The sequence below is a fragment of the Mesoplodon densirostris genome, chromosome 2 (genome assembly GCF_025265405.1).
Source record: "Mesoplodon densirostris isolate mMesDen1 chromosome 2, mMesDen1 primary haplotype, whole genome shotgun sequence".
NCBI classification, from domain to species: Eukaryota; Metazoa; Chordata; class Mammalia; order Artiodactyla; family Ziphiidae; genus Mesoplodon; species Mesoplodon densirostris.
The window spans coordinates 30,313,613-30,453,597 of record NC_082662.1 but is presented as its reverse complement, the minus strand read 5'-3'; the positions used below and the strand labels follow the sequence as shown (position 1 = coordinate 30,453,597).

Below are 139,985 nucleotides of genomic sequence, written 5' to 3'. Positions count from 1 at the left end.
GTTCGGGCTTCCCTGGTGGCGCAGTGGTTGAGAGTCCACTTGCCGATCCAGGGGACACGGGTTCGTGCCCCGGTCCGGGAAGATCCCACAAGCTGCAGAGCGGCTGTGCCTGTGAGCCATGGCCACTGAGCCGGCGCGTCCGGAGCCTGTGCTCCGCAACAGGAGAGGCCACAACAGTGAGAGGCCCGCGTACTGCAAAAAAAAAAAAAAAAAAAAAAAAAACTCCCAGTTCAAGTCAGTTCCAGCAGGGAACCCACATGCTGACGGATGCCTCGCTCACACCCCTGAGGCCACTGGGGTGCCTTCTGAACCCCACCCAGAAGGACAAGCCCAGGTGTTGTAGGAAACTGATCAATCCCAGCCGAGAGGTTTTAACTCTCACAGGCAAGAAATGTGAGTACATTAACTTCTGAGGTTCAGCTCCTGGAAGGATCTCTGGTGAGCTTCTCACGCAGGCTTCCTCCAGCAGAAGTCAGGTTTCCCGCTGGGCCTTGACATCCTCTGCCTTCTTGGACCAGAAAAACCAAGCCCTACTAACTAGAGTTCTGTCCCTCTTCAGGTGGTCAAAACGGTCCTGCAGGACTCAGAAGGGCAAACGGCAGTATTTGGAGGCAACCAGGTCTTTCTGATGGTTCCCACTGCCCTTGGCAGTTTCTCACTAGTGAGTCTGCCTACCCCAGTCCCCACTACAACACAGAGGAGCCTTGGGGAGGGTCCAGCTCCTTCCAGCCAGGCCCCCTGTTCTTCCCTTTGACCCCCACTGTCAGCCAGGGGCCTGATCAGCCCACTGCTCCTTCCTCCCCCTGGAAGGATGGTGCAGACAAGGGCCTGGGCACCACGTGGTGAAAAGCTGCTGTCCCTCACCACCTCTGAAACTCCCACTCTTTCAAGCGTCCCATTCACCCTGGGGCTCACTTCTGTGGCCTGTAAACAAGTCCCTCAGGACAAAGCATCCTCATTCCTGAACCTGCTTCCACATGTCTGAAAGCCCAGAACTTGCTGGACATAGAACTGACCTCGGTCTCAGGCTGCCCAGCACGTGAGTGGGCCCATCACCCTTCCATGTTTTGAGACCTCACCCACCCATCGTTCTAGACCTCACCTGAGTGGAAGCCACAGATGTCTCATCTCTGCTTCTTAAGCTCCTTGGTCTCCCTAGAGGACACCCTGTGGTACTCCTCGGGCGCTCATAACCCTAAGGGTATCAGCGGCCACTCGGCAGGATGGTTATGGGGGAGGTTCCCCTGGATCCATCACTGACCCCGGACTTCGGCTGTTAGTACACCTGAGCCAGGTGAGAGGCTAGATGCCTCTGGTACCTGGACCCATGCAAAGTACCATGAACATGAAGATCTTGCTGCAACCCCTTACCCTGCCCGTTGGCAGCCCCAGCAGAGACCCTGTCACAGCTCTCCCGTCCTCCTTGTCTCCTGCAAGCTAGGAGACAGGGGCAGGGAATGGGGGTGGCGCCATTCGTGCTCTGCCGGTGGTGGGGAACCAACGGGTTAGGATCAGGGCTGGGGGAGGAGACAGACAGCTCAAAACCTCAACTAGAGCTAAGGGGGAACTTGTGTGGTTCGTGGCATGGGGCCTCATGCGAGGTGTGTCAGGCTACCGGCCCACCCACGAATCTATTTAATGGGCCGTGAAAATGAACTACAAACTCTTCCCTTTTGATGCAGTCCTCTTAGAAAGGGTGATCTCATCTCTGGCTGATAAAATTTTGTCAGAGTCAAGCCCACTGGGGAGATGCCAGCACCAAGACCCGGCCTCAGAGAAATCATTCCTCCTGCCGTCCCTCCTGATACTGAGACGTTTGAAGGGAATGTTGAGACTATTTTCTTTTTCCCCTTCAACTCTCCATCTGTGACTATCTTTTAATTCTGTTGATGATGTCATTTGTTTTATAGGAGATTTTTACTTTTATGAGGTAAAAACCTCACGGTGTTTTCCTTTACAGCTTCTGAGCCGCGTGCCTTGTTTAGGAAGGCCTTCTCTGTGCCAAGGAGACACTTTTCAAGATCCAGGTCCAGAGGAAGGACTTGAACCCCATCTGGGGCAGACAGGCTACCAAGACACTACAGGGGAGCTGCCCCAGGACACTCTGGAGGCTGAGGGAAGGTCTCGGGGCCCAGCAATAACACCTTAGTGGTTGTAGCCAAACGACTGTGCACTTCTTCTTTCCAAAAAGCTTTATATTATGGAAAATTCCAACCAGAAGGGTAACAGCTCTCCTGGTATCCCTGCCCCCATATTTCTCCGGGCAAGTCCCAGGGCTGAAGTTCCCCTCTTGTTCTACCCCCTTTCCCAGATTCCATCTCATACCCTTTCTGCAGGGTAGTGGCTCACAGTGGCCTTCCTGCTCAGATCCACTCTGACACCAGCTAGTTTTCTTCTCCCCTTTTGGCCAGCCCTGGAGCACCCAGTCTCTGCCCCAGGCAATGACCTCTCTGATTGTTTCATTCCCCACGTCACCTGTTGGAAAAATTCTGCATCCTAAGTACCAGGGTTGGGCCCAAAGGGACTCCTGATCCTAAGCTGGATTTCTCAGTCCCCATGCTACCAATCACAGCAGTGGCTGGTGCTGGATTTCCTGGACCCCCTCCGGCCATCAGACCACAGGAGCCATTGGAAAGTTTGGGGCCTAGCAGTGAACACCTCTGGCCATCCCCATGCTGCAGGGACATCAGCAGGATGGTGGAGCTGGGGACTAATGAAGCACAAGCACAAAGACAGGGGTCCGACCCTCTCTATCAGCCTTCAGCTCCCCCTCCTCACTGCCAGCAATCCTTCTAATAAACCAGCTCCTGGGGGTCCCCATCCTCCATCTCAGCACTCAGCCAGGTTTGCCGGGGGCCTACTCTGGGCCACACACATGGCGGGGAGCGGGGAGCCCTGTACTGGGGCCACAAGCCAAACTGCCCTTGAAACAAGTCAGCTGTCCCCATCACCCACAGCTTTTCTGTCCCCTCTGAGCCTGGCATGGACCACTCGTCTTCATTCGACTCCCCCATGTCCTTTCCCACCTCCGAAATCACCTCCACTGGAAGACTTCCTGGAGAAAACCAGCTCTGCCCGGCGGCTTCCTCTCTGCCAAACCCCCTGGACACTTAGGGACTCAGCCTATGGCACCTGACGCGTGCTCCTCCTGTGACTGCGTGTCTGGCCCAGTAAGATCGCCCAGTAGTCGCCCTCAAAGGCAATGACTATCTTTCCACCTTTCTACATACCTGCTTTCCCAGATCCATCCCCTTCACCCTCACCTCCACATATCTCGGAAACACCGCTGAACAAGCTGTTGGTGCCGCCAAGCCACTGAAGACCAGACCCAGGACAAGACAAGGGGTGTGACTCTGGGTGGAGCCTCCATCAGTAGGACTCCCCCGCACAGAAAGAGAGAGAGAGAGAGACCCAGCCACAAAGTGCAGTTCATTCCCAGGGCCCACCCTCCCCTCTGCCCCACCCAGCAGGAGCTCTGGACTTTTCTCTTCCCCCTCCTCTCCCCTTCCTCCCCCACCCCAGAGGTCAGCCCCCTGACCTGGGATTCCTCTTCTCTTCCATGCCTGGAAACAGCCCTTGTCTTTATTCTCCTATGCTTGTCTTCAGAATTCTATGCACTTATTTTACAGATGTAATAGCTGAGGCCCAGAGAGAGCTACAACGAGTCATGGACCCCCTGGTTCATTAGCTAAAGTGCTGGGGCCCCCCGGACACTTGCACAGCCCCAAAGGCTTTATCCACCAGGTGAGACAACGTGACGGCCTCCTGTCCCTCCAAATTCCCTCCTCCCTTGCCCTCTGCCGGTCAGCGCTCCCTTGGTTTCCCCCACCTCCCCTGCTACTACTGCTCTGTCTGCTTCCCAGACTTTTCCTTGGGTCTTGCCCAGGGATCATGGATCCACACTCTGCTCCTCTCTCTCCCATTGATTCCATCCACTTCCTTCCCTTCAGCCCCTCCCTCTGGGCAAAGGGTCCCCAAAGCTCAACTCCAGTTCTTTACTGTCCCTGACTTTGGGTCGTTCCCGAAGTCACCTCTACCTGACCTTGGGGTTGTTAGTAGTAACCAACACTAGCTTATGTCTGAGCTCAGTCTTCCCCTGGGGCTCAGATGCATCTGAGGGTTCCCAAGGGGAGAGGGAGGGGGCAGCCGCCCTGAGACATGTACGTGGAGCAGAAGGAACCTGGGCTGCAGGAGAGAGGGACCTCGGGGGGGGTGTCATGCTGAGCCTGCAGTCCCCAGTTCTGTCCCAGGGACTCACATCAGAGCTGAGAGCGGCCGCAAGGGTTACTAACAGTGCAACTTTCTCCAGGATTTCTGTGATACGCGTGGACAGAAGCAGCCTGGCTTTAGCACCCATGCAACGAGGTGTGACCCAGACCCAGGGCGAGGGCCAGGCTCCTTACTTCTTCAAGGAGCTCAATATAACTTTGATGCCCTGAAGTCTGCAGGAATGTCGATGCCACTGTGGCTTTGGGGAGTGTCCAGGGGAAGCACCCATGGCATGGCTGGCATAGGTGCCCCTCAGAGGGCCCTGGCAGCTGTGAGTGATGAGGCAGTCTCAGGCCACCTCACAGATGGTGGACATCGCGGGGGTGGGGAGCAGAAGCAGGAACCGGAGGACACAGTGGAGGCCACAAGGTAACTCACGTTAGTTGGCTCTTTTATGAACACCAATGCAAACTCCCCTGGAGGCTTCCAGAAATAACTGGACAAGAACTGCAGGCTTCCAGAAATCCCGGTGAACAGATGGGAATAGAAGTCAGCCAAGGACAGGTCGTGTCTATTAAAGTGACTCCACTGATACCTTCCCAGGCTGGTGAGGCCTTGAAGGAGACTCTACACAAAGTTCCCCAGCCACCGCCAACATCATGAGTCCCTTAAAACCAAATCATTCTTTCAATGAGGCTCTTGTCTCTTTGTCCAGCCACCCAGGCTCAGTGCTATTTTCAAAAGAGCTCACATGTGGATGGACCTAGAAACTGTCATACAGAGCGAAGTAAGTCAGGAAGAGAAAAACAAATACCGTATATTAACGCATATATGTGGAATCTGAAAAAAAAAACTGGTATAGATGATCTTATTTACAAAGCAGAAATAGAGACAGATGTAGAAAACAAAAGTATGGATACCAAGGGGAAAGGGGGGTGGTGAACTGGGAGATTGGGATTGACATATATACACTATTGATACTATGTATGAAATAGATAAGTACAGAACCCGTGTGCTACAACTACTGAAGCCCGCGTGCCTAGAGCCCATGCTCTGTAACAAGAGAAGCCACTGCAATGAGAAGCCCGCGCACCGCAACGAAGAGTAGCCCCTGCTCACCACAACTAGAGAAAGCCCGTGCGCAGCAACGAAGACCCAATATAGCCAAAAATAAAAATGAATTAAATAAATAAATTTATTTTTTTTAAAAAATAGATAACTGATGAGAACCTACTGTACAGCACAGGGAACTCTACTCAATGCTCTGTGGTGACCTAAATGGGAAGGAAATCCAAAAAAGAGGGGATATATGTATGCATATAGCTGATTCAGTAGAAACTAACACAACATTGTAAAGCAACTATACTGCAATAAAAATTTTAAAAAAATACAGCTCACATGTATTGAACATTTACTCTGGGGCAGACCCCATGCTATGGAGTTTACAGGAATGGTGTTCATTAATCCTTATGGTGACCTTTTAAAGTAGGTACAATGAAGATCCTTATTCACAGCTGAGGAAATTCAGAAAAGTTACGTAATTTGTACCAGAGTCCTGAGCGAGTGATAAAGAGAGCTAAGGTTTGTACGGAGGCAGTCTGGCTCCAGAACCCCTACTCCTCACCAGCAACCTACACGGCTCCATTGATGGCCAATTCTTCCCCTGCCCCCCCACATCCTCTTGCTGTTGTTGCTACTGCTGCTGTCAAAGTTTTGAAACTAACGTGTGCCTCATCTTTTTCCCAAAAGGACATGAGATGGCTTTATAACAGGAAAGATTAATTCACTCAACAGATTCATATTCCTCAAGAAAGAAAAACAACACCACCACCGACCTTAAGGGTTGTCATAGGTGCTGTGATTGATCCTGAAATTTGGTTTTGAGCTTCCTGGCAGCCAGGGCAAAAAATGAAACACTGAGTTCCGACACTCTTATTATCGGAAAGGAGGAAGCAGATCAGTTCCTCCACAGGGACAGATATTTCCAGGAAGTAATTCTGAAAGAGGCTTCTCATATGGGGCCTCATGTCAGGGACATGGTGTGACATAATAAAAAAGCAACCTTCTAAACGATGCAAGAGCAGATGGAGGACTTTTAGTATGAAGAGAGAGGGCATCATGCAATCTTGGAAATGACAGACTTAGAGGCTCCAGCATGTGGATTGACTGTAGGCTAGAGCTCAGAAAAGCTAGAATTTCCCCCCACGTGTCTCAGCTATTGTTGGGTTTTGTCTTTTGAGAACTGAAAGCTGCATTTGATTTTCTGAAAGGTCCCAAAGTACTATGGGGTAGGGGTAGGGCAGAGCCACAGGCTATGGAAACCAGAGATGCCCAAGAAGGGTAGTTCTTCTCTGAAAGTTGAGGCTTCAGGCACATATTCATTTATCAGATACTTATTGTGTCCTTTTTGTGCCAGGTTTTGCTCTTGGTGGAGGGAGAACAAATGAAATAAATATGCAAGTTTTGTAACCTCAAGGAATTCAATCATTAATGGGAAAAAGAACATTTTCTTTTAATACCTACTATATGTCAAACCCTGAGATGGGTGCTTTGCATATAGCATCTCATTTAATATTTCTAACAAACCTATACAATAAGTATTATTATTGCCAAGCCCAAAGTACTGGACTCCACACAATGGCACGTGCCCAAACAAGGAGGCCAAAGACCCATCAGCCTCTACATGTCCAAAAGACCTCATCTGGTTGAAGGAACTTTCTTATTCCAAGCACTGATGGAGAGTGCCACATCAACAACATTAAATGATGTCTTCATATATAAAAATGCTCCAAATCAACAAGTAATTTCAGGCATGAGAAATTTCAGGATAGGAAAAAGGGCCTCTGTTCAATGAAACAAACATTTATGGACCAACTTCTCCAAGCCAGGACTTGTACCAAGCAGTGTGAATACCCAAACAGTGAGAAGCCATCCCTGACCTCCAGAAGCACCCACAGTCTAGTGGAGAAGGAGATATACAAACAGTAGCTTTCAACATGATTTGACGAATGCTAAGAGTGAGGTAAGCCCAGGAGTTTGGGGAAGACAGTGGAGTCTTCCCTGGAGGACAGAAGAGTCCTCCAACCTGGAAGAGGATCAGGGAAGGCTTCTGGAAGAAGGCAGCACATGTGATGAGTCTTATAGGATGAGTAAGGTGTATCCAGGTGGGAAAAAATCGTGGTGGGGAGAAAGGGAATTTCAGGCAGTAGAAAGAGCTTGGGCTAAGGCAAGGAAACAGGCAAATAACATGGAAAAGGACTCAGAGTAGAGGGTAGGAGCCACAGAGAAGTTAGGAGAGCATGCAGTTTGAGGCTAGAAGGCATGAAGATGAGATTGGAAAGACTTGAGGAGCTTGGTCTTTATCCTGAGGGCAGTGGGGATAGCTGGAAGGCTTTAACCAGGGAAGAGACTTGATCATATTTTTGCTCTGGGAACTACTCTCTAGCATCAATACAGAGGAAGGTTTAATAACCTGGAGACAGGAAGAACATGAAAGTCATAGAGAGAGAGCAGGGAGTTGCACGAAAAGGAGAAAACCTCTTCCAGCAACATTGTGGATATTGGGCCCTCGCACTACATATAACCAGCTCCTTGAAAGAAAGTGGCTTTGAAAGCATTGCTAGGCTGTTTAACTGAATCACTGTGCTGTACACCTAAAACTAACATGACATTATAAATCAACTATACTTCAATAAGATGAAAATAAAATTTTTAAGCATTGCTAGGCATGTGGGAACAAGGGACTGCTCTAAGCCCACCAACACCATCAGCAGAGAAATAGAAAAAAACTGAGTTTTTCCCATCTGAATGGGAAGGGAGCTGTAAGAAAACAAAGGAGTGAGAGCAAATTCTACGGTCAGGAGACCAAGCCTGGGATAGATTCAAAATGGGGGCCATTGCCTCAACATTAGCCCAGGACCTTCAACAGAGGCTATAGTGATCCCAGGTCAGTGGTGTCCCTTGACCCCAGACAAAAGCAAAAATCCTCTCTAGAGGACAGCATCCTCAACTTAGATACTCAGAATTCCCAAGGAATATACCTATAAACCCACAATTTTAAAAAAATCAAATATACAAGGTGAGAGTGAGCAGAAAAAGCAAACGATAGATTTGGATCCCTAAGGATGTCAGAAATTGTCATTGTTATAGTATATGAAATAAGGGATTAAAATTTTTAGAGAAATAAAGATGAAATTATAAGAGTAATTAAGAAGAGACAATTTTTAAAAATGACTAGTCAGATCTGGAAAAGAACAAAATGGAACTTTTAGAAATGTAAATGATAACTGTTGAAACAGAAAACTCAACAAATGAGTTCAACAGCATATTAGACACGACCAAAGAGACAAAGAGTGAGCTAGAAGGTAGATCTGAAGAAATTACACAGATTTCAGCACAAAGACATGCAAATGGAAAATCTAAAAGAGACTGAAAAGTTATGGTGGATTGAGTGAAAGTCTCAGAGAGAAAAGGGGAGGTGAGGCAATATTTGAAGAGACGATGGCTGAGAATTTTCCAGAACTGATGAAAGGCATGACTTCACAGAAATGGAGAGCATAACATATATCTAACAAGCTCAATAAAAAGAAATCCACATCTAGGCACAGTGTGTTGAAACTGCATAACGCCAAAGACAAAGATCTTAAAAGCAGCTATGTAGAAAAGACATACCACCTACAAAGGAAGAATAATTAGACAACACACCTCAACAGCAACCGTGAAAACCAGAAGACAGGGAATAGCTTCAAAGCATTGAGAGAAAATGACTGTCAACCTAGAATTGTGAACTTAGAAAAACTATCTTTCAAGGCTGAGGGTGAAGTGGAGATTTTTTTTACAGATAAGCACAAAGAGTTTGCCATCAACAAGTTTTTACTAAAGGAACCTCTGAAGGATGTGCTATAAGAAAAAGAGAGAGGGCTTCCCTGGTGGTGCAGTGGTTGAGAGTCCGCCTGCCGATGCAGGGGACACGGGTTTGTGCCCCGGTCCGGGAAGATCCCACATGCCGCAAAGCGGCTGGGCCCGTGAGCCATGGCCGCTGAGCCTGCGTGTCCAGAGCCTGTGCTCCGCAATGGGAGAGGCCACAACAGTGAGAGGCCCGCGTACCGCCAAAAAAAAAAAATAAGAGAAAAGAAAGAAAAAGAGAAATTATCCTAGAAGGAAGGTCTGTGTGGAAGAAAGAATGGTGGGTAAAGAAATTGATAAACATGTAGATAAGTCTACAGAAACATTGTATAAAATAATGACAACATAAGGGAAAGGAAAGGAAAGAACCAAAATACTGCACAGAAATAGTATGTAAACCCATCATAGGAGATCAAAGTTGAGGGTTCAAAGCTCTTTGTAAGGTTTGGAAAGAGGTTTAGAAATACTAATAATCTTAGACTTCATTAGGTATGTGGGATAGAATTTCAAAAGCAACCACTAGAAATATGGTAGGGTGTATAAATTCCAAATCAATAAAGGGCATAGAAAAGCATAGAATAAGACAATAAGCAAACTCAATCAATCCAAAGCAGGGAGAAGCAAGAAAGGAAGGGGAGAAAGCATAGGGGAAATAATAGGATACGTAAGAAAACAAAAGTAAGTCCAAGGATATCAATAATCACAATAAACTTTAAAGGATTAAATGTGCCATTTAAAAGACAAAGTGTTAGATTGGATTTTAATTCAGCTCTTTGCTGTTTACGGTGACACATCTAAAACATAAGGAGATGGGTTGAAAGACCATACAAACACTAATCAGAAGAAAGCTGGGATAGCTGCACTAAAATCAGAAGAAGGAAACAAACTTAAGGTGACAAACCTTATTAGGGATAGAAAAGGTCAGTACACAAAGAGTAAAAGTTCACTCTTCCTGGAAGACACAGCAATTCTAAATCTGCATGTACCTCATAAAATACCCTCAAAAAATAGAAAGCAAAATTGATGGAACTGCAGGGAAAAATAGAAAAACCCACTATCATGGGGGTAGATTTGAATACTCACCTCTCCATTATTGGTAGGTCAAGTACATATTACTGTTAAGTCAAAGAGGATTTGAGCAATATAACAAGTGGGGTTTAATGGAAGTTTACGGAACTCTGCATCCGACTACACTTCTCAAGCACAAATTTTTAAAAATTATTTTAATTGGCTATGTACTAGGTTATAAAGCAAGTCTCAATTCCAAACAATCAACATCACACAGGTCACGTTTTCTAAGTGCAAAGCTTTAAATTAGAATTCAATAACTACCTAATCTGTGGGTTCATTCTTTGGCACACTGTGAAAATACTGTTTCCAAACAAATTACTTAGTAATTGCAAAGGGGGGAATATATTTCAACATGGAGCAATCTGATCCTTGCTATTCTAACCAAGTGATCAAATTTGGCATCAGCAATGGTGAGACACTTGGACCTTTTATGACCTTTTATTGACCCTTTAAGCCTTGTGTTGTTATCCAATATAAGGTAGCAAACATCTCCTGTGACATGGTCTTGCTTCCAATGATTAACCCAAATTCAATCAGGCCTCTAGATCTAATGTTGGGTTTACGGAAAGACAATACTGTATGTAAACAAATTAAAAGCAATCAAGAAGAACAAGTCAGGGACTTCTCTGGTGGCACAGTGGATAAGACTCCGCGTTCCCAATGCAGTGGGCCCCGGTTTCGGTCCCTGCTCAGGGAACTAGATCCCACATGCCTGCAGCAACTAAGAGTTCGCGTGCCACAACTAAGGAGCCTGCAAGCCGCAACTAAGAGACCCAGCGCACCAAATAAATAAATAAATGAGAGACACCTAGTTCTCAAAAAAAAAGAACAAGTCAGACAAATCCCAAATGTGAGACACCTGTAACATACCTGGCCTGGATTCTTCAAAAAGGTCAGTGTTAAGGCTTCCCTGGTGGCGCAGTGGTTGAGAGTCCACCTGCTGATGCAGGGGACACGGGTTCGTGCCCCGGTCCGGGAGGAACCCACATACCGCAGAACAGCTCGGCCCGTGAGCCTGCGCGTCCGGAGGCCTGCATACCGCAAAAAAAAAAAAAAAAAAAAAAAAAAGTTCAGTGTTAGAATAACAAAAAGGTGGGAGGGGCTGTTGTTTAATCGGTTAAAAGTGATTAAACTCCATAAAAAACACGTGGAATTCACTATCCTTAATAGGATCTTGGATCAGTAACAGAGACAGGAAGAGAGGGGGTGGGGAGAGAAAGAGGGGAAGGAGGGGAAAATAGCCATAAAAGACATTCTTGGGACAATTTGGGGACTGAATATTAAATTATACATGCCTTAAAAAAATTATACATACCTAAATAAAAGAATTCAATAAGAAACAAAAATTTTAATCCCCGTACATTTGGAAATTTTAAAGTTTTCTTCTAAGTATAATAATTCATAAGTCAAAGAAGAAATCATAATGGAAATTTTAAAACACTTAGAAGGTTAGTGAAAACAGTGCCTATCAAAATTGTGGGACAGAGCCAAAGAAATATTTCTAGTAAAATGGAGATTCTTGAAAGTTTCTGTTGGAAAAGATGAAAAGACAAAAAATTAATGAACTAAACACCCAACTTAAGAAGTTATAAAAAGAATATAGAATAAACCCAAAGAAAACAAAACCCCCCAAAAAGTAATGATAAAGCTAAGAAGAGAAATTAATTAAATCAAAGTAAAGAAAATAGAATTAGTGCAAAGCAAAGCAAAAAAAATAATAAAAACTTGGTATCTTGAAAAGACTAATAAAGAGACAAATCTCGGGACTTCCCTGGTGGTGCAGTGGTTAAGAATCCGCCTGCTAATGCAGGGGATACGGGATCCATCCCTGGTCCGGGAAGATCCCACATGCCGTGGAACAACTAAGCTTGACAGCCACAACTACAGAGCCCGCATACCACAACTACTGAAGCCTGCGCCTAGAGCCCATGCCCTGGAACAGAGATGCCACTGCAATGAGAAGCCCGCGCACCACAACAAAGAGTAGCCTCTGCTCGCCAGAGCTAGAGAAAGCCCGCGTGCAGCAATGAAGATCCAGTGCAGCCAAAAAATATATAAAGAAAAAGAAATTTAAAAAGAAGAAGACAAATCTCTGGCAATATTGATCAATAATAAAAGACAGAGGTCACCAAAATTTTGTATTAAAAAAAATTTAAGGAATATATTACAAATCCAGAAGAGATTAGAAAGACAGAAAGTGAACATTATGAACAACTCTGTATCAGGAAACAGATCATTCCAACTTATACAAACTCTTACAGAGAACTGAAGAAGACAGAGCTCTTCCCAGCTCATTCTATGGGGACAGTAGAGCCTTGAGTCCAAAACCTAACAAGGAGGGTATGAGAAAGGAATTCACTCAAGAGCACAAATGCAAAAAAATCCTTAAAAAGGGTATACCAACCTAAATCTAGCAGTGCATAAAAATGATAATATATTATGGCCAATTTGAGTTTACCCTAGAATTGCAAATATATTTAATATTATAAATCTATAAATGTCATTCATCACATTAACAAATTAATCAAGAAAAACTACATTATCTTTTCAATAGATGCAGTAGGAAACATTGGATATGATAAGTTATTCATGATTTTTTAAAACTCTTAAACTAGGGCTATAAGGGAGACTTCTTTTTTTCCAGTTTTATTAAAAAATAATTGACATACATCACTGTATAAGTTTAAGGCATACAGCATGACAGTTTAATTTACATATACTGTGAAATAATTACCACAATAGGTTCAGATAATTTTATCTTCTCATATAAATCCAATAAAAAGAAAAGAAAGAGGGGCTTCCCTGGCGGCGCAGTGGTTGAGAGTCCGCCTGCCGATGCAGGGGACACGGGTTCGTGCCCCGGTCTGGGAAGATCCCACATGCCGCGGAGCGGCTGGGCCCGTGAGCCATGGCCGCGGAGCCTGCGCATCCGGAGCCTGCGCGTCCGGAGCCTGTGCTCCGCAACAGGAGAGGCCACAACAGTGAGAGGCCCACGTACCACAAAAAAAAAGAAAAGAAAATTTTTCTTCTTGTGATAAGAATTCTTAGCGTTTACTCTCAACAACTTTCCTATGTATTTCCTATATATATAGCTACAGTCATCATGTGTTGTACATTACACCCCTAGTACTTATTTATCTTATAACTGGAAGTTTGTACCTTTTGACCATCTTCCTCCATTTCCCCTGGAAATTTTTTAAATAATAAAGGTTATCTACCCAAAACCTTTAGAAAACTTTATTCCTAATGGGAAACATTACTATTTCCTTTAAAATAATAAATAAGACAAAGATGCTCACTATCACTGCTTCTCTTCAAAGCCAAACTGCTAGTCCTAGCCAGCGTAGTAAGACAAGAAAATGAAATAAAACACGTAAAGGTCAGAAAGAAAGAAATGTGTATCATGCACAGATTACACGTTTATTTACAAAGAAAACCCAAAAATCTACAAATGATGTGTTAGCAAAAGAGATTTAACACCGCTGCTAAATTTTTAAACAATGTATAACATTGTTTACTAAAGGCGGAATCTTTATGACCTCAGAACAAGACAGGCTTTCTTCAATAAGGTAAAAAGCAACAACCATAATAGAAAATATTCATAAATTCAATTACATTAAAATTAAGAAATTTCATCCATCAAGACATCACAAAGAAAATGAAAAGACAAGCCACCAACTGGGGGAAATTATTTGCAGCATACACAACTGACAACCCAGTTAAAAACACGAGCAAAAGACATGAACAGGCATTTCTCAGAAGTGTAACATGAAAGATTAATCAACGTATGAAAAGAAGATCAACCTTATTAATAATCAGTAAAATGCAAATTAAGACAACATGAACTACAATTTTACACCATGCTGGCAAAAATGAAGAAGTCTGACACCACCAAGGGCTGGTAAGGATCTGGATCAACAGGAACTTTTACACTCGGCTGGTGGGAATGTAACTTAGTACAAGAATGTTGGAAAACAAGATTGTGCCAATTGTAAGTTTGAACATTTATATATCCTACTTGCCCAGCAATTCTTCTAAAGAAACTCATGAACTTATGCCTCAAGAGAGATATATATAAGAATATCCCTAGTAGGAAAAAAATGGAAACTACCTTCACATCTAATAAGAAATGGGTAAAACTAATTTTTGGTATAGCTACATAATAAAAAACTGAAAATGCTTCAATCACCCATAGCAACATAGCAGAAACATAATGTTGAGAGAAAAAAATCAAGTTGCAGAAGACTGCATTCAGTATGATAGCATTGTTATAAAGTTCAAAAACAATCAAATCAAATAATATATTGTTTATAGAAACATACATATATGATAACTATATTTTGAAATAGAAAGGAAATAATAGAAACAAAACTCAAGATAGTGGTTACCTCTGGGGGCTGAGGAGACAGGGAGGTAGAATAGGAAGAAATTTACAAGTGGATAAAAAGACATGGGTGATGGCCTAGATCTGTGCAGTAATACAGTTACCATATCCAATCTGTGCAGTAATACAGTAACCATAAACCACACGTGGTTATTTTGATTTGTATTTAAATTAATTAAAATTAAATAAAATTTAAAATTCAGTTCCTCAAGTCATGCCAGCCAAATTTCAAGTGCTAAATAGCCACATGTGGCCAGTGGCTACTTTACTGGACAGCACAGATTTACAGAACATTTCCATCAACATAGAAAGTTCTATTGGACACCTCTGTTCTAGACCAGAGTTTGGCAAACTTTTTTGTAAAGGGCCAGATGGTAAACTTTTCGGCTTTGCAGAACATAGGGCTCTATCACAACTACTCAACCCTGCTGTTGTACCTCAAAGGCAGCCACAGACTATATGTAAATAAATGGATGTGACTGTGAGCCAGTAAATCCTTATTCATCAAAACAGGCTGGGCCAAATTGGGTTTGTTGACCCCTGTTCTAGACCTCTGTTCTAGTTGGGTGATTGACTGGTAGATGATTATTTTATTATTACATAATTTTCAAGCATTCTTACATATCAAATATTACATAATACATTTTAAAGTACATATCTAGGGACAATTGGTGAAATCTGAATAAGAGCTGTAGATTAGATAATATTATTGTAACAATGTTAATTTCCTGATTTTTATCATCATACTGTGACCAGGCAAGAGAATATCCTTGTTTTTAGGAAATACACAGTGGGACGTACTTATGGGTAATGCAGGATCATGTGCCATTTACTGTCAAATGGTTCAGAAAAAAAATCGCCTGTGTATATGCATGTATATATCAAAATACTACAGATCAGGTAGCTTAAACAATAGAAATTTATTTTCTCATAGTTGTAGAGGCTAGAAGTCTAAGATCAAGGTTTTGGCAGAGTTGGTTCCTTCTGAGGCCTCTCCCCTTGTCTTGCAGATGGCCGCCTTCTCCCTGTGTCCTCACATGGTCTTTTCACTGTATGTGAACATCCCTGGTGGCTCTTCTTCTTCTTATAAGGACACCAGTCATATTGGATTAGGACCCTCTAATAATGGCCTCATATTAACTCAATCACCTCTTTAAAGCCCCTATCTCCAAATATAGTCACTCTCTGCTAGGGGTTGAAACTTCAAGATATGAATTTTGGGGGACACAGTTCAACCCATAATAGATTGCTAGGTAGATGATAAATTTGGTAAAATGTTAAGGATTTGGATGAAGGGGAGACAGAAGCTTTCTGTACTATTCTTGCAACTCTTCTACAAACCTGAAATGATCTCAAAATTAAGAACTTAAAAACACATGCATATATAATTATATACACTTCCAATAAGGCTAAAAGTTACAATTACAATTTTGCAGTGGTATATATGTTATTCTTCAATTAAAATTTTACTTTAAAAAATCCATTGGGGCTTCCCTGCTGGCGCAGTGGTTAAGAGTACGCCTGCCAATGCAGGAGACACGGGTTCGAGCCCTGGTCCGGGAAGATCCCACATGCCACAGAGCAACTAAGCCCATGTGCCACAACTACTGAGCCTGCGCTCTAGAGCCCGCAAGCCGCAACTACTGGGCCCGTGTGCCACAACTACTGAAGCCTGTGCACCTAGAGCCCGTGCTCCGCAACAAGAGAAGCCACCGCAGTGAGAAGCCTGCACACTGCAACAAAGAGTAGCCCCGGCTCGCCACAACTAGAGAAATCCCACGCGCAGCAACAAAGACCCAACACAGCCAAAAATAATAAATAAATTAAATAAATTTATTAAAACTTTAATTGATTAAAAATTAAAAATCCGTTAAGTCAAAAGGAATAGGAGGCTAATGTTGGCAAATCCAGCAGCACAGCTGAGTCAGGAGAGGACTGGGAAGAATCTGGTGATCAGAAGGTTGTGGGTGATCTGGAGACAGATGTTTCTATGGGGTGATGGGGTGGAAGCTGGGTTCAGCTGGGCAGTAAGGAAGTGGAAATAGCAAATGTTGACAACTCTTTACGACCATTTGGCTCTGAATGGGAGGAGGAAGATATGGTAGTATCAAAAAGGAAATTATGTTGAAGCAATGGAAGAAACTGGATCGTGGTGCAGTGCTGCTGGCAGAGCCATGCAGCAAGAAAAGCCCAGAAGCAGCATAGCGTAGACATACTGGGCATGCGTACAGGATCTGGAGTCAAGCTTCCAGGGCTCAGAACCAGATCTTAGCTCTGCCATTTGCCAGCTCTCTCTCAGTTTTCCCATCTTTGGTATGGGTGATAGTGATAACAGACTCTACCCCATAGAACAGCCATAAAGATTAGATACGTTAATGAATGCAAAGTGTTTAAAGCAGAGCACAGCACCCAGGAAGCACTCAGTAGAGGAAGTTATGGTAGTTATTATTAGTACAAAAGCAGGGGGAGAAATGGTAGTGATCGCTGCGGAAGTGAAAGGAACTTGGAAGAAGGGTGGAAGGAGAAGTTGGTTTTGGACCATGGGAGAGATTCCTCATTTTGGAAAAGGCCAGGATAGGCGTGTCTGGGGGTCAGAAAATCAAAGTTAAACTCTCTTACTGGCCAGTTGAGAATTGGTGGGGGGAACTCTTGCAAAGGGACCAAAAGCATCGAAGGGAGAGTTCGGGGACAGAGGACAAGAACAGAGCTTGAGGGATGGTTGAGGGCCCAGGAGAAACTGGAGCCAGGACCAGGCTCCTGCCTGATCTTCCATGAGCGTCTTCCCAGGCCCGCCACCAGGACCCGGCGGGCTGGGGAGGGGGAGACAGCCAATGACAGCACGACCCATGAGGTTCTTCTGACCAGGGAGGAGGGAGGACAGGGCTGCAAAGGCACTGAGGGTACAGGTCAGAGTCATCAGTGAGTCATTGCTGGGCTGCTGAGGGAGAAGGAAAGGAAGAAAGGTGAGGAGGAGGCTGACAGATGAGGACACGGAGGAACCAAGGCCTGGAGGCCTCTGTGCTCAGAGTGCAGGAGCTACGGGGGAGTGGTGAGAGCTAGATGGAGGGAGAGCTGTGGGTAAAGAGACAGGTGATGGAGTGTGAGGTTTTAGAGGCTGAGCAGTTCCAGGTGACACTGAGGTCCGTAGTGTGACCACAGCATTGGTGGCTAAAAGGGAAAAGCCACAAGGTGACTGGTCAAGGAACTGAAGAACCCAGGTGTGGGTGCATCATCCATGTGGCTGATAAGGAGCCCCCAGGTGGTGGCAGGGTGGCCGTGGAGAGGAAGACACCCAAGTCAAGAGTGAGTGGAGGTCAGTAGAAGAGAGGAACGGGGAAAGGTAGAGGGTGAAACAGCTCCACGGGCAAGGGCTTCAAATGAGGGCCCAGGAGCCACATCTGGATGCAACCCTGGGATCAAGAGGAAATCCCACCATATTCCTGGCCCCTGTCATACCTGGAGCTTGGGAGAAGGAGCCGCCTCCTTTCATAAGGGCCACAGGGAGGTAGTGTGGGAGGGATGGGAGGCGGGCAGAGGTTCTGTGAAGAGTCTAAGGGGGTGGAAGTTTTGCTTCTACAAAAAATATTTGCTGGATTGATGAGCAGGTGGGCAGATGGGTGAATGAATGGGTGGGTGTGATGGATAGATGGATGGATGGATGGATGGATGAGGGGGTGGATAGATGAGTGAGGGGGTGGATAAATGAGTGAGCGGATGGATAGATGGATGGATGGATGGATGGACCAGTGAGTGAGAGGATGAATGGAGAGAAGAGTGAGATGGTGGGACGTGCGTGGTGGTGGCAAGGTGATGTGAATAAATAAGTGAATGAATTGAATGACCTGGACATTCCAGGAAACATAGCAGAACAGCGTGGGAGGTCAGAGAGGTGACAGAGCTAATAGGCCAGGCCTTGCCCCAGGAGTCTACACCACTCATTAGAACAGCTACAACCACAGGAGGTTGCAAAAGCCGCCATCCCTCTACTCCCTGGGGGCCCCCAGCCCAAAGGCTCACCCGGGGGCAAAAGCCCCCATTTGTGGCCCCTGAGTCTAGACTGGAGGGACAGAGGACACAGGACTAAGGGAACAGACTGGCTACATCTGATGACCCCTCTTCCCTCTCAGGATCCAGACCAGGTACCCCAGGAAGCAGCAGAAGAATGCAGACCCTAGGTTCTCATCACAGAAGTTATGGACCTGCCTTCACCTCTCTCTTGCCTTAACCGTGTTATTTGACTTCTCCTGGCTACTCCTCCTGGCAAGATTTTGAGGAAAAATGTCCCTGTCTTCTCCCTTCCACCTGCCCACCCCAATGCATGGGGACATGAACCAGCTGCCTGGATCCAGCTACCTCATTTAAGGAAGCCCACGATCAGGGCAGAAGATGGCCCTGCCTGGGGACTCTCTGCCAGCCACAGGGTTGCAGAACAGATAGGTTTCCTCCAAGCCAAGATAAGCATCTGAGCTTTATCTCACCTCAGCCTCTGATTCCACCACCACCACCAGGACCATACCCCCCACCCAGACACACCATGTCAGGCCAAGGCCGGGAGAGCAGAGATAAGGCCCTCCTGGCCAGCAGACCACAAGCGGCAGATGGGGCTGGGGAGGGGGGGGTGTCTTCCCTTTTGCCCACCCGAAGCTAGAATTCTGCTTCCTTCCCTAGAAGCAGGCCCTCCAGGAGAGCATCTGGGCAGCCATCCCAGCCTCTTCGCAGGTTGGGGCCCTGCATACGGCCCTCCAGCATTCAGCATTGATTATGTCCTAATTGATTTATCTCTCATTTGGGGCACCAATCAAAGGCAGAAAATCCTGACAATCTGAGCACCAGGGAAGCAGGAGAGTGCAGTATGGGCTGCCACTGGGTGGAAAAGACTCTTCCAGATCCCTTGGCAGGTAAACTGATGGCCACTGGTGATCCATCTGGCCTGAAGACCCAGTCCAACATCCAAACTGCTCAGCACCCTTTCACAGACACCTCCTCCATGCCAGGCCCATGCTGGATACTGGGGTCACAATCCAGTCCTGGGCTTCACAGAGCACCTGGGAACCCGGATGAGCAGGACCTAACCCAGCCTGGGAAATCCAGGGAGGCTTCACAGAGGAGGTGACATTTCAGCTTGATTTTAAAGGATGAAAGGGATTTCTTCAGACACAAAAATAAGGGGGATGGGCATTCTGAGCAGAGGGAAGAGTGTTGGAAAGCCCTGGAGCCTCAAAAAAGCAGCACATGATTGGACAGTGACGGTGAATGGAATGGCTGGGGTTTCAGGCCCCTAAGGGGAGGAGGAGGTTGGGAAAGGGGGTATGAAGAGATGAGGCTCCAGCATCGGGGAGGATTAGGGGCTGGTGACAAAGGGACTCAAAGGCCATGAGGATGACTTGGAACTTTATCCCATGGGCAGCGAGGAACCAATGGAGGGTTTTCAGTTGGTCAGTGACATGCTGGGACTTGTGTTTTGGAAGAAGCCCTCCAGATGAGTATAAGAAGGGTGGTAGCCCAGGAACGAAGGCAGGGAGACCGGGAGGAGGTCATTGCCATCATTCTGAAGAGTAATGATGGTGGCCTGACTCCTGCCGTGGCAGTGAGGTGGGAGAGAAGGGGCAGAACCCACAGGAAAGGGTGACAGGCCAGACGTGGGGCGTAAGAAGCAGGGGGGAGTCCAGGCCAAGTCCAGGTTTCCGGATGCCTGGACAGAAAAGCAGGTTTTCAGGAGAAAAAGTGGAGGAGCTCATGTGGGGGCATGTTTCATTGGGGCATCTGCGGAGTATCAGGGGGAGATGGCGGTCTGAGAGGCAGGACCGTGAGATGCTGCCCGAGGTGGTGCAGAGTCAATGTCATCTCCGGGTCTAGGATGCAGCCCTGACCCCACCACCATCTCCCATCATTCCCAGACGTGTGCTACTTCTTCCTACCTCTTTTTTTTTTTTCTGCGGTACGCGGGCCTCTCAGTGTTGTGGCCTCTCCCGTTGCGGAGCACAGGCTCCGGACGCGCAGGCTCAGCGGCCATGGCTCACGGGCCCAGCCACTCCACGGCATGTGGGATCTTCCCGGACCGGGGCACGCACCCGTGTCCCCTGCATCGGCAGGCGGACTCTCAACCACTGCGCCACCAGGGAAGCCCTTCCTACCTCTTTAACAGTCTTCAACACACTCTTCCCATTCCAGCCTCCATGCCTTTGTTCTTGCTGTTCCGCTGCCCTGAATACCCTTCCCTCCTCGGTACAAATCCCACTCATCCCTTAAGCTCCAGCTGGAGTTCCACCACAACCCAGGGGCTGGAGCAAAGATCCAGGGTCAGAGGTGGGGTGGGGGTCGAAAGAGAGGTAGTGAGTGTGGCAGAAAATGCAGAGACCTGATTTAGAGCGCAGCTCTGCAGAGAGTTGGCTGTGTGAAGTGGGGCTGGTCACTTTCCCTCTCTGGGCCTCAGTTTTCTAACCTTTCAGAGGAGAATAAGGAAAGGTCCTTGTCCTCAGGGAGCTCAGAGTCTAGAAAGGGCCATAGGGGAAAACATGACCTGTGAATTTCGAGGTCTATCAAATGCCCAGAGTATGCAAATGAGGGAAAAGTTTATGGAGAAAGACTTAGTGGCATTTTCTCTCAGCCTTGAAGAATGGGTAAAATTTCAACAAGCAGAGATGGAGTTGGAGGAGGGCACTCCAGGAAGGGAGGACAGCCTGAGCCAAGGCTGGGAGGCAGAAAGTTCAGGGTGTGTTCAAGGAAGAATGAGTGTCCAGATTCTGGTTCCTTCTGAGTCAACAGCTCAGGCGCTTTTTGTAAGCAGGCAGCCCAAGCTGGGCAGCCTCCAGTAAACACCTATTTGCACAATCGAGGTCACACACGGGGGCGTGTTTGCACAATGACCTGTTTGCACAATCTCAGCCGACTGCTGTATTCCAGACAAACCAGCCCCTGGCAGACGAGCAGAGCCTCCGCTTCTGGACACTCACCCTGGCTGGCCCACCTGGCCTCTGCCTGCAGAAACAGAAACCACCCAGCCCGCAGTAGGGCTGCCGACCATGGGGTTCCCCACCCACTGCAGAACTCCCTGACTGGGGGTTCCAGCCCCCAGAGGCCACCCAGTCTGAGGGAGGAGGGGGCGGGGCAGGAGAGCTGGAGGAGGAAGTATCCACAAAGCAGACACTAGGTGTGAGGGAGGGGTTGACTTCACAGCTGTCTTGTGCTTTCCAGCTCACCAGAGTAAACATTTATTGAGCATTTACTGTGAGCCTGGCTCTGTCCCATGAGTCTCACACGCATTAGTTCACTGATTTCTCTCAAGGATCCCCTGAAGTAAATACTAACATTATCCCCATTTTAAAGATGATGAAACGGAGGCTCAGAGAGCTCAAACAACTTGCCCAGGGCCACACGGCATTAAGTGGGAAGTCGAAGCAGTCTACTCCTCACCCTCTGCTCTTAGCCTCTCTTATCTGCTAACGCTTCTTACCTAAGGAAAGTTTTTCCTTAAGTCTAATTTTCATTTCAGCTGCGGCAGCTCCATTGCTTGGTGCAGGTCCTCAGTGGAGAATGGAGCACCGCTGAGATCAGTAGAGTCTTGCCCTGACATACTGAACTCTGCAGAGTGGAAAGAAAGTAAGGAATTTTCTTGAACACCTACCACGTGCTTGTTACCATGCTAGGCTCCGTACCTCCCATAGCTCATTTAATCCTCACAAAACCCCTGGGAGGAGTTATTACCCCTGTGGCAGATAAGGAAACTGAAGCTTGGAGAGGGTAAACAGCTTCTCCAAAGTCCACAGTCCAGTAGATCTGCACTGAGAATTCTGGGTGCCCTGTGCTGAGGCCGCAGGCAGAGAAGAGAACGTGGTTTCTGCCCTCAAGGAGCGCACAGTCTAATGAAGGAAGCAGACAGCCAACAGCCGCTGCAGCATTACAGCACCACCAAGGAGGGAGGGCACCCGACCCAGCCCGGAGAGATGCTCAGGGCAGGCAAGGTGCCCAAGCGGCGACAGAGCCAGGACTTGGCCAGCTGGAGGTGACGGGGGCTCAGCCCCGGAGGAGGGCAGCAATGTGTCCAGGTGAGGGGTGGGGAGACCTGACAAAGGCAGAGAGAGGAGATGAATTTCTGAGTTCTTGATAAGCCTGAGAGCTCCATCAAGGCAGAAACTAGGGCTGCTTTTGCTCACCATCACGCCCCTGCAACCTACTTGAGGAACAAGTTTTCTGAATGATGAACAAAAGGCCCATTCTCCTTCATTAGGAACAGACTGGATGTGACGGCGTGGGGGAGGGGCGTGAAGAATGACTCCTGGGTCCCTGGGTTGGGGGACTTGGGGGTGATATAATTTACCAAGATGAGGTTTGCAGGGACTGGGGACAGGTTTGGTGAAGTGGAGGGAAGATGCATCCATTCAATCGTTCACTCAACAAATATTATGTATTGAGGGCTCCCTACGTGATAGACAGTGTTGAAGACCCTGGAGATAAAGTTGATTTTTTTTTTTTTTTTCTTTTTGCGGTATGCGGGCCTCTCACTGCCGTGGCCCCTCCCGTTGCGGAGCACAGGCTCCGGACGCACAGGCCCAGCGGCCATGGCTCACGGGCCCAACCGCTCTGCGGCATATGGGATCCTCCCAGATCGGGGCACGAACCCGTATCCCCTGCATCGGCAGGCGGACTCTCAACCACTGCGCCACCAGGGAGGCCCTGTTTTTGTTTTTTAATTTTATTTATTTATTTATTTATTTATTTATTTATTGGCTGTGTTGGGTCTTCGTTGCTGCGCGCGGGCTTTCTCTAGTTGCGGTGAGCGGGAACTACTCTTCGTTGCGGTGTGCGGGCTTCTCATTGCAGTGGCTTCTCTTGTTGCGCAGCACAGGCTCTAGGTGCACAGGCTTCAGTAGTTGTAGCACACAGGCTCAGTAGTTGTGGCTTGTGGGCTGTAGAGCGCAGGCTCAGTAGTTGTGGTGCACGGGCTTAGTTGCTCTGTGGCATGTGGGATCTTCCCGGACCAGGGCTCAAACCCGCGTCCCCTACATTGGCAGGTGGATTCTTAACCACTGCGCCACCAGGGAAGTCCCTGGAGATAAAGTTCTAAACAAAACAGACTAAAACCCTTGCCCTCGTGGAGCTTCCATTCTAGTGGGAGGTGGGGCTGGGGGCAGCCAGTGTCAGATGGTGAAAAGGGGGGAAAGAGAGCTAGAGAGTGAGGAGTGGTTGCAATTTTTTTAAAGGGTGGTCAGAGAAGGCCTCAATGAGAAAGTGACATTTGAGCAAAAAACCCATAGAAGGGGAGGGAGTGACCCATAGAATGATTTTGGGGAAAAGAGTCCAGGCAGAAGAAACAGCAAGTGCAAAGGCCCAGAGGCAGGAGGGAGCCTAACAAGTCTAAGAAATAACAAGGACAACAGAGTGGCTAGAGCAGAGCAGCAAGGGAGAGAATAATCACAGGAGAGGGGCCAGGGAGGGAATGGGCCCCGGGTTGAGTAGGGCTTTGTAGGTCATTGAAAGGGCTTTGACTTTGCATGAGATGAGAGCCCTTGGGAGTTTGGGGCAGAGGATGACATGAATTGACTTCTGTTTGATCAGTACCACACTGGCTTCTGAAGGAACAATAGACAGGTCTGGGGGATGAGGATGAACGGAAGTGGGAGACCAGGGAGGGGGCCACTGCAACGAATCAGGTAAGAGAAAGGATGTCTTAGAGCTGGCTGGTATTGGTTTAAGTGATATTTATATTTTCCAATTTTTCATCAGGAAAATATCCAAACATATGGCCAAGTTGAACTTTACAGTGAATACCTATCTACCCAGGATTCTGGTTATATTTTGAAAGAAGATTCAATGGGATTTGTTGAGCACGTGAGCCTTCTGGGACACCTCGGGGAGGTTGCTGCAGACAGTTGGATATTTCGTACTGGAATGAGAACTGGAGCCCAGGTCTGCCCCATCACAACAGACTCAGAAACCCACTTTTTCTAAAAAGGATCGTATGTTATAGACACTCTGCTAGTCTGTTGGTACCTAATCTTTATTGCATCATAAACCCAATAAACTGTGAACAGTCTGAACCCTCTTTAGAAAAATGCACAGAAAATTATTTGTAAACAATTGCAGAGGAATAGTGAAAGACATAAAATGTAGTCTGTTTCACTCAATGAAAAAATATTCAGTTTGGCAGAATCACTGTGAGTTAACGTTACTAATGTCTAGTGAGGCTGTGAAGACCAGCACCTCACAGGCAATCCCCTGCCTTGTCCCCAGAGTCCGCATTCCTCTGTCTGTGTGGCCTTTGGGCAACAGTAAGGAACATGCCATGCAGAGGGAGTGGGGAGGAAGGTACTGTGTTAACAGGATTCCCTGTAACCTGGAGGACGCCCCTCTGAATAATGGGAGGATCAGGGCCCCAAGGCTAGTGCTAAAAAGAGGCTTAGGGCCGAGGGAGCCTTAGAACCAGGGTCTGTCTCCAAGTGATGCTTCCCCAGGGCAGGGGGGTGCGGGGGCATGGGAATGGCACCCAGGCGGGTTGGAGCCTGGGCCCTGCCAGCCTCAGAGCTTTGAGGTCAGGAAATCCGGAGGCAGAGGAGGGGGACAACGTTGCCACATCCCTCTGCCCCTTTAAGACCCCCGAGGCAGGAAGGCTGCCCGGGCCCCACCAGCTTCCCTCCTAGGCTCCTTCCTGGGAGGAAGGGGCTGCCCGTGCCAGCTTCGACAATGCAAGGGCGGGAAGGAGGCTGGGCAGGTGTTGCAATCCGCAGCCCCTGCGCCTGTCAGAGGCCGAGCCATTAACGACAGGGCTGGGGAGAGCAGCGGGCTGTGGCTGTTTTCAGGAACTTGCCTTGAAGAGGAGAGAAGAGACCAGGGAGGCCAGGCGAGCGCCCGGCCGCAGGCTCCAGCGTGAGTAGGGGAGCCCCAGGGAGGGCTGGACCTTGGGCTCGAGGGGACCCTGGAGTCCCAGTTACGCTCCCCCAGCTCTGTCAAGGGCATGCGTATGCAGGGGGCCTGGGAGCAGAGCTCCTGACTTTAGGATTTGTCCCTTGGAACCAAGAGCCCTGGACACTGAGTTACTTTTCCTAGGGTGCCCCTGCTTTTCTTTGTATTGGGGAAGTTACAGACAAATATCTCTTTGAGGGCACTGATCTGGGCTCAGGAAAGGGCTGGACTCGGGGAAGGGCATACTCATTGTCCCTCTCCCCATCTCTCTCTCAGAACCTATGTCTTAACTGCTCCCGGTCTCCATCCCTGTCTATTTCACTCTCCATCTCTCTTTCCTTCTCAGCCCCTCTCTGGCTTGCCATGCCTCTGAGCTTCTCTCTGTCTGTCTCAGAGTCTCTCTGTGCCTCTCTTTTTGTCTCTCATGGTTTCCTTTGTCTCTTGAATCTTAAAATCTCGATTATCTCTTCCTTCTCGGCCTCTGAGTGCCTCGGTCTCTATGTATCAGCATTCTTGTCTCCGGCTCTTTTCTCTCTCCTGCCTCAGTCTTTATCTCTGTGAGTCTCTCTCCATCGTTTTGGTCTGTGTATCTCACTTTCCTACTTTTTCCGCCTGTCTCTCTCTGTCTGAACCACATCTGGGAAGTCCTCTCCCTTGGTTCATTCCCAGCCTCCTCCCCCCCCCAACCCTCTTCCCATGGAAAGAATCCACGTGAAGGAGAGTAGAAAGAACAGGCGAGAGAGGGGTGTGAACTGGAGAAGGTTGAGTGTGATGGGAGGGAAAGGAGAGGAAAGCAGAAAGGGGGGGAGGGGGTGATGCAGTGACCCCAGGGGCCAGCATGGTGTGCTGGGACTCAGAGAGGCCACAGAGTGAGCCAAGATGGCTGGAGCAAGAGGGGAGACTGGGGGGCCAAGGAGCAGGGGACTCAGAAATGGGGCTTTGACATGTGCCGTGTGACACAGACAAAAGCAAGGTGGCAGTCCTAGGAGGCTGTGACCACGCAACCTGTAAGCAGGGGAGGGAGGCACTAAACCATGCTGATTCCACAAGGCGGTGTCTCGCTTTATGGAGCCTGAAAATAACATGGCTATTGAGTGCTTCCTCTATGCAGGCTCCGTATTAAGTGCTTTTATCAGGGACCATCTCACTTCATCCTCACCACAACCCTGAGAAGTGAGTGCTATTGTTATCCTTCTTTCACAGATGGGGTAACTGAGGCTCAGAAAAGTGAAGTAACTTGTCCAAGGTCACCAAGCTGGTAAGTGGCGGAGCCGGGGTTCAGACCAGGTGGTCTGACTCAGGGCTGGGCCCCCAGAGAGTGAGACCGTGCTCTACCTGGCCCCAGATCCCAGTCAGCTGGGGTAGGGAGCACCCAGGGCTGCCGTGGGGGACCAGGGACTGATGCCAAACGTGCCAACCCTTGGCAACCCTGGGAGAGGATGCCTGGGCCCCTGGGGGTTTGAGGTTGCATTGCCCACTCTGGATAGGAGCCAATGGAGAGGGATGAAGTGGTAATTCGCTGGGCAGGAGGGCTGGGATATGATCAAAAATACATGGAGATGGGCACCAGTGTCCCAAAATCTGGGCCAAGGAGGCTAAATCTTCCCCAACAAGTGCTCATGGGGGATAGTCATACTGGCATGCTGTAAGAAGAAAGTTGCCAACCACTGATTGGTAGACTGGGGTGCTCTGAACAGTTGTGCAAGTTTCTCACTGCACAAAGCTGCCCAGCAAGCAGAGGTTGAAATTCAGCCTATTCTCTAGTTGCCAGGTCCTAGTGTGGGGTTGCATTCGTCCAGAGGAAGGGGCACTTTTTTCTTGATTTGCAAAAAGGTGACTTATGGGCTAGCATTCACCTGGTGTCCTGATACTGCAACACGTAAGGATAGACCAGGGGTTTAAGTAAGACCCAGGCAGGCAGGAATAGCCTTGGGTATCTGGGCATTTCTTATTCACACCTCTGTCTTGGAGGGAGAGAAAAGGGAGAGGAGTTTAATTCTTTCTGAGCTCAGGGGATCAGCTGAGACATCACCTACATGTATGTGTTCATGTATGTACAGGCTGGTGATTCCCACTGACCTGCCACCAAGAGCGTCAATTAGTGCTGGAGGATCAGGTGTCTGGCCCCAAGACCCCAGTGGGAGCAGAGTGGAAAGGCTGGAAGCCCACCCCAGCGGTAGAAACCCATGCATACTTCCTGAGACTAATGAACTAATTAGAGGGAACTAATGCTCCCTCCATCTGGGCACTGTCACCATGACCACAGGATGCCTGGCCCCAGAAGGCCTCCAGAGGTCTGTGCCCAGAATTGGGGGTATCCTCCAGCCCCCCTTCCCTTTAGCCATCTCTGCGGCAGCCAGCTTCCCAAGGTGTAACCTGTCCTCAGCTACTCTGTGGGGTTGTCCCTTTCTGCCAGGGAGCGTCTCTGATATTCACCAGCGTCAGAGGAAAGGACTTTGAGCATGGCTCACCCAGGAGAACCTGCTTGGTACTCATGCATGTGCAACATGGACATGCCAGAGAATTAATACCCCAAGGGACAGCCCTTGACCAACAGGAGGCAGGAATTGGTGAATAAATGTGCCCATTCTCTCAGCCAGCCAAGGGATGAATTGTCCCTTGGGTGGACAGCTCTTGAGGTGTGTTCTACGTGGCTCCTTGGAAGGTTCCAGCAAGATCGAGCCCCAGTTGTCCATAAATGTGACTGGCTTGAGGACGAACCCTTGTCCTGGCTTTCCCTCCTTACCCATTTCATTCTCCCCACTCCCTCACTCTGTTCCTGGAATCTTCCCAAAAGAAACTCCCTGCATGCAAGCCTTCATCTCAGGCTCTGCTTTGTGGGGGGCTAAGACAGCTAAGACAGAAGGGAAGTGGAGAAGAATACCATTCCCTGCGGCTCCTTTCCCTGCTCTCTCCTGGAAGGCAAATAGAATAATAACAGCGGCTGTCACTTACAGAGTCGTCTCCTATGTGCCAGGCACTGCGTGAAGCCCTTGACTTGTATCATTCTGCATCCTCCTCCCAAAACCCTATGCAGTATACGCTGTTGTTACCTCAATTTTGCAATGAAACTAGGCTCAGAGAGATCAAGTAACCTGGCCGAAGCCACACTGTGGCAGAGCAAGAACGAAGCTCAGCTCTGACTGCAAAGCCCATGACCTTAACCATCCCCCTCTGCCTCCAGGTGAGCACCAAGCCGGCACCATGGCGGGGCTGGGAGCCTGGAACCTAGCGAGAGCTGCTCTGATCATCCTGCTGCTCCCCAGAAGTGAGTGTGGCCAGGAGCGAGGGTGCCGAGGGGAGAGGGGAGCACAGGGAGAGATGCTGGGGGTGGAGGAGGATGGCATTTCCCAGCACTGCCACAGTGCTCCTGGGACTCCCAGAGAATCCTGAAAGAATCAACTGGGCCACAGATGTGGGGTAGCCAGGCTCCCATGCATAGACCTCTGTAGGCAAACCACCACCTCTGAGGAAAAGTGAGAGGACCTGGGCTGGCCAGCCCAGAGAAGGTGGGGTAGACTCAGGTCTTGTCTGTAAATCTGTGTCGTGTTGTCAGAAGGAACCCCTGAGTCCTATGCAGCCTTCACGGGCAGCAAAGGGATCAGGGTGGAAGACGTAAGGAGGCAACTTTAATCCTGAAATATAGAATCCCAGGGAATTCCCTGGCAGTCCAGTGGTTAGGACTCTGCGCTTCCACTGCAGGGGGCACGGGTTTGATTCCTCCTCATGAAACTAAGATACCGCATGCCACATGGCATGGCCAAAAAATAAATAAATAAAATAAAATAAAAAGAATCCCAGGCAGAGCTTTCCAGACTATGGAAACTCTATCTTGATAGGTGGAGAGCCTCCCATCTCTGGGGGTATGAAAGCCAAGGTACAGCAGGGGTCGGCAAACTTTGTCTGATGTAATGTTCAGCTTTGCAGGCCACATACAGTCTCTGTTGTATGTTCCTGTTTGTTTTTTGTTTGGTTTGGTTTTCAACCCTTTCGACATATTAAAAATGTTCTTAGCTGGCAGGCCATACAAAAATAGGCCATCCTAGCCCTGCTGTGGAGGACTCAGTATCAGGTGGAGTTTTGAAGTAAACAGTTGGCAAGTTTCCTTCTAGTCTGAAATTCTGAGTCTGTGGAGTAGTAGAAGCCTCCAAGAACTTGCTCTGTGACCCTAAACAAATTGCTCCTCCTCTTAAGGGCTCAGCATCCCCATCAGCAAAATGGGCTGAAGAACACCTGGGAGAGGAGAGAAGGCATCGTGGGCAAAGTGCAGTGCTTACTCGTTTATTACATACGTATCCACCAAGGGCCTGCTCTGTGCTAGGTGCTGGGAATGCAGCAATGAGTGAAACAGCCAAGGTCTCTGGCCTCACAAAACCCATGGTCTAGTTTGGGGGACAAACAAGCAAATAATCACATGACTACATAATTATGAAAGATAATAAGAGCTTTGGGAAAGTTCAAGGGGCTTGGCCTGGTCTGGTTGGTCAGAACCTGGTCTGGTTCCCTGCAAGACGCCTAAATGTTAACCAGGTGAAGGAGGGGTGGGAGAGAAGCAAAGGAGCAGCTCCAAAAGGATCAGCAGGTACAAAGATCTGGAGATTGGAGGGAGCATGGCGTTTTCAAGAAATAGCAAGAAGGCCAGAGTGATGGGAACTGGAAAAGGATGGTCTGAGCTGGAACCAGGAGGGTTAGGCAGGGGCCAGGCCACAAGGGCTGTGAGAAGGATCTGAGTCTTTATCCTAACCATGGCAGCAAATATTTACATGACAGGCACTGTTCTAAGTGCCTTACACGTGTTCTCACATCTAATCCTTCCAGCAAAACTAAGGTAGGGACTTTTTTATCCCCATTTTACAGATGAGAAAACTGAGGCACAGAAAGTCTCAGTGACACATCAAGGTCACATAATTAATAAGCAATAGAACCAGGCTCTAAACCTAGGCAGTCTAGTTCCAACATCCATGCTCTTATCCATCATACCATACTGCCTTTCAGAGGAATAACGTGCCATTGAAGTGCTATGATCCAGATGGGGTAACAATCAGATTTGAAATCTGAAAAGATTGCTGTGGCTGTGGGGTTCCTATCATTCTAACCATTGTTTCACCATTGCTGGGGAGGGGACTGGTGGTGTGCTGGGGTTGGCTTGCAAGCGCTGATTGTGTACATCTCTTCCCAGGTTCACATTCAGTGATGTCACACTGGTAGCCTGAAATCAGCCACGGTGGGAATATTTACACCAGGGAAAGCAGCCCAGGCTACAAACCGGGATCTGTTTCTCTCTGTATAGCCAGCTGATAAACATTCACCCACACACCGCTATCTTGATCTCACCCCCCAGAGCCTCTCACAGTCCCCATACACGTCCTCCCCATTCCAGTAACACATCTTGGGAGGTAAAGCATGAAGGTAAAGGCACAGAGTCTAGGGGTACTGAGTCTAGGAGCCCAGCTCTGTCAGGCGGAGGAGTCACTTATGGCCCCTTCTCTTCCACTCCAGGCCTGGAGCAGTGCGGACACATCAGCCTCTCAGCCCCCATCGTCCGCCTGGGGGATCCCATCACAGCCTCCTGCATCATCAGCCCGAACTGCAGCCACCTGGACTCAGAATCGCACATTGTATGGAAGCTGGAAGCAGAGCTTCAGCCCGGGGAGACGCAGCAGTACCTGCCGAATGGGACCCTGCAGTCCACCATCACCTTGCCCCACCTCAACCGCTCTCGGGCCCTTCTCTCCTGCTGCCTGCACTGGGGCAACAGCCTGCAGATCCTGGACCAGGCTGAGCTACAGGCAGGCTGTGAGTCCCTGTAGCCAACCACCCACTCTGCCTCCAATGCCCTCCTGCCAATACTAACAAGAACTATTCTTTCTTAAGCTCTTGCTCAATAAGCACTTTAAAGGCACAATATCATGTCATCTTCCCTACCAGTGGGTAGTGTTATTTAGCCCCATTTTGCAGATGAGGAAACCGAGGCTCGGGGAGGGTAAGTGACATGCTAAAGGTCACAAACTAATAAGGATGGAGCCAAGATTTATAACAGGCAGTGTGGCTCGAAAGCCAGTATAGTAACCACTACTCCATATGGCTGCCGAGTAAGCCCAAGCCCTCAGCCGTAGGAGAGTGTCTCCAGGGAGGATATTCTCTATGAGCTGGGCTTGCTCCCAGCTTCTCCCCTACCCCAGTCTCAGCCTCTGTTCAAACCGAGAAGGATGGATTTGTGCCAAGCCAATGCATAACTAGAAAGAAAGAAAGACCAAGGTTCTCATTTAAGAATCAACAATAGTGAAAGCTCACACTACAGAGTACTCACTATATGCCAGGCACTGCTCTGAGCACTGTATACATAGTAAGTCACTCAGCCCTCACAAGAACCCTAGGGGGTAGGTATATTACCATTACGCCCATTTTTCAGATGAGGAAACTGAGGCACAGAGCCGTTAGGTGACTTCAAGATCACACAGCTGATGAATGGCAGAACCAGGATGAAAACCAGATGCTACACTGTTACTGTCAAAGGGGGCAGAGTTGAGAGGGTTGGAGACTCTGTGGTACTTATCCCTGTATGTGCCTGTAACGTAGCTTCCCCCAGGGCTGCCCCTCTGAGGTCACCCTGCATGGAGACAAGGGAATGACCCAGGGCAAGGAAACGAGGCCAAGTGGTCCCAGTAGGAGTTTTCTGAGTGGTCTTACCTGAAGCCCTCACTCTCCCCACCCCATACACAGACCCTCCCGCCACACCCCACAACCTGTCCTGCCTCATGAACCTCACAACCAACAGCCTCACCTGCCAGTGGGAGCCAGGCCCCAACACCCACCTGTCCACCAACTTCACCCTGAAGAGCTTCAAGTGAGTAGGGGTCTCTATGCCAGCTCCCATTCCTTTGGGTCCTGGGACAGAGCATGGGTAGGACTGTAGGGGTGGGGAGCCAGAGCCAAAGACGGGAGGGAGAAGGGAGCCTCGCTTTCTTCCCCTGCTTGACACCCAAGCCTGGCCTGTTGGCAGGAGCCGGGGCAACTGCCAGAGGCAGGAGGACTCCATCCCCGACTGCGTACCTGAGGACGGGCAGAGCCACTGCTCCATCCCCCGCAAACACCTACAGCTGTACCAGAATATGGGCATCTGGGTGCAGGCCAAGAACACGCTGGGAACCAGCGTGTCCCCGAAGCTGTGCCTTGTCCCCATGGACGTCGGTGGGTGACACTGAGTGTGGGGGAGGGGAGCGGCCCCCACCATGGGCGGACACAGAGAGGCACGGGGAGGGAAACACAGACCCAGCGACAGACAATGAGACGCTGCAAGACCTAGAGGTAGAGGAGGAGGAGAGAGAAAAACAAAGTGGATGCAGTCGTAGACAGAGCTGTGGAGACACAGACAAGGACGTGGAAGAAACACAGAGGCAAAGAGATACACTCATTAATTCTTTCAGCAAATTTCTTGAAGTGCCCACTCTGCGCTAGGCGCTGTTCTAGGTGCTGGGGATACGGCACTAAACAAAAAGGCAAAAATCTTGCCCCTGAAATGTTACATTCTAGTGGGCGAAATAAACAAAATAGAATGTCGGGTAATGGCAGGAAATTGAGCAGGGGGATGCGATGGGGAGAGGGGGCTGTTGCTATTTCAGGAAGGTGGTCAGGGAAGGCCTCACTGAGAAGGTGACATTTGAGAAGATCCTTGGAGGAAATGAGGGAGCAAGCCACTGGATATCTGGAAGGTAAGTGCTCCAGGCAGAGAGAACAACCAGTGCAAAGGCCCTGGGGCAAGAGTATGAAAGAGAGAGAGAAACAGAGACAGACCTGCAGAAACAGGATGACACAGAGATGAAGAGACACAGAGAGAAACAGAAAGACACAGAGATCCCATAAATGGAGACCCAGAGAAGAAATGGAACCACAGACAGGGAGACAAGTGGAAGCTAGGATAGAGCCCGATAGGACTGATCAGAGAAAGGGTCTGACGACCCCTCTCTTTGCAGTGAAACTGGAGCCCCCCACACTGTGGGCCCTGGGGCCCAGCCCTAAGGTGGCCCCGCCCCAGCCAGGCTGCCTGAGGTTGCGCTGGGAGACCTGGAAGCCAAGCCTACACATAGATCAGAAGTGTGAGCTGCGCCACCAGCCTCGGCTTGGAGAAGCCAGCTGGGACCTGGTGAGGCGGAGGGCAACCTCAGGAGACTGGGGTGGGGCTGGCTGAGGGCAGGGTAACTTGAGCTGGCACTGAAGGGCACAGAGATCCAGGCTCAGAGCCACGCCCCCCCCACCAGGTGGGCGCCCTGCCCTCCCGGACCCTCCAGTATGAGCTATGCGGGCTCCTCCCATCCACAGCCTACGCCCTGCAGATGCGCTGCACCCGCTGGCGCCTGCCTGGCCACTGGAGCAACTGGAGCCCCAGCCTGGAGCTGACCACCACACAACGGGGTAAGTGGGTGGTGACAGGCTGGGAGCGGCCATCAGGACCCAGTCTGGCCTCCAGGGCCCTCCCTGACCCTCTCTTCCTGCTCCACCCACAGCCCCCACTGTCAGACTGGACACATGGTGGCGGCAGAGGCAGCTGGACCCCAGGACAGTGGACGTGCAGCTGTTCTGGCAGGTAACCCCCTCTGCAGGCCATCCCTCCACCTCTTTCAACCCAAACAGACCTCTGCAAGCTGGGGCTCAGGACTCCAACAGGTCTGGGAGGCTTGGATGCATTTGTAGGTGATTTGCACGCACTTTGCATGTGCCTAGGAAGCTGGGTAGGGCCCTTCTGGAGAGACTACAGTGGAGGACTCATCTAGTTTGGTGCCTGCTGCATACACCGACTTGCTTTTTCCTTCCCTCCCTCCTAGGACCTGGCACAGAGGGAGGAGGGCTGGCTCCCAGCCTGGGGGGCTCAGTTCTTGGGACATGGCCACCCCATCTAGAAGCTCTCCCCAACTCCAGATGAGCTGGGCATCCCCTTATCTTTTTCCCCCTATGCCCACTGCAGCCAGTGCCCCTGGAGGAAGACAGTGGGCAGATCCAAGGGTACCTGGTCTCCTGGAGACCCTCAGACCAGGCTGGGGCAGACCCAATGCTCTGCAACACCACGGAGCTAAACTGTACCTTCCAACTGCCTTCAGAAGCCCGGGAGGTGATCCTTGAGGCCTATAACACAGCTGGGACCTCTCATCCCACCCCAGTGGTCTTCTTGGAGAGTGGAGGTAAAGGGGGCCAGCAGCTAGTAGAGCATGATGGTTAGGCATGTAAATTCGGAGGCTAGACTGCCTGGGTTCAAATCTAGCCCTGTCACTTGCTAGCAATGTGATCTGGGCAAGTTACTTACCCTCCCTGGCCTCAGTTTACTCATTTAGCAAATGGGGATGATACAGTATCTAACTCAAAGCATCGCTGTGAAGATTACAAGTTAAGACATGTGCCTGGCACAAAGTAACTGATCCATATGTGTTAGCTATTATTATTACCATTAGCCGGAACCAGGTTAATCCGGTGGTGGTGCCTACACACACACAGTCTATTCTGCCAAGGAAATGGGAAAGAAAGCCCTAAGTTTTTCCAGCTAGAACACAGTCCCTGAGTTAACTGCTCATTCTCAGGGGATCAGCCACTACCAACCCCAGGTGCCCCTGAACATGGGTCCTCACGAAGTGAGACTCACAATAACAATAGCTAATATTCCCACTTCCCAGCCATGTGACCCTAGGCAAGTTACTTAACCTCCCTGTCTCAGTTTTCTCATTGCTAAGATGGGGACCGTAGTTGTGCCCCACCATGGGACTGTTAGCAGACTCCGTGAATTAATACATACCGAGAACCACACAGGGTTAGCTTTCATCATCACCAAGCACTACTCCATGCCAGGCCTGTTTCATATACCACCTCATTTAATCTGCACCATGACCCTACGAGGTAGAAACTTTTATCATCGTTTCCACCTTACAGATGAGGAAACTGAGGCTCAGATGTTGACTTACCCAAGGTCACCCAGCTTGTAAGTAGCAAAGGCCAGATTGAACCCAGGCATCTGGCTCCAGGGCCTGCATTCTTTTCATCTTCATGTCATCGTCTCCTACTCTGTCTCCAGGCCCACCCCTGGGCAGACTCCACACCGTGGCTCGAGACCCTTACAGCCTCTGGGTGGGCTGGGAGCCCCCCAGCCCTCAGCCTCGGGGCTATGTCATTGAGTGGGGCCTCGGTTCCCCCAGCCCCAGCGGCAGCCCTAAGACCTGGAGGATGGAGCATAATGGAAGCATTGCAGGGACCCTGCTGCAGGGTGAGGCAGGCCTGGGGGGCTGGGCAGGTGGGCAGGGCCCGGGAGAGGAGGGGACATTTTACCTGCCTGACAGTAGGCAAGGGGCGAGCTGAACCACCCTAAAGAAGCAGATTCCCCAGTCTTTCCTGTTCTTTCACTGTTCTCATCTCACAAGCTCAGAATCAGGAAGTCCCTCCTGCAGTCTAACTGGATCATCTGTTTCCAGCCCTGACTCTGCCACCTTCCCAGCTCTCTCTTCCACTCTTTGCCCCTTACCCACACCAAATGGTCTGAAGAAGAGACTGCAGAGGCCAGCCCTGCAGAATGAGGCCCAGGTTATCCCTGAAGTCTGAGGTTAGCCCCCGACCATCATCAGAGGCTAGCCCCTAACCAGGGTGCCCCTATTTTCTCTCTACAGAGAACATCAGGCCCTTTCAGCTCTACGAGATCACTGTGACCCCCCTGTACCAGGACACCAAAGGACCCTCCCAGCACATCTATGCTTACTCCCAAGAGATGGGTTCGTCAGCCACCAAGCCTTTTCTCAGAATCCTCTCCTCTCTCTCAAGGCCTGTCTAGGCCCCCAGAATCAGGAATACGAGGGAACATTTTCTTCCTCCCCTACCTCTGGCCCAGAAGAGGGTCTCTCCCAATCCTAAGATTACCTCTGGCTTACACTGGACCCCTGCAGCTGGAAAGAAGTCAGGTGGTGGGGTCATAGAAATTGGGCAGCGAGCACGGCAGAATTCAGGGAGCAAGTCTGGCAAAAACTGATCAGGTGTCACGTGTGATAGAAATTAAACTGAGGACCTGGCATAAACTTAGAGAGTCAGTGGCAGAAACCAGATAATGAACCAGACAAAATCAGGCCTGGAAGAAATCAGGTAGCGCGGCTTTGGAGTCAAAGAGGAGCAGGTTCAAATCCCAGCTCAACCACTTACTAGCAGTCGGTGGGATTCAGGGAAAGTTCCTGGGATAATGAGGCTTGGACACGAGTCCCCCTGGACTCTCTTCTAGCACCCACCCCCACAAGGTGTCCCAGTTCTTGGGTCTGGGGAGCCACAAGAAGTCCAGCTGGGCTCTCCCCGCCACCCCGCTCCCTGTCAGCCCCTGTACCTCTCTCTTCCGGCAGCCCCCTCCCATGGCCCAGAGCTGCATCTAAGGCACATTGGCAAGACTTGGGCCCAGTTGGAGTGGGTACCCGAGGCCCCTGAGCTGGGGAAGAGCCCCCTTACCCACTACACTATCTTCTGGACCAATGCTCAGGACCGGACCTTCTGTGAGTCTACCCTCAGTGCCCCACAGCCCCAGAAGGCCAGGGAGGGCGGGTTCAGAAGCCTTGGGGAGGCTCAGCAGCCAACCCAGACTCACCATTCTCCTCTCCTCCCAGCCACTGTCCTGAACGCCTCCTCCCATAGCTTTGTCCTCCGTGGCCTGGAGCCTTCCAGCTTGTACCATGTCCACCTCATGGCTGCCAGCCAGGCGTGGGCCACCAACAGTACAAGCCTCACCCTGATGACCTTGGCCCTAGGTAAGGGGAGAAGGGGGCTGGCAGGACAAGGCTGTTGGGAGGGTGCCTCACCCAAAGGATCTCCATTTTGCAAGTAGATAAGCCTTGCATGGATCCCCTGATTTGAGGGAGGAGACCCAGCCCAGCCCTTGGATCCCAGTCTGAGGCGGAGACCCCCCAGTCCAGCCCTTGGATCCCAGTCTGAGGCAGGAGACCCAGCCCAGCCCTTGGATCCCAGTCTGAGGCAGGAGACCCAGCCCAGCCCTTGGATCCCAGTCTGAGGCAGGAGACCCAGCCCTGCCCTTGGATCCCCGTCTGAGGCGGAGACCCCCCAGCCCAGCCCTTGGATCCCCGTCTGAGGCGGAGACCCCCCAGCCCAGCCCTTGAATCCCAGTCTGAGGCAGGAGACCCAGCCCAGCCCTTGGATCCCAGTCTGAGGCAGGAGACCCAGCCCTGCCCTTGGATCCCCGTCTGAGGTGGAGGCCCCCCAGCCCAGCCCTTGGATCCCCGTCTGAGGGAGGAAGCCCAGCCTCACCTACGTGCACTCTTGCCTCTTCTGGCTTCCCCCTCACTCTAGAGGAGTCTGAGCTGCACATCCTCCTGGGCCTCTTCGGCCTCCTGGTCTTGCTCATCTGCTTCTATGGGGCTGCCCAGCTCTGCTGCAGACCCAGGTGAGTCCTTTTGAGAGACCTGACACCCAACTAACCCTGACTACAGGGAAGTGCAGACCTCAGTGAGCCGGTCTAGGCTCCTCTCGGCCTTGCCAGGCCTCAGGACCCAGGTCTGGGGGTCGGGCCCTCCACCTTCTCCTCTCTACATGAAGGGGTCGTCCCTTCAGCTGCTGGGAGTAGGTGGGAGAAAGGATGGAAAGATGGGAGGGCATGCCTGTCCTAGCCTTCACCTACCCCCTTTTCCAGCAGGAAGAATCCCCTCTGGCCAAGTGTTCCAGACCCGGCCCACAGCAGCCTGGGTTCCTGGGTGCCTACCATCACAACGGAGGTGAGAACACTGGAGGGAGAGGGAAATGGGGCTGGGGGTTAGGCTCCCACCCCGGGCTCAAAGAGAAGGGACCCTCTGAGGATGAGTACTCAGGCCTTCCCATCACTTCACCTCTTTGGAGCAAAGCAGACCTGAGTGCGAATCCCTGTTCTACCATTCAAAACCTCAGTCACCTCACTGTGAAATGGGACTAATCCCACGCAGAAGCATTGGGGAAATTCACCAGGCTAAGTCTGAACAGCACATAACACGTGTCAGGAACATATGAGATGCTTTGCATCCTTTGAGTAACCCTTTGAGTTTCAGCAAAGAGCAGCAGGAAGTGGCTGGGGCAGATATCTGAAATGAACCAGGCCCTCACCCCACATCTTTATGTCCAGGATACCTTCCAGCTGCCCAGCCTTCGGGACTCCAGCATGCCACCCATCACCAAGATCACGGTGCTGGAGGAGGAAGAGAAGAAGACAGGACCCTGGGAATCCAATGACAGCTCAGGGACCTGTGGCCTCCCCAGCCTGGTCCAGGCCTATGTGCTCCAGGGAGACCCAAGAGTACCTTGTACCCAGCCCCAGCCCCAGTCTGGCACCAGTGACCAGGTCCTTTACGTGCAGGTGCTGGGCAGCCCCACAGGCCCACGGCCTGGGCACTACCTCCGCTGCGACTCCACTCAGCCCCTCTTGGGGGGCCTCAGCCCCAGCCCCAAGTCCTATGAGAACCTCTGGTTCCAGACCAGCCCCCTGGGGACCCCAGAGCCCCTAGTCCCAAATCCGGAGGATGACTGTATCTTTGAGCCACTGCTTGACTTCCCTCTCCTTCAGGGGCTCCGGGTCAGTGGGGTGGAGGGTCTCGGGGGCTTCTAGGGCTTCCTATAACTCCCCACCTGGGCCTGCTTCTTGATAAGCCTGGGCTATCCAGAGAAGAGGAGGTCAGTAAGCCCTTCACTAAAAAAAAAACCCCAGCCCCAGGAAAGGCAGAAAGTCTCCCAGTGTCCCCCTATCTCTGGCCCCTAGCATCCCTCCCCCATCCCCCCAATTTCCATGGGCTGGGCCTCCCACTTCAAAGGCCAGAGAATGTTTTTTCAAGCCCTGCCCACTAGCTTTTTGTACTTGTTTCCTATCATTTCAGTCTCTTAAACTGGTTTATGGTCTGATTTGGTTTGGCTTGGTTTTCAGAAACTCTTGAGTGTGCCTGAATCTCTGTTCTTTTTCTTTTCAGAGCCCTAGAAATCGGGGGGAGGGCGGCTTTACTCCTTAGAATCATTCATTTATTTATTCTTTCCTTAATTCCTTCATTCAGCCAGCCCTCACCTAGCATCTAGGCCCTGTGCTGGCAGCGGGGGTTCCAAAATGACTAGGCTCAGTCCATCCTCAAAGAGTTCCCATTCTAGGGACTTCCCTGGCAGTCGAGTGGTTGGGACACCGCGCTTCCACTGCAGGGGGCATAGGTTCAATCCCTGGTGGGGGAACTAAGATCCCGCATGCTGCACGGCGAGGCCAGAAAAAAAAAAAAAGAGTTCCCATTCTAGTGATGGAGACTTGAGAAATGACCATTAGGGCACGATGGCCAGGGTTACCGAGGGAGTCACAGAGAACTGTGGGACATGGGGAACAGACCTCAGAAAAGAGTAGCCCCTGTTGCAGAAATGCAATTAAAAACAAAATCTCCTGCCAACCTAGAAAACCTCTCCACAAGGGTAGAAGAGGAAGAAAACTTTGTTTTAATTGGATGAGAATTAAACCAGAATGTCACAGGCAATCAGCGCAAGAGTTTGCAAAGATGAAGAGAAATTGTATCTGTTTACACAGCCAAGCAGATACAACCCATTGCGTACATTTTCTCAGGATAATCACTGGTCCTCAAGCAAGAGGACTTGACAGCACTATTTGTCACACAGGGGTCATCCTAAATTCAGCTGGGAAATGGGGTAGCCACCTGGGTTTGCTAATTGCCATTAACCAAAGGAAAAATAAATTTCTCATATCTTTATGAGAGGAGGGAGGTTTGCAACTTGGAGCTGGGCACCTGCTGAAGTTAGGCTCCTACCCTCCAGCAGAAACTGGGAGACAGGGGCTCTATCTTTCTTAATGATTATATTTCAAAGAGCCGGCTCCCAGGTCCTTGAGAAACACATTCCTGGGTTGTAAAACCGGCAAGAGGCTTATTTGGCTTTTAAAAAGGTTTACATACATCTCAAAAGGGCAGAGAAAGAACTCACAGTTACGGGTATTCTAAAGTAAATGCTCTAAGAAAAGCAAGGGGGAGAAGAGTCTTTCCCTTTTTTGCACCAGGGAAAATTAAGATTTATTTTTCCTACTTTTAATTGGCATTTGTCCTTACACCCCTCATTTCACAAATATCAAAGCTAGTATTTCTTGAATACTTACTATATTCCGGGTGCTTTGCACACAACTGCCTCAGTTAATCCTCTAACAACCTAAAAGATAGATACTGTTATTACCACTCCCATTTCATGGTTGAGTAAGCACACTGTGGCCCAGAAAGGTTGAGCGACTTGCACACAGAATCACACAGCCAGTAACCGGCTATTCCAGCCCAGCGCTGTCCAAAATCAGCGACCTTAATCACCACGCTGCAACACTGCCAGAGAAGAGGCTGAAACCTAGTAGTTCTTACAGGGGTCCATCCTGCACTCTGGAGGGAGAGGGGGTGGAAATACTAGGTTGGGGGAAGAAGACACGACAGGCCCCAGGGAAGCCCCCAAGGTAATCGGGGCCCAAGGTCAGGTACATGGAGTAGGATTAAGGGCGGGAGGCATGCTCAAGAAAACGTGGCATCTTAAGAATTTATACAGCACCGCACGCCACTAACGATGTCAGGCAACGACCAAGCTCCCTCAATCTCGCGCTACAGCTAACCAGACCTCTCCCCTCGACCCAACTTCGCGTCATCACTGAGTCCGGCCTGCCAATCCATCATCTCGGTCCTCATCTGCTCATCCGGTCTCGCAACTGCACTCGATTGGTCGAGCCTGAGCCAACATGGCGGCGCCCTATAACCAAGTCCGTACCGCGAAAGCGACGGCGGCCGTGGGGCGGGTCCCTTGGGGGTCAGAAGCCACCATGCTGAGGGCGGCGTGGAGGGCGCTGAGTTCGATTCGGACCCAGGCAGTGACCCAGGCCCCAGTCCTCGGGCTGCCGGGCGGAGGGTGTGCCAAGCTTCTCTCCGTCCAGCGGGACCTTCCCTCACGGCTTGGAGGTGAGTAGCTGAGAAGCCGGACAGCGGAAGTAGGGAAATGGGGTTCGGCGGAGATAGAGGGTACGCGGGAAGAGGTTAGGGGGGAGGGGGCGGAGTGTAGCGGCAGAAGAAAGAGTGGTGGGTGGGGAAGAAGTAAGGCGCTATGGGAGAGACATGGGGTGTTCGGGGTGCGGAAGAAATGGGACTGTGGTTCTTGCAGAGGGGCCAAGACCTTGGAAGAAGGGTAACGCGAGGGCCGTAGACGAGAATCGAGGCTGGAGTGTTGAAGGAGAATGTCCTCAGCCCCCTCTTTTTTGTGTAGGTCTCATCCTCCGGGCCGCCCGCGGATATGCCACCCAGAAACCAGGTAGGAGCTCTTGGGTGGGATTTGGGGCGGAAGAGAGATTAGATTGCCTGGAAAGCTTGGGGTGGCCAAGGGGACAGAGGTGTCTACGTGGAGCCACTGGGGGGGAGGGGGGTGCGGGGGACAGGGGTGGGCCGGAGGTCCTGCGAAGAAGCCCACGTCCACCTTATGACAAAGCCGTGGGCCTGGAGCCTGCATGGAGGGCGAGAGGAGGGGAGGTGGAGGGTGAGATATAGCGCTTCGTGTCCGCCCTTCCGAGGGGGAGGGCCTGGCTTCCCATTCCCAGGCAGTCTGCATAGCTGTTCGGATCTCTTACTAAATCTTAGTGTTATTTAGTTAGTACTATTTGCATAGCGGCAGAGCAGGGGCTGACTGGAGAAGACAAATTGATCTCTCCCATGCCTCTCCCTCACCTACACGCACACACCAAGCCTGAGGGTCTCCTGTGATCTCTATTTGGTGTCTACAATTCAGGCATCTTAAAGTTCAGGGTCCCTCCTCAAGCCCCTTATTTCATTCATGCAGTCAGCCAGCGAGCAGTAGTTGGGTGTCTGTTCTGTGCTGGGCCGCAGACCAGACGTGGGGGATTCAAAGGGAGTCGACCTCAGTCCGTCCACAGGAGCACCCATCCTAGCGGGACGTCTGATAACTGTAGAGCCAGACAGGTGTGTGAGAAGTGCACGCACAGTACAGGGTCTTGGGAAATGCCACCTACTCCCAGCATGAAATATCAAGGCAGAGGCCCACAGGATTTGCAGAGGAGAAACTGAGCCCGGGGTTACCCAGTGCCTTGCTTGAGACCGTGGATGTCTCTGACAAAGTTGGTGAGAAGAACCAAGTCCGGGAGGATGGGCAGTGAGAGTTGACCCTGGGTGTTTTCCATCCCTCCACTCGACAGTCCAGCCCAGCAGTGAAGATGACCCACCCCCTTCTATGCTGCTCAAGGACTACCAGGACATCCCTGGAATTGAGAAGTAAGCAGGAAGAAATCTCTTTGATGAGGCAGGGGGCCCTGGGAGGACTGGCAAGAAGGGGGCTTCGAGGTAGATGCTTGATGTATCTGCAGCTTGACTATGGAACAGGGCAGAGAGCTCTAGAAGCCCAGGCATGGTGAGGATGAGTGGGCAGCAGGGGCAGATGGAGCACACCTGCTTGCCGTTTTGGTGCTCTGGGTAAAGACCCTCTACCATGAGATACCAAGGAGGCACCATGCCTCACGGGTGTTTGTAGAAATCTTTCATCTCTTGATCCTGTGAGGGAAGAAACAGTGTCCCCATTTTGTAGATTGTCAGACTGCCCGTGTCATACAGCTCCTAAGGGGCAGAGCTGGAGTTTGAATCCAGGGCTGAAAGACACCAAAGCCAGGATCCTCTGCTCAGCCCCTGTCCTGTGCAGTGGGAGCTGGGCAGTCCCTCCCACTGTGCAGTGTGACATGAGAAAGAAACAATGATTGTAGAATTGAAGTGTCTCAAGACAGATTGAACCATATTCCAGCTAAAATGGAAATCCTCTTTTTGCTCCTGCTGTGACAAGCCTGAAACACTTGAGCTGACAGCCCCAATTTTCTGTAGTTATCACATCATTCCACGTTCTCAGCCCAGCAAATCAGATCCGTGCTGACTTTGAATCCCTGAGAAATGGCACCCCACTTCCAGAGAGACTCGTGTTGTAAAAGAAATTTTCACTCATCCTTGGTTTTCAAACTAAAATGAAAACAGCATTGCTCCCCTTCCTTCTTCCCACCCACCACCCCCGCCGACACCTGTCTCTCATTGCTGTGGTTTTTCCACAGGGTTGATGATGTCGTGAAAAAACTGTTATCTTTGGAAATGGCCAACCAGGTGAGTGGCCTTTGCCAAGCCTTGGCCTCTCTCAGTCCTCTCCTCTGAGATTCCCTCCTACCCTGGTAACACCTCCCAGCCCATGCTTCTCAAGTCACAGCACTTATCCCACTCTCATTCTATATCCACTTGTCAAAACCCCCAGACTGAGCACCTCCAAGGCCAGGACAGTCTTGTTTCCCATTATACCCTTAGCACCTGACAAACAGTAGGTAAAGATAAAGATCTAATGCCTGAATGAGTGAGCACGGTTTGGGGACATTCATCCAACATTCTTCTGTCAGTGGCATTGGCCTTGGGCTCACCTAGATGTGAACAACCATGTGATTGGCCAGAGGCCATACCCTGATGAGCAGAGTAAAGTCACGCCCTGAGCCTTATGGCCTAGTTGCTATGGCTGTGGCCCTGGCCCTGGAGGTATAAGGGCTAGTTCTTACAGGGTGGCAGACCTCACAGATGCTCGGTCTCTGTCTTCAACAGAAAGAGAAGCTAAAAATCAAGAAAGAGCAGCTGATGAACAAGGTCGTGGAAAACCCTAAGGACACCGGCTCCCTGGAGGCTCGAAGTTGGTCAGGGGGCCCTGGGGGAGTCAGGGTGCAGGGGAGTCTGCTAGCTGGTACTTGATCCAGGCCCCTCACCTGCAGATACGCTGGTATTAGATGTGGCTTGGTAAAGGGAGAGACGGGAAGGACCAAGGACAGTGAAAACTGGACTCTATCCGTGATGCCGTAGTCAGCGCCCAGGTCCTGCCTCGTACCTCTGTATGAGCTCAGGCCAAGCTCCTCAGGAACCAGAGCTTGGCTCTCTCTCCACTCTGCAGCTGAGGTGGTGTGAAAGGGCATGGGGTCAGGGCCAGCGTTCCCACTGCACTCTCTGCAGTGCTCCCAGAGCTCAGTGTGTGTACGGCAAGGGCCTGCTGTAGTGACAGCCTCTCCTTGGGGCCACCTTCTGCTTTTCCCTTTGCAGTATAGGTTTGAGTTAAACAAGAGGATAGCTGAGGGAAGGATATTCTGGGGCTTTAGGAGATGAGTGGGAGCTGATAATTCTGAAAACTCATTAATGAAAACACAGAGATAAGGATGGCAGCTGGAAGAGGCAAGGAGGAGACCCTTGACAGTTTTGGGATCTTAAATTATTGCATTGGTGAGGACCTCCAGGGCAGTATTGAATCATAAACCATGATAGCAGCCATCCCAGACTAATTCCTGAATTTAACAGGAATCCTCTAAAGTTTTACCATTAAGAACGCTAATTTGGGATTTGGAGTTTGGGGATGATACCTTCATAAGATTAAGGAACTTCCCTTCCTTATGCTTTGCTTTCTAAAGGAAAGATAATCCAAAGTCTTTTGAGATCTTGAAGTTCAGAGTGCTCTGGGAGTGATACAGAGGTGTGCAAGAGCTTTGGTGATTGTTATTCCTTGAGGTCTTCTTTTTTTTTTAATTTATTTTATTTTATTTATTTTATTCTTGGCTATGTTGGGTCTTCGTTGCTGCACGTGGGCTTTTCTCTGGTTGTGGTGAGCGGGGGCTACTCTTTGTTGCAGTGCGCAGGCTTCTCATCGTGGTGGCTTCCCTCTTTTGCAGAGCACGGGCTCTAGGCACGCGGGCTTCAGTAGTTGCTGCACACAGGCTCAGTAGTTGTGGCGCTCGGGCTTAGTTGGTCCGCGGGATGTGGGGTCTTCCCGGACCAGGGCTCGAACCCGTGTCCCCTGCATTGGCAGGCGGATTCTCAACCACTGTGCCACCAGGGAAGCCCTTCCTTGAGGTCTTAAAACATAACCAAGGTCTGGCTCTTCCTTCCTCTGTGCCCGGCTCTCATCCTCTGTGGTTTGTGGTTTCAGTTGTTGCCTTGACTGTCAAGATCCACAGTTATGAAGAACACATGCAGAAACATCGAAAGGTAACCCTTGGGCCTCACTCACAGCTAGCCGGGGGAGAGGAGCCTGAGCACTGATGGGCTCTGGGTCCAGAGAAACAGCTTGAGAAGCCAGGTGGCTAGAGCAGCAGAGCACCCACCCCTCAGCTGCGGTGGGAAGCACACTTCCCTTCCACCTCCAGGGGTGCAATGGGAGGCTTACAGGTCAGTGCTGAGTGTCACTAATGGTCAAGAACACAAACTTCAGAGCAAGGGCACAGCGTGTGGCACATAGTGGGCGCTCAATAAATAGTTGTTGAATGCGTGCATGGAGTCAGATTGCCCCAAGTTCAAATCCCAGCTCTGCCACTGCCACTTACCTGGCTGTGTGGCCCTGGGGAAGTTACATGTCGAAGCCTCAATTCTCCTGTCTGTCAAACGGGGATCATAATTGTACCCGCCGACAGGATTGCAAGGATTCCCTGAAGTAATGGCAGCCAACATGACACGTATAAAGTATTTAGGCCTCATGCTAAATACTTTACATGCATCAGTTCATTTAACCCTTATACTTGTCTTTGTATCCCATTGTACAGAAGAATGAGCTAGGCTGGCGTCATTAAGTTACCCCTCCAGGCACAGGCACACCACTAGGAAATGATGTGCCAGGACTTGAAACTTGGTGATCTTGCTCCAGGGCCCACATTCCTAACCATTCTGCTGGATCTCAGCACAGTGTCGGACACAGAGCTGCTATAATTAGGCAATTGCTGGTATTTTTAATAAACACACAGTTGTGAACACTGACTGGCCCAGCTCCACACCTAGCACCTCAGTGTTCCCTGAAGCTAGTTGAGCTGTTCCTTGGAGATCAGAGTTGGAGTATGGAATGCCAGCCCCACTGAGGGAGCAGTGCCTGGCTGAGGGCAGGGGTTTTCCTAAGCCTTCCCTCCTCTCCGCCCCAGCTGATAGTTCGCTGAGCTGTGCAGAGGCTGAGTGGGTGGTACAGGGGAAAGAGCATGAGATGTGGAGTCAGACCACTAGGCCTGGATTCAAGACCTGACCTAACACAAGGTCCCGACCCAGCAGTTCTAGAACCTTTAATGAATCAGTTAACATCTTTGAGCCTTTATTTTCCCATCTGTAAAATGGGAATAACAGTAACACTACCTACCTCAGAGTTGCACTAATATTTGCCTAAGATTGTGGGGAAGTTTCATTACCAGGGTAAAATGACCATCCTTTGTTACTGTGAAGTGGCACACCACTTATTTACATAATACTCAAAGTAATACCAACTCTCATACAGGACAAAGCCCACAAGCGCTATCTGCTGATGAGCATTGACCAGAGGAAAAAGATGCTCAAAAACCTCCGCAAGACCAACTATCCTGTCTTTGAGAAGACATGCAGGGAGCTGGGGATTGAGTACACCTTTCCCCCTCTGTACTACCGAAAAGCCCACCGCCGCTGGGTGACCAAGAAGGCTCTGTGCATTCGGGTACGAGTCGGGACTGCTGCTTTGGTTGGGCCCCCTCCAGGACCGTGGCGGGGAGAGCAGAAGGGAGGGGTCGTCTGTTTCTGAGCAAGGCGTGGAGCTGGCCCCGAGGCTTTGAGGTGGCTCCCAGGGCACGAAGCCCATAGAGAAAGGCTAGGGTGACCATCTGGGGGAGTCACTTCCCACCCCAGATGCTCGGAGTCTGAGGTTTTGCATAGCATTACAAAGTTTTTTCCTGCCCTCTCTCGTCCCCAGGTTTTCCAAGAGGCTCAAAAGCTGAAGAAGCAAAAAAGGGCCTTAAAAGCTGCAGCTGCAGCAGCCCAGAAACAAGGCCAGAAGAACCCAGAGAGCCCTTCCAAGACTGGACCAGAGGCACTCAAAGAAAACCAATAAATGTTAAAATTATGTCTTGCTGCCTTAAAGAATAACAGTAGAGAAGGTGGGGCTCTTAGTGGCCTGAGGACGAGGAAGAATTCATTCCATCATGCAACTCTGGGGCCCCGGGGATATCTGAGGCAGAGTCCCTGCCCTCACACGCCACGGGACGCATTCTCATAACGCGCCTCACACACACTCACAGAAACAACCCCCTGTCCTCCAGGGGGCCGTTCAGTGGAGGCAAGACTGACACACAGCAGCACAGAGGAAGCGTGAGGAGGCCAGCGTGGGAACTGCCTTCTAGGCGGGGCCGTATAGGATGAGTGGGAGTTCACCGGGCAGAAATGGGGAGCGAGGGCATCCCGGGCAGAAGGAATTGCAGGTGCAGAGGCAAAGAAGCGTACAGGTGCGTGCTGCATTCAGAGAGCAGAACTGGACATACAGCTTGACGGGTAAGCTGACGCTGGGACATGAGAGGTTTCATATGCTGGCTGAGGAGACTGTCCACGGTCCTCTACGGAGAGGGGAGACAGTTATGGTTTGAAAACCAAAGGCGTGATGACGGCAACAAGGCTGTTTGATAGTTAAGCAGCATCAGTGTGGAGGTGGGTGGGGGGGGGGAGATCAGAGCGATTGATTGATTGGGGGGCAGGGGTTTTGGTGTTCAGACTGAGAATCTGGTAAAAGCTACAGGTCCTGTCCCTAAAACTGCACATGTACATAACATTGCTTATAAATTCTGGGGTGTCATGGATAAGCCCTTCCCCACAAAGCCCACCCACTGACACCAAGTTAGGTGCCAAGGCCTTGAAGCCTGAGTATGCTTAGCATGTTTGAAGAACCCAAAGAAGACAGTGTGTCCAAAACTGAGTGAGCAAAGAGAAGAGTAGGAGGTCTGAGAAGCAAGCAGAAGCCAGGTAATATGGAGCTTGTGGGGTGTATTAGTCTGTTCAGGCTGCCATCTTAAAATACCATAAACTGGGACTTCCCTGGTGGTCCAGTGGTTAAGACTCTGCACTCCCCATGCAGGGGGCCTGGGTTCAATCCCTGGTCAGGGAACTAGATCCTGCATGCTGCAACTAAGAACCCACATGCCACAACTAAAAGATCCAGTGTGCCACAACTAAGATACAGTGCAGTCAAATAAATAAAATACCATAAACCGAGCGGCTTATACAACAAATTTATTTTCTCACAGTTCTGGAGGCTAGGAATTCCAAGATCAAGGTGCTGGTCTATTTGGTTTCTGATGAGGAATCTATTCCTGGCTTGCAGATGGCTGCCTCCTGACTATGTCCTCACATGTGGAAGGAGAGAGGGATGGGGTGAGAGAGTGAATCTCTTCCTCTTATAAGGGCATTAATCCCATAATGAGGGCTCTACCCTCGCTGCCTAATTCTCATGATCTCCTTAAGACCCCCAAATACCATCATATTGAGGGTTAGGGCTTCAACATTTGAATTTGGGAAGGACAGATATTCAGTCCATATCACTGTGGGGAAGACCTTAGACTTCATTCTGAGTGAGAAGGGAAGCCAGAATTTATAAGCAATGTTTTGTACGTGTGCAATTTTAGGGACAGGACTTGTAGCTTTTATCAGATTCTCAATCTGAACACCAATACCCCTGCCACTGAGGAAAGCCGGAAAGGAAAGAAGGTGTGTTAAAGTGATGTCCAAAGAGCAGCTGGGGACAGGTTTGGGAGTTATGTTTAAAGTGACCCAAGCCATGGGTGTGAGTGAAATTGCCCAGGGAGGGAATGTAAACAAAGAAGAAAGGACCATGTCTGGATGGGAAGAATGATCTCTGAGGGCACAGCCTGAGTCATGAGGAGTAGCTGAGGTTAAGGGGAAGGTGAAGTGAGGGTGCAACAGAGGGCCCAGGATCCTGCAGAATCAGAAGTGAGATGAGAGGGTCAGAACTGAAGATGGGCTGCTCAAATACCACCTCAGGAACAAGAGGGAAGGCCTTTTATGGGGCAGGACTCACAGCTACTTAAGAGGTATTGTGTGGAGGGCCAGGTGCCGACGCGTAAGGGGGCTAGTGGAAAGAAGGCAAGAAAAGGAACACATTCGCACATTCGTGGAAGAGGCCCTTCGGGAAAGGCATTGTGTTTTTTTGTTTTGTTTTGTTTTCTTTTTTTGCGGTATGTGGGCCTCTCACTGTTGTGGTCTCTCCCATTGCGGAGCACAGGCTCCGGATGCGCAGGCCCAGCCGCCATGGCTCACGGGCCCAGCCGCTCCGCGGCATATGGGATCCTCCCAGACTGGGGCACGAACCCGTATCCCCTGCATCGGCAGGCGGACTCTTAACCACTGCGCCACCAGGGAGGCCCAAGGCATTGTTTTAAGTGCTGCGTTAGGCACATTAACTCATTTAATCTTTAAAGCTGCCTTTACCTATTTGCCCCCCCTCACCATATTGGCATAATTATCCTCATTTTACTGTGAGAGAATTAAGGCTCAGAGAGGTTAGGTAATTTGTCCAAATTCACACAGCTGGTTAGGGGCAGGCAAGGATTCAAACCCACATCTGTCTTGACTCCAAAGCCTATGTTCTGTTCATTATTATCACACAGCCTAGGGCAAAATGTGGTCTGAGAAGCTCTGGTAATTACACTGTAGCAAACTCAAAAACCTTTAGCAACCAGGCAGATAGCATAATGCATGAAGGCCAGGTGTAAGATAATGATGCTAAGCTGCTTGTTAAATTCCCATCCTAGTTATATTCCCTTTTGTGCACAGACCAGGCAAGATCAAATCAAAGCCCTGGGCTGCGGCTTTCAACTACTGTAGAGTATCCAATGCTGAGATGTCAGTTAAGGACCAAAAAGTCTTCATGGTGAAGCAGTTTCAGTAGAGTGGAGGGAGCTGAATCCAGTGGTAGTGAGGTGGGGAATGAGGATGTTATGGAAATTCAGGTTGTGAGTGTAGACTGCTTTTTTTTTTTTTTTTTTAATATATTTTGGCTGCATTGGGCCTTCATTGCTGCGTGCGTGCAGGCTTTCTCTAGTTGCGGAGAGTGGGGGCTACTCTTCGTTGCGGTGCACGGGCTTCTCATTGCGGTGGCTTCTCGTTGCGGAGCACGGGCTCTAGGCACACGGGCTTCAGTAGTTGCGGCATGCAGGCTCAGTAGTTGCGGCACGCAGGCTCTAGAGCCCGTGCTCCACAACAAGAGAAGCCGCCGCAATGAGAAGCCCGTGCACTGCAACTAGAGAAAAGACCGCATGCAGCAACGAAGACCCAATGCAGCCAAAAATAATTTTTTTTTTTAACTCGGCTTTAAAAGGAAGGAACATAGACTCGAGAAGGTGTGGGAAGGACTTGAGCTTGGTATATGTTAAGGGAGGACCTTCCAGTGGTGGATGTGGTTATGAGGAAGAGGAGGTGATGCTCCAAAGAGGGGACGACGCTAATGAGCTGACTTCAGCTGGACTGGGGGGTTATTAAGGCAGTGCGGAAGAAGTCTCTGGAAAGGCAGTTAGAGCCAGAGTGGACAGCCTTGAATGCCATGCAAAGGCATTTCACCTGTGATCTGCCAAACAGTAGAGAGCCACTGAAAGGATGTCATACTGAAAGTGGTGTCTTCTGAAATTTAGCCTAGCAGCCAGGCCCGTGGAGAAAAAAAGAGAGCAATTAATATGGAGAAACAGTAATGCAGATAGAAAGAAATGAAGAGGTAAATTTGAGAAAGATTTTGGTGGAAAAAGCAGAATTGGTGACATAAGAGGACCAGGGGGAGGGAGTTGGAAACCAAGGCTAAGGTTTCAAGTCTGATTGTCTAGAGGGGAAGATGATGAGCAGGTCATAGAAGTATTGAAATTTACAGAAGTGGTTGCTCATCAAAGTAAAAATGTGCAACAGGTGATGAGAAGGTGACCCTGGAGCTCAAGATGGGGGTAAAGTATGTGGTCACTGCCCTCAAAGCAGAGAATTGGATGCCAGGCCTGCTTAACAGCGTGGGGGGTAGATTCGGAGAGCCCCCAGCACGCGTCTTCCGAGAGCGGGACAGACGTGAACAGGGCTGGTTTGCTTCCCAGTGTATGAAACAGGAGGGGCTACACTCCAAGTAGCTTTTAGGGAGGAAATGCAGATAATTCAAGGACTTCTGGTCCTTCCCCCACCTAAAAGTCAGTTACCATTTTATTGAGTGCTTTCGTGGCATTTTGTGATCGCAATAACTCCTCTCTGCCATCCTGGGAGGTGGGTGTCCCCTCCACTTTCCTATGAGGAAGCCCAGGCTCAAAACACCTACCCCAAGTCAAACAGCGAGGAAACTGCAGAGCTGGGATTAAAACCCAGGTCTGTCTGCCCGGAGTCTGCTCTAAAGGAGTTTTGCTTGGGTTTTCCTGGTTCAGGGGCACGTGGGCACGTGGGCACGTGAGCACGCGGCCCGGCGGGGTGAGGGTGACCGCGTGAAAGAAGCCGGGCCGCCAGCCCTGCCGGGTACTCACCCATCCGTCGGGGCTCAAGAAACTCAAAACCCGCGCTCCAGAACTAGGGCCCACGCCGCTCCCACCTACGGCTCGGACCAATCTACCCTGTAGGTCTTCGCCGCCCCGCCCAATACGCGTCCGCCCCCGGGCGCCTCCCAACAAGCGGCCTGTTGATTGGCTCTTCTTTGCCGTCCGCCGTGTTGCCTAGCAACCGGGCTTCGAGGATGCGTCTGACGGGCCTCCAGGCCTCTGGCTACCAAACCTCCGGGCTCTGTACCAGCTGCGCTCGCTTCCGGCACCATGTCGGTGCGGACGCTACCGCTGCTCTTCTTGAACCTGGGTGGGGAGATGCTTTACATCCTGGATCAGCGGCTGCGAGCCCAGAACATCCCGGGAGACAAGGCCCAAAAAGGTGAGAGGGACCAGGCCCGCACAGCCAGCCCCCGCCCCCGCTCTCGCAGCCAGAGCTCCCCAGCCAGGCCCCTTTACAGACTGACCAACAGCACTGCACCCTGCTCTCTCGTAGCCAGGGACCTCTTTCACAACCCACAGCCCTATCCAGGCAGAGCCCCTCATGAGCAAAGTCCCCAAAAGATCGTTTCACCGCAGAGGGATTTAATACCCCCGTTGGATATTATTAGGGAACCTGACCCCCCCCCCCCCGCCATTTACTCATCCCCTTAAATTGGAGATGATTTCCCAATCTCTCTTGACAACCGGTCCCTTCCAAATGTGGGAGTCCCAGTGGCCCACGACCTGGCGACACACTCTGCTAGTCCGAGCATCCTCTTTCCCCCCAGGGAAGCTTCTGAGCCTCCATTCCTCTGTGTGGTAGCCTCCTTCATAAACTGGAGGCCAGTCTTGCTAACTTCAGAAGCTATTTCTCGAAAGGTGAGGTTCTGAAGTAACATAGATAAATAAGAAGATAGAAGACAAGTTGTAAATCTTTTCCCTTCACAATTGTTTGGAGATAATGCAATTGTGGAAGTAATGAGATGAGTGCTTCTAAAGGGCAAAATGTGCCTCCCATGCACAGCACATCTAACCCCAGAGGAATGGCCACCCAGAACTCTCTGCCACCCCTTTTCTCTCCCTTTTTCCCCCTCTTCTCAACCAACAACTGTTTTCACCAAGTTTCCTGGATTAACTATGAAGGAGATATTATATTTCAAGGTAGCGGAAGAAAAGTTGGTATAAAGGTAACTGACATAGCCGCTGGTTAAAACGTTTATTCTCTCCAACAGTCTCTGTATGCTCCATTGATGTTAAACATACAAATTCAGATGTTAAGCATACATATTCAGATATTCACTACTGTATCTGTGCAACTGAGTCCAAGTCCATGCATAAAGAGATAAAAGAACTCCCTATAGCATACCTCCGCCATTCATTCTGTACACTGCTGCCAGTGAGTTTTCTAAACTGCAAATCCGTCCATACTTCCTGCTACTTGAAACCCTTTGTCAGCTTTCCACTGCTGTCTGGATGGAGGCCTAGTCCTTGGCAGGACATTTCAGGGCCCTTCCTGATCTGACCTCTGTCCACCTCTGCAGTCCCACCTTTCACCACTGCCTGCCTCCTACTGCTTGTAGGTCTCCATTTAAAGCATGTTCATTCGTGTTTGCATGCTAGTAATTCCCATTCTACCCCACACCTCTCATTTCCATGCTAGTTATCCCCTTGCATCCTGCATTATTCAGCTTAAGAACCATCTCCCTCTCATCTCCGCATGGGAAAGGGCCTGCGCATACTCCCGTAGCACCCCAGTGTGTCCCTGTCCACCTTATCGCTGGCCACATTATACTGAAATGGTCTGTATATGCGTCTGTCTCCCCCGTGTGATTGTCTTATTCATCTTTGTATTCCAGCACCTAGCATAATGCCTACAACAGAATAAATCAGTGCTCAGTAAATGTTTGTTGAACTGCTGTTTTGTATGACATTGCCATTTCTTCCTCAAGAGGGTTCTGTTTTCCTTGGCACTATGTTATGTGATTTCTTCTGGGCTATTGGCACTAGTGAGCTGACAGGTAGTTCTTGGACTGGTAGTCTGCATCTTGGAAGGCAGTGTAAATTAGCAGTTAAGAGCATGCTCTCTGGAGTCATACAGATATGGGTCCCAATTCCAGTTTTGCCATTTAACTAGTTGTGTGACCTTGGAGTGTAACCTCTATAAGCCTGTTTCTTTCTCCATAAAAGGGGAATAATAATATGCACCTTACAATGAATTTGTAACGATCAAATGAGGTCATGTATTTAACACGTTTAACCCAATGAGTAGCAGATGCGGGTCTTTCAGGAGGCAGTCTGGGCAAGACCCTGTGAGTACTAGGGGACTGGCTTCCTTTGTGTTCAGGAGCTGCAGTCCTTCTGGGTTTGCTAGATACAGCTTCAGGGAGTTTCAGCCACCTTTCATAATTCACCTTCACACACTCATTCCTTCCACAGTTGGGTTGAGTGTCAGATGCCACGTGAGATGCTGGGTGGAGCCTGATGCAGCCCTTCTGCACATTCACTGGAAGTAGGGCTTTTGATCAGTCTGTCCAGTAACTGATTCTAAACCTGGGGGATATGTCTTCCTAATACAACAACAACAAACATTTTGTAAATTTATTTATTTTATTTATTTTATTTTTTTGACTGCGTTGGGGCTTCGTTGCTGCACGTGGGCTTTCTCTAGTTGCGGCGAGCGGGGGCTACTCTTCATTGCAGTGCGCGGGCTTCTCATTGCGGAGCACGGGCTCTAGGTGCGTGGGCTCAGTAGTTGTGGCACGCGGGCTCAGTAGGTGTGTCTCGCGGGCTCTAGAGTACAGGCTCAGTAGTTGTGGTGCACAGGCTCAGTTACTCCGCGGCATGTGAGATCTTCCCAGACCAGGGCTCGAACCGGTGTCCCCTGCATTGGCAGGCGGATTCTTAACCACTGCGCCACCAGGGAAGCCCCAACAAACATTTATTAAGCACTTACCATGTACCATAGACGTCTCTGAACACCTTAGTCCCCACAACTATCTTACCATATAGGTAATACTCCTGTCCCCATTTTACAGATGGAGAAAGTAGGCTAATTTGCCCAGGGTTACATAGCTGGTAAGAGGAAGAGTAAAGGATTTGAACCCAGGTCATCAGACTCCAGAGCTCATACTCTTCACCCGTATCCTTAACTGCTGCCCTGTACTTCCATACCCGAGGGGACTGTGTCAGAATCTTTGTGGGGGGAGTGGGGTGGGGAGGGGACTGGAAGATTGGGAGGAGACAGAGAGGTTTGAAGAAAAACCCAGTATAACCACTGATTTTATAAAAGAAATGACAGAAAGTAGTTGGTTGATGAGGACCTGCAGAAGACAGAGCAAGAAAGCAGGGCAGAGAGTGCGGGATTCAAAACATCGAGAAACACTCATCTCTTCCACCACTTAGAGTTGGTGTAGCTGCAGGAGCAGGGGCCTCTGTGACAAATGCCCCTGCACAGAGGCCTATAAAACACCAGACACGGTAAACTAGTCCTCATTGAAGCTTTGAATGGAAATCGTATTTCTTCTAGATGTTTCCACTGCCTTATACAACTAATTGGTCTCCTGGAGGCCATCCTGCTCCCACAAGGCCAGCGCAGATCTTGCAGTTTTCCCCCCAGTGCAGCCTCTAGTTTAGCATTCAACAGAAAGGAAGTGCTCTCTCTGTGGGGCAACTTTTGAGTGTTGCATATTGAATGCGGTCCCATGTTTAAGCAATTGCGAGAATAATAAAAGCTGCCTTTGCCTCACTCCCACCCTCTTAAAGATACTCATCAGTAAGACCCTCTTACATTTTGTCTACGTTCCTCAGTTGACAAGGGGAAACTGGGGCATGGAGCCATTAAGTGATTTTCCCAAGATGCGCAGATCACAGTGTAGTACTGAGCAACCAAATGCTGTGAGGTTCTGTTTTTATGTTTCTAGTTCCAATTTAACAGGCAGCTCTGGATATCCTTGGGCCTACCTCCCACTCAAAATATAAGTAAAGTGGAATTGTCACAAACATGTCATCTGGAGAAATAATAGAAAAACAGGGCATCCTTTACCTTCCCCGGATCCTCAGGAGGAAAGGGGCCAGGAGCACACAGTACGACAGAGACCTCTGCTGGAGCTGATTGTCACTGCCTGCAGGGATGCCTGGTAGCCCTGGGCATGTGTTCGCCAGCTCTGTTTTGTCAGCAGCAGGTAATCACTGTCCCTTAGGGTAGGTGAGCCCCTCTGTTCCCAAACACACCTTCAAGAGGGTTGCAGCTGAATCTCTCTGAATTCCCACAAGCCTATCAGGCAAGACCGCCTGTAAAATAAATGCCACGAAATGATAGAAGATGCGGACATTATGCCAAAGAAGCCAGCATCTGCTTTAAGAAGGCCAGACTCTTGGTGCTGCTTCCCCAGTGTTTTCTCTCCTAAACCCTGTGACTCTTGTGGGAGAAAGATGATGAATTTTCCCAGAGGAGTCTGACATTGCAGTGGGAACCCTTTGCAGTTAGTTAGGACATGGCACTGGCTGTGCTTTCAGGCCAATCTCTTCGAAGCTGTTGGTATTGTGTACTGAAGGCACATATATGCTTTGCTTATAACCTCAGAAATCACCTCTCAAACAATCTAGTGCAAATGTTTCCAAACTACACCAAAATACAAAATGTTTTTGAAATGTGGATGTGTGTAGAACTCTGTTTATCTGTGGGTGGTTTCTCTAGATTGAAATCTCTCCCAAAAAATTAAGGAAAAAAAAATCACCATTCTTTATGGGTGGTGTCCAAAGTTCTCCAGCAGAGAAAGCAGAATTAGGAGAGAAGCCAGCTAAGTGCCTGATGTGTCTGTTTCATGCCCACAACAACCCTACAAGGTAGGTGCAGTTATCATTCCCCTTTCACAGATGAAGAAACTGAGGTTTAACAAGCTGTTTGAAGTTATCTAGCTAGTAAGTGGTAGAGCCAGGTCTCAACCCATAAAGGGTCTTGATTCTCACAGATTTCTCTAGCCAAGTACATTTTTCCTTATTTGGTCTCTTCTTGGCATCTCCCTGACTACCTTTGTCCTCAGGAGCTTTCTGTACAGTGGCCCCATCGTTATTTCCCTCTTTTTACATGGAAGTCATGCCTCTCTCTATAAAAAGTAAATCAGAAACAAATAGACTTTTTTTCCCTATTAATTCACATTTCAAGTTTTTTAATTTGAGCGGTTCTGTCTGTACTCTAGAAAGCGAAATCTTACAGTAATAAGAAAATCTGGTTGTGAAGAAAGAAAATCCTTTATCTCCCTGTTCTTGGGATTATTCTTCCTTGTGGAAGTTAGTGTTTTTAAAAGCCTTGTATTGAATGATGTGTATTTTCAGAGTGTTAGAGGGGATGACTTCTTGAGCCTTTCAAGATAAACCCCAGGGTAGCTAGTCCTCCTGAGCTTCCTCTCCTCCTAAGCCACCCTCTGTAAGATACAGCCTCCCTAGGGCTTTTTTTGGAACTTGTTGTTTAACCATCATCCTTTTAAGAGTTTCAAATGGAAGGCAGAGCATTTGCATTAAACATTAATGCAAACATGAAAAATAAAGTTTCATAAGCCAGGTAATTGGAATTGGTATTTTTAAAGCCTCATTGAAAATAACGTTCTTGCTTCATGAACTGGTGTTTTCTTTTTATATGCTTCATGTAGATGAATGGACAGAGGTGGACAGAAAACGAGGTATGCTATTTCGGGGCTGCATGTATTCAGTCTGCATCCACAGGTTCACCCAGTCCTTCATCAGCGGGGCTTAAAGTGGGACCACTCTAAATATTTCCAAATAAAAGAATAGGTGTGAGTTTCTCTTTAGCTGAGACATCGGTTATACATTTGAATCTTTTACTTAAATAAATACAGAGTGGAAGATGAAAACCAAGGGAACATTGGCCAAAGGACCATACTGCACCTGAGGTATTTGTCCCTTTTCATCAGTTCCAAGCTTTGCAAGGATAGCTGGAGCAGTAGCTATATTTCTGGATAGGCTGTCCTATTTAGTCATCCTTAAAACAATTCTGTGATAGCATCGTGTAGCCTAAGAGCTGTTCTGCTTAGCACACGGAGATAACTGTTGAACAACCGAGAAAAATGGAAGCTTATGGCTGCATGGCCGCCAGGATTGCGTGCAGAAGGCATGATACGCATGCAGTATGGCCTTATCATGCCAAATCTTCAGTTTCCTCTTCACCTACAACTAGCAGCAAACCTGAAAAAGTTGTCAATTCCTCAGAATAAAACCTTAGCCTTTCTCATTAACTGTCACGAATATCTTCCATCATTTGACATTTGGGTATAGTTTACCCACGTCATAGCCAATGTCCTCGATATTTTAAGTGCTCTCCCCACACCAAGTATGCTGAGGAGATAATGTATATAATATTTAAGAGCACAAGCATTAAAATCAAACAACCCCATTCTAATTTCAAGTCCACCGTCTGCTGTGTGATCTTGGACTTTAACCTTTCTAAGGCTCACTTTTCCCCCTTGACAGAATTGGATAATAATTCAGAGTTGTCCTGGAGTTTAAATGAGATAATGCATGGAAAGTTCTAAGCCCAGTACCTGGAACATAATAAGGCTTCAAAACATGGTAATCATCCAGAAGTAGTAGCTTCTCTGTTTTACCCTTGGTTCCAAGTTGTATGTTCCCATAAACAATAAAATTTACAGCAGAGGTAGCTGATAAAAACTCAGTTGCTTTCATCAAGAGAATTATTTCATCAGGCCAGGCTCAAAGAAAAGCCCAATCGAAGTGGTTGATACTCTTTTATAATATTTCACAACCATCTTTCACCACTTCTCTTGAGCAATTTTTGGCCCACCTCTTGACGCACGGCAGAACTTCAGGTGAGAAGTGTGGATTTTGAAGACTCTTCGTGTAAGTAATTGAATCACTGGAATTTATCTTAACTTAAGCGTCCAAAAATAATAAGCAGAAACTGACTTCATAATCTGAACCCGGGATTAGAAGCCTGTTATGTTAAGAACTCAGTTATTGACCCTTCCAGTGCACCTGTGAAAAACCACCCCACTCCCTGGCTTTAGTCTCCTGATGAAATCTGGCTGCTAGCACATTCCTGCCTCATGAAAGAATGCAGAGCTCATGAGAGTGCCAGAAACTAACACCAGCACCAACTGACAGATCAGGTTAAAACTATTTCTCAGGTTTAACTTGAATACGGTGTGGGCTGCTACTCTTGGGCAGGGACAAAGGTTACTTCCTCTTTGTGCCCTGATGTTTATGTCAGTGTCTGGTACTCAGCAGGCCTACCTCAACCAAGTGCCAGGTGAAGCACACTGTGAGATATAAGCATGTTAATTTGTGCCCCCAAGCTCTTTCCAAAGAATTAAGTGAAAGGTGGGCTCTCTGGGTGCCAGGGCCCAACCGTAAAACTGCCATTTCCTCTTGGGGACATTTGTGTTCACTGCTCTGCCCACAGGGACAGGGCCTGTTGTACTCTCTTTCCAGCAGGAGGACTTTCTGGAAGTTCTTGTGCAAGGAGCCATGGTGATACATAGCTTATTCACTTCCCCAGGGGAAAGGCTTCATTTTGCTTTTTACTTTGCCAGAGTGGCTAACAATCACCTTGGGATTTTCTTTCCTTTAGAGCTGATTTATTTGAGTCTAAGCTATTTTCCTAGATTCTGCTAAAGGCTCAAAGACCCTAGGGACATATTTCAGCCCTAGGTGAATGGGAGCTCTTTGTAAGCGTGAACATAATCAGAGCTGATGTGATTCTTTAACTTGAATTCTTCCTCTTTGGCACTTCTCCCTGGCCTACATACACCTATAGAAAATTCTTCAGATTCTCTCTTCTGAGGCTTTATATGTGTCTTTCCATTTGTAGCTATTTCCTTGCAAGTTCTACATGTTATATAGGCTGTGGTAAGAAAAATTTCAGAAAGCCCAATTTATTGCAGGTCCTTGCTTGGTTAGGTCAAAGGCAAAAAGGCTGTGCTTGAGGCAAACCCAGAAGAGTTCATCTGTCTCTAGGGAGACAATGGGGAAATGTTAGTGCACATCGAGGGTAAGCTGCGCTGGGTTGGAACTGTCCAGTGTGAGGGATGCCCTGTGTTGGTAATGGATCTGATTCTTCCTCACTAATGGGATGGAGTATAGAGTAAAATCCAAAGGTCAAGTGTGAGTTCAACACTTCTGGAAGGAGTCAGAGTCAGTTCGTTCTTTTGTGTCTGATGGGGGAGTGGGGAGGGAGGTGTTTCCCTTCCCCCTCTCCCCTCTCTCTGTAGCCCTTCCATTTAAGATTTAAGTACGACTAGCCCTCAGCTCCCCGTTCTCCCCAGAACTGCTCTTTGAGATACTTTAAAATGCTGGCCTGAGCCCTCAGTGTACGTCTATCAGTTACTTACAGGTTGACAGGGTGCCCGATATCATGACCTTGCCTTCACTGTCTAAGATACAAGGCCACAGCCAGTCACCTGGTGTGTCCCCTGTGTGAGAAAGAGGCGTCTGTATCTTTCAGCAATAATCACCCACGTTTGATCATTGATTTTGTATAATTATGTTAAGTAACCAGTTTTCTTTCAAATTTTAATTACTACGAATGTATCGTCTCAGCATCCATATACACTCACCTTTAGGCAGGGATATATCTGGCTTAATTAAGAATAATCTGTGTTCAACCATACCTGTTCTTATTTCTTGTACCAAAGGGTTTTCCTAGCCCTCAACTAATGTTATTTGAGTAGCACAAAATATCTAAATGAATGAGTGAATGAAAAACTAGAATTATAGAAACTTTGGTTTGCACATGCCTTAGGACCTTTTATTCTCACCGTATGGACATTTTCCATCTGAACAACAGTATGAGACATATCACTACAGTATAATATCAATATTATAGATCATATATAGAAATTAAGGCATCCTAAAATGGTGTTTATCTGAAGTACATATCTTATAGAAACATTAGAAAAGTTTTAATCTCTAACCAGTGGGTAGACTTGTCTATTTTTGTAAACTGTTTTGCAAAAGAAAAAAGAAAAAAAAAAGAGTCAATTACCATTATAGGTCCCATTTTTATAAAATTTAATTTTAAGTAAAAATGTTATAGACTTGCTAAACAAACAAACAAAACAGCATAATGCTGTTTCTCATTTTAAGGTAGAACTCTAATCGAAAAGAATCTTTTTTAAAGATTCTAATAGGAATCTATTTTAAAGAAAGAAGACACTTATCCCCTATCACCAAGTGAGACAATGTATGTAAAAGTGGTTTGTAACCGTTGAAGCACAGCATATTTGTACATTGTCACATGTATGTTTGCCCTAAGATGGTCTCATAAAGCACTCCTGACCCTGCTTTCTACTGGAACACCTGTGTGGTTTCTCCCCAGGGAGCAGATCTCACCAAACACATCCACATCCACATCCCCACTCTACATAGGCCCAGCTCCTGCATTCCATTCGTACACAGGGAGCATTTCCTGAATAAAGCTTCCGCCAGTACCTTGCTCAGCTGCATCTTCTCTTGTCTCTCCAGTTCTGAATGACATCATCTCAACCATGTTCAATCGAAAGTTTATGGAGGAATTGTTCAAACCCCAAGAGCTCTACTCCAAGAAGGCCCTGAGGACAGTCTACGACCGCCTGGCTCACGCCTCCATCATGAGACTAAACCAGGCCAGCATGGATAAGGTGAGCAGACAGCTGCCTCTGTCCCCTGGGCTGCATTTCTTGTGGATGATCACAGACTGGAGTCAAATGAGATGACGTATGCAGTGGTGCCCGGCAAAAGACAGGCACATGTAAACATGGGTTGTTCTTGAGTTTCAAGTTGGGAAGGACCTCAGAAGTCATCTGCACCAACCCCTGTGTTGTTTATTCCATTATGTCACCCAACGAGTGTGCTGATTTGCATGTCCATGTTTAGGAACACCTTAACCCAATACAAGCACCCAACCCTAAAAGCTTTAATTCTGCTTCTTCCTTAACAAAGCTCAGCTCTGCAAACCAGGCTTTTTTTTTTTTTTTTAAGAAGATGTTTTGGGTAGGAGTTTATTAATTTATTTTTTATTTATTTTTGCTGTGTTGGGTCTTCATTTCTGTGCGAGGGCTTTCTCTAGTTGTAGCAAGCGAGGGCCACTCTTCATCGTGGTGCGCGGGCCTCTCACTATCGTGGCCTCTCTTGTTGCAGAGCGCAGGCTCAGTAGTTATGGCTCACGGGCCTAGTTGCTCCGCGGCATGTGGGATCCTCCCAGACCAGGGCTTGAACCCGTGTCCCCAGCATTAGCAGGCAGATTCTCAACCACTGCGCCACCAGGGAAGCCCCCGGGCATTTTTTTTTTAAAGCAAATTCAAAACTGCTCAGTCTTTATTGGGTTGGCCAAAAAGTTCATTTGGGCTTTTCCGTAAGATGTTACAGAAAAACCCAAATGAACTTTTTGGCCAACCCAATATTTATAATATATACATATCTGTTTCTTTGCGAAACCAATTTTTGGGTACTCTGATTTTAAAAGGAATAATTCCAAATAAATAATGGCAGAAAATAGATAAATCTCCTGTTCGTAAGAATTCCAAACACTTATATAGATACTCTGCCCTCAGCGATAGAGAGCATAACTCCCCACTGCTTGAATGTGGCTGCACTTGGTGACTTCCTTCCAAAGAAGACAGTATGGAAAGGAGGGGGAAAACAGCTAACTTCTCAGTGGAAAAACATGGCAAATATTACCTCAACCAGGTGGTAACATCGACAGTGATAAGCCACGGGGTGGTACCCTGATATGATGTGATGAGGGTAACACTTTGCCTCTGTGATCTTCCCCCCAAAAACCCACAACCCCAGGCTGATCATGAAAAAAACATCAGACAAATATCATTCGGGGGTCATGTTACAAAATACCTGACCAGTCGTCAAAGCTGTCAAGGCCACCAAAAACAAGGAAAGCCAGAGAAACTGTCACAGCCAAAAGGAGCCTGAGGAGACATGATGACTAAATATAATGTGCGATCCTGGAACAGAAATAAGACATTAGGGTAAACTAATAAAATCTGAATAATACATGGACTTCAGTTAGTTTTTAAAATAATGATAATAATAATTCCTTTTCAAGTCCCTTCATTATGTGAATTTTTATAAATCACGAGGACTGACAGTGGGTGCCAGGTGTGCAAAAATCAACACTGTCTCATTGCTGGTACCTGGAAACCTCAGAGAGACAGGCTGCCTTGAACTATGCCCTCTTACCTTCTGCCACTTACCTTTAGAAAGTTACTTTCTTTCCCTGAGCCTCCGTTTTCTCATCTATAAAATGGGGATAATAACAGCTACTTCATCAGTTAGTGGGAAGATTAAGTGAGAAACATAGATCTAATGACACTAGAAGGCCTGGCACATAGATGTTCAATAAATGTTCGGTATCTTCTCTTCTCTGCTTGTTCCTCTCCCTCTGCCTTTAAGAAAGTTTAGGTTTCCACTGAGAAAGGACACAGAACTTGGAATAAAAAAACCTGGGTTCAAGTCTTCTTTCTACCAATAGCTCTGAGACGCAATTGACTGAATAACTCATCTGAACTTTCATTTCTTCATCCTATACCTGTTTTTATCCTTTATTCCTAGCAAGGTGCCCTGTACACAACAGGTACTTAATGTTTTTTGTTTTTTATAAATTTATTTATTTGTTTGTTTATTTATGGCTGCATTGGGTCTTCGATGCTGCGTGCGGGCTTTCTCTAAATGCTGCGTGCGGGCTTTCTCTAGATGCGGCGAGCGGGGGTTCCTCTTCGTTGCGGTGCGCAGGCTTCTCACTGCGGTGGCTTCTCTTGTTGCAGAGCACGGGCTCTAGGCGCACAGGCTTCACTAGTTGTGGCTCACGGGCTTAGTTGGTCCGCGGCACGTGGGATCTTCCTGGACCAGGGATCGAACCCATGTCCCCTGCATTGGCAGGTGGATTCTTAACCAGTGCGCCACCAGGGATGTCCCAGGTACTTAATGTTTGATGATGATGACGGAGAGTCTTAAGTCTACATCTTTAGTATCAGACACGCCTGCGTGTGTGCACGCACACACACACCAGGCTGCTCCTGCTGTATGCCACTTTCTAAGCGAGATGTTTATCTGCATGTTGGAGAAAGGGGATTGTGTAGAGGGTTCTAGCACGTGCCTCAGGATCTGACCGTCTTTAGTTTCAAATCTCACCCTACTACTAAGTACCAGCTATGTGAAATTAGGCAAGCTTCTTCATTTTTAAACTTGGGATAATACGTACCTCATAGAGTTCTTGTGAAATTAAGGGAGATCAGTTGAGGCCATGCATATCCACATGCTCGCACAGCACTCAGGTAGCTGTAGTTTAATTCCCAAGCGCACCTCAGATGTGTCCATACCTTCTCTCCCAAACTCCCCTGCCTCTGTCGTAGCATCATGTATCTCCCAGGCACTAAGTTGGAAATGCTGTGGTCCTTTTGGACAGCCCTCAGATCATCTCCCGAATCCAGTCAGGCAAGCACCAGGTGCTGACAGCTTTCCTCCTGAGTGTCACCTGCTCTTCTTTTCCCTTCCTTATCCATCCCCACCATCTTTATTCCAGGCCTTCCATCTAGGTCACTCCAACAAAATTTTTTTCATTCATGCAATCAGTAGATGTTATTGCCACCCTCTTAGGAGCCAGGCACCAGCTAATCCTCCCCACTCCAGTCTCTCCCTTCTCTCGCATCTCATCATGGCCAGAGTCACCAAACTCACTTAATTACTACTTTTATCACATCAGCACAGAGCATTTCAGTAGCCCCCTAATTCCTACGACATCGAGTCTAAATTATCTTGTCCATCTTTCTAAAACCTCTAATATTCCAACCTTGCCGTACCCACCTGTATTTCCCACCACCCCAAACACAAACCATCCCCTCCAATCAGGCTGCTCTCCTCTTTCTCCCAGGAAAATAGCATGGGTATGGCTGCCTCCAGACCCTCACACATGCTGTTCCCCTCCACTAGAATGCCTTTCCCCTCCCTCAGCCAGCTGGAACCTTGCCTTGAGTCTGTAGCAGGCCCAGTTCTTCCACAAAGCCTATCGTGACCACTTTGGTCCTCACCAGTGTCTCACCTCTGATCTTCATGGGTGGTCATACCATACTTGGGGCTTGTTGATCTCTTACTAAGTTTCATTTTTCGTCTCATACAGTCGTGGAACTTCATTCTTGCCACTTTCACATGTGTTTTCTCATTTACTCCTCTCAGCTGTTCTGCAATGTTGGGAAATTAGGGAGGTTTTTTTTTAATATTTATTTATCTATTTGGCTGTATCGGGTCTTAGTTGCGGCATGTAGGATCTTCGTTGCAGCACGTGGGCTTCTCTCTAGTTGTGGCACTCGGGCTCTAGAGCACACGAGCTCAGCAGTTGTGGTGCGTGGGCTCCAGAGCTTGCGGGCTCCAGAGAGTGCGGGCTCAGTAGTTGCAGTGCCCGGGCTCTCTGGTTGTGGCGTGCAGGCTCCAGAGCACATGGGCTCGGTAGCTGCAGCACATGGGCTCTCTAGTTGTGACGCACAGGCTCCAGAGCACACGGGCTCAGTAGTTGTGGCACACAGGCTCAGTAGTTGTGGCGCACGGGCTCTGTAGTTGTGGCGTGCGGGCTCCAGAGCACGCAGGCTCAGTAGTTGTGGTACACGGGCTCTCTAGCTGTGGCACATGGGCTCTAGAGTGCACGGACTCAGTAGATCTGGCATGCAGGCTTAGTTGCCCCGTGGCATGTGGGATCTTAGTTCCCCAACTAGGGATCAAACCCGTGTCCCCTGCATTGGAAGGAGGTTTCTTAATCACTGGACCACCAGGGGAGTCCCAGGAATATTTTTTACACATGAGAAAACTCAGGCTTAGAGAGGCGAAGAGACTTGGCCAGGGCCATCCAACAAGTCAGCAGCATGGAGGGCTTGAATTTGGGTTTTCATTCTCCACGTCCAGCACCTTGTCCAGGGCCCCCCAGCTGCCCGTACTGTTTCATGTGTATTCCATCAACAATACATGTAAGCTGGCCAGAAATCCTGGTTTGCCCAGGAATATCCTGGTTTACTCCTGTTGTCCTAGCTTAATTATTACTATCACCCCTTTTTACTCTCAACAGTGTCTTGGTTTGAGTGATGACTAGATATGGTCACTGAGCTGCATGATAAGCCCAGAATTGGTTTCCGGTAAGTGCCGACTGAATCATTGTTTGAGGTTCTGATGTCTGCCTTTATGGTCCTATTTCTTTTATTCATGTATGGGTTGGCAGCTCTATGACCTGATGACAATGGCTTTCAAATATCAAGTATTGCTGTGTCCTCGTCCCAAGGATGTGTTGCTGGTCACTTTCAATCATTTAGATGCCATCAAGGGATTCATCCAAGACTCCCCAACCATCCTGCATCAAGTGGATGAGACTTTCCAGCAGCTGACTGAAGTAAGTGTATCGTCAGTTTATCACCCCTCAGCCCCAATACCCGTTCTCATTCCTCTGTTAAGGACAGGCAGATCCTATGACAAAGAGAACAGGGTGAGGAATGACAAAACCTGCCTCTCCCAGAAAACTCTCAAAATCTACAGGTATCCGTTTTGGAAACACAAGAGACATTATCATCTTATACCCTCTCACTGTTGCCTTCATAATTGGAGAAGCAACGATACAGAGCATAGCTGTTCTCTCCTAACTTTTCTGAAAGGGAGTTGGTGGTGGATGTTCTATAGAATCTTGGGGAACAGGGGAGGTAAAGTGCATGCTGCTCGGTGTGCCACCGTGGGGCTTGTCCCTCAGGCGAGGGTGCAGTGCTGGCCCTCCTGCCCCGCCTGCCCAGCAGCTGAGTCCTCTCCTTGCTCTCTGGCTCCCATCCCTGGGCGCCCACCCACCCCTGCCTGTCTGCACTCTCCATCTCACTTCTGAAGGTGGAATGCTTCTATCTGCTTTGCCTCCGCAGATATACGGGGGTCTCTCTGCGGGGGAGTTCCAGCTGATCCGGCAGACGCTCCTCATCTTCTTCCAGGACCTGCACATCAGGGTGAGTGAGTGGGCGGCCTGGGAGCACCCTGCCGCTGCTGTCCTGGGGAGACAGGGTGCAAGTCTTCAGGGCAGACAAGGCTGGGATTCTGCCCAGTTAGCAACATCCTTGGTGTTTGGCTCCATGCTCATAACAAACCTCAGCAGTTTTTCAGTGGACCAAGGAAGACAGTGATGCCACCGTTCCCTCCCAGTTACCTTATGTGTTTCTTTAAAATATGGCTTCTTCCCTTGCTTTCCCAGGCCACCAGCCTGATCTCAATTCCAAAAGCTTTTCTCGAGCCTTTATCATCTTGACTTCTCCAGTGTCTGAGCTGTCAGGAGGCTGCCCTCCTGCTGCATGAAACTGTCACCTTGCATGGAGTTTCCTGGCAGCATACCGTCCTGGCCTTCCCTTACCTCTCCCGTCTCTCTGCCTTTCACTCTTTCCTCCCCCTCCTCCTGTCTCCAAACCTTCCCCCTTCTGCCTCTACCCACCCCCTGCTCATGAGGAATCGCTTTCCTCCCCACTTTGGCTTCCACCCTTCCACCTATGACTCCTACAACCTCTACCCAACCCTTGCCCCAGCCCTGCCGTCCAGACCCACATCTCCACCTGCTTGCTGAGGCACTCCCCCATGCCCACAACCTAATGTCTGTAGCTAAACTAGTCTCCACAATTCAAGTCCTGCCCAACTTCCTGGTTTCTTTTCAGAGCGCCACCATTCCCTCACTCACTCGGCTCAGGACCAGAGCATCACACCTTTGAGTTCCCTTCTCTGATCTACTAATTGCTTCTATGGCCCATCGAGTCTGCCTTTTCACTCTCCACGCCCTCCTTTCCATACCTGTCGCCACCAGCCCGGCTCAGGCCTTCATACTTCTTGTTGGCTCTTGCGTCCCAGTTGACCCTGCCTCCTCCAGACAATTCTACACCCTAACTTTGAAAAACACATTTCTGAGCTTCTGAATGTGGGGCCTGTCTCTCTTGCACAGGACTTTGTTCCTTCCCAGAATTTAACACACTGGTATGGGAGGGTGGTATGAGCCCAGGCTCAGGAGTCGGGCACTCCTGTGCTTGAATCCCACCTACGGCACAGCTCCATGACCTTGGGCAAATTACTTCCCTGGCGCCTTAGTTTCGTCATCTGAAAAATGGAAATGAGAGTACCTAATTTAGGGTTTTTCAGGAGGATTAAGTGAACCATCACATGTAATATATACGTATTTGCTTGTATATATATGTATACACTATAGAATGCTTCTGGAAGGATGTACAGGAAACTGGTCACAGTGGTTGGTTCCTGGGAGTGGGGAACTGCATGGAGGATAGGGATACAAGAGAGACTGACTTTCCCTCGTGTACCCTTTGAACCTTTTTTTTTTTTTTTTTTTTTTTTGGCCGTGCCACACGGCTTGTGGGATCTTAGTTCCCCGACCAGGGATCGAACTTGTACCCCCTGCACTGGAAGCACAGAGTTCTAACCACTGGACCGCCAGGGAATTCCCACCCTTTGAACCTTTTAAATTTTGTATATGTGCATGTGTAACATAGTCACAAAATAAAATTCAAAAAAAAGAAGAAATAGAATATGCTTAGAACCTGATTGTTATTTCCCTCCTATGGACAGGGAAAGACAAATAGATTTCAACGCTGAGGGCAATTTTATTTTTAACCCCCATGAATAATTTCATTTGCTATGGATGGAGCAATAATAACATCAATATAAATTAAGATCTCTAATAGTCATCAATTAAAATTTAAAATATGAAAGTACAAATAAGATTAAGTTTTGCATTGCTTTAAATATTAAAAACTCTGCATCATATGGCTGTCAAGACTGCATATTTGGACATTATTTTATGGACTGTAGTAATATAAGCAGCCACATTGATTTCTCAATTCTGGCAAGATAAAATTCATTATGATAAAAAGACTTGCCTAATAATAAGTCTATAACAAAATCATTAAAATATATTAAACCACAAAATATATTAAGCTTTAATTGCTAAATGGGCAGGCAATGAAACATCAGAATGTTTATCAAGAGAAATAGGAATCACATATCCTGACATTACTCAGCCACTGATCTGTAACATCTGGCTGCTTTTCCAAATCTGGTCTTTAATGGTATTTCTGCTCAGCTGCAATTTATCATTGCCTATACAGATTCTGTGTTCAAAACAATCTTCATAGTTTTTAGATTTTTTTAGCAAAACTAACTAAATCAAGAAAACACAGCTCTGAAAACTCCCTTGCTCATTGTTTAACCAAAGCAAATGCAAGACTCCTCATCCTAATGTCCAAAGCTTTCTGTGATATCACAAAACAACGTGAAGTGGGCTTAGTATGGTCAAGGCCTGACCTGTGCCCCAGGCCCCAGAGGCTGCACGAAGATGGATTCCATTTGGAGTCCTGAGCAGTTATGTACAACCGTCTCAAGTCCCAGCCCCCTTCAGCTCTCCAGAGCCCCTCCAGAGTTGCCTCCTAAAAGGTGGGCCCTCAGGTCACCCACCCTCTTCCGAATGCTCCTTCCCACACGTGCATCTTCTATCATGGACTTTCTTCCTGTGCTCCCCCTCTTCCCGTTGTTGGAAAACATAACTCCATCTTCGCCTCTTCACAGCATGGTCCTTACACCTCCACTCTGTTATCCACTCCACTTGGAAATAGTTCATCCCTGGAAACCTAATCCGTCTAACAAATACGTATTGAGTGCCTACTCTACACCAGGGAGTTTTCAGTCCTGAGATACAGAAGTGAACAAGGCAGAGGCCCTGCCCTGAGGAGGTTCTGTGCTGGTAGGTAGAGACAAGGAGGACACGTAAATCGTGTTATGGCTCTGATAACTCTTAGGAAGGTGGCCATATACAGTACAGTTATAGAAGGCAACTGGGACAGGATGTTGCCTTAGACCAGCACTGTCCAACAGAGCTTCCTGTCGGTGATGGAAATGTTCTGTATCTGTGCTGTCCAATATGAGAGCCACTAGCCACATGTGGTTGTTGAGTACTTGAAATATGGCTAGTTCGACAGAGAAACTGAATTATTGATTTAATTTAAATAGTCATGCTTAACTGGTAGCTACCACACTGGACAGTACATTCGTAGACGATAGAGGCAAGGACAGCCTTTCTGAGGACAGATATTTCAGTTGAGAGTGTAATAACAAAGATCTCAGGGGAGAGCATCTAACCTGAAGGGACAGCTAGTTCAAATGCCATTAGGTAGGAAAAAGCATGATATTCTCCTTGGACAGAGCGAAAGCTAATGAGGATGGAGGATATCTACGCAGGGGTGATATTTAAAATAAAGTTAACAACCTGTGCAGCATGGGCACTAACTAATCAGAAGAGATGCCAGTCATGAATAAACTGGTACCTACCTACCTAAGTTGACTTAGCTTTAGACCCTAGTAAAGGAGTTTATTCTAAGAGTAAAGCAAAGATCTGGAGCATCTTAAGGTGAGTGGTAACATGATTTGTGTCTGGAAGATGAATTAAATGGGACAAGGGTAGAGAGTAGGACAGCAGTTACAAAATCTAGGTAAAAATGAAAGCACTTGGATTAGGTGGAGACACGTATGGAATATACCTTCAGGGCAGGGCCAGTAAGATTTACTAAGAGTTTGGATGTGGGGAATGAGGGAAAGAAGAAGAAAGAAAAACCCCTAAGTGGCTGGTGCCATTTTCTGAGTGGGGGAAGGACTGAAGGGAAGTGTATTTGAGTAGAAAAAATAATCAGTTCTATTTAAATTGGATTTGCTCTCCAAGTAGCAGAGTCAAGTAGGTAGTTGAATACCTAATCCTGGAGCTCAGAGGAGAGTGCCAAGCTGGAGACGTAAATGTGGGAATCGTCGGCATACAGCAGAGAGACGGTATGCGAAGTCTTCTGGCCACCTGAAGGAGGCTGGTCATTCTCCCTCATCCACAGGCAGGATGTGAGAAGCAGAGTCAGCATTCTGCCAGCTTCTCCCCCTCACCTTCCGATCATTATTTTCCTGCCCTCACAAACTTAGCCCTCCTCTTGTAAGGCCAGTCCAGCAACCATTACACCATCCAAAGCCCTGCACTCATCCCTCACTGCTGAAACCGACTGCCAAGTCACTCACCCACATTCACCAAGCATTTACATCCCTGGCTCACTTCCTCTTGGCCACCTGACTCCTACCATCATCCTGTGGAATGTGGGTGCTCATGGAGATGTCTCATCCAGCACTCCAGCCCCACAGCTCCGTGACCTTCATTCCCTCTTTCCATAGGAAACGTGGGTCCTGCCTTCAGGACCTCATCAGAGAAGGGAAAGTGCACTAAGTACCTTGGGTACATTTGGTTCTGACCCAGAAGAGTGTGAAGAGAGAGGACACAATGTGGGCTATGGCCACCTCTACCCAAGAGCATCAGGGAGTCTTCATAGCGGATCCAATAGCTTTTAAAAGAAATAGGTTTGGGGGCCCTGGCGGTCCAATGGTTAGGACTCCATGCTTCCACTGCAGTGGGCCCGGATTTGATCCCTGTTTGGGGAACTAAGATCCCACAAGCCATGTGGTGTGGCCACAAAAAGAAAGAAAGAAAAGAAATAGGTTTTCACCAGGACCATGGGAAAACAGGAGGAGGGGTTAAGAGGACACCATCTCAGTAAAGGCACAGGCATGTAACCACCTGGTGTCATTGGTGCAGGGGGCCAGAAGGCTGCAAGCAGTCGAGTATGGCGAGAACACAGGGTTCAGGGAGGAACGTGGCTATGGAGAGGAACAAGGGTCAACTGGACATTATCTGCCAGGCAGCAGAGAGCCAGTGAAGCAGGAGAGGGACACGGTCAGATAGGAGTTTAGAAGAGTCTCTCTAACAGCCAAGTGGAGGATGGATGAAACACAGATGAGAGCGGAGGCAGGGAGACCAGTGTGGAGGCTCTGCAATGGCCAGGCTGGAGGTGATGAAGGTCTGCACTAGGGAGCAGGGTAGAGAGGAGGGGCCAGACACAGAAGTGATCACCAGGTGGGCAGGGCTTGGCGACTGAAAGGCCATGGGAAGGTGGTGGGCAGGGAACTCATACTGCTGACTTGGTGACCTGATGGTGTCATTCACTGGGATCAGGTTAGGGAAGACAGCTTGAGCCCTGTTCTGAGCAGGGTGAATTGGAGGTGCATCCCATGGAACCCATAGGTGGACACGTTTAATAGGAAATGGGGTAGATGGGTCAGATGCCCAGGAAGACTGAGTGGAAGCTCCAGATCTGGGAGCCATCAGCACAGAGGTGAATACTGGCGTATGGGTGTAGATGAGATCACCTCGGAATAAAAAGGGTGGAGTGAGAGGAACAGGGCACGCGAGAGTCACACCTACAGCTGAGGGCCAGCAGAGGGGCTGGGCAAGCAGGCAGACCCAAAAGTCCCATCCAGCCAAGGACAGATTCTCAGGTCAAACACACAGTTGACTTAAATTTGTACATTTCAGATCTATGACATAGTCAACCCTGTTAGAATTAGCTAACAGAGAGTCCAGTACCTACATATGGTCTCACTTCTCTCTCAGAATTTTCCTTCTCCATGCTTATATTCATATCCCTTGGTCACAGAGTCTCAAGGTTAAAAATTCCTTAAAGCCAAACTCTCCAACCAACCCAGTGTGCACATTTTCCCCAAAACGTGCCTTGTGCCTGCCCATCTCTGCTTCTGAAGTGTCTTCACACCCACCTTCCTCCTCCAGGCCCAGCTCCAAACCCGCAGTTGCACCTACCCACCCCCTCTGCCTGTGGTCATTCTCCTCAGTGGGCTCATTTGCATATTCCATTCAGCATATCGTGTTTTATAGTGTCGTCGTTTTTCCATTCTATGCTGTGTCCTGTGCCCAATTAGACTGTGATACTGAGAATATTAGTTATCTCTTATTGAGCACTTACTATGTGTCAGGCTCTGTGATAAGTGCTTTTTGTTCATTATCTGACATAGTGGTCAACTAACCCATTGAATAGGTTCTGTTATTATCCCCAGTTTACCAAAGAGAAAGGTGGTGTAACTTACCAAAAAACCCAGAGCCAAGGAGAGGCCCAGCTGAGGTGTGAGCCCAGGCAGTCTAACATCGGCAGGCCAAACTGCCAGCATACAAATCCTTACCACTTGGCACTTTCACTGCCTTGCACGCAGTAGGTGCTTATTCTTGATGATATTACTAATGAAATCTTGTAGAATTTTAGAGTTTCAAGGGACCTTCAAATGTATCTCACTTTACAGATGAGGAAGCTAAGCTCCAATAAAACTGATTTTTTTTTTTTTTTTTTTTTTTTTGGCGGTGCTGCGCAGCTTGCGGGATCTTAGCTCCCCAACCAGGGATTGAACCCAGGCCACAGCAGTGAAAGCACCGAGTCCTAACCACTGGACAGGCAGGGAACTCCCCAATAAAATTGATTAACTGCTACAATCTTGATGGGATTTAACCTGCCCAAGGCCTGAATACAGGGCACACAAAGCAAGGAGTAGAAGTAAGCATCATGTAGGGTTTTCAGGCACAGAGAAGACCTTCAGACTCTAATGCCAGCTGGATCTACCAGTCCAGCACCTAGCTGAGAGCTTGGAGTCAGAAACACAAGGGTTTGAATCCTCAGCCCTGCCCCTTATGAGCTGGCTGACCTAGAGGAAGCGTCTTAACCTCTGAGCCACCAATTCCTCAACTGTAAAACGGAGATAATGAGGTTCTTATAGCTCAAGCCTCACAGCTGTATAGAAAGTTTGCAAGGAACCAAGGAATGGGTGTGGCATTTGGTGTCAACCTTGGTTTTGAATCCTGGTCCTGTCTCTTATTGTTCTCTTTGGGCAATTTCACTCTGTGGACCTCAGCCTCCTCATCTTTAAGGCAGGGGTAGCATTACTCACCCGGAAGATTTGATGTGTGGCGCCAAAGAAGTTCTGTGTAAAAACGCTACACCTCTGCAGGTGTTAGTTACGGTGAGTTTTTCTCTCTTAGGTAGCATTCTTAAGCCCTTACACACTTTCCATCCTCAGAATGCATATGTCTATGGAAATATACCAGGAAAAATGACAATAAGTATTTTTTCCCCAGGTGTCCATATTTCTAAAGGACAAAGTTCAGAATTCCAACGGCCGCTTTGTGTTGCCAGTGTCTGGGCCTCTTCCCTGGGGAACCAAAGTTCCCGGACTCATCAGGTGAATTCTCAACAGTAATTGTGAGACCAACGTTTGGGGTGCTGGGAAACCAGTATGTGGGCCACCACGTAGAATGCAGCCCTGCTGGGGCCCCTCCTTTTCTTCAGTTAAGCACAGCAGTGAGGAGGTGAGGTTCAATCCCAGCTTGTCACCTCGCAGACACTTGAAGCAAACCACCCAGTTCACCAGGATTTATTTCTTCATCTATTGAGTGTTTACTGTGAGGATGAATAAGATAATACTGTAAAAAAAAAAAAAAAAAAAAAGATAATACTGTAAATGCTCCAAAGTGTTACACAGCACCCGGCACATAACATGTACTCAGTAAATATTATTAGTATTATTATACTACTATCATTACATCAACCAGCATCTTTATCTTGAAGCAGTGCGTGAATTCCCTTTGGTCCCATAGTACCAAGATTAAAGAAGCCTCCGGGACTCTCCAAGCTTGGAGAACACGTCATCAGGTCGTATTTGTATTGTAGAACGTTCAACAGCAAAGGCGAAGAAGTGAGGAAGGCAGAATTCAAGCACGGCGGGAGCTATGTCGCTGCCCCCAAAGAAGGGTCTTTTGAACTCTATGGAGACCGAGTCCTGAAACTGGGAACTAATATGTAAGCAAATTCCTCCTTCCCCAAATGAATTCAAGTCCAACGGAGGTCCCTTCACTTAAAAAACCAGTTTGACTTCTGCTATGAAAAATCCCTGCTGACAGTTGGAGGAATTTCCCCTTAGATACAAAGCATGCAGAGCCCCGATGTTTCCAAAGGGCACCTCAGATTTCCCAACATAAGGTAACTTAACAAGTTGAAAAGATAAATAATTTTAAATAGCCATGCAAGAGAACTAGCCAAAACCTTTGTTGCAGTGGCGATCCAAAAGGGCCTGGCCTTCATGTACCGATCACGTTTTTTTCAGCGGTACACATTACTTTGCCAGAGAAAACATTTCCACACAGCTTCCCAGATATTTTGTTTGGGGGAAGAAGCAAAATTTGAGTGGTTGACACCCACTTAGTTGTATTCTGTATTCCCAGCGCCTTTCTGGACACTTTTTAATGCCTCAGAATAAAAACTATGCACTATATTTATGAGTTAGAAGGAAGTCAGGGTAAAAGGGCTGGACAATGTTTTCGTGGTTTTCTGTTGCCACCAGGTACAGTGTGAACCGGCCCGTGGAAACCCATATGTCTGGAGCATCAGAGAACTTAGCTGCACAGACACAGGTAAGCTTCTGCCTCCCTTGTTTATCTTCATAGCTTATTTCTAGATACAAGAGTCTGGACGGGGAGAGGGAGGGATCTCTAGATTTCAGAGCTGGCCAACATTTCCCTCACTGTTTGCAATCTTCTCCATTCCGCCTTACCAGTACACAGGTTTTTTGTTTTTTAATTTTATTTATTTATTTATTTATTTATTTATTTTTGGCTGCGTTGGGTCTTCGTTGCTGTGCGTGGGCTTTCTCCAGTTGCAGCGAGCGGGGGCTACTCTCATTGAGGTGCATGGGCTTCTCATTGCGGTGGCTTCTCTTGTTGTGGAGCACGGGCTCTAGGCACACGGGCTTCAGTAGTTGCGGCACATGGGCTCAGTAGTTGTGGCTCGCGGGCTCTAGAGCGCAGGCTCAGTAGTTGTGGCGCACGGGCTTAGTTGCTCCGTGGCATGTGGGATCTTCCCGGACCAGGGCTTGAACCCGTGTCTGCATTGGCAGGCGGATTCTTAACCACTGTACCACCAGGGAAGTCCCCATCACACAGGTTTTTAATTACAGTTTCTCATGGAGACTTCCAGTGATCTGAATAATTAGGTAATTTTAAGCTTGGCTCCACCACCATAATTAAGCAGGAACCACACACCAGGACATGTGAAATAGCATTGTACCCGTGCTACGAGGTCCGTGGTTGCTGAGCTTAGCACTTGTGTGTATTCTGATCCTTAAAACATCCCTTTTCAATGCTTCCCTGTGTAATGACGTGGAAGCTAAGTTCAAAATGGGGTTTTTGGTTCTCTGAATTCTGTTGTACAAATTTTCACTGAACTAGCTACTAGCTAGCTATAGGACAAATCATGGAATATTCAGTTATTCTGTAAACATTTACTGAACTACGTCTATGGGCTGGGTTCCCAGGACACAGAGCTGGCTTATATGTGGTCCCATCCTGAGGGGCTTTTAAAGACGGTGATGGAACAAATAACTACAACACGGCGGAAGACGGAAGACGCTCGCTGAGCATTCTGAGTAAAGAGCTGTGTCAGAACACATGTCCTGTCCAGCGGGTGGGAGCGGGGGACAGGGAACAAGAAGTCTTTTCAGGGCTTCCCTGGTGGCGCAGTGGTTGAGAGTCCGCCTGCCAATGCAGGGAACACGGGTTCGTGCCCCGGTGCGGGAGGATCCCACATGCCGCGGAGCAGCTGGGCCCGTGAGCCATGGCCGCTGAGCCTGCGTGTCCGGAGCCTGTGCTCCGCAGCAGGAGAGGCCACAACAGTGAGAGGCCCGCGTACCGCAAAAAAAAAAAAAAAAAAAGAAGTCTTTCCAGCGGAGGCGACATTCAAGCAAGGCTGTAGAGTGAAGAAGATACTAAATAGCCCAGAGGGAGAAACAGGCATACAAACCCAGGTGACAGCATGAGCAAAGGCACCCAGAGGCATAGTGTTGGGGAAAGCGGGGAGGCACCTCTCTCCCACATGCCTAGATCATAACATGATAGCAGCAGTGGCCAGAGATTCGCCTGGGCAGGGACATGGGGCCTGATTCAAGAGGCAAAGCAGGGAAAGGCTGGGTTAGAGAGAGCCGGTTAGGAGGAGGGGGGAAGGCTGCAGTGGGAGCAGGCAGTGTGAGTGGGAGCCACAGGATGGAAGGGATACGGTGGGGGGACGGGGGGAGGGGTTGTTCACAGTGACCACCTGAGCGCAGTGTGGTCGCTCCCATGGAATGAGTGCCCTTGGACCTGGAGCCTCCAGCCAGGCTACTTGTAAAGGCTGGGGGAACTAGATTGCCTGAAGGAGAAGCAACGTTGTTCTCCTTCAAGGAAGAAGGTAATTTGAGGAGAACGGGGATCCCTGGGGCCTTCCCCTCATCTTGAGAATCTCTGGTTTGTGCCTTGTTAGAGTCCCTCTGCTTCTGACACAGGTTATTTCTCTCTTGGTTAAGCCTGTTTTCTATGTTTCATTTGGACCCAGTCCTTCCCAGCAGTAACTTAAACTGTTATCGTTTTGCCTTGTTTTATAATACCACCCCAGGGCTCTGGGGTCTCAGCAGAAAATGTGATCACCTTCATGTGGCTAAAAATCATGAAATTGTTCCTGTAGGAAAGCATTGCTCCAAACCCTCTTGCTAAAGAAGAGCTGAATCTCTTGGCCAGGCTGATAGGAGGCATGGAGATTAAGAAACCCAGTGGCCCTGAGCCAGGATTCCGGTTGAATCTCTTCACCACTGATGAAGAGGAAGAGTATGTTTTCAGCCTGTTTCTTTAAAGACCTATATAAAAATCCTAAGTGTGATAAGAACCGAAAAATGACTGTTATAAACCAAAGACACTTACAAACACAGATGTAAAGATCACAAATGAAATACCAGCAAACTCAATAACCTAGTTAAAGAAGAATCCACCAGTATTAAATAGCCTGAACTGTGTGGATTCATTCAAAAAATAGTTCTAATGTTTCATTTAGCAAAGCACAACTCAATGAGAGAATTGGAAGTCAAGGTAATCATGTTAACAAAAGACTGTTAAGAAACCAGAAGGAGATTGGAGCGTGATATCTTTGGGATCAGTCTCCCCCAGAACCAATAGTGGTGGCAATTCACTGAGACTGACGCAGCGCTTTACAGTTTACAGAGCACCTCTGCCTTCATTGTCTCATGTGATGCTCCTCGCAACCAAATATTTGGGATGGGGGCTGCCTTCTATTTCCCTCTCCACTGAAGTGGCAGGTACTGTGGTATGTGTGGGGACCCACAGATGGAGCGGAAGACCTGGGACCTGTCCTCAGGCACTCCCAGTGTCGTAGGAGCATGAACACGTGCACAAGTCACTCGAGCACCATGTCATAAACACTCCAGTGGAGGACACGGCAGCTTGACTTTGTGCCCGCGGATTGAAGGAGTTGGCCACTGAGCTGGGTCTTGGAGTTTGCCAAGCAGAGGAAGGGGAAAAACGTCCTTGGCAGTAGTATATGCAAAGGCACAGAGACATAAAAGGACTTCTTGGAGCGTAGGGTAGGGTGCACTGGTTGGGGACAGGGTAGAAAGTTGAATGGAAAGGGCAGAAGGGGAGGCAGAAAAAGTTGGTTGCCAAATTATCAAGGGCCAGTTTGCCACACTAGCAGGGAGAAAACCCTAACCTTTGACCCATTTCTCTACCATCTTGTGCAGACAGGCAGCGCTAACCAGGCCAGAAGAGTTATTCTATGAAGTTATCAACATCCAAGCTACTCAGGTGTGTGCACGGGGTTACACAAGTCAAATCTTATTCCCCTCCTCATCTTATACTAACATTGAACTTCAAAGGCCCTCCCTTCTCCTCTCTAATCGGCACGTAATGTAGTCCCTATTCTGACAAACAGGTGAGGAACTGAAATGCCTCACAGTGGTGGGAAAATTAACTACCAACTGCACAAAGAGGCCATGGTGCCCACACAGCCTCCTCATTCCCTTCCACCTCTCATTTCTCTCACAGGACCAGCAGACGAATGAAGAGCTGGCTCGGATCATGGGGGAGTTTGAGATCTTGGACCAGCCAAGGCGGAGTGCCAGCAAGGGCGATGATTTGCTTGCCATGATGGATGAGTTATAGCTGTGCTGACCAGGCACGACCCTCCCCCTACGGAGAGGCTTCTTGATGAGGACCCTGGGGGATGCCCCAGGGAGCCAAATGATGCTGCTAGTTTTCTACTAAGTGAAGCCCTTCCTTACCTCTTGTTCCTGTTTATGTCCTAACGGACTGTGCGGGTCTCCCTCAGGGAGCACAGTCTCTGGAAGGCACACACATATTCCTATTTTCAGCAAAATATATTCTGGCTTTTACATTGGACCTTTCCCATGTTCTTGCTAGTTTTATGGCAAAGCATCCAGAGCCACAGGTTCAAGCCTGAGAGTCAGTAAGAGGGCGCTCCTGTTGCCGTTTTCATTATAGCTTTGCTCGGGGGACCTACTGCTCACAGATGCCTGTGAATCATCACAAAACTTCAGAGCTTTCTCGGATGTATTCTGCCTCGTGAGTTTTGATGTAAGTGGAAAAGGCAGTTGCCTCAAACAGTCGGGGCCCAGTTTATACAGCCCTCCTCTCCCTGGCACACTGGGAACTGTCACCTCAGAGGCAGAGGGAGCAAGGCCGTGACAGGGAATCCTCAGGCAGGCCCTGCGCAGAGCGCGTGGGTGTCTGTGGTTCTCCGCACATCTCTCTATCCATATGTAGTGTGCACTTATCCCATATGGAAATGTGTACCAAGGAAACAGCTTGCTTTTTAAGAATGATACTTCCTCCTTACCCCCAGAGTCTTCCTCTGCCACTTAGTGTTCTTGCCTTCTAAACACACGCAGCATGATGTGCCATGACATCTGTCTCCTCTGTTTCGCCATTAGTGGCCAAGCAGAGCCTTAAGTTTGATGTACGGGAGGTGCACATGGTGTACCACTTTCCCTTCCGTGCACCAGGTGAGTGACTTCCCTGGGCAGGATGCCAAGTCTAATTGGGATCCATGAGAACCATCTCAGGCCAGGGCTGCCCTGATTGCTTCAGGAAGGAGGGTCAGCCCTCCACCTCACATTCATCCTGAATTGAGTAACTAACTGGCAGGCTCAGGATCAGCCAATATCCAGAGGTCAAGGTACATTCAATCCCATGGAAGCAATATCCAGAACGGCAGAGGGTAGGGGAGAAACTGAGCTGAGTTGATCATTGCCTGAGATTGAGCCAGCCACCAGGACCACTCAGGACCCTTGCACCTTAGCAAGAGTTGAGGCGAACATATTTCTGGAATGCAAGGGTGCCTGTCCTTTAGCTTACCCAAGGCATAGGGTTTGGATACAGAAGGGTAAATCACCCAATAAAGTTGCTTCCTACCCATGAAAGTGACTTTCTTACCCACCAAAGCCCCCAAAAGGTCCACTGAGGAGGAGAAGCACACCGTGCTGTGTAAGCTGCTGCTTACAGGCTTACAAAGTGCCTTCTGTTTTAGTCTCTTTTAAGCAATCTGGCCACCAGTTGGGGTGGCCTGACTGGATGACAAGTGAAGGGGAAGGCTCTGTCCTAGGTCTGGCTGCCACCGCACTGCCACAAACCTGAACTTCACTGTCTGCTCCGAGCTTGTCCTGGGGCCTTGGAGGTGGGCCACGGGCTTCTGAGAAGCAGGCTCCAGCCTCCAGCCTCCACCTATCCCAGAGCCGTGCTGATGATTTCAAACCTATCTGTTCTCTCAGTGAATAAACAAGATACAGATCTCTGGTAAGGCAGCCTGGTGATGAGGCAGTCTTTGAGTTTCATGTCTCTAGACTTGCACAAATGTTGAGAAAAACAAGTTTATTTGCGTGGTGGTTCAGGGTACCCAGGGAAAGCAGGGGAGTCGGGAGGGAACAAAGGAAAGGGAAGGCAAGGATTACTCTGGCAAGAATGTGCACTGAGTACTGACAAGGCATCATTGTTCATTTAACACCAGGCCACGAGGTCTGAGGGTGTCACACAACAGTGCCCAGTGCGCTCCGAGGGAAGGCACACCGTGGTCCCCATCCCTTCCCCAAATTCACAACGGCGTCTTAGGCAGTTACCCTCACCGAGCCTCAGTTCTCTCATCTGTAAGAAAGGAAAAGAACTAGTTCATTGACTCAAAGCCAGCTTGCCCCAGCTAAGTTGCTGAGTTTACAGATTCTTAGGCCCTGCCCCAGGTGGGGTCTAAGAACTGGAATTTTACCCACACCGCACTCCCCCACCCCACTCCATGCTTTGGGAGTATATCTGCTCTCTTTCAGCAATTCTGTGACTTACCTCTTCTCAACTAAGTTTTAAACTGTCCTGCTCTTGTTCTTATCATAGTGTTGGAAGGCCCCGTAGAACATGCAAGGCAAAGCTCTAGAAAAGCCTTCTGAACAAAAGTACTTTTTAATGGCTCCCAGAAGAAAGATGTAATAAAAATTGAGAGTGAAGGAGAGGAAAAAAAGGAGGAAATGTATTTAGCCCTTAGTTCTAGGATGAAAGTCATCCCATGCAGTCCACATAAGTATGTAACAATTTTAAAAGATAAACTCACTTTTTTCCTTATATCCAGATCCTGGTAGGTGAGAAACAAATTCAAACATCATAACCAGATCCTGGAGATCCCCAAGTCTGAACAGGATCAGATTCCCTCATCCTCTTCCACCTGTTTTGTCACTCTGGTTTACATACATGGAGACTAACTCAAGCCTCAGGAAACCACAGAAAGACACATGCAAATTTTAGGGGGGGAGAAAAAAAAAAAAATATATATATATATATATATATATATATATATATATTAGCATAATACCGAATCGTAAAGACCCAAATTAAAATCCAAAAACTGAAAAACTGATACACTGTTTACCTCCCCCTTCCTCCCTTTGAATTACTCCCTGGAAAACTCCTCATCAGCTGCCAAATTCCTGGACAGCTGGCAGCAGAGGGAGTGAAAAGAAGTGTTTTCAAGGGACTGGGCTGGAGAACCCTCTTCACAGTTGAATCTTCCCTGCCCAGTTTCATGATTCAACGTGAAGTAAATTCTTAGATCATAGTCACCTCTTTCCAGATGAGAATGTCAAGATGCGTTCCAAGGGCCGATGGAAATTATTCTGGATTACTTGATCCCCTTAACACCCCCTACCACCCCACATACACACGCTGTGTTCTTTTTGTTTCTGGCCAGTCGCTCCTCTGATGTCAAAAATAACATTACTTTCTCTGTTAGTTCCCAGAACCACAGGAAACCCCTGCTGCCTTAGGCCTAGCGAGGCCACACCACTAGGTGTGGCCTTTTTTTTTTTTTTTAAATTTCATTATGAAGGTGAAGGACCTGCCAGGGTGGGTCATTAACACTAGTCCCATATCCTGGGAGAAAAATAAGAGGAAGAAAGTAAAAGTGACTTCTTGAAAGTCACAGAGACAGCTGAAATTACAATAAAGGAAGTTGTTTAAATTCCCATCTCTCACATAATTCATCCAAAACCACTGTCTATAAACTTCATATATTGTTTATTTTAGGGTTACTTGATACATACAACTTTAAAACACACAAAGGATAAAATAAGTATTATAAACAAAGATTTATAGAGCTGGGGGCAAACCCAAGACTCCTAAATCCTAGATGCGCACATTGGCTTCAGATCACTCCACCCTCCTGCTCTTATTAAAATTCCCCAGGGGCTGACTTTTTTTTCAGGTATTCAAGGGGAAGGTCACGGATGCTTGACTTGGGTTTTCTGGATATCCAGAAGGCCTCTCAGCTTCAGTTACAACTGAGAAGATAATACCTGTGTCATATGCCCTCCCTCGCCTCTCCTCTCTACCTCACCACATCTTTTATCACTTTTTCCCTACCCAGACCCCTTTCTGCACCTCAGAAGTTCACCAGGGACTTCCCTGGTGGTGCAGTGGTTAAGAATCCGCCTGCCACTGCAGGGGATACAGGTTCCATCCCTGGTCCGGGAAGATCCCACATGCCTCAGACCAACTAAGCCCGGCGCCACAACTACTGAGCCCGCGTGCCTAGAGCCCGTGCTCTGCAACAAGAGAAGCCACCGCCATGAGAAGCCCGCTCACTGCAACGAAGAGTAGCCCTCGCTCGCCGCAACTAGAGAGAGCCCGTACGCAGCAATGAAGACCCAACGCAGTCAAAGATAATTAATTAATTAATTAATTAATTAATTAAATGTTTTTAGAAGTTCACCAACTGGCAGCTGGGGAGCTCCTCGGTCCAAGCCGCTCCCACGCAGCACGGCCTCTGCTCCTCCAGGGCCTCCTCAGCTCACTCACCAGCCCTACAGACTTCTGAGCTGCCTCGCCTTCCTCCCTCCTGCCCCCCATAGCTCCTGCCACTACACAGGTAGGTCCCTTCTCAAGTCTCCAGGCCTCAACTTTGCTGGACCCCACCACCTTCTCTGCTCCCCATTCTCCTTGGCCCTGCTCAAGACCCTTTTCTTCCTAAAACTCTCTCACCCTTGGCCTCGGGGGCTCCAATCCTACTAATTTCTTTTCTCTCCCCCACCCCACCAGCCACGCCAGGCCCACTTGCAGGATCTTAGTTCCCTGACCAGGGATCGAACCCATGCTCCCTGAGTGGAAGTGCAGAGTCTTAATCACTGGACCACCAGGAAAGTCCCAAATCCTACTGATTTCTGACCACACTTCCCCTCTCTCCCTCGGTTGCTTCTGATTGAGGATGGCCCGTCTTTGATGCAGGCATTTATGTAGCTGTTTCTAAGTCTATCAGAACGGCCAGGGCAACTGCTGGAGGATCCTTATTTCATCCCTGGCGTTTTCCCCCACCCCCATCCTCACTCTCACCTCATCTCTCTCTCACACTCCATTTCTCACCTTCACCCTATCCCCTTCCCTCACCCCAGCGCTCTTGCCCCAGTGCTGACCAAATGTTTTATGTGCCCTGCAGTGCTTAGTTTGCATTCTTCTGCAAATTGTTTTGCATCCCTTTTTTCAGAGAGGCCATTATCTTCAACCAGTACTATTAACTCACAAATCTCTGTATCCCCCGCCTCACTTTGACTGCAGACTCACTTTCCCTGAGATGCTCCATCACCCTAAGCTTAGTGTCTAACACTGATGTCATTTTTTTTATTCAGGACATACTTCTTAAATATAAGACAGTTCTCCATAAAAAGAACCAGAAGTGATGGGTAGAAGTTACCCAAAACTTCTCAACAATGGAGTAAAACAGCTGGCACAGGAGTGAGTTGCTGGCCACTGGAGTCTCAGGCAGTGGTTACAGGGGGATCTGTGGGGGGGTGGAGTGGGGATTTGGACCCTGGGTGGTAAGTTGGAGCAGGTGACCTGGGAATCGCCCTAACTCTCAGGATTCTGTGATCCTCTGACAACTGGATGCAGAACCACAACAGGGCTCATCTAAAGGGGACAGGGAAATTCAAGGCTCTTGAACTCAGTTCAAGTGGACCCTTGTCTGGGTTTGAGGTTGCAAAAAAAGTTGGAACTAATTCTGGCTACTTAGGTAGAGAAGGAATCTTCTGAAGGGCTTCAGGCAACTCACAGTTGTCAGGAAGACTGAAGGACCATGGGAAATGGCCAGGAACCGAGGAAGGGCAGGCAGCATAGGAAAGCACTCCAGCACCAGCAGCACCCCCAGGAATGAGGCACTGGATGACGCAGACACCAGGACGGAGCCTAAACAGTTCCTGCTGGTTCGTGTCACTTGCTCCAGATTTAGAATCTGATAATGCCTGAGTTTATGTCACAAGGCCATGCCATACCTGACAAGGCCTTTAAATCATCTGGAGCGGGAAGCAGAACCTCACCTCCCACTGAAATTCATAGAATGTCAGATTTCCCCAAATGGGAAAGGAGTTCGGTGGCTGAGTAGCCAAAAACTGAGATACCCTCCACAGGCATGACCCCCCAACCCTCTTATTCCTATCAATGGACCACCACCTCTCTGGATACCCAGTGTTAAAATTTAAGTCATTGATTCCCCCTCTGCAAACCACACTCCAGATTTAATCAGCCCCCAAGGATTCTGATTAGCTTTCTTCAGAGTCTTTAACACTCATCCCTTCTTTCCACCCCACTGCCACCAATTCATTCAGATCCCCATCAGCTTCTCACCACATTCATAAAACCAGTCCCTCCCGCAACTGCTATTTGTAGGGTGAAGCATTTGTGCCTCCTAGGACCTTCTCCCTGTCTCAACACCCAAGAGATGAGCAGGAGAAGCAAGATTTATGTAAATAACTATGGTGAATCTGCATGCAACCAGCAAACATATACCAAGCAATACGCTATCAGCGTCACTCCCAATTGGGGTAATCAGGGAAGACTTCAGAAAGGTACAGCAATGGAGCCAGCCTTTGAAGGAGGGATTGGACTTAACATCTATAGATAAAAAGAGAAGATCCCAGGCAGATGGAGCAGGATAGCAAAGGCAGAGACAAGAGTGCAGGGCTTGTCTGGGGGTTGCTGACTCTGGCTAGAAAGGAGAGCAGCAGGTCTCCAATTGTAGTGTACACTGTTAGATGTGCAGATCCCCAGGCTCCACTCCTGAGTCTGTAGGTGTGGGGTTGGGTTTAACAAGCATTCCAGATAACTTTAAGGCAACTGGTTCCCAGACCACACTTTAAGAAACACTGGTTGGAGAGTTTGGGTAGAGAACCTGAAGGAGATTCAGCTGGAAAGTAAGTTGGAATCAAATCAATGTCAGCACTGGAAACTTTATTCTGCTAGTGAATTGATTTTTTTCTTAGCAGGTAAGTAAGATCATAACTGTACTTTGAATCTGTTCTCAAAGGATCATGGGACACAAAGGCCAGTAAGATGGCTTTTATAATGAATTAAATGAGAAAAAGAGGGTCTCAATTAGAATGGTGGCAGTCAGAATAAAAAGGCAAGTGAAGGCTGGGAGACAAGTTCCAAAGAATCTTCAGAGTTCAGTGACTGTGACAGATGTGGGTGAATCCGGAAATGATAGAAGTTGTCAAGCGCATTCAAGGTACCCAACTTGGGTAGTTGAAAAATGGTGGTAGCAACCACAGAAATAGAAAAATTCAGAGTAGCAATTCATTTGGGAAGGACTTGATGAACTTGTCCTGTAGACACGCTGAGTTCCAAGTACCAGTGACACATGTGAGAATAAGCAACAGACAGTTGGGAAATGGAGGTCTTCTGTGGAGCAGTCTGGCTAGAGATGTAGACAAGCAATTCAGCATATAGTAGTAGGTGGCAAAGAGATACTCGACCGAGAAGAGAGCTGGGCCCGGAATACAGCCCCAGAAAAAGCACACATGTTTAGGTAGCAGAATGAAGTGGGGTTAAAAAAAGAGAGATGGAGAAGAAACAATCAGGGAAATGGGTGAAACCAAGTGATACAAAGCCCCAGGGGGAAAAAAATTACGAAGGAGGACGATGGTCAGTATGGTCAATCACTGAGAAGGATCATGGAAGTAAGGACTAAGAAAGAGACAGAGGTTCTCTTAAGAACAAGGAAATCATTAGTAACCTTCTTCAGAGAAGTTAATGGGAGTAGAACTCAAAATACTCGAGAAGAAGCCAGATTACAGTGAGGTGAGTGAGCAGGTGAAAGCCTTCAGGATAGAGCAGCAGTTCTCAAATTTTCAGTCTCAGGACACTTTTGTACTCTTAAAAATTATTGAAGGGACTTCCCTGGTGGTGCAGTGGTTAAGAATCCGCTTGCAAATGCAGGGGACACGGGTTCAACCCCTGTTCCAGGAAGATCCCACATGCCGCAGGGCAGCTAGGCCCATGCACCACAACTGCTGAGGCTGTGCTCTAGAGCCCGTGAGCCACCACTACTGAGCCCCCGTGCCACAACTACTGAAGCCCGCACGCCTAGAGTCTGTGCTCTGCAACAAAAGAAGCCTGCAATGAGAAGCCCATGCACCGCAATGAAGAGTAGCCCCCGCTCGCTGCAACTAGAGAAAGCCCACGCGCAGCAACGGAGACCCAACGCAACCAAAAATAAATAAATAAATTTATTTTTTAAAAAAATTATGGAAAACCCCCAAAAGTGTTTGTTTATGTGGGGGATATATATATATATGTGTGTGTGTGTATGTGTGTATATGTGTGTATATATATATATATATATATATGGTAATCACATATATATGAAATTAAAATTTTAATATTAATTCTCTTTTAAATAACAACAGACCCATTAACATTTTTATTTAAAAATAACTGTATCTTCCAGGCTTCCCTGGTGGCGCAGTGGTTGAGAGTCCGCCTGCCGATGCAGCGGACACGGGTTCGTGCCCCGGTCCGGGAGGATCCCACATGCCGCAGAGAGGCTGGGCCCATGAGCCATGGCCGCTGAGCCTGCGCGTCCGGAGCCTGTGCTCCGCGACGGGAGAGGCCATGACGGTGAGAGGCCCACGTACCGCAAAAAAAATAAAATAAAAATAAAAATAACTATATTTTCCAAAAGAAAAAATATGGTGAGAAGAGTGACACTGCTTTATAGTTTTGCAAATCACTTTAATGTCTATCACAACAGAAGAGAGTTGGATTCTCATATCTGCTTCTGCATTCAATCCATTGTGCTATGTTGTTTTGGCTGAAGTACATGAAGAAGATCCAGTCTCACACAGAAATGAGGTTGGAAAAGGGACTGCAACTGGAGAACCACTGATATAGAGGCCTCTCCTGAGAAGTTCTACTGTGGAAGGTAGGAAAATAAGAGTAGCATGCATGGAGGAGAAAGACAATTTCAATTTTTAGGATAAGGAGAGACCAGCTGTGATGACTGGTAAAAAGAGAAGGCTCCTGGGGAAGGTGGAAACCAGTGAATGAGAGGATAAAGGAATGACACAAGCCTAACTCTTATTGAGCTTCTCCTGTGTGCCAGGTGCTTTCACACATTAATGAAGGTCACTCAAACCTTAAAACAATTCTCTGAGTTAGTCATTATGTTTTGTTTTTTCTAATGAAATTGAGGCTGAAGAAAGATAAGCAGTTTTTCCAAGGCTATACAGAATGACCTTTTAAAATGTAAATTAGATCCTGTCACTCTCCTTTGATGGCCTATCATTGCACTTCCAGTAAGAATAGAGGAAACCTGACGCACAAAGAGGATAATTAACTTGTCTAAAGTCACACAGTTAACAAGGGGCAGATTGAAACCCAGGCACAGCCTCCAGAGCCTGCACTCCTAATCCAGAAATCCAAACGCCTTACCTTGGCTTGCAAAATCCTAAATACCCTGGCTGTTGCCTTCCTCTCCGACTTCTTGTCACACTACTCTTCCCAGTCTTAGTGGCCTTCCCGTTTGTCCAAATTGTCAAGCTCATTTGCACCAGGTCCTTTGCACAAACTGTTCCCTCTAACTGCAATGCTCTTCTCCTAGCGTTCACAAGCTTGGCTTCATGTAATTCATCTCAACTCAGATGTCAAATGTCACCTTCTCAGGACATCCCTGACCGTCCAATAAAAGATCACCCAGTCACTATAACATCGACCCGTTTTAATTCTCTGAAGAAATTTTATCATAATTTTCTTTTTCTCATAGGCGACTCCCCCGCCTCCCCCCCACCCAGTTGATTTAAGGGTCGGGTCATCAGATCACGGAGCTTGTCTCCTTGGTCACCCCTACGACCAGAGCCTGGGAAAGTGTCCAACACACGGTGAAGGTTCAGTGAATACAGCTGGCCCTCCGTATCCGCGAATGCGGAACCCTCCTATACGACGCCACTTCATACAAGGGACTTGAGCATCCCTGGTTTCGGTATTCGCGGGGGTTCTGGAACTAACTGCCCCACGGAGGAGGGACGACCGGATTCGCTGAACGGAAGAAAGACTCCAAAATAGGAGAGAATCCAATGACGTAGGCCGCGGCTGCAGGAGCGCGAGTCACGCGCCCGCGAGGCCTTCTGGGGATTGTAGTTCCGGGCCCGCCGCGGAGTCACGGGTCCTGCGCGCCGCCGCGCTCTCGATGCTCCGGGAGGGCCGAGCGGCCCCTCGGTTGCCATGGCTTCTCAGTTCGGCCGCGGGAGAGGAGCAGCCCGGCTAGGCGCTCGCTAGTTTCGGCGGCGACGCGCAGCGGGACAGCGGAAGGAACGCGCGCGGTGGGTCCGGGAGCCCGGGGCGGAACGCTGGGGAGCCAGGAACCGCGGAGGCGGCGGGAGCGGGGCCAGCGTCTTCCTCCCGATTGCTGAGCGTAGCTCCTCACCCAAGCCTACTCCCACGCTCTGTGAGTAAAGGGTGACCACCATCCCCCTTTTAGGGATTGGCTAACAGGCTTGAAGAAGCCAAGTGGCTTGCTCGAGGTCGCCCTCCTAGGAAGTGGCCGAGCCCGTCCTCGAGACCAGACCTGCCTCTTTGCAGTCAGTGTGCTGCCCCAGACCCTTGCTTGGACACGTACTCCTGGTGAAGCCTGGGTGGGGTCGTTAGGGTCGGCCGGCCCAGCTCCTAGCCTCTCGTCAGTGGTATGGGTAGCTTGCCACACTTAATGCCACCCTGCACAGCCCTTTCGGTATCCTGAGTGAGGTCTTACGGAAAGAAAAGAAAGTTCCACCAACTTGCACTCAGGGTCTGAAAATGGGGGATAGATAAGACAAAGTTACATTAATACAGCATCGGGGCATAATCGAAAGCAAAGGAAAATACATTCAGCGTGGTGAGAGCTTGTTAGCCTCATTTAGCCTATGGTTTAATAGACGTGGAAACAGGTTCAGAGACATTAAGTAACTGTCCTACGTTTACAGAGTGTGGGTGGAGTGGGGAGTCGAACCTCCATTTCTTTACCTTCAAAACGTATGTGCTGTATATGCTACCATTTCTTGTTTTCAATCAATTATCTAAATTTCTGGTTACATGGTGGCAGCATCCTGTAGACCAGTCGTTCTCAGTGCGTCCCAGGCCAGTAACATCAGCATCAACTGAGAATATTTCAGAAGTGCCCATTCTTGAGCCCCACCTCAGACCGACTGAGTCAGAAACTGAAAGGTGGGCCCAGCAATCTGTTTTAACATGTTCTCCAGGTGATTCTGATGCAGGCGATTGTTTGAGAACTGGCGGTTCACCTAGGGGTCACGTTAAAATGCAGATTCTCTAAGTAGGTCTGGGGAAAGCCTGGAGATTCTGTATTTCTAGCAAGTGCCTGGGTAGCAAGGGTGTAAACTACACTTTAGAGCAGTGATTCTCAAACTCGGATGCACATTAGAATTACCTGGGGAGCTTTTAAAAAATAGGATACCTGGGACCCACCCCTGACCAAATGAATCAGAACCTCTGGGGTGTGGCAGCCAGGTAAAAACTCAGCAGATGACTCTAACATACAGTGAGGGCTCAGAACCACTGGTGTGGGGTTTGGAGTCAGGCAGCGATGGATTTGAATCCCAGCACCTCCGCTTATCACCTGTGTGACCTTGGGCAAGTGACTTAACCTCTCCCGGCCATATATTCCTCATTTATAAATGAGGAGTATAAGTGATCCTTGGCTTGCAGGGTGTTGTGAGGATTCTATGAGGTGTGTACATGAAGCACCTAAGGGTGCTTCATAGACACAGAAATTGGGGAGGTGGGCAGACTTGGGAATGTCTGGGCTGGGGATTTTGTGCTAAAACCTGGTGGAGGTGAGTTAGCAACTGCACCCGCTAGCCTGCCACAGCTCCCCTCTGTGTGCCCCTCCCAGAGCGAGCAGCCGCAGTGTGGAAGAATGGCAGTGAGCCACTCAGTGAAGGAGCGGACCATCTCCGAGAACAGCCTGATCATCCTGCTGCAGGGCCTCCAGGGCCAGGTCACCACCGTGGACCTGCGGGATGAGAGCATGGCCCGCGGACGCATAGACAACGTTGATGCTTTCATGAACATCCGCCTGGCCCAGGTCACCTACACGGACCGTTGGGGGCATCAGGTCGAGCTGGATGACCTCTTTGTGACAGGCCGGAATGTCCGTTACGTCCACATCCCCGATGATGTGAACATCACCGCAACCATTGAGCAGCAGCTGCAGGTCATCCATCGGGTGCGCAACTTTGGCGGCAAGGGGAAAGGCCGGCGGGAATTTCCCTCCAAGAACTATAAGTGAGCCTGTCCCCTCAGCCAGCCCTGGTCCCCACTCAGGTTCCTCCAGAGTTCTACTGAGCCAAAGCCTGCTCTCCCTCCCCGCCCAGCACCTGGGAAGGGAGCAGGGCCAGCCCAGAAGCTGGTGTCTGACAGACATCACCTGTCACAGCTGCCTTTCACAGGGTCCCACCTCCCAGACTCACCCTGGGACCCAGAATTCTAGTTATCTGTCTGTGGCCTTGGGGTAGATGACAGTCCCCCCTTTGGATCATTATTTATCTGAATCTCTGATTTACTGGTTTAGGGAATGTGTCAAATAGTTTTCAACCCTCTCCCAGTGAGGATTATTGAATGTGCTCGGCCTGAGCATCCCCATTTCTCTTGTAATTGTGGGTTTTTTCTCACAAAACTAAATGGGATGCAAACAAGTCTGTGCCTCATGCTTTTCCCTCTGCGCTGGGCTCCCTGTTGGTCCTGTGTCGTAGAGTGCTGAGTCACAAGCATGACTGCACATTGGAATCACCTATCTCACCCTCACCTATTTGGATTTACTTGGTATGAGGTGTGGCCTGGGCAGTGGGATTTTTTTTAAGTTTCCCAGGTGATACGAATATGCAGCAAAGCTTGAGAATGTAGGAGAGGCCTTCAGTCTGGTCCGGGGGAAAGCGGCTCTTCTGTTCCGGTTCCCTGTTGAAGAGGTTGGTAGTCTCATTGCTCTTTCCTGAGGTGGAGAGGCTGGAGTAATCCTGGGCCCTCCCCTCAAGTGTGGGAGGTCATCCCACAGCAAGAAATCAGGCTCCGATTCTGAGAGTCATTGGGTCTTCAGGGAAGAAGGCGTTCTCGGGGTTAGAACCCCAGCCTCTGTTGTAGCTGCCTTGCAGCCGTACCAGCCCTGCCACCATCTCGGTAAAAGCGGCTCTGCCCTCTAGAACCAGAGAGTTTGTCTTCATCAAACAAACGTCCACAGCAGCTGCCATGTGCCAGGCCTTCTGCTGAGCACACATTGTCCAATAAGCTTTGGTCCCTTCTGGAGAGGGGCTTAGAGTCTAGCAGAGGAGGTAATCATTTCCTGAGGGAGATTGGACAGGAGTGTTCATTTGGGCGCTGGCAGCCCACGGTCACTGCATTCACATTCTAGACCAGTCTGTCCAAGTGTTGTCCCTGGACCACCTCATCAGAACCAACTGAGATGTGTCTAGAAGAGCCACCTTCCTGGCTCCCCAGATTTGAAACAGAACCTGGAACCCGAGAATCTGCATTATCAACACCCACCCACCCACCGTGAATCTTCTGCCTATTGTATTTACTTCGTTTCCCAGAGGCCCCAGAAGGCACTTAGACTCTGCCCTTTGCCTTCCGGAGAGAACACTGGGTCCTAGCAGGGAGAAAACCACTTCTCTGAGTTTCCAGGCCCCTTTGACAGCTAGAGTTAAGGGGAGCAGCACAAGAAGACTGCTGGTAAGAGAAACCAGAGGGCAGGCACAGAAAGGGGTTCCTCACTGTGGAAATGTCCATGTTCTCAAACCCAGTGGGGAGAGAGCCACCCCTTCCGGTAAATGATGAGCCGGAGGGACGTCCACACACAGCCTCCCTTGCAGACATTTCCCAAGTGTCTGCAGATGCCCCCAAACTTGAAGAGGTCTCATGCTGGGAGTTGGCCTAAGGATGGAGGAGAGGTCTAGGTCTGAGGCTTTTAAATGGTGTGTTTTTACATCGCGAGCAGAGCAAGGAAGAGCCCCCAGGCCAGGGAGCAAAGTGGTAGGGCTTGCACGGGCTGCTGGGAAGAGGGGCCCTGGACATGTTCCATGAGCGTTGTGCACAGATGCCGGCGGGTCTGTATGGTTCTGAGGCAAGGCACTGGGAGGACAGGTGGGAGGGAGGGAACCAGGGTCCACTGAGACACACTCATGCCAAGTCCCTGGGGTAGAGCACAGCTAAGTGTTTAAGCCCCAAGGTTATGGGTCTTGGCATCTGGTCCTGGATTGCTGGGAAAGGCTGGCAGGGGCCCAGGTGTAGGGGTGGAGGGAGCTCAGTGCCCGCCAAGCTATGGCAAGCCACAGGTCATTCATTCCACAAGTAATCTGAGTCACAGTGCTAGCTACTGAGGGAACATCAAGAGAGACAGAGGTCCTGCTCTCAGGGAGCTGATGTTCTGGAGGGGGAGACTAACAAAAGTAAACAGATAGGCATCATGAAGGAAATAAACAGGGCCCTTTGAGAGAAAATAGGTGGTTTTATTTCAGAAAGTATGGACTGAAGAAGTTAAACTGAGAAGGGGGGTGGGATGAATTGGGAGATTGGGATTGACATATATACACTACTATGTATAAGATAGATAACTAATGAGAGCCTACTGTATAGCACAGGAAACTCTACTCAGTGCTCTGTGGTGACCTAAATAGGAAGGAAATCCAAAAAAGAGGGGATATACGTATACATATAGCTGATTGACTTTGGTATACAGCAGAAACTAACATAACATTGTAAAGCAACTATACTCCAATAAAAAAAAAAAAGAGAAAGAAAGAAAGAAAGAGAAAAAAAAAAAACTGAGAAGGAGTGTATCATTTAAAGAGCCAAGGGAAGGCAGAGGAAATCGCCAGTGCAAAGGTCCTGAGGTGAGAAAGCTTGGGGGTTGGGGGCAATAACAGAATACCCTTGTGACTGTTGACAGAGGGGAGGGAGGCAGGAGAAATGGGAAGGGGGTGAGGCAAATGATACAGGGCCTTGTGGTTAAGGAGTATAGCTGGTTCCAAGTTCAGGTGTGTAAGAAATATAAATTGAATTTTCTCTAACTCAACTGAATTCATATTTGGCTTCACTCAGCCAGAGTGGCAGAAGCTTAATTGCAGTCAGTTCAGAGTTCCCCATCAGTTTCCTCAGAATTGGTTGAATTCTAGGGCACTTCCTGTGAAGATGCCAAAGCTTGGGCAGGGTAGTCTGAGCTGATGGTGTCTGGTCCAGTCACACTAGCATCCCCTGAGATGTCTTAGTTTTGTACTGGTTTTCTGTCTTCAGCCTGCTCAGGATGCTGCTGAGTTGCTCCTTCCTGACCCATCCCCTTCTCAGTATTCAGATTCTTACTCTACTTTTTCCAGGCCACTCAGGCCCAGGAAATTCCTAGGGTCTTGGGTTAGTTAGGCCCCGCTGTTTGCCCCAGTGCAGCCCACAGCTGTTTCTTCAGAGGGTTTTATTACTTCTTGGTGCTCCACCAAGAAAAGGAGCACAACTCTTCCTGCTTCCCGGGCCCTGATGCCCTCTAGCTCAGAGGCTGAGGAGAAGCTTCTCTATTCTCAGGGACCACCCCCGAAAGTCTCAGTCTCCCAGATCCCCCTTGTTACAGTTTTCTAAATTTGGATCTGCGCAGATATTCTTTCCGTTCCTCCCTGAAGGCAAGCCTCTTGGAATTCAGAAGCAAAAAATGAACTCTGCATTCTGTCGTATCATTTGTTTCCTGGCGTAATGTATGTAGAGTAACCTAACTACCTGCACAAGGGAAGGGTGGAGGGACACCAAGGAAAAGATGAAAAACATATTTCAAAACGTCATCGTCCAAGGGCTTCCCTGGTGGCACAGTGGTTGAGAGTCTGCCGATGCAGGGGACACGGGTTTGTGCCCCGGTCCGAGAGGATCCCACATGCCGCGGAGCGGCTGGGCCTGTGAGCCATGGCCACTGAGCCTGCACGTCTGGAGCCTGTGCTCCGCTATGGGAGAGGCCACAGCAGTGAGAGGCCCGCGTACCGCAAAAAAAAAAAAAAAAAAATGTCATCGTCCCATCGGAGTTTGAGTTTTGTGCTCATTGCTGCAGCCTTTGTTCAAGCCCGCACATACACCGATGTGCGGATCCCAGTTGCTGACTGAGCCCCCTGGAATTCTGAGCGCTCAGGTGGGATGGCATGCCCCCTCCTCTCCCTCCCCTCCAGGCCTTGGAGAGAAGAGTACAGGATGCTCTCTCATTTGCGGGAGGAGACTCCCAGGGCTCTGAAGAGAGCTGGGTGGCCTATGGCTTGAAGTTCAGATCCCCCTGGGGGCCACACAAGTGACGTGACATCTCCGGCTCTCAGCTGGATGGGACTTGCAGGAGAGCATCCAGTTCAGTGAGTTCCAGTCTGGCATCCCCAACTGAAGGGTCCCTGAGGACAGCAGGAGTCCCTTGAGTTCTTATCAGTGTTCCAAAGGGACCCAGAGAAACAGCACATAGTATGTGAAGGTTACCCAAGCTAGCTTGGTCTCTGCTTCGGGCTGGAGTTATACCAACTGCGTGGTGGTCACACTGGCTTGCTCCTACTGACCACAAGCTCTTATGGCTGTAATATGAGGCTGTAATGAATAAAAAGGAAGAAATGACTTGATGCAGATTGTACGGGAGACAAAATCATACCAGATATGAGGCTCATGTGGATGGAAAATACTAAAAGAAGCTTTCAAGGTGAGAAGGTTGGGAATCACTGATCCAATCCAACTCTGTCATTTTACAGTTGAGGAAACTGAGGTCCACTTTCCTCAGGGGGGAGGTGGAGGCATCTGCCAGGTCCTGTGATTAAGGTAATGGCAGAATGCCAAGATGGTCATCACAGATAGCTACTGCTTGTTGAATCTCACTGTGTGCCAGGCCCTGTGCCAGGGGCTCTACGTGCTCCAGGAGGGCAGAACTGTGGTCTGTTTGGTCCCACTGGATCTCTAGCATCCAGCTCCATGCTCTGCACATAGCAGGCACTCCATAAATCTTTGTGGAATGAATGAATCATCTCATTTCATCATTACATCAACCCTGGAGATTTATATTAGTAGCCCATTTTACAGATGAACAAACAGGCCCAGAGAGGTGAGGTGACTTGCTCAAGGTCGAAGAGCCAGTGAAGAGGAGGGTGGGGATTTGAACTCAGGTCTGTATGCCTGAAACTCCATGATCTTTACTACTGCACTACACTATTCTGCCTCCCAGCCCTCCTGATGCTGGTAACCGGGTAAGATAAGTGGTGCCTCTGCTCACAGTGGTGGTACCCAGCTACCAGGTGTGGGCCTGGCACTCGGAACTTGCCATACCTTGGGTCTAGGGGCTTGGCCACAAAGAGAAGTCAGAAGTCAGCCAGTAGGAAGGGTTTGCTGGGTTCCAGAAGCCTGAGGAAGCGCCCCAGGGTTGAAGGTCTCCTCCTCTCCTTCTGTAATAGGCAGATCTGCTGGTACATCCTCAAGCAACCATCTCATGCTGTTGTGACAGGCGTCACTTTGTTATGGCAGCGCCATCTGCCAGCATGCCCAGAGTTGGAGAGCCAGCAGGAGAGTATGTCACCGTGTGTGTGATGCAGCGGTCTCCTCCTGTTGGTGTCCTGGTGACAGTTTTTCATTTCCTCTGGCTGGCACCTTTCCTTTCTATTCATTACCTCTCCTACTCCTCTCTTTCTCTTCCTCCTCCTCCTCTTTGTTAAAATTCTATATTTTGAATTGGCTGAGAGCCTCCTGAGGGTGGGGATGGTGGTGTCAGCTCTAAGTGATTCATCTAGCTGATAATTAGAGCTCTGGAAAACCCAACACTCATTCCTGTCAGTCAGGGCTTCCGGAATCCCTAGGCTTTTCACTTTGTCAGAGAGAGGAGCTTGGGGGGCTGGGCCCCGCTTCTTTGTGCCTGACTTTCGGTCCCCCACTGCACTGAAGCTCGATAACTGAGAGAAGTATGAGCACTCTTATTCGCCAGGTCCCGTGAAAAGCCCTCTCCACACTCACTGGATCCTCACAGTGACCCCACGACGTGTTATCCCTATGTTGACAGATGGGGATAACTTGCACATAGTCACTCAGCTTGTAAGGGACACAGCAAGTACTCAAATCCAGCCTTTTTGGAATCTGCCAGACTTGGTTCAAATCACAGCCCTGCCATTATTAACTGTATGTGTCTTTGGACAGTTTACTTCCCCTCTCAGAGCTCTAGCTGCTTCATCTGTGAAGAGACTCCTTAACGTTGGTGTCTCTAAAGTGCTCAACACGGTGCGTGACATAATACTGGAGCTGCTTCGATTACTACTGTTATTCAGTCCCATCAGCTCAGTGTGCACTAGGCATTCAGGGACAAAGAGATGGACACAGGAGGAAGCAGCCAGACTCACACCAACTCTCACGTCCTGGCATTGCCTGTGTGGAGATGACAAATGCGTGCATACACGTAAGTGCCTGGCCACACACCCTAGGAAAATCCAGCAGAGTGCACACAGGCTTGGACACGTGTGCCCACATGCATACAGAATGACACAGCTGGAAAGACACCCGGGAGTTAGACAGTCATATGCAGCAAGCACCCTGGCTCACACCTGGGAGACAAAGGAGTGGGTCCATGATGGCTGGTGCTGCCACCACGGAGCCCTTCTAGCTGCTTCTGCATGCCAGCGGAGGGAAGCCAGGCTCTCAGAGGGCCCCAGTGAGTCACCAGCCTGATGCAATCCCTTTAAAGGGCTCATCTGCTGGTGCAAGAAGCTGATTCATGGAGGGCGTGGTTGCTGGAGGAGGAGGAGAAAGGGACCGAAACTGCAGCAGGAGGGGCTGAGGTTAGGTGGCTGGAATCGCTAACAGGAACTCTTCACTGTTAACCTCCCTGGTCGAGACTCTAGGGATCTTCATATTGAAGCGTGGTTTCTACAAAAGCGAGGGCCCCAGAGGGAAATGAATTGTGAGGGCTATGACAGGAATTCCTATCATTGATTGAGCCTTACGGCAGCGCTCGCCGCACAAAGCTCCAGAAACAGAGAAATGGGGGTCAAGGAAGAGCCACTTTTCTGAGAAATACACTACAACTGGCCGACCTTTCAACTGCTGCAGACATCTCCAGACCCGGGAGGGCGAGTGTAGGGCACGCGAGGCTCAGTGGAGTAGGGGCGGGGGCGGTGCCTCCGGCCCCACCTCACCGCAGACATAGCGAAGCGGTAAGTACCGCCCCTTAGGGTCTCGGTGTCCAATCGTTTCCCAGGTTTTGGCTCGGACCCCCACCCTGAACCAATCCTCAATCGGATTCTGGCCTCTTGCCTGAAGGCTTCCGCCCATTGTCAAGATGGCTCCCAATCCCTGCGCCGTGGGCTGTAGATACGGGCAAGGGGCGGGGATGCGGCTCGTCCGGGAGGAGGGGGCTGTGCGTCACTTCCGTTGTCAGGTGGCGGCGCCGCAGCCATGGAGGGAGGCGGCGGCAGCGGTGGCGGCGGCTCGGGCGGCTGCGCCGGGAGGCGACGGTGAGCGGCTCCCACGCCCCTGGACCGGCCCCGGCCCCCCGGGACGGAGCGCTGAGCAGCCCCGGCTCCGGACTACGGACTATGGGCGAGCAGCGCTGAGCACCGGGGGAAGGTGAGGGCAGGGGTCCGGGAGCGGGGAGCCGGGCCGGGGGTGCGGGTTGGTGGGGCGGGCCTCAGCGGCCGTAGCGCGGGGACCGGGGTGACAGCCTGAGGCCGTCCGGCTGCGACAGAAATGGCAACAGCGATTGTGCCGTCCTCCGCTGTGGTCTGCCCTTCTCGGGCGGCGGGGGCGGGGGCTCCTGCGCGCCGGGTACCCGGTGGCTGCGGGGCGTCTCGGTCCCGCCGCAACCCTGGGAGGTGGCACTGCCAGCCTTGCCAGGAGTCACTCGGCCAGTCAGTGAGGGCGCCGGATTTGAACCAGCCAGGCTTTTCCCAAGAGACACCCTCTGCCTCTCCACGCTGCCCTCCTGATCCCGAGAGTGACATGAAAGTTGAAACGAGTCCCCAGATAGGACCAGCCCGGGCTTCCACCAGGAGCCCTCACCCATTAGCACGGGCACCATCGCTGCTGGGGAATTTTCGAATCCCGGGAGGTGTTCAGGTGCGGGTCAGAGCTATCTGCTTGCCGGTGCTACGTTTGGCTGGCCTTTTCCAAGGAGAGAGTCTGCTGCTATGGTCACTGTTTCACCTGCTGTGCCCTCTCAGGCCCGCCCATTCCCACACCGCTTGGCAGCACCTTCCAGCCAGTAGATGGGGGCATCGGGATTCCCGACGCCGAGCACCCTGCCACCCCCGCTTCCTAGGTTTGATCCCCGTTTGTTGGCGGAAGGAAGAGATGACAGCCGCCTTCGCTGTCAAGATAGACTTTGCTCTATATTAAGTCACTGGAGGAAACCGGTTGGCTTTGCTTGGTTTTGAGAGCAGTGAAGAAGAGGGTAGTCACTCTGGGCTGGGCGCCTTCCCTCTTGGCTTAGCTTTGCATGAGATAAGGAAGAGCAGGATATGTAATTGTCAGGCCCAAAGAACCCCTGTTTGTAAACAGTGCTTGTGAGCTGGGCCAGTGCTTGGTGGCTCTGCTGTGCCAGTTGTTTGTCCCTTAGATCTAGACAGTGTGGAGATAGCCCTCCTTCGTTCATTCATTCATTCATTCATTCCCCACGTGATAACAGCAATGTCCTTGCCTGGAGAGGCAAGTACCCTATATTACAGAGGTTAAGAGTGGACTTTGGGGCTTCCCTGGTGGCGCAGTGGTTGAGAGTCCACCTGCCGATGCAGGAGACACGGGTTTGTGCCCCGGTCCGGGAAGATCCCACATGCCGCGGAGCGGCTGGGCCCGTGAGCCATGGCCGCTGAGCCTGTGCATCCGGAGCCTGTGCTCCGCAATGGGAGAGGCCACAACAGTGAGAGGCCCGCATACCGCAAAAAAAAAAAAAAAAAAAAGAGTGGGCTTTGGAGCCAGAATTCCTGAGTTCAAATTCTAGCTCTGCAGCTTTGTAGCTGTGTGACCTTGGGCACATTGTTTAACCTCTCTGTGCCTCAGTGTTCTCAGCTATAAAACAGGGGTGATAACATAGAGTTGTTGTGAAGATTTAAAAAGTTAACACATGTAAAAAACATAGAACCATGTCTGCCACGTAATGAGAGTTCAATAAATGTTAGCTATTCTTATTCCTATTTCAAGGAGCTCTCAGTCTGGTTATGGGAGACTGACCTGTAAATGAATAGTTGAAACGTAGTCTTGAAAAACTAGTAACGGCAAGAACAGAGGGCTGTGGGAGCCCAGGGAAGGAAGCTTCTAGCTCAGCCTGAGTTGGGTGGGGTCGGGGGAGGTTTTGGGGAGGCTTGGAAGAAGCGATGATACTGGAGCTGCATCTAGAAGGATGGGAAGGCTCAGCCAGGTGAGAACAAAGGGGCAAGGTACTCCACTTAGACATGTCAACTCAGAGCTTTTCCGGAAACCTCAGATTGTTCAGTATGGTGGTATGAAAGGCAACCTGGTGCCAGGTAAAGCAGTACAGGTTGACAAGGGAATGCCACATTAACAGTTTGGGACTTTGTACCAAGGGCAGTGGGGAGCAAGTGAAGAGGTTTTAAGCAGAGGAGTGTCGTGATTAGACTTGTGTTTTAGAATGCTCTCTCTGGAGCCTCAGCAGGAGGGAAGGGAGAAGAGAGGAGAGATTAAAGCACTGGAGACCTCTTCAGAGGCTACTGCAGGCCTCTGAGAGAAGAGAGATGGCGTGGGGTGGGGGATCTTTGCCGAGACAGCACTGTGTGCAACTGGTGGCAGGTGACAAGCTCCCTGCATTGCCCTGGGCAGCTCTGCCTGCCCCAGAAGTGCCTGGCACATGTACCCCTCTCTTCCTGAGATTGCAGGTCACTCGAGCAGGTGGGCTGGTGAGGCCGTCCTCTCAGAAGGTCAGCTGTAAGGTCAGTTGCTCCCTGGGGCCTTTAATTTGGCCTTTTGGGAAGGCAGCAGACTGTAGTGGATAAGAGCCTATTTGGGTCTGCTGTCAGACAGAATCTCAGTTCACATCCCAGCCCTGCCAGTCAGTAGAGGTTACTTATTCTTCCGGTTCCCAGCTTTCTCATCTGAGGGAGAGGTGGGCAGTAAGAGTCCTTCCCTTGTAAGGCAGTTGTGAGGATTCAGTAAGATGTTGCAGGTTGGGCATTTAGCACACACTGAGTACAAAATGCTTGGTAAATGTTAGCTGCTGTTGCAGGCTGCAGGAAAGGACTTCTAAGAATTAGTTGAAGCAGTTAGTGGCAACTAAAACTGTGTCCCATTGAGCTGTCAGAAATGTCCTGAGGGATCACAAGACCACAGAATTGTATTGTATTCTCTCCAAAAAAGAAATCTGTGGGGAATTTACCGAGTCTGTATGGGAGCCATGCAGATGATTCAGCTCCGCTCTTTAAAAGAACCATTTTTTAAAATAGAAGTAGGACTGCTGAGGAAAAAAGCAAAAATCATGTTTTAAAGTATACTAGGAGAAAAAGTATTTAGAGTTTGTTCCATGTGTGTCCCTGTTAGTGACCCTAGTCTGTTATCTGAATTAGTACCATCAGGAAGCACACATTGATGTGTGTGGCGACTTAAAATCCGGAACCCCTGTTCCACACACATGAGCTCCCAAGCGTGGCTGAGGATGTGCTGGGTGCCAGGTGCAGAATGAGAATGGCGAGGCACGCCCTGCCCTGGTGGAGCTTGTGGTCTAACAGGGACCAGGCAGGTTCCTAACCAACTGACATTTGCATAGAGTTTGGTGAGTGTCTCATAGGAGTCTGTGCAGCATGTAGTGGGAGTGAGATGAAGGAGTGATTCTCCTGGGGGGTGGGAGAGGTGACTGGGGAGAACTTTGGAGAGCCCTCAGGACTTGAGCTGGATCTTGATGGAAATTGAATCTTGAAGGATGAATAGAGCTCTCTGAGGGTTCATGAAGCACTCCAGGCAGGGAGCAGCAAGGCACAGGCACGGATGCAGGCTGGCGTGTGTGCACACTGTAGGAACCACAAGAGGTTCTGGCACAGGGCGTGAAGGGATCTGGCTTTAGGACATGCTGGAGAGGTAAGCATCAGTGCTAAGATGCTTGAACTTCTTATTCTGTTGGTGATGGGATGCTTTGGTTTAAGGGAGGAAACACCGTTAGACCTGCATCTTGCCAGGAGCCCTCTGGCTTCCGGTGGGGGATGGACTGGGGATAGAACAAGTCTGGAGTCTCTGTAGGAGGCTTTTGCAGTAATCAGAGTAAGGGCTGGTGGGGGCCTGGATCAGGGTAGAGGCAGTCGGGACGTGGAGGAAGGGCATAGATCAGAGCTGTTTGGGGGGAAATCAGCTGGACTCCGGGAATGTTTGGCTGTGATGATTGAGAGAGGAGCAATGATGGCAGGTGACCTCGAGCTTCCCGATTTGGCTGATGGAGTGAATGATAGTGCAGATATAGAGACAGCAGAAGATAATGGTGAGTGAAATCCGCCAGCTCCATTCAGTAAGCCCTCTCATGGGAGAGGGTCAGTTGCAAAGTCTGTGGCACTCTGTCCAGCTTCAGACCAGGCTTCTCTCTGGTTTTGCCTGCGTCAGCGCCTGGGAAAAGGGCAGCTTCCCTTCCTTCATCTTCCCCCTGCCCAGATTTGCCCAGGAAAGTGAACTTCTTCAGTATTTCAGAAACTCAAGTGGCTGAGTCTGCCAAACTTCTGTGACTTCCTCAGCCTTCCGATGGCCCTAAAGGGCAGCCCTTCCTTCCGTCAGGTGCCATCCACACTGATTCAGCAAGTGATGGGTCCTGGACAGCAACATGCCCTCAGGGGAGAGATGGCCGTTCCCTGTGCTCCTGGGGAGATCTTATCGAGAAAGAGACCTTGAGGTTGGATTTACTCCAGAGGCCGGGTCAGCCAACTCAGTCCCTCTTCTCCGGAAGGAGAGATGTCTGCCCCAGGCCACCTGGGACTCACTCAGAACCATCAGGGAAGTGAGAGGGAGCTGCCTTTGTGCCCTTATCCCCCTGAGCTCTACGAGAGTACAGAGCTAGGCCTGAATCAGACTGGGCTGCAGAGAGGGATGTGCTGGTAGATGGGGCTTCAAACAGGCCCTTTGGAATTGGGGAGATTTTTGCAGGATTTGTCCTTGCGTTTGTGGTGTAAAGAAGGTAGAAGAGAAAGTGGCCTGAGACAAGGGCATTTCTTCCTCCTCCACCTGCTCAGGTGAGACTGTGGCCTTGAAGGAGGCCCCGGGCCCATAGCAGCCCTGCATCTCCTCTCGGGATCTGTAATCAGGATCCGAGAAGGGAAAGGGTGGTGTTGCTTGCTTTGATTTACTTACTATCTTAGAGATGTTTCCACTTTGTCTCATGCACGTCTGGGTCATTTTGGGCAATGTTGTGTCATCATTGTTTGTGTAATTTATTCATTAGACTCTCTGCTGATGAACTTAGGTTATTTTCGGCCTTTTGCTCTCCAAACAAAGCTGAAGTGACTATCTGCATATGTGTGGTTTTTCCCACCTTAGGTATCTGCAGGATAAATTCCAGGAGGAGTTGCTGCTTCAAAGAGTATCCTTCATGTTCTTTTTTTTTTTTTTTTTTTCAGTGGTATGCGGACCTCTCACTGTTGTGGCCCCTCCCGTTGCGGAGCACAGGCTCCGGACGCGCAGGCTCAGCGGCCATGGCTCACGGGCCCAGCCGCTCCGCGGCATGTGGGATCTTCCCAGACCAGGGCATGAACCCGTGTCCCCTGCATCGGCAGGTGGACTCTCAACCACTGCGCCACCAGGGAAGCCCCCATGTTCATTATTTTTAAAGTAATTTCTTGGCCCCCTTTTAATGAACTGGAGAAGCCTGATTTTCCCTCAGCAAGCAAAGATACTCTTTTGGGTTGACATCCCTCTTCCCAAGGGGCACTGAGAACCCCAGTGGCTGTCACCCTTTTCTGGCTCTTGGCGGTCTGTCTTGGTGTGAGTTGGGGTTCCCTAGAGCTTACACAGTCCAGCAGTCTACAGGTCTGATGGTTGCAAAGAAACTCTAGTTGTTGGAAAGCACCAGAGAAACTGAGAAGGGCTCTTGTCATTTAGGATGAAGCTGTCCCCTCTACATCTGTTTACAGACCATCACCTACTTGCAAAAGAGACCAAGGATCTTTTGGCTTTAGGGAGTCGGTGACCCAAGGGTCCAGAAGGAAGAGAAAGTAGCCTGGACATGGTAGAGGGAACTGGCAAGAGCAGGACTGGTGTGCCTGTCACCTGTCTTTGGATTTAGGGCAGAGCTAGTTTGAGGTGTGATCAGGGGATAGCAGGTGCCTCTAGGGAGAGGCTTGGTTCAGCCTCTTGGGAGACCTTGGGACTGGCATAGCCCAAAATCCTGTGGGGCTTTTGGAGCCCCACTGCTGGCATTGCCACCTTTGGAGAGCAGGAATCCTGCCCCTTTTTGTAGCAGACATGGAGCCCCTGGCATTACCATGTTTGTGTGACTGCCATGGCTGTGTTCTCCTCCAACTCCGCTCCCAAGGTGGTCCCTCCTGAAGGAACAGGAAGGAAACCAGCCACAAAAGAAGGATCCCCACCACCTTCCAGGTCCTTTGCTAAGTACTCTGCAATATGTGTTGAGGCCTTCTCACAATCTAAGGAAGGAGGGCTTGACTCTGTTTTACAGAGAACCGTCAGACACTGAGGGGTTAAGGAACCCTCAGCCAGCTAGGGCAGAGCCGGATTTCCAGCCCACACTCGTGTGACCCTAGAGCCCATGCCATCCCTTTCCCCCATCCTGGCCAGGCTCTGGCCCCAGGGAGCCCAGGCCACATGGAATAAAGCCGTAGAGCTGGAAGGGACCTTGACAAAGCTGAAGCAGTCCCTTCTTTTTTCCTAGAAGAATGGAAACTGCCACTGCCTGGAGACAAGTCCTTCCCCTCCTTCCTGCCCTGGGAGTAGTGGGTAAGGAGACCTTCAACCATGTCCCCCAGCATTTAAGGCTCAGATCAGACCTGGCTTCAGAAGCCAGTTCTGCCACTTGCTAGCTGAGTGACCTTGAAGAAATCACTTCCTATCTCCAAACCCAGTTTCCTGCAAAGTAGTAATGAGGATTAAACACAAGGTGTTATTGTCTGTGGCAGGTTCGGCCTGGTGCCTGGCCCGCAGTCAGGACCCAGGGGCTGGCTCCGGTGAGGCCTAGGTGAGCTCTTTGCTGGTGGGCCTGAGTGTCCCGAAAGAGGTGTTATGAACCAGCTTCCAGGTCTCCAGTTTGAACGGTTTGGTGGTCTTCGCAGCCTTTATAGAAACCGGGTGGTGAACAGGCAGTTCCTTACAGGCAAGTTTACAAGTCACCTGAGAGAGTTCCCGTGCACCCGAGTGGTGGTTTGTCCCTTCTGTCCCCCACTCTCCTGATGCAGCCTTGCATCAACATGCAGGCCCACACGTTCGGGGCATTCGCGTGCCATACTCCCTCAAGTGTGCCTTCCCTAAGACCCAGCCTCCCCTGATTCCATTACCACTCTTAATAATTCTAATGGGCTCAGAAATTTTTTTAGATTTTTCAAAATTATTATAGTAGCCTACAATGAAGCAGGTAAACGATATAGAAGAATATAAAATAAAACTCTCCATCTCCTTCGGGCCCCTAGTTCTATTACCTGGAGGTATCCACTGTTAAGTTTCTTCTAGAAATTTCCTATGCATATTCAAGGGTGTGTATAATCATCTTTTTTTTTTTTACCCAAATGAGATCATCTTATAGTACTGCAGTTTGCTTTTTCTTTTTCATTCATTCATTCATTCATTCATTCATTTATTTATGGCTGCGTTGGGTCTTCATTGCTGCGCGCAGGCTTTCTGTAGTTGCAGTGAGCGGGGGCTACTCTTCATTGCAGTGCGCAGGCTTCTCATTGTGGTGGCTTCTCTTGTGGAGCACGGGCTCTAGGAGCGCGGGCTTCAGTAGTTGTAGCACGTGGGCTCAGTGGTGGTTTTGGCTTGCGGGCTCTAGAGCACAGGGTCAGTAGTTGTGGTGCACGGGCTCAGTTGCTCTGCAGCTTGTGGGGTCTTCCCGGACCAGGGCTCGAACCCGTGTCCCCTGCATTGGCAACTGGTTTCTTAACCACTGTGCCACCAGGGAAGTCTCCTGCAGTTTGCTTTTTTTAGTGTAACGTATCCTAGACATCTTCATCTACTGGCAGGTGTGGGCGTAGTCTTAAAGGCTGCGTAGTATTCCCCTGTCTGGACGTACCATGATGGAGTGAACCAGTCCTCTCTTGGCGGACATTTAGATTATTTCCTGTTGGGGAGAGATGTGTGTGCGTTTTTTGTTTTTTTTTTTTTTTTGCTGTACATGGGCCTCTCACTGTTGTGGCCTCTCCCGTTGCGGAGCACAGGCTCCGGACGCGCAGGCTCAGCGGCCATGGCTCACGGGCCCAGCTGCTCCGCGGCATATGGTATCCTCCCGGACCGGGGCACGAACCCGTGTCCCCTGCATCGGCAGGCGGACTCTCAACCACTGCACCACCAGGGAAGCCCTGTGTGTGCGTTTTGATATTTGTGGTTTTGTCTTTGTGTTTTTTCCTGCTCCCCAGGGCTCTCCAGGGACCCTTATTGAGCACATTCATCTTGGTGAACTTGTGTGAGTGAACCTGGAGGATGAATCCCTAGAACTGGATGTGCTGGGACTGGGGCAAATGCATTTTCTTCTGCTTTGCTGGCTGTGGTTTCACCTTGTCTTCTGCACACCTGTGGGGCCTGTGCAGGGGATTCTGAAGCGGTCAAGGCCTCAGGCCCTGCCCCCAGGAGCTCACCCTCTGGAGAGACACAGGCAAGCGTGCTCTCACCCACTCCTGAGCAGAGTATGTGTCAGGGGTGGCTCGTGGCTGGCCTCAGCAACTCGGAGCAGGTGAGGCCCTCGTGTGGGTCCACTTGTCTGAACGGCCCACTGAGGGCCACTCTGATGGCAAAGCCTGCTGTCTGCCTCTGTAATCTTGCCCACCAAGCAGCCACAGCCAGCAGCATTCAGTAAAACTTCAGAAAGTGAACTGTATTGTTCACTCGCAAGGCTGTGAAATTTAATTGAATTTCATTTTTGATAGAGGCAGTTAGAGAAAGGCAGTTTGCTGGCCCCAATCCTAATTACCTTTCTCACGGGATGATTGTAGTGACTTTTGCTGTTAAAAACCATTTAAAGAAGGAGAATCATATGAACCTGGCCCTGGCCCAGGCTTTCCCCTCTGTCACTCTGGAAATCTGAGGTGGAAGGAAGGAAACGTAACATTTACCTAGTGCCTCCCACACGCTGGCTCCCCGCAGTCCTCAGGGAACCCTGGGCAGGTACAACACTGTCCCTCTCCTCTGGGTGAGGACCCCGTGGAGCAGAGAGACACACGTCTAGGACACAAAGGTGCTCTCAGACTCAGCCAGCCCTTCTTTAGTCACTTGCTGCTTTCTCCTTGCCTGACTTGGGCCATCTTGGGTGTCAAGAACCTGAATTCGGGACTTCCCTGGTGGTCCAGTGGCTAACGCTCCATGCTCCCAATGCAGGGGGCCCAGCTTCAATCCCTGGTCAGGGAACTAGATCCCACAAGCCGCAACTAAAGTTCCCGCATACCACAACTTAAAAAAAAAAAAAAAAGATCCCGAGTGCCGCAACTAAGACCCGGTGCAGCCAAATAAATAAGTAAATATTAAAAACAAAAAGAACCTGAATTCCACGAGGGACCTGTGGCGGGCCTTGTTCCCACTGAGCAAAGCAATAACAGAGGAATAACTGATGGTTTGAGCTGAGGAGGGGTCCCCTTTGTTGCAGGGCAGGCTGGCATGACAGGGGAGGGCTGTCAGTGACTCAGTCTCCCGTCACTGCACATGGCAGAAGGCCCGCCCCACAGAGCTGAGGGACCACCGGGAAGGTCTCCCAGCCAGGCTATTGGCCGCTTCCCCTGGCTACTTCTCTAAATAGGAGATACCAGGGCAGCACAGCCTGAGAAAGAGCTATTAAGTCTGTCCCTTCCTCTTCCAACACCCACACACAGTGACGGCTTATTTGTTGTCACATCAGCTGCTTCCGGAGGCCCCTGGGAGGGGTGAGCTAGTGGCTGGGCTGGTGATGCTGCCCTGGATTCTCTCTACTGGCTCTCAGGAAAGCTGCTGCTGAAGCCCTTTACCCCGTCCCAGGGACTGGTTTCTTACTCTGTTTATCTTTTCCCCAGAGGGGCCTCCAGGTCCACCTGAGCCTCTTCTCCCAGGATCACTCCGGGATACATCCTCCCAGCCCGGGGCCTTCAGGCCCACTCCCTTCCCCGTCTCTCCCCTCAGCCTTCATGGAGGCCACGGAGGAGCCCAGTGGGGCTTGCTCAGGGCAGGGGGTGAAGAGGGACGTCACTGATTATGTAATCTCCTTGTGTGTGAATCTTGCCTTCTGGAGGAGACTAGAGTTGGACCTCCGAGCTCTAGATGGGTCTGGTGCGGATGTGCTGAGGGGGAGCAGGCTGGCCACTGGGCCCTCAGTCTGGCCGCCCCTCCCACTTCCCACTGGGCTGAGTCACTTCCTCTCTGGCGCTGCAGGTACTCTCCCACACACCCAGCACAGCAGCCTTCCGGGGGTGAGGTTCATCCCGGGCAAGAGAGGAGCTCCGGTTAGTAGCAGCCAGTTCACCTGTCACCCCCAAGGCAAGCGTTTAGAGGAGGATGTGATGGTATGTATTCCTGACAAACTGGAGCTGTACGTATCCTGCATTTTAAAATGAACAAAATCGTCGCTCTGTTTCGGAACAGTGGAGATGACAGCACACGCATGAATCTCTGTCATCAGGGAGTCCTGGCTAAAGCTGAGGGTTTACTGATCCACCTCCCCATCCCCCCAGCATCCATCCTGAGCACAGAAGCATATGGCTTCCAGTGGGTTCCTAGGGAGATTGCTTGTGGCCTTCAGGCTCCCAGGGAGAGGGTCCACGCCTGCTTCAGGGATGGCTGTCATTCGAACTCAAAGGAAAAGCCCGTAAACAGAGCCGCCTTCTAGCCAGCCAGCAGGAGTAGAAGGGAACAGGCCACAGGCAGCCTCCTCTGGCCCGGTCAGCTGGGCTAGGGCCTCTAGGCTTTGGTTTTGTCAGCAAACCAAAAAAGGGGGGGAAATCTTTACTTTATAAAGTTGTGAGAATTAAAGAAAATCTAGGAAACACTAAGAATGAACGGTTCCTAGCAAGCAGTAGGTGTCCCTCAAATGCTAGTTTAAAAGGTAGGCACCTGGAGAGACTTGTCACCAGGGAGGTTACCTCAGCAAGGGGTGGGGAACGCTCACCTTTCATCCAGCAGAGACCTCGAGACACCGCTCTTTTACAGATGATGAAACTGAGGCCCACGGAGAGTAAATGACTCTCACAGAGGGTAGGTGACTAGTTCAGGGTCCTAAAGCTGGTGAGTGACGGAAGCTGAAGTTTGAACCCAGGCCGACCTGACCCCAGAATCCATCCTGCGCTCCCAACTGGCATTTGGGTAACTGGTCCATGGTTCGAAACACCTGCTTCCATGGGCTGCGAATTTCTCTTGGTTCCCTGGGTTGACTTTGTGGATGAAGAGCAAGCCTGTAGGGAAGCTGGGCCAGTAGTAGCAGCATATACCTGTGAGTATTGAGGTGCAGTGAGGGTGGCTCCCCGAGTGCTTGGGTCAGGGAGGGGTGGGGGACACTGCCTTGTGGTCTGGTGGGAGGGGGTCTCAGTAACCCAGCCTCTGCGGCACCACAGATGTCTTGGCTGCATCATGTGTTGAGATTTCACACCTCCAGTCCCGTTGTTTCTTTCCAGGTGTAGTCAGCTAAATGCATAGCTGGGCCAGAAGGTCTGAAGGAAACGAGTGGTAGGAATTTTTCTGACCAGCAGAAGGACCTTCACACTACAAACCTAGAGTGGCCCAGAGGACCTGTCCCTGGTGTGAGGGGCAGGCCAGGCTGTCACTCACACACTCCCACACTTTGCTGCAGGAAAGCAGATTTTTTTGCTGGACTCAGCAGAAAGGGGTCTGGTCTGTCTCTTCGCCAGTGAGGGGTTGGTCCGAGGCTGCAGGCATGCTGCGGATGGGTTTCATTCCTCGGGGAGGTTGCCCTCCAGCAGCCAACACTGTCTAAGCACAACCCCTGGCTATCAGCCCAGAACCGCCCCGCCCCGGGCACCCAGGCATTTCTGACCTGGGACTTTTCCTGGACAGACTATTCCCAGCACCACTGCAGCCCAGTTACCTACAGCTGTGACCCCCTGTCTCTCTGGTTTTGGAGTCTGGCTCCTGTCACAAGCTGGTGGACTATCCGTACTTTCTTCTGGGTCCCAATCCAGCGCCTGGCTTCTCGTTGGGTCCTCTCTGTCCCCTGCCCCAATGTGGGCTTTAGTGCCTTCTGGGTGCATAACAGACAGTTCTACACTCTCTGTTTTCTCATTCAGCAGTTTGCCAGGCACTGGGTGGGTTCAGGGAAGCAGAGATGAACTGGGGTTGCTCAGCCTGGAGAGTGGTGGGGACAGGGGAGTCAGACAATGGATACAGCACGGTAGGAGTGGACAGAATGTGCTCTGGGAGCCAGAGGAGAAAAGGACCTGCTGCAGAAGGTGACCCCAGTGAGGACTGAGGGAGAAGGACCAGCCAACCAGGGAGAGGAGGTCAGGGAAAGCGTGTTTATGGCACACTCAGGGAACTGTGAGTCATTTGGTGTGGCTGGATTTATGGGGCATATAAGGGCAGTGAAGCTGGATAGGTAGCCTGGGTCTGGCCAGGCTCACTGAGGAGTTTAGGTTTCTTTTTAAAGACCACAGGAAGCAATGGAGGATGGAGATACTGCAGGCCCAGGTCCCCGAGCAGAGGAGAAAGAGTAGCCTGCTGGCATCTGTTTGTCCAGCCCCAGTTCCACAGGCAGCAGCTGAGGTGGGGGTCTTCTGATGGAGTTGCTCCTGCATCCTTCCTGACCAGCCTGGTGAAGAGCAGTGCCCCACCATCTTGCAGCGCGTGCAGAGAGAAACCCTGTGAAGAAGATGCGCTATAGAAAGACGCCACCAGGTGGCAGACCTGGAGATTGCGCAGAGACCTCATTTCTTTCCCCCCCCCATTCCTTTAGCACAGTGTTTGGCCTGGAGAAAGGGGGGCATTCAAAACAGAACTCCTGTTCGCACCAGGCTGGCTCCGCCCAACAAGTGTGAGATTCCAAATTTTGCCACTGTGAGCTGTGTACCCACAAGAAATCCCTTTGAACCTGTAAATCTGGACAACAGATTCCTCCAGGGTCTTGGGAGCTGTTCCAGCAGGTTGCACTTTCTCTTCTGTCTCCGGGCACCTGAGAGTAAATTGCAAACATCATGACCCTTCACCTCTAAGCACTTTAGCATCTGTCACCTAAGAACAAGGACATTCTCCTATATAACCACAATGCAGTTTTCAAATTCAGGAAATTTAACATCGTATTATCTAATATACAGTCCATATTCAGATTCTGCCAATTGTCCAGTCGTGTTCTGTGTAACATCTTCCTCCCAGGATCACCCATTTCATTTACTCGTCCCGTCTTCAATCTCCTTTGAGTGAGACTCGTTCTTCAGCCTTTCTTTAACTATCTGACACTGATGTTTTTGAAGCATACAGGCCTGTTCTGTTGAATGTCCCTCAATTTTAGTTTGTCTCATGATCAGATTGAGGTTACGCATTTTTGGCAAAAAACAAATAAATAACTTAAATGAGGTTGCATCATATCAGGAGTAACATGATGTCAGTTTGTTCTGTTATTAGTGATATAACTGATTATTTGGTTAAGGTTGCAGCTTTGTTTTTTTTTAATTGAGGTATATTTACACATGGTGAATTTCACAGGTCCTTTAACAGTCCAGTCATTTTGACAAATGCACATGCCCAGAGTTACAGCCTTTGATCGTAGAAGCTTTACAGCCCAGTGTGTGTGCTCTGTCCCCCTCCCACAATCCTCTGCAAGGGATCCCGGACTAGAGGCACTAGGTCTTAGTTGCAGACCCCTTGCTGCCCCCCAACTTGATCATGATGAAGGACCCATTTGGTATGGCCCCATCATCCTGGACCATCCCTTACTGCGCCTTGAGTTGATAATTGCCAGCTGGTGCTCCAGCCTCTGCTCCCCCATAAACCAGTGAACAGAACAAGAGGATGTGATGCTGTGTGCCTCTGCCTGAAAGAATAGGCCCTCCCCTTGACCCGCAAAACAACTGTACTCTGCCCTCTACTACAGAATTGTACCTGGTACTGCCCAGCACCCCTCTTCCTCCTCAGCAGCTCAGCCAACCCCCAGGCCTCCTGTCCTCCCCACACCCAGTTGAACATGTCACTCAGGCTGGCCATCAGGCCACCCACACCCACACCCACCCCCACCCCGCCTGTAGTCTCAGGCCAGCAGACAGATGACAGGTTCAAGGTCTCTTAAGCCTTTAGTCTGGTTACTGTCCTTCTTCTGCCCCCCACCCCAAGTCAGTGCCTAACTATCCCTTTCTCCTTGGGCAGGAAGAAAAATTCAAAGCTACTGTGTTTAGGCTAATAGAAGCACAATTTATCAAATGGTTATGATGTACCAGTAGGTAGTCTTGCTAACCCTTTTGCATGGGTTATCTCACTTAATCCTTAGACCAACCTTGTAAGGTGGATGCTGTACTCTGGGTTGTTTAGGTACAGAATAAGTATCTCATCTGAGATCTCATCATTGTTAGGTGATGGTATGGTGCTGGGCTTGCAACCAGGTTTGGCTTACTCCAGAGCCCTTGCTCTGACTCAGAGCTTCCCAGCCAGTATGGGTTATGTAGGTCAAGATGGTGATCCCTGGGCCTCCCTGGTGGCGCAGTGGTTGAGAGTCCGCCTGCCGATGCAGGGGATACGGGTTCGTGCCCCGGTCTGGGAGGATCCCACATGCCGCGGAGCGGCTGGGCCCGTGAGCCATGGCCGCTGGGCCTGCGCATCCGGAGCCTGTGCTCCGCAACGGGAGAGGCCACAACAGTGAGAGGCCCACATACCGCAAAAAGAAAAAAAAAAAAAAAAAAAGATGGTGATCCCTTTAGCCCAAGAATGACTGGGCTAAGCAGAGGACAGCTGGTGTCCCCAGGCCTTTCACCCCCAAGTGCTGTACAGATGTTTCTGTCTGTACTGTGGCATGGGAAAAACCAAGACGCATTGCTCTGACCACATTGTCCTGTGGACAGAGACCCCTTTCTACCTCCCTCCTGGAGCCTGGGTCTGGCCACACAGACCCTTAACTCATGCGTGGCAAATAGGACTGAGGCCAGGGATGGGTGGGAGCATCTGTGTTCATTTCCACATGCCGGGTGGGCTGGACAGAGGGGCAAGGTCCCTGCCTTCGGTAGACACTACCAGAGATAAAGTCCAGAAGACAGAGGCCTACACAGCTCAGGACCTTTTTACTTGTTTTGTTTTCACAGAGCCAGGAAACATGGGAGTGGGGATAGGGACTGCTGACAGGGACAGCTTGAATCCTGACACCATCGGCTCAGCCTGACCCTGCAGGGTAGACAAGTCCTTAGGCTCCTAGCAGGCATTAGAAGCTGCTGACAAATCGTGGCTACCAGCTGTGGTGTCATCACACACATACACAGAAGTAGCGCACCGGGCCAGGGTCTGCTGCTTGCTCCTTGCGGGGACCGCCCTTGCACTCTGCCTGCACTTGTTCGGTTTGCAAGGCCACCCGTCTCTCCAGGAACTCCGATGTTGCAGCAAGAAGCCTACAGCGAGAATGAGTGCAGAACTCTGCGCGTGTGTGCAGGCCCCATGCTGCCCCTCGTGTTTGGGGGCTGGGGGCTCACGATGGCTCTGCGCTTGTGAGTGTCCGCCGCCTGGGCCCACGCATCTCCTCCTGTGTGGAGGCCTGTGGGCATGCTTCTGGGTGCGAGTAGTGGGCCCCTCCTTGCCTTGACCAGGCTTCAGACTGAGCCTTCAGTCAGGCTACAGCCAGGCTTTCAGACTGAGCCGGGAATGCCTCAGTACCCTCTCTCTGCAGCCCACCTCCTTTGGGGGTTGGTGGTATGTCTACCATATTGAACCATGCCCTGCTCTAGGGTGCCCTGCCTGGCTCTGCCCTGCCCAACTGTCCTGTACCCTGTCACACTACAGCACTGGACTGGGCACGATGGGCCTTAGAACCTTATGTGGTGCTGATGGCCCAGCCTTTATTTCCTTCTGGGAGAGCTGGGCTCACATCACCCAGCCGCTTTGGTGCAGGATGACCTTAACAGCAAACTGACAGGGTAGGGCCGGCATCCCCTCCTCTGGGCATGCTGTGATGGCGGACACAGAGCTGAGGCCCACAGCTTGCTCCCCAGGTTGGGCCAAGCAAAGGGAATCTGCTGCTTTCAGGGTGGAGGAGCGCAGCCTGCAGGCGGGGATGCCTCCCTCCTGGCCTCACCCCTCACACGATTGTTGCCTCCCGGAGCTTCCTGTTGAATCCAGGTTCTAAAGAAACTGGCGTTGACTTGGGAGGACAGCACGTGGAATAGTAGACAGATTTAAAGTTCCAGAGACTTCTAAACCAGGCCTGCTGAGTTCCTGGCAAGCTGAGCTGTGGGCCCAGGAGACACCAGGCAGATGGCTCCCCCTTAGCCAGGCTGGGCCAGGGCCCTTCACCCCAGCCTGAGGACCAGCATCTCTGGAGGGGCCTGGCCCCAAGCCCTTCTGAAACCAGGGTAGCCAGAGCTTCCGTATCACGGATCTCACTGGGAAGCCAGGATCCCTCAGAGCGGCCTCCCCGTGGGAGCATCTGTGGGCCATTTAAAGGTGTGTCTCTGGAGGGGGACACATCAGGATGATTTGGGGGGACAGGAGGGGCTTGTTTTTGCTCATCCCACCCGCGAGCCCGCAGCAGCTTCCAGTTGCCCAGACCTGCCTCCTCACACTGCTTGCATCGCCTTCACCAGCTCTGGCGGCGTGAAGGGACGTTCGGGAAGGGAGACAGCCTTGCTGCCGCTTCGCCTGCCAGCATCTTTTCCCTCTCCCTGCCCATCTGCTCTCATCCTTCTGTCTGCCTACATTTTGGAGCAACTCCCATGCCATTTGCTTGAGTTGAATCCTTAGTGGGGTGGGTGGGGTCAGGCTGAGCCCACTCACTGTCTGTGCTGCAGCTGCTCCCGGCAAACTGCTGTCTAGACTATGCCTGTGCGTGGGCACCTAGGCAGTGTCTACACAGGTACAGTGACACCACGTGGTGCTCTCCTAGGAACCGGTAAGAGAGAGGAGTCTTAGCGCTCTAGGGAAGGCAGAGAACAGCGCCAGAATGGTAATGAAATCAACTCATCTACCAGGTCAGGGCAGCTGCAGCACAGGGCTGCTGACCCAGTAGGAACCATCAGCAACTGGAGGGAAGGCGTCCAGCCATTCATAGAGTATCTGCTGGGCCAGGCACTGGGGGTAATTGTTTTATGTAATTTTTCTTCTTTTTTTCTAGTTCTGAGGGATTTTTAGTCTAGTAGTGGGGAAAAGACATTAAGCATATAAGCACACAAATAAATGCATAATCACAAAATATGGAAAGTGCTATGAATGAAAATTACAGGATACCGAGTGAGACTATGACCGTTAGTGTTGGGGACATCAAGAAGGCTTCCCTGAGGAAGTGACATTCACATTGAGAAGGATGCATAGACGTTAGGCAAAGAGTGGGAACACTGTTCTAGACACATTACTGCTGAGCTTTTTAGGATTTTTCTAGAAACAGTTGTGTTCTTCCCTGCTTTTGTGTGAATGACTGAATCTACTTCCAGCATGAGCCTCTTTGGCAGAAGTCACAGCTGAGCCTAACGATGGCTTCTGCTCTGTCTGGGGACTGTCAGGGCCTACTGAGTTACCAGATCCTAGTTACTCTCAGGATGAAATCATGGGTCTGCTCCTCGGCACAGCTCTGAAGACAAATTAGGGCTTGATGGGAGTCAGACCTGGTAGATTGGACTAGAAGGGCATCAGGCCATCTCTCCTACTTTCCAGTTCACTGCATGGAGTCAGTCTCCTGGGGTTTAGAATAAGGGCCAGAATGGCAGCATATGAAGTTATAAGCTAACTAGTGAATATGCACCTGTTATCAGAGTAAGGGTACCTTCTAGGCATAAGAGCAAAAACAAACTAAAGGAAAAGAAGACTATTTGACTACATAGACATTTAGTCTTTTTTTTTAATTAAAAAAAAGTTAAAAGATTAAGAAAAACTACATCCTATGTCAGTTATAGCCTTAATATATAAAGAGCTCCTAAAAACTCACTAAGACTAATACACACAAAGCAGTAAAAAAATAGAAAAAGAATGTGAACTGGGAATTCATAAAAGAAATAATACATATAGCTAGTAAGCATGTAAAACAAGTCCAACTTCATGAATAATTAAGGAATTGTGAAGTTAAACAATGATATACTTTTTATTACTCATCAAATCGGCAGCTTTTTAAAATACACATTCCTGGTGCAGGTTCTGGGACTTACTCTACCACACTGCTGATGGTATCAATATATAAATTGGCACAGCCTTCCTGAGAGCAACCTGGCAGTGTATGTCACACACCTTTAAAAATGTGTGCCCCATCTGACCCTGTAGTTCCATTTCTTGGAGTTCATCCTGAGGGAGAGAGGCAAATATGCCAAGATGTGTGTGCATAACTGCTAATAAAAAATATAAAAAGTGGGAAGAATCTCGATGTCCATGAATAGGGGTGTGGTCTGATAAATCATGCTATATATTCTTACCAGGGAGACTGTAGCTATTTCAAGTGGCGCTACAAAAGAATATGGTCATGCAAGGACGTTAATAATGTTTTTCTTGTTTTGCTCTTTTACGACTTTATTGAGATATGTTTCACATACCATAAAATTCACCCTCATAATATATTTTAGGTGGGAGAAAAGGAGGCTTAGAAATGGTATCATAGCATGGTCTGAATTTTTGTAATAACGAGAACTGTAAGCATACACACACACATACACACAAACAGACACACAGGAAAGTCTGCTTGAATATTAAGATTACGGGTACCTTATTTTTGCATGTCTGTATTTTCTAATGTTTCTGCAGGAAATGCCAGTTACTTTTATAAAAAGAAAAAATTATAGAAGCTTAGGGTTCAGTGTTCCCAAGCCCCCTGTGCGAGGGTAAAGTCTACACTCCTAACGTGGCCATCAGGTCCCCTAGATCTGGCCTTTGCTCCCCTCTGTGGGTCACCTATCACCACTCCCTGTACACTCCAGCGACACAGACTACTTGGAGTTTGTTGCTTACGTGCCGTTTCTTACTATGTACGTTTGCTTACCCAGGCCCCTCTGCCTGGAATGACCTTGCCTGTTGCCTGGCCCACTCCAGTATCACCTCCTCAGGGAAGTTTTCCCTGAGCCCCTGCACCCACTCTGGGCCAGAGACCGCGGGATTGGGCAGCTGGCCTTCCCCGGGCATCCCTATGACCCTCTGCCCTCCGTATGTGGAGCTCCTCCGTGTACGTGACTTTCCTCGCCCCCCCTCCAGCACACTGCCTTCCCGAGGCGTGAACTGTAGAGAGCTGAAACGAGCAACCGCTTTTTTGTTTAAATCCAGGTCTAGAGGTTAACGTCTTCTAGAATCTGGCTCCTGTGTCCCCTTTCCTTTTAGGGGAAAGGGATATTTGGGGAGAAGGCCTCACTTTGGGAACAGTCGCTCCAGGGCCAGCTGTCTGTCTCAGGGGACCCCAGTTGGCCTCTGCACAAAACTCTGTGTCCTTCTCTCTGCATTTGACTGGTCCCTTTGAGGTGGGCCAGCTGCCCACCTCTGTAGCCAGTGCATCCGGCTTGAGCCCCTAATTAATCCCCAGTAAAGGAGCCGTGGTCCTTTGTTATCGAGAACCTTCCACGCTCCTCTGGGAGGGGGAGGAGGTGGCAGCGGCAGCTGTGGGATGCGTCCTCAAGTCAGACTCGCAGGCTGGGTTAGCGTAAGGAAACTCGCTGACTTGCTCAGTGAGAAGGCTCTTTTCTGTCTCGTCTAGAGCCGAGAATGAAGCGGAGAGCATCAGACAGAGGAGCTGGGGAAACGTCGGCCAGGGCGAAGGCTCTAGGAAGTGGGATTTCTGGAAATAATGCCAAGAGAGCTGGACCGTTCATCCTGGGTAAGCCTCTGACGGCCGGGTGAGTGGGGTGCCGGGGCAGCACAGTGCGACCCACAGACACGCAGGGTGCAGCGCCTCGCCCACCCCAGCGTGGGAGCCTGACCAACCCTCGGCCACTTTAAATGGAGTCTGTTGATGAGAGGGGAAGGTCGCTCTGCACCAAGAGTTGTTGTTTCTGTTGTAGCCGCACCAGCCTTAGATTAGTGTCAGCTGAGAGATAGACTGCCTCTTCCCCCAGAGAATCCTATGTGTGCCCCCAGGACATCACCCACAGGAAGCAGACAAGCTGCCTTAGAACCCAAGGTACATCATCCAAGGCACTTCTTTGACCATTTTTGGAGGGCACAACTAAGTTCACAAAGTGTTTGGTACAGCTGCAAACTTCTTACAAATTTGGCCCCAAAACCCTGTAGAACTGGTGGTCTGGAGGAGCAGCGGGACCTTTCTGCATGATGTTCGAAGCCCAGCAAGTCCAGACTGCATGTGTAGGGTTGCAGGTGATTTGGGCTCTGAGGAACCCAACTCTCCTAGCAGCCAGAGACTGGGTGTGACTTTTGCTTTGGGACAGCATCTTGGACTTATGAGTACAAGATAGTTCCAGTTCCAGTCACTCGGCAAACAGTTCATGGAGCCTGCTACCTGCTGGGCCTGTGCTATTTGTCAGGGATGCAGCAGTGATTAAGACAGACAAGTTCCTGGGGAGTTTCCTGGTAGTCCAGTGGTTGGGACTCCACGCTTCCACTTCAGGGGGCGCGGGTTTGATCCCTGGTCGGGGAACTAAAATCCTGCATGCTGAGGGGTGCGGCCAAAAAAAAGAATTGGGCATTGGGCAGGACAGTTGGTTGGAGACACAGAGAGACACACTCTAAAGCTAAAAATAAAGACCATTAAGTTAAAAAAAAAAAAAAAAAAGACAAGTTCCTGCCCTCACGGAACTTAACATTCTAGTTAGAAAAAGAAACCGAGAGTAAACAACACACGAGGTCATCATGGGGGTGGGGAGGAGGGGTAAGGGCCTTGAAGGAAGTAAAGAAGATGGTGTGAGAGTAAGAAGGGTCTAGAGAGAGTGTAGACAAGGAAGGTTCTGTATGAGGAAGTGACAGTCAAGGGTAAGACAGCCAAGGGTAAGAAGGAGCAGCCATGTGAAAAGCAGGGGAAAAGCATTCCAGACAGAAGGAACAGCAAGTGCAAAGGCCCAGAAGCAGGGAAGGGCTTAACATCTCAGGAATGAAGAGTCCAGCATAGCTGGAGTATGGTGAGGAGGGGTGGGGAAACGTGATCAGTTGAAAGCTGGACAGGAACCAAATCATGCAAGACCTTGGAGGCCAAAAAAAGGAATTTTGATTGCATATTAAAAGCAGTGGAGTGCTGTTAAGGTTTTTTAGCAGTGCACTGACACTGTGACATTACCTGATTTATGCTCTGAAAGCTCAGGGTGCTGTCACAGGACATCCAGCCGTGTACATCTCTAAAAGTACAGAAGTTCCCCAAAGCTGATACGTGGCTGTATCAGACCGCCAGGGGAACACCTGTTAAAGGGACAGTTTCCTGGGTCCTCACCCTGGAGTCGCTGATTCAGAGGGCCCAGGTTGCAGCTGGGATCTCTGCTTTAACACATACTCCTCAGAGATTCCAGCACGCACCCCGTGTTGAGAGCCCCTCTTGAGAAATGTGCCTGTAAAAGCCAGGTGCACGCAGGCAGATGCACACATACTGCTCCAGTTCTGGAGGGGAGACCATGGGTTCAGTGGATGTGAACGTGGTGCCCTCCAGGAGAGAAGATCCAGCCAAAAGCCCACGTGGTGGCACAGTGCCCCACGATGCCATGGTAGACAAGGCTCCTGAGAAGTAAGCCAGTGGCTGTCTGTGCCATAGGTCCCCGTCTGGGCAACTCACCAGTGCCAAGCATCGTGCAGTGTTTGGCGAGGAAAGATGGCACGGATGACTTCTATCAGCTGAAGGTAAGTGAGGCACCAGACATGGGGGGCTGGGGACCCCTGGGACATCCTACCAGCCCGGCTTCTCCCTCCTCCCACCTTCTTCTGCACCACTTGTGAACAAGAGCAGTGCACTTCCTCCCGGGGAGCTCTGTCTGTGCTTATATCATTTTGCTGTCACATTGGGAAAGACCGTTTCACTTCATCCACGCACGTGTGGGTGCGTGTGCCAGGGTTGCGTGGGAGGATGTGAAACCCTGCCCCTCCTGTTCTAGTCACTCTGCTCGGAAAAGTAAGGGTTGTGGGGTTTTGTTTTTGTGTGTGTGCCTTCCTAAAGATCCTTACACTTGAGGAGAGGGGCGACCAAGGAATAGAAAGCCAAGAGGAGAGGCAAGGCAAGATGCTGTTGCACACCGAGTACTCCCTGCTCTCCCTCCTCCACACGCAGGATGGGGTGGTTCACCACCACGGGCTCTTCCAGGTGAGTGGCACCTCTCCCGTCCCCACTCCGGCTGGCACTGCTGGGCCCACACCACAGGACCCCCCAGTCTTCCCGCATGCGGAGCAGTGGAACTTCCTGGCGGGTGGCCTGGAGATCTGGCTGGGCCAGCGAGCTCCTGCTCTGATGGTGGCAGCCTAGCGCGAATGCACGCGGTTTGCAGCTTGCAGGCTTTCTTTGAAGAGCCGCTTTTCCAAGAAAAGAAGAAAGTATGAAGTTATGTAAAGACACGGGCTCTTTCTAGCTGTGTTGTCAGGAGTCAGCCAGGCCAGGGTGGAAGGGAGGGTGATGAGGAAGGACGGGCGCCGGGGCACTGTGGATCCCCACAGTTGCCTTTGGTACCAGTCCTTCTGCCTGCCCAGGCATTTCAGCTTCTCTGGCAAGGGTCCCTGAACCCCATACTCAGATGTTCCAGGTCCGTTAGGAAAGGTGCTAATTGGCGACTGGTACCCTGAAAAGAGCCCTCCCCGGGGCAGAACTGAAATTCCGTCTCCAGAAATGAAGAACCAGGCTCAGAATGCTGGAGGGTGGGGGAGGGTTCCTGCTGAGGCCCCTGTGGAGCTTCTGCACCGCTCTCAGCCAGATGCGCTGGCCAGGCCCACTCATGCTTGGATGGACCTGGTACGCTAGAGGCAGCCTGGTGTCAGGGAGGGCGCACAGGTTTTGGAGCGGGCAGTCCTGGATTCAGGTGGTGTGACCTCGAACACGTCACTGCCTAAGCCTCAGATTCCTCATCTGCAAAATGAGAATAATGATAACCGTGCCTACCGTGTATGGTGGCAGGAAGAAGAATGAGAGGGTGTAAAGCACCGAGCCGTCCCGGGACATACGTGCTCATCACCGTCGTTATATCAGGCAGTAAGAACTCCTTGTCGGCTTGATTTGTTGAGGGAAAACGAGGGGAAAATGCCTCCCAGCCCCACACATAGATCCCACCGAGGTCTTTATTCTTAGATGTGCAATGAGAGGCACCTCTGAAATCTAGCCTGTCCCTTAAACATGAAATCAAATCGGGGGTGATTATGATTTCTTAGTATTTCATCTCTGGTAGCTTCCAGAGCTTGACCCTGGTGTATATCATTTTGGATAAGAGAACCGGAGCAATTAGAGGTATTTCTAGAGTCCTCTGTGTGCCAGACACTGTGCTGGGCCTCTGGGGAAGAGAGGATGAGAGGTATGATCCTGCTCTTGAGGAGAAACATGGCGTTCAGTCCCCAGGAGTCCCCCAGTCTGCTGGGGCTGGCACCGAGGGCCTCCTCAAGCTGGGAGGATCAAAGTCCTCATGTTGCACCTGTGTTTTCTCTTACTCGAAATACCTTTTCAGCAAGGAAAATGGGTCCAGAACTACCAACCTTGGGGTTGGTAGTGGTACCCGCTTACCGAGCCCTGGCTTACCGATACCGAGTCCAGGTGCTTACTAAGCACTTGGCATGGTTGTCTTTTCTCTCAGCAACCTGTGACGTAGGGGTTGCTGGCTCCCTTTCACACACGAGGTACCCGGGTTGGAGAGCTTAGGTGAGCCACCCCAGGTCCCGCAGCTAGGACAAGGTGGAGCCAGGGCCTGAACTCAGCCGTCAGGGGCCAGAGCCGTACTCTTAAGCACCATTACACAGCTGCCCAGAAGTCCTGCGTCCACGTGATGCAGCAGTTGTCTTGGACACGCACAACACTTAGCTTCCCGCATCTTGGACACTGGAAGGAATTTTACATCGGTCATTGCCAGAATCCCTGGGAGTGCCAGGAGGGGAGGATGCCCCGGAGCCCTGAGTGTGCTGCCCGCACACTGAGCTCAGAGGGCCCTTTGGCTTTCAGTGCCCAGCCCTGATCCAAACGCTTTGCAGTAGGATCAAAGCATGAAGTCTGAACCTGAGCTGCTTCAGTCTGAGCCACTGGCTGGGCCTGGCATGGGGGAAACAGGGCAGTGCTGAGCGGCCCATGGGCCTTGCTGCCCAGATCTCAGGCCTCTGCCGCTCTCACACATGCAGGCTTGTTCCAGGCTCCAGAAGAGAGCCCCAAGCCCCTGGCCCTGGCCCTGGCGGGCCCCCAGCCAAGCCCTGGTCTGCCCCCTTCCTCCCAGGACCGCACCTGTGAAATTGTTGAGGACGCAGAATCCAGCCGAATGGTTAAGAAAATGAAGAAGCGCATCTGCCTCGTCCTCGACTGCCTCTGCGCACACGACTTCAGCGACAAGACCGCCGACCTGATCAACCTGCAGCACTACGTCATCAAGGAGAAGAGGCTCAGCGAGCGGGAGACCGTGGTCATCTTCTACGACGTGGTGCGCGTGGTGGAGGCCCTGCACCAGGTGAGGCTCCGCCCTGGCGGCTCCCGCCTTCTCTCCATGGAAAGCCGCCCTTCTGCTGCCACTCAGCGGAAGCAGCTCTGTCCCACCCTCACCCAGGTGTGCTTTGCAGCTGGGAACACCCAGAAGGAAACTGGCCGGATGACACGCACACCTGAGGACACGGTGCTGCAGGCCTCAGCCCACGGCCCTGGGGAGGTGCGGGCAGCCCAGCAGAGCCCCGCGCAGAAATGCCCCAGCAGTCTAGAGGCTAAGTGGGAGATACCCACTGGGTGCAGCCACAGCCTGTCTCTGAGCTTTTCCTAGGGCGCGGGGGGTGTCGGGAACCCTGAGGTGCAGGTTAGGAGAGCCTGGGCCTCCTGCAGACACACAGCTTCTGCGGGCCGAGCCTGCAGTACTTGGTCGTCGGAGCCATGAGAGTTCATCTCTGACCCCAGATCTAGGCAGGTGCTTGGGATTTTTTGGTTTCTTTTTTGATTCTTGGTTGTTTGGTGGGATGTTTGGTAAAGGCAGAGAGAGGAGTGGTTTTCTCCATTGGCTGCTGCCCTACGGGGAGAAAGAACTGGCGTAAACACCCTGTGTGGGGCAAAGACTGCCTGGGCTCACACGTTCCCCAGTTCGTCCGTGTGGTTAATGAGGCCCTAAGTGGTCCGGATCTGTCTATGGCTTGCAAGTCAAGGTCCAAGCCTAAAGAGACATGTCTTCCGCAACACCTGGAGAGCCCACCTCTTACAGGCTAGGCCCGACCCTGGCTCTCATCTTCACAGTGCAGACCATGTGCCTGTTGTTTTCCAGAAAAACATTGTGCACAGAGACCTGAAGCTTGGGAACATGGTGCTCAATAAGAGGTAAGCTTCGCTTTTCTTCTTTCGTGATGTAACCTCGGGGTTGGGACAGGCTACGTGCTGCAACTACCCAGAGCCCTGCAGCGTCCCCATGGGGATTCTGGCTCATGGGGCCAGGGGATGGGATGCTTGCTTCTGTCTTTTGCCACGTGGGAATATGGTGCTTGCTAAGAAGGGGAGCCTTAAAGGCCACAGAAAGGGAGCTCTGGGAAGGATTTCAGCAGTCCCCCTGGTCCATTCATTTGTCATGCCCAGTGGGTACACAGTAAATGACTATAAAAAATAGACCAATAGGTGACAGAATGACAGATGAGCAAAACAGGCTTTGTCGTGGGTCAGGTTCCCAGGAAACGGACTCTGAGAAGTACGTGCAGGAAGTTTACTGAGGCGCGCTCTCAGGGAGAAGGGGGCAGGATTGGGCTGAGGGAGAAGCTAAACTCGGGGCAGTCACGACGGGGCCTCAGCCTGGAAAGCCAGGGGGCCCTTCAGATGCCCCAAATCAAGTCCGGGGGCACATGGCCCTGTATCCCGACTGTGACCAGCCACCGAATGCAGGCTGCTCCCGGGGCCATAGCTTTGGGCAAGGCAGCTTCCTTTGGCTGAGGGGACTTCCTGGAAAAGGGCACAGCTGTGAGTGGTCAGAAGCCGACATTCCCAGCAGCAGGGAGGGAGCACCTCGATATTCGAGGGGATCTGGGCGGCTCACCCCAGCATCCTCGGTGAGCCAATGGCAGGGGGAGATCACATGAGGCTCCTGCCTCAGGCTGTCACCCCGCTCGGGCAGAGGGTCTGGGCCCCTTCTGAGTGATCTGGGGCAATGGTAGAGGGACACCAACCATGCAGGGTCCCAGGACCGATGGGAGGAGAGCCCACCCTGTGTGTTACCAAGATCCTAGGGCCGGGAAGGGCACACCTCCCTCACCCGCTCTCCCTGAGCCTCTCATCCTCACCTCTCTCTCACCTCCCGGTGTTAAAGTGGGTCGGAGGGCTTGCAAATGGCAGGCAGCACACGCCTCATGGCAAAAGTGGTGTGGTGGGGGATTTGTTCCATAACGTGGTTGCCCGCCCTGGAGGGGCCTGGGCCCACTATCCCTATGAAGTGGCCAGAGCCACACTGGTCACAGGAAAAGGAGCTCTGGGGAGGGGCATGGGGCACCCGACCCTGCAGTGCCAGCCCGAGATGCCACTGGGAGGATGCTGCTGCCCCTCGGCACTCGGCATGTCCCCAGCCCCACCCGGCACTGGTGCTGCAGACAGTCTCCCAGAGCTTGCCACCTGGGGGCGACCGGAGGGCAGCTGTCACTGTATGAGGGCCAGTGTGCAGAGGACGGAGCGGGCAGAGACTCTGGCCATCTCAGTTCATGAAGGATGAGTAAAGCTTTGCCTGCTTGGGGCTTCCCTGGTGGCGCAGTGGTTGGGAGTCCGCCTGCCGATGCGGGGGGCGCGGGTTCATGCCCCAGTCCGGGAGGATCCCACGTGCAGCGGAGCGGCTGGGCCCATGAGCCATGGCCGCTGAGCCTGCACGTCCGGAGCCTGTGCTCCACAGCGGGAGGGGGCGCAGCAGTGAGAGGCCCGCGTACCGCAAAAAAAAAAAAAAAAAAAGATTTGCCTGCTTGAGAAAAGTGAAGTGGTTAAAACCTGGTCCTGTCGTGCTGCACGGGGAGGAGGGAAGGAAACAGGAGTTCCAGGGCTGCTTGAACCCTTGACCAGGCGAGAGAGAGTTAGGAAAGCCAGGGAAGAATGGGCCCTGGGGGTCAGACCTGGCTCACAGCACACCGCTGCCTCTTAATTACCCTTGAGACCGTGAGCACTTGTTCCTTTGATTATTCACCTGTTGATTAAGCCATTCATGTGTTGAGAAGCTGCTGTGGCACCAAGCACTCCTCTGAGCTTCCGTGTCCTCATCTGTGAAAGCAGAGATGATGATGCCTTCCTGCAGAGACTGCCCCTTGTAAGCGCACCCTGTGCTAGCCAGCCGGGCCTGTATGCTCGCTCCCTCTGGAGATAAGGCCTGCTGTGTGGTGAGTGGCCAACGAGGATGCCAGTGGCCAGGTCCCGAGGCACCCCAGCCCCAGCTCTGAACTGCACAAGGAGAGAGGAGGTGTCGGAAAGTGCAGACCATCCTGGCCCTGAGAGCGTATTGTCTTCGTGTCGGGAGACTCGGGTCCCAGCCTTCCGTGGGATGTTGGGCCAGTCACCATCCCACTCTGGGCTCCAGGCTCACTGTTCACAAAGTCCGTCTGGCTGCAGAGCCCACAGTCTCCCAGGCTTCCGTGCAGCCATTCGTTGGCTCTAAGTGAGCATCCCGAGGGTGCTTATGGGCATGCACCATCAGGGGCTCCTGCGCTGATAACCAGGCCAGCACCCCAGGCCTCTTTGTCTCTGTGGTGGCTTAGCTTCTGGCTCCCACTTCTCCAGGCCCCCCTAGGTTCTGGGAATGTAGTCGGAAGGTGACACCTCTCTTGAGTAACGCCAGTGTAGCTATAGCAGCTCTTCTGTGAGTGTCCATGCGTGTGTGTGTCTGTGTGCGTGCATGTGCACGCATGGGTGTGTTTCCCTGGGATTGCAGAGCACCCACACCTCATTCAGACCCTGGGTCTTGGCTGCACGTCCTTTAACCCTATAATCCCCTGTCTGTCTTGGGCAGACAGAGGTTCTGGCCGCCTCTCACTTGAGTCATGGGTGCCAGGAAGGCACCGGGTGTGCTGCAGGGACCCACGCTGGCCGCCCAGTGCCTGCTTCCATGTGTCCACGTGCGCACCCCTCCCCTCTTGGGGCCTCGCTTTCATCCTTGCGAAGTCAAGGGTGGACCTGGAGGAGCTCCAGCCCCTTCCTGCCCGTCAGGCCAGGCCCTAAGTCCAGCTGGAGAGGCAGCAGACGAGCTGGAGGCTCCCAGCAGGACAGAGCGCTCCCAGGGAGGGAAACGGAGAAGGATTTGCAAGGCAGCTGCTAGTTCCCCTGCTGTGGATAAAGGGCAAGGGTCGCCATCTGAAATCCCCTCTGAGGTTGGCTGTGGGTTCTTTCTCCGTCCTCCTTGCTTTCCACATGGGCACGTTGCACGCCCAGTTCCTAGAAAAGCAGACACACTGTGGTAGCCCAGAGGGCCATAGCTGAAGAGTGACTCACTGAGCAGGCCTTCCTGACATGGAGCTCTCTCCTTGCACCCCTGCTGCCCTTGCCCCTCCTGCCAGGACCAGCCTGGGGAGTCTGGACTCCCAGGGATCTGTGCGCTGCGCTGACTGGGGCAATGGTGGCGGGCAGGGAGCATCGCCAGGCTTCAGGAGGGCTGGGAGCTGACCGTGCGGTTTCCTGTGGGAGAGGCTCCAACCCGGTCCTGCCGCCCACGCTGCAGAGTCTCGGCCGAGCTTTTCTCGAGCCCCACGGGCAGAGAGGGCTGGCAGGTCCTGCCAGCAGAGTGGAGTGGAAGGCCAGCGCGCGGGCACGTGTGCTCCAGGGCCTGTCGTCACAGTGTGGCTCCTCTCACCCGCGACCTCAGCACGCTGTCTTCCCTGGGGTCTCCACTGGTAACCTCCACCAGCTGTGCCCACCATCTGAGGATGAGATATAATCCGAGCTGGCCCTTAGTAGTCAGTCACTGTTTGCCAGGCCCTGGATTCAGCGCTTTCCCTGGGATTATCTTCTTATCTTGTTAAGTCCTAACACAGCCCTGGGAGTTAGGTGCTAATGTTTTCCGTTTTACAGATGAGGAAATTGAGGTTTAACAGAGATTAAATAACATGACCAAGATCACACAGCCAGGAAGTGGCAGAGCCAGGACTAGAACCCGGGGATCTGACTCCCAAGCCCACCAGACTCTCCCCTGCACGGTCCTCCTCCCAGCGTCTCAGGCCTCCAGCTGCCGTGGCCAGCTCTGACCAGGCGAGAAAACGCAGTGCGTCTGCTCTGTGGGGCCCTCGTGGACAAGAGGCCTGAGCAGGCCGTATTCAGTGACACGGGCGGTTCTGAGCGGGAGCAGCCCACTTCTTGACGTGATCCTTGCCCGAGACCCTTCGCCTGCCCTCTCAGACTCTAACTGCCTTGGGGGCCACCAGGCAGGTTTCCATGGCATCTGCCAGGGCAGGCCTGTATGGAGGGCAAGGGCCAGCGTTTCCATTTGGAACGCCGGGGACAGACTGGCCTTTGTTTTGCACCAAGCCCTTGCCCGCAGAATTCCCCAAGAAAGCTGAGGGGCTCTCGGAGCCTCGTGCGCGCAGCCGCACACACCTGTGCCTCTGAGCCAACCTCTTCTCCCCCTGGAGGCTCTTCTACGGAGAGGCCGCCCGAGGCCCCTGGTGGGGCTTCCCTTCCTGCCGTCCTCCCAGGCTTCTCCGCCCAGCCAGCCGGCTGACACGGCAGAGGGGCCCTTCCTCCCTGTGCCCCCCAACACAGGCCGAGGAGGCTCTGCACCCGCACCCCACGTCCCCAGGGGTGGCGTACGGCGTCCTCTCTGGGCCCGTTCTTGTTCTCATTGTGAGCCTCCTAGAAAGGACCAGAGCCCAAAGCTGCACTCACCACGGCTCTCTCAGATGGGGGATCTGTGGTTTTCTAGCCAGTGCAGAGTCTGCTGTACAAGACAAGGGGTGAGTCAGCTTGGATGGAACGGAAGGGAAAGCCAGGTGCTGGGCATTGTCCCGGGACCCAGTGGGTACCCCACTGGTGTCACTCAGAGGGCGGAGTCCGAGGTCAGACAGACCTGGGTTGGATCCTGCTCCACTCCTCACTGGCTCTGTGACCCTGGGCAAGTCTCTCCACTTCTCTGTGTCCTGATTGCATCATCTGTGAAGTGGGCCGTGAGAATGTCTCCCTTGTAGGCTGTTGTGAGGGGTGAATGAAAACAGTCCCCGTCGGGCACTCCAGCCAGGGTCTGCGCTTACTAAGCATTAGGTTTTTTGGGGTTTTTTTAAATTTTCTTTCCTTTTCCTTTTTTTTTTAAAATTTATTTTAATTTATTTTTATTTTTTTGGCTGCATTGGGTCTTCGTTGCTGCACGTGGGCTTTCTCTAGTTGCGGCGAGTGGGGGCTACTCTTCGCTGTGGTGCACGGGCTTCTCATTGCGGTGGCTTCTCTTGGTGCGGAGCACGGGCTCTAAGCACGCGGGCTTCAGTAGTGGTGGCTCGCAGGCTCTAGAGCGCAAGCTCAGTAGTTGTGCGTGGGCTCCATAGTTGTGGTTCGCAGGCTCTAGAGCACAGGCTCAGTAGTTGTGGTGCACCGGCTTAGTTGCCCCGCGGCATGTGGGATCTTCCCAGACCAGGGCTCGAACCCGTGTCCCCTGCATTGGCAGGTGGATTCTTAACCATTGCGCCACCAGGGAAGCCCCAGCATTAGTTTTTAGTACTGTTGGTGCCGCTGCGATAATAATAAAAGTGATGACCAAAGGGATCAGCACTGGGGGACTGAAGGGAGGCACTCAAGGAAGGCCTCCAAGACTCTGCTGGACTTCCTCCTCCTCCTGTGTAAATGAGGGAACCAGACTAGGTCTCCAGTTCCTCCCAGTCTACTGATAGATACTATGTGTATGGAGATTGAGGAAATCTCTGCAGTTTTTCCAAGCCCTAAGCTGTAGCCCCAAGACTCAGCCAGGGCGCAGGTTCAGAGGAGCACCCTGAAGCTCCCCTGGTCAGAGCGACTCAGATCCCTGCGGGGACGGCTCAGCAGGTGGCAACCAAGCTTGACTGGCCTGTGTCAGCACCCCCCAGTGGCACTCCCCATGCAGCTATGGGGAGGCCGGGGGGGCCGATGGAGAAGAAAAGGACGTGGGTGTGATTCCTCTGCTCCTTGGACGAGAGGTGGGGACAGCTGGGGCGCCCGCGGGTACAGACACCGAGGTTTGTTCACTCTCTGCCTCCCGCCCCCAGGACTCATCGGATAACCATCACCAACTTCTGCCTCGGGAAGCATCTCGTGAGCGAGGGGGACCTGCTGAAGGACCAGAGGGGGAGCCCCGCCTACATCAGTCCAGACGTGCTCAGCGGTATGTGCAGGGCGCCAGGCAGCAGGCCCTGGGGCCTCACACAGCCAGGCTCTGCAGCCGTTCATTCAGTCAACGAACTATCTATGGGTGTGCCCCGGGCTAGGTGCTGGGGCTTCAGTGGTGGCCCAAACCAGTACTGTCCCTCCAGGTACAAAATTTGGGGTCCCATGGAGGAAGAAGATGGTAATCATTACACTAGTTACTCTCTGAGATTAGTGCTTGGAAGGAAAGAAACGTGATTTTTGTGAGCATGAAGAATGGGCACTTGAAGACCCTCCCCAGGGAAGTGGCCTTCGAGCTGAGGTTGTGAGAATAGATAGGAGCCCACGAGGGGTGTGACTGGGCGAAGGTGGCGCCACATAGTTGAGGAACCACAGAAGGCCCCTGAGGCTGCCACTCAGAAAGTTCAGCGGGAGGCCAGAGAGGTGGGTGGGGGTCCGGCCGCGCAAGGCCTAATGGAGGCCCTGTTGAGAAACGCCATCCTTTAATTCAAGTGCGAGAGGACGCCGCTGAAAAGGTCTTCACTGAGGCTACCGTGATGAGACTTGCATTTCAAAGATATCACTCCCTTTGTTTGTTCATTCATTCATTCATTCATTCTGCTGGTATTTACCGAGGGCCTGCCACGTATGAGGCTCTGTTCTAGACACTTTGGATACAGCAGTGAACAGTCAGACAAACATCCTGCCTCCATGGATGGTGAGCTGACTTTCTAGTGGGGCTGAGACAGGTAATACACAAAATAAGTCAATTATGTAGCTATCACCTTCTGATAAACTGTTAGTGCTGGGTGCTGTACTGAGCATATGACAGGCATCATCTGTATAAAACCACACAGCTACGCTGTGAGGTAAAATTTTTACAGATGGGAAAATTGAGGCTCAGAGAGGTCAGACCTCTTGTTCAAAGTCACAGCTAATAGTAAACCAGAAAACCAGGAGGCCCGATCCCAGGGCTGCCTCCTGCCCAAGCCCACGCTTCTGTTTCACCGTAGGCTTTCTTTCCTTTCTCGCTTGTCCTTCGCCACATGGGGGTCCCTCTCTCTGTCCTGATCCCTCCGGGGACCAAGGGCTCACATCCTCTCCCATCCCTGCGATGCGAAGGTTTCAGGGTTGTCTACAGGGCCCATTATCCCCAGCACTCACACACGTGCCTCCCTCCTCACAGTGGCAGAAGCAGCCTCTTCCCGAGTTGTCACGTGTCTTCCTGTGGAGCAGGCCGCTGTAACTTGCCACGAGCCTTTGCGATCTCCTTGGAGGCCTTCTCCCAGCTGAGGGTTCCTCTGGAGCATCAGGCCTCTCCCAGGGCTACCTCTGCAGAGGGCAGTGGTGCCACTCTCCAGGCCTGGGGATTTGGGGTGGAGTCCCTGTGGCCTCTGCTAGAAGGATCTGGGTGCCAGGGGTGCATCCCAACTCCCTGAGCACCCCTCCCCCACCAGCCCAGCCCAGCCTGGATACCCTCCCTGAGAGTCCCGAAAGCATCCCTGTAGTTGACGGAGCCAGAGCTGTGTCAGAGGTGCGGTCTGTGACTATGTGCAGGCCTGGGGGTGGATGGGCTGCCTCTGGTCAGGCCTCCTCAGCAGTGCCAGGCTGGGGTGGCCTCCACGTGCAGTCACTCCCACCTGCTGCCCTCGGCCTCTCTCTCTGGCTCTTCCAGACTCATGCCAGTCTTGAAGGATGAAACAGAGGAACCCCCTGCATCAGAAAGAGACCTGGACTGGGAGACCAGAGACCCGGGCTCTGGGACTGGCCTTGTTAATACCCAGCTGTGTGACTTTGGCCCTCAACGCCCCTCTCTGAGCCTCAGTCTCCTTGTGGGTTAAAAGCTGAAAACAGTCCTGCCTCGCTACATTGTTAAGAGGATGAAGTGGGGCGACTCAAGTGGGTTTTGATCCCAGGTCTGCCTTTCATTGACTCTGTGTGCCAAGCACAGACCTCAGCACTGGGCCTGGCCTTGCCCTCACAGTTCATAGTCTTTTTAGTACCTGTGTGACCTTGGGAAAGGTACTGACCTCTCTGGGCCTCTATTTTCTCATCTATAAAATCGGGATGATAATAGCCCCTACTTCATTAGGTCCCTGTGGGATTAAATAAGGCCATAACCTAGTATCTGGCTCAGTAAACCATAACTGGCATTGTCATTACCAAAAGGAAAGCTTGAAGTTCACTGTCCCCTCAAAAGTCAAAGCTCAGGGAAAAGTCGCCTGACAGAGCTCCTGGGAGAGCTTGTCTGCTACAGAGGCCGGACCAGCGCCCGAGGGCTCGCGGTCAGTAGAGCAGGGCTGGTGCTGTGAGGAGGAGGCGTGAAATGTGCCCAGGAGGGTGGGCTGCACAAGGCCAGGTGTGACCCCTTCCCCTCAGGGGGTCACGCCAAGGCGGGGCATCCCCCTGTGGAGCCGGGTCTCCAGAGCACGAGCGGGAACCAGCCTGAGGAGCGGAGGAGGAACGAGCATGGCAGAAGCTCAAGGACTGGGCCCGTGCGGCTTGCTCTGGGAGGAAGCATGGGGCGGGGGTTGACTGGAAGTGAGGGTGCCAAGGCGGAGGGGTCCTGTGGGTAGGACTTCAGGCGCGAAGCCGGTAAGCCGAGGGAGTGCCAGGGCCGTTCTCCACCAGCCCTGGGCTGAGTGTGCGTGTGTCCATGTGCCCTGCAGGCCGGCCGTACCGGGGCAAGCCGAGCGACATGTGGGCCCTGGGCGTGGTGCTCTTCACCATGCTCTACGGCCAGTTCCCCTTCTACGACAGCATCCCGCAGGAGCTCTTCCGCAAGATCAAGGCCGCCGAGTACACCATCCCCGAGTGAGTCCTCCCTCCCTGGAGTCCAGCCCTTCAGGCTTGAGGGCTGGAAACGACACAGTGAGGCTTAGAGTCCTGGGTCCAAGACCCAGCACCAGCCCACCCCGCCTGAGCCTCTCCCTCTCTCTCTCCTGCATCAGGGACGGGCGGGTTTCTGAGAACACCGTGTGTCTCATCCGGAAACTGCTGGTCCTCGACCCCCAGCAGCGCCTGGCTGCTGCCGACGTCCTGGAGGCCCTCAGTGCCATCATTGCATCGTGGTGAGTGGGCAGGGGCAAGGCCGGGCTCTGCCCACCTGTAGGCACTGTCCTGCCTCCCCAGAAAAGTAGCCTGAGGTTGGGCCCGTTTCTCCTCCAGGCAGAGGCAGATCTCCAGATTCTCCTGATGGGCAGGGTTGGGAGGGTGCAGGCAGAGCTCAGGGTTGAGCATCTCCTGCGTGCCAGTCCATGCCAACTATGGGATGGGTATTATCTCACTGAGTTCTCACCACAGCCTGCGAGGTGGAAATTGTCCCCTATTTATTGGGTGAGGGAATTCCCAGGCAGTCCAGTGGTTAGGACTCTGCGCTTTCACTGCCGAGGGCCTGGGTTCAATCCCTCATCAGGGAACTAAGATCCCACAAGCCTCGTGGCCAATATATATAGAGAGAGAGCTGGGACCTATCCCAGGTCTGTTGACTCCAGCCAAGTCTCAGAGCAGTGGGGACCTGGCCCTTTGGGGGAGTAGGGCCTGGGCTGCCTGGAGCCAGCCTGACTCACCTGCCTCCCCTGCAGGCAGTCCCTGTCCGCTCTGAGCGGGCCTTTGCAGGTGGTTCCTGACATCGATGACCAAATGAGCAACGCAGACAGCTCCCAGGAGGTGAGTTGGGGAGGGCAGGCTGGGCAGGGCTGCAGGGCCCCCTCGGGCCCTCTCCCAGCCAGGGCCTCCTTGGCCTCTCCCCAGCCCTTGGAGCTGGGAAAGACAGACCTGAGTCCTCAGCCTGAGCTGCCTGGGGCCTGCCTTGGGTCTGGCTCAGCTGGCAGTTCCGTGGCCTGAGAGAAGGGCTGTGAGGCAGTCGAGGAGGAGGCCCCACGGTGGGGAGGCCTCACGGCAGCTCAGCCTGGCCCTCCCTCAGCTTCCTCTTCCTGCCCAGGCCCTGGCTCGGCCACATGCCGGCCCTTTAAACGGTCACACTGGTCTGCGCCTCTGACTCACAGGGTTCTCTCTTGCCCTTCCTGCTTTTAGTTTTTCAGATGATTCATTTTCTCCCAGTTTTCTCTCCTCCCCTGTTGCCTGCACTGGAGAAAGTGCTGGGCCCGGGGTCAGGGCGGAGACCAGGGCGCAAGACAGCAGCTAGCGGGTGATCTTAGGGTGCGTCCTGGAGGGCAGGGCTTTGGTGTAAGGACCCTCCCTCTCTGGGCCACCCTGGAGTCCCACAGCAAGCACTGGGCAGGGAGGACCAGACGGAGCCAGCCTGGGACTACAGCAGAGCCTCTTGGCCCTCGAAGAGAGAGTTCCAGGCCCTGCCCCCCAGCTCCCACCCCTTCCCAGGGCTGTTCAGCAGCTAAAAATAATCATCACTAGCATGTAGTGAGTGCCCCCCCAGTACGCCTCATTCAATCCACACTACAGGCCTGTGTGTCCTGTGTTCTTATCTCATTTCACTGAAGAGGAAACGGGTTCAGAGAGGCAAAGTGATTTTCCCAAAGTCGCACAGCTTGGAAGTAGTGGCTGAGCCTTGAACCCAAGTCTGAGTCCACAGCCCTGCTCTCCCCCTCTGATGATTAGCACAGGGACCGCCCACTTCAGTTTGTGACTGTGCCTGGGCTGTCCCAGGGAGCTCAGCCTGGGGCAAGACGGAGAAACAGGGTTGCCCGGGTGCTGGCACCCCAGCCCCAGGCCGCTCTCTTAACGCTTGACCTGCCCCAGTCCCTCGAGAGCCTCTGTGAGGGGAAGACTACTGCCCCATTTCCCGGGGGCGGGTGGGACACTAAGCCTTCTGAGGGACCTCTTCCAAGGTCAGTGAGTTACGGGAGATCACAGGTCTGAGCGACACCCAGGGTGGCCAGCAAGGCGAGGTCCAGGTTGGCTGGAGGGCTTCCGGGACCCACACTCTGGGCCACTAGATCGGGCCCAAGGGTGTGGTGCCTGGGGAGGGAGGCCCTTGAGGCGGGCCAGCTGACACTGCCCTGCTCTTCCCTCTTGCATTTCCGCCTCTCTCGCTCTCTCTCTCTCTCTCTCTCTCTGCCGGGCTCCGTGGGTCTCTCTCTGCCGCGCAGGCCAAGGTGACAGAGGAGTGCTCCCAGTACGAGTTTGAGAACTACATGCGGCAGCAGCTGCTGCTGGCCGAGGAGAAGAGCTCCGTGCACGAGGCCCGCAGCTGGGGGCCCAGGCGGCAGCTGGGCAGCGTGCCGCCCGTGCGACGGCTGGGCCACGACGCGCAGCCCGTGAACCCCTTGGACGCAGCCATCCTGGCGCAGCGCTACCTGCGGAAATAGCAGCCTCGGGCAGGGGCACCGGCACCACCCACCACCTCTTCCCGGCCCCCAGCCGACAGCCTGGCTGCCCGGCTGGGCCCCGTAGCGCTGAACTCTCTCCCGGGCCGCACCGGGGACGGGGCAGCGACAGCCCAGGTCACACATGGGGTCAGCAGAGGTACCACGAAGCTACCTTTTGGAATGATTGCTTGATTGTTTGGTTTTTTAATCTGAGAAGCCTAGATAACTAATCTGCTTTTAATCATGACGTTTTAATCTACCTCTGTCTCTTTAACCATGCTGTCTCTGGACTGAGTGAGAGGGAGGAGGAGGGAGCCCGCCCGCCCGCCCGGGGCCCGACCGACCCACTGACCCCCGGGGGCAGCTGCCCCCCACAGTCCACATAAGCTGAAAGTGCAGCTCGCTGCTGGCTCCCAACACGAATGCCCGCTCCCCACTGCCCTCCCAGGCCCCTCGCAGTCTGTTTTCCTCCCTCCCCTTCTGACCCCAGGCCCCTCAGTCCAAGCTTTGGAAAACTGTCACCTCATCTTAAGCGGAATTCAAATGTATTTATTTTTGTACTGAAACCAACTTCTCTCCCATCTCTAGGTGGCTCGGCCCATGCCACTCCCTGCCCCCAGCCTGGCTGGACAGCAGGGAATCCACAGCCCCCGATGGGCCCCCTCCTCGCCCCCAGGCTCAGAAGCCCCTTCTGGCCGGTCCCCTTCCACCTCCAGCCCACCAGTCCCTCCTTGTTTCTGGTGACGCGGAGGCCTTTCTACACTTGGTTCTTTCTCTCCCATCTCAGCTTCTCTGAGGTGCTGTACACCCGCATCAACCCTGGTTTCCTCTTCCACCCCTCACCGTGGTACCGAGGTGACGCCGACGTGGATGGGAAGGGTGCCTGGTGGGGGGCTGGTGAGGGGTGCTCTGGGCCATCTATGAACAGGCGGCCCTGTTTGCACGCCGTCTCACTCCCCTCACTCCTCTATGTTCAGAGAACCGTGGGGGCATCTCCTCTCCCGCCCCTGCCTCGTAGTAGAGGTGGTGTCTCTCCCAGCAGACCACCAGGGGCGCCAGGGTCCTTCCTGGGGGTGCAGGGCTCGTGGGGAGAACCGTAGGGACTGGGGGGCCCAGCCTGGCCTGAGAACAGCCCTGCTGCCCTTTTTGAGCCGAGATTTTGAAGTGGATGCCCATCTTGCCAGAAACGCTGTTCTCACCAGAATGCCCTCCTTCCCGCTCTCCCACACTGGACTTGGCCCTGTCCAGTGCCAAGCAAAGACCTTCCCCTGGCCTACCCTCCCCAGACCCCTCAGAGCAGCTGAGCGTTCCCCTTCAGGCAGCCCTGGGCCCTCGGGCCCTTCCTGCCTGCATTCTCCCCAGTGGGGAGGTGACAGAGGCCTGTGTGACCTTGTTTCCCAGGGTGTGAGCTGCCCCCTCCCCAAAAGCTGACTCACTGTGAGTGACTTGGGCAAGGTCCCAAACCTCCTTGTGCCTCAGTTTCCCCATCTGGAAAAAATGGGGCCACCTCTTGCCAGCAGTAGCAGGGCCGCCCACGCCCCTTCCTCCCCATGCCTCCATCCCAGCACGTGGGCGCCTCGTGCCTCTGCCTCAGTGGGTCCGTGGGAGCCCGCCTGAGCCCAGCACTTACTCCCCTGAGCACCGGCTCAGCCCCCCTCAGCCGTCCAGCTGCTGAGAGCCAGGGTCTCGTGCTGGGGTGGGGAGGGGCGGGGGCGTGGGGCGGGATGCCCTCTTTTCTATATTTATTTCAAAAAGAAGTCTCCTAAAGGAGTAGAAATGCAGTCCGGCCCAGGGCTCCCAGCCCCTGTGACTGTCCTCCCGTGAGGGCTTCACCCAAGCCCCTTGTCCGGCAGCCTGCCCAGACCCTCCGGGCCTGCTTGCCTGGTGGTCTTTCTCCTCCTTTTCATAGCAATATCCTCCAGGTCTGCAAAGCCTCTCAGACAGACTGGTCCCTTCCAAGGTCAGCCCATGTGTCTGATTAATTTCTGGCAAAGCAAATGAGAGGAGTTTGGGTCTGCCCTCACTGGGTGTCACACGCTGAGAGAAGTCCTATTGTAAAAAAACAAAACGGGAAAAGTCACAAAAAAGTTTGTATAAAGTCATATTTTTGTACTACATGGGGACTCTTCCTGCATGTCAGCAATAAAACTTCCTGATCTGGAGCCAGCGTGGCCTGTGTCGTCTCTTGCCCTCCTTGCCGCGTCTCCATCTCTCCCACCCAGCCAGGCAGCGCAGGATTCCTGTAGCTCTTGGCTCTGCCACCAGTTGCCCTGGACGGGCGCTCCCTCACCCTGGCAGCCGTCACTGTCTTGAATGGGGGAGGGGGCCAGAACCTCCCAGCAGTCTCCCGGCCCCGTTGGTCCAGCCTCCTGCCAAGTGCCCAAGGGGGAACTCCCCCCTTGGCTTGGCTCAGCCCAGACCTGCAGACCTGCGCAGGAAGGAGGTGTCCCAGAGCAGCTGCCACTATCAGGGTATCGAGCCTCTCTCCCCTCCAAACAGCCATCTGGGATGGGGGAACCCTAGCCAGACAGACTGCCCGTGTGCCCACGTGCCCATCCAGAGCAGCTGGGGTAAGAAGCGCCAGGCCAGGCCTTTTCCTGCACCACCCTCCTCTCCAGAGGAAACCAAGGGGGGTTCCTTCCTTCCTTTCTTCTTTCCTTCCTTCCTTCGCCTAAATTTAGACTTTGCAGATTGAGCACTGGAGCAGTGAAGCTAGAGGTGGGCTGGCCCTGTCCCCAGCACACCACGGCGCACAGGCAGACCCACTCTTGTGCTGGAACCCACACAGGCCCAGGTCACGAAAGGAGCAGAGATCCGTGCCAGAGGAGCCCCTTCCCTGGCAGGTGTCCACACAGCAAGAGGGGGTGGCGCCTCCCCAAGGTGTGGGAAGGCCCTTATTCTTTGCAAATTCTTCAGGGCAGGCCCCGGGGCCGCCATCCCTCCCTGTTCCCACAGCTACCCCAGCAGCCAGGTGGCCCCTATCTTCCTGGCCACTCCCAAGTCTGTACAAATGTTGCCTATTACCTTATCTGTGGCACTGCCCCGGATGCAGCGCCAGAAGCCGCCCCACTCCCAGCCCACCCGGGCCACACTCTGCTCCACCAGCCACGCCCCCTGGGCCTCATGTCCATGTTGGCCTCCCTCTTGTGCCCCCCCACCCAATCAGCCTCTGTTCTGCACACAGTTATCACCTGGGCACCTATGTGTCAGGCTTAACTTCAGCAACACCCAAGACAGCAAGTCGCATGCGTCCAGGGACTTTGTATTGCTCATTGTGTCCTCAGCACCTTGAACTGGCTGGATGCGCAGCTGTCAGGCCAGAACTGTTGTTTCATTGATCTAAACTTCTTAGATTGCCCTTTACCGGTTTTTCTTGTGAGCCCTGGAAGCAACGCAAGGGGAAAGTACCAGAAAGGCGGGTGTGATCAACAGCCTCCTAGGTTCCTGAGGAGTCAAACAAGAACCGAGATGCTTCCACCAGTGTTAGCCACCGCCTGGTCCCCTGTGTCCTCAGGCAGAACAGCTTCAGAGAGAAGCCAGCCTGGAGCTGTGGCGCTGTCGCCCGCGGGAAAGGAAGTGAGGAGACAGAGGCTCGGAGGCTGAGCTGTGCAACCTCCAAAGCCAGGTTAGCCTTGACTTCTTGCCTCTTTCCCTCTCGTACCCCATGCCCTCTGTTGAGCCTGCTGGCCAGCCAGGCAAAACCTGACCACGCCTCACAGCTCCTGAGACCACCCCGTCTGAGCCCCCTTTTCTCCCTGCTCCCACTCTTCCCCTGCAGCAGCCCAGGGGCCACAGGTCAGCCAGAGCGAGCCTTTTAAAAGTCCAATGTTGTTCTTCTCCTGCTTAACATCCCTCCCGCCATAGCTTCTGTACACACAGGGTAACATCCAGAGGCCTGTGTGTGGCTTAGAAAGCACTCTCCTCCAGGCCCCGTCTGACTTCCCAGCCCTCCCCTCCCTCACTGTCCCCAGCCACGCAGCCTCCTTGCTGACCCCAAAGGAGCCCTCCTTGCTGACCCCAAAGGAGCCAAGCAGCTTCTACCTCAAAGCCTTGGCATTAGCTTTTTTTCTGGGAGGCTCTTCCCCCAGATATGTGCATGGCTCACTTCCCTCGGCTCAAAATCTCACCTCCTCAGAGAGGTTGTCCCTGGCCACGTCCACTGGGTCTTCCCTAGCCCCTTCCCCTGCTTTGTTTCCCTTCATTGTGCTTATCACAGCCTGACACTACAAGGTATGTGTGATTATCGATTATATCCGTCTCCCCTACTTGGATGTTGAGCTCCACGAGGGCGGGAGGATTTTCTGTGTGTCCATGGCGGGGTGGGGGGGGAATTGGGGGGGTGGTCGTCACAATGACAGAGGTCAGGGGGTGCTGCTGGCATTTGGGGGGCGGGGGCCAAAGCTCCAGGCAACCCCAGAAGGAGGACAGATTCTACATCCTGCTCGACATGAGTGAAGAATGTGTTTATAATTACCAGAGCCAAGACTCTAACTCCATTTTATATATAAACACAGAGGACTTGTGTATACATAATATACACTGAATTTTCTGGGAAGGCAACTACTGTGTAAAGTGAAGGAAATTTGTACTTTGTTTTGTTCAGAACTTTACCAAGAGTTCACAGTTTCAGACACTGACATAATATATCCCAGCATCGGTCTGCACTCGTAGCTGTCACCTTCCTGGCAATTAATTACTTCACAAATACACAGCATTGCCCTTTATTTCTTTTATATTACAGGACAAAAAGATATGTACATTTTAAAATTATATTATCTATATTAATTTAATTATATAATTATTCGATTTAATTATATATTAATTTTAATTAGAGGTGGGTCTATTCGCCATAAATTTCATTTCAGGAGCATACAAGAAGCAATTAGAAAATATCATGAAGGGAATTCCCTGGCGGTCCAGTGGTTAGGACTCCGTGCTTCCACTTCTGGGGGCACAGGTTCAATCCCTGGTCAGGGAACTAAGATCCTGCATGCCTCACGGCACAGCCAAAAAAAAAAAAAAAAAAAGGAAAGAAAGAAAATATCATGAAAAGGCAGCTTTGGGTCTGACAGGATGGAGAACCATGGCCTAGAGCTGCCCAGTGGAAGACTGTTAGGGAACATAGCTCTGAAGTTCAAATCCAGGCCCTCCCATTTACCTCCATGTGACTGTACACAGGCTACTTGACCTCTCTGAGCCTCACTCTCCTCCTCTGTAAAATGGGAGTCATGCTACAAACTACACAGGGTTCGTGGGAGGATTTGAAGTGCTGAGACAAGCACGGCGTTTAGCAAAGTGCCAGGTACCTAGAGAATACTTAGTATCCATAACCGTTATTTACTCGTTTTGCAGACTTTCACAGTGCCTCTTCCCAGCAGCTGTCCCAGGTGCTGAGGGGGCATTCAGAGGACTGCGCAGGTCTTAGGAGGCCTTGAGTGAGTCCCCTTCCTCCTCCACCCAAGACCTAGGCAGCCCCTGACCTCCAGGTGGGCTGAGGCCCCAGTGTCTGGAGCAGAGCAGCCAGGGCCAGCCTCGACCTGGGCCACTGGGGAAGGGGGCAGAGTGAGGCTTTGCCTCGAGCCCTGAATGTGCCACAGGCCTCCCGAGGGCCCTCCCAGAGGCTCTGGATCTCTCCGCCTTCTGACCACCCATTAACACCCGTCTTTCCTGTATGTCATCTTAGGAACACTCTGCACCTCCCAAGGTGACAAATCTTTAGTCTCACAGGCAGACAGGAAGACAGAAAGGCAACCAACAAATGG

General features: G+C 50.8%; 5 protein-coding genes across 13 annotated transcripts; all 5 read left to right on the top strand.

Annotated features, from left to right (window-relative positions):
* Positions 1–28,672: 28,672 nt before the first annotated feature.
* CSF3R (colony stimulating factor 3 receptor) lies at positions 28,673–39,062 on the top strand. The gene is made up of 15 exons (XM_060082311.1): positions 28,673–28,736; positions 30,968–31,264; positions 32,192–32,315; positions 32,472–32,659; positions 33,442–33,611; positions 33,727–33,880; positions 33,973–34,052; positions 34,431–34,644; positions 35,526–35,714; positions 36,112–36,213; positions 36,826–36,972; positions 37,084–37,224; positions 37,781–37,874; positions 38,121–38,202; positions 38,583–39,062. Exons 1-15 carry the CDS (start codon positions 28,673–28,675, stop codon positions 39,060–39,062), a joined length of 2,526 nt encoding a protein of 841 aa, XP_059938294.1.
* A 2,127-nt stretch (positions 39,063–41,189) lies between these two features.
* On the top strand, positions 41,190–47,362 carry MRPS15 (mitochondrial ribosomal protein S15). The gene is made up of 8 exons (XM_060082301.1): positions 41,190–41,418; positions 41,720–41,764; positions 42,660–42,735; positions 43,554–43,602; positions 44,083–44,167; positions 45,446–45,504; positions 46,769–46,960; positions 47,213–47,362. The coding sequence occupies exons 1-8, from the start codon at positions 41,202–41,204 to the stop codon at positions 47,348–47,350; spliced, it is 861 nt and encodes a 286-aa protein (XP_059938284.1). The 5' UTR covers positions 41,190–41,201; the 3' UTR covers positions 47,351–47,362.
* A 4,651-nt stretch (positions 47,363–52,013) lies between these two features.
* Positions 52,014–80,295, top strand: OSCP1 (organic solute carrier partner 1). Its single transcript, XM_060082289.1, has 10 exons — positions 52,014–52,182; positions 61,278–61,432; positions 66,010–66,177; positions 66,689–66,769; positions 73,807–73,910; positions 74,399–74,527; positions 75,069–75,138; positions 77,219–77,358; positions 78,285–78,348; positions 78,589–80,295. The coding sequence occupies exons 1-10, from the start codon at positions 52,071–52,073 to the stop codon at positions 78,703–78,705; spliced, it is 1,140 nt and encodes a 379-aa protein (XP_059938272.1). The 5' UTR covers positions 52,014–52,070; the 3' UTR covers positions 78,706–80,295.
* An 8,199-nt stretch (positions 80,296–88,494) lies between these two features.
* On the top strand, positions 88,495–91,052 carry LSM10 (LSM10, U7 small nuclear RNA associated). Of its 2 annotated transcripts, none has more exons than XM_060089508.1 (2): positions 88,495–88,682; positions 90,251–91,052. In XM_060089508.1, the coding sequence occupies exon 2, from the start codon at positions 90,275–90,277 to the stop codon at positions 90,644–90,646; it is 372 nt and encodes a 123-aa protein (XP_059945491.1). In that variant the 5' UTR covers positions 88,495–88,682; positions 90,251–90,274; the 3' UTR covers positions 90,647–91,052. The 2 variants fall into 2 exon arrangements, with proteins under 2 accessions (XP_059945491.1, XP_059945490.1); XM_060089507.1 differs by having other exon boundaries at positions 88,495–88,807.
* Positions 91,053–97,192: 6,140 nt separating this feature from the next.
* Positions 97,193–136,380, top strand: STK40 (serine/threonine kinase 40). 8 transcript variants are annotated; one of them, XR_009531111.1, is made up of 13 exons: positions 97,763–97,950; positions 107,860–107,990; positions 117,281–117,400; positions 119,276–119,361; positions 119,675–119,818; positions 121,914–122,141; positions 122,934–122,986; positions 128,839–128,954; positions 131,605–131,749; positions 131,887–132,006; positions 132,520–132,604; positions 134,005–134,380; positions 134,812–136,380. XR_009531111.1 is itself a non-coding variant. In XM_060089502.1 (13 exons), exons 4-13 carry the CDS (start codon positions 117,289–117,291, stop codon positions 134,221–134,223), a joined length of 1,308 nt encoding a protein of 435 aa, XP_059945485.1. In that variant the 5' UTR covers positions 97,763–97,950; positions 104,192–104,256; positions 107,860–107,990; positions 117,281–117,288; the 3' UTR covers positions 134,224–136,380. The 8 variants fall into 8 exon arrangements, 7 of the variants coding, with proteins under 7 accessions (XP_059945486.1, XP_059945489.1, XP_059945485.1 ...); XM_060089502.1 differs by adding an exon at positions 104,192–104,256 and having other exon boundaries at positions 134,005–136,380; XM_060089503.1 differs by lacking the exon at positions 97,763–97,950 and adding an exon at positions 97,193–97,538 and having other exon boundaries at positions 134,005–136,380.
* Positions 136,381–139,985: the final 3,605 nt, after the last annotated feature.

Excerpts from the sequence above, each read along its gene's own strand:
- LSM10 (XM_060089508.1), top strand. The coding sequence starts at position 90,275 with ATGGCAGTGAGCCACTCAGTGAAGGAGCGGACCATCTCCGAGAACAGC.
- STK40 (XM_060089506.1), top strand. The coding sequence starts at position 117,289 with ATGAAGCGGAGAGCATCAGACAGAGGAGCTGGGGAAACGTCGGCCAGG. Across the intron at positions 119,819-121,913 it reads ACCACCACGGGCTCTTCCAG|GACCGCACCTGTGAAATTGT; the intron begins GTGAGTGGCACC and ends CCTTCCTCCCAG. Across the intron at positions 132,605-134,004 it reads ACGCAGACAGCTCCCAGGAG|GCCAAGGTGACAGAGGAGTG; the intron begins GTGAGTTGGGGA and ends TCTGCCGCGCAG.
- CSF3R (XM_060082311.1), top strand. The coding sequence starts at position 28,673 with ATGGCGGGGCTGGGAGCCTGGAACCTAGCGAGAGCTGCTCTGATCATC. Across the intron at positions 32,660-33,441 it reads CCTTGTCCCCATGGACGTCG|TGAAACTGGAGCCCCCCACA; the intron begins GTGGGTGACACT and ends CTCTCTTTGCAG. Across the intron at positions 33,881-33,972 it reads GCTGACCACCACACAACGGG|CCCCCACTGTCAGACTGGAC; the intron begins GTAAGTGGGTGG and ends CTCCACCCACAG.
- OSCP1 (XM_060082289.1), top strand. The coding sequence starts at position 52,071 with ATGTCGGTGCGGACGCTACCGCTGCTCTTCTTGAACCTGGGTGGGGAG. Across the intron at positions 61,433-66,009 it reads ACCAGGCCAGCATGGATAAG|CTCTATGACCTGATGACAAT; the intron begins GTGAGCAGACAG and ends ATGGGTTGGCAG. Across the intron at positions 66,770-73,806 it reads TCCAGGACCTGCACATCAGG|GTGTCCATATTTCTAAAGGA; the intron begins GTGAGTGAGTGG and ends TTTTTTCCCCAG.
- MRPS15 (XM_060082301.1), top strand. The coding sequence starts at position 41,202 with ATGGCGGCGCCCTATAACCAAGTCCGTACCGCGAAAGCGACGGCGGCC. Across the intron at positions 42,736-43,553 it reads GACATCCCTGGAATTGAGAA|GGTTGATGATGTCGTGAAAA; the intron begins GTAAGCAGGAAG and ends GTTTTTCCACAG. Across the intron at positions 45,505-46,768 it reads ACATGCAGAAACATCGAAAG|GACAAAGCCCACAAGCGCTA; the intron begins GTAACCCTTGGG and ends ACTCTCATACAG.